Below are 144,179 nucleotides of genomic sequence, written 5' to 3' on the forward strand. Positions count from 1 at the left end.
TGATGTTTAATAAGGACCTAAACTTTCTATTACAAGTTAATGTTGTTGCATCTTCAGCTTTACTGTCGGCTTTATTCCGGTTTGCTAACACGTTTTGGCCACTGTAGGTAGTAATCACCGAACATATTACCATAAATACCCTAAATCTGAAAGCTAAAAAAGCTCTAAAAGCTAAAAAATTCTATTAATGATACTAATGTCTTTTCAAATAGCAAATGAACTGCTGATTACATTTTTACAGTGTAATTATGAATGTGTGCTATCTGATTTTATATTCCACCTGTCTTTTACATTAACTCCTTTCCCCAGTTTAGTAGTTTTTCATTTTCTATCACACATTGCAGCTTTAACGTGCGCTAATTTAAACAATGTCTTTGTCAAAGATGCTTGATGATTATAATCATGTATAGTGTTTTAGTACTGTTTTTTTTTACTGTGTATTTGTACAATAAATTATTATTTAGATCTTTATCTAAAGCATATATTTTGTATATTTAAAATATTTTCAAATAGTCTGATGTCTCTAAGTATGACACAGCTGCCGAATATATATAAAAGTATGTCTAATAAAGGTATTATCCAGAATGCTTTGTGTGTGAGTGTTTGTGAGTGAAAATAGCAACCCCGTGGCGTTAAAAAAAATCCTGAATTCCAACATTCCAGTTATTCATGAGCCAAAATAGAGTGGGGAAGAGATCAAGATAGCATTCCATCAATAAAAAGTTGCTTTCATTTCCACTATTAAGTGACAAAACACACTGATTTTCATACCCTGCTGATAAAGCACAATCATTTTAATCATGCAGTTTACATTTCGGTCCATCTATAAATTTTGTGCCATTTTTGTGCACTAAAAATAAATAAATAAATAAATAAATAAATAAATACATACATACATAAGCCCCAGAAATTCTGTAAGCCTAATTGTGGAAGAATTCTCATTTAGCTTACAAGCTCAGATTCACTTTCTTGTAACTTTATCATCACACCATCATAGCAAAAAAAAAAAAAAAATAAAAAAATAAATCAAGTAGGCACACCAGTGATAGAATCACTATATATAAGGAAGGAAGCACATATGTGGGTATAGACTTGCATGTAAAAATTAATGACATATTGGCAAAGAGTGTGCACTGGCATGCCTCTGAGCTCAGAGCTGCTGCTGTGTGTATGTGTCAGCACATGTTTGTGGTATTTCACGTTCGTGGAACTAAAGGCTGTTAGTTAAACGTGTCATTAAATGCATTAGTGTTTTTGCGTTGAAATTTTATACTTCAAAAGAAAGGGATTTATCAAAGAATGATAAAGGAATGACAAGAAACAAAAATGTCTGTTATAGCGTCTTTTACGGTGGCTGAGACAAATGCTTTAATTCTTGCTCAGAATGACACTGAAGAACCCTTTGGCCTGGTTCTCATCTAGGGGTGTGTCAGTATACCCGTATACCGTGCAAGGTTCATCTGGAAGAGAATAGAGTCTTTATTTGTCCAGTGTGGTGCTTTACACACAAAAGGAAACACCTTTCAGACATTGGGCCAGACAAAGGACATTGGGCCATTCTTTATGGAGCAGAAAAGACAGAGCAGGACCCAAAGGTTTAAATAACAGACATGTGGCATGTGGCAAAAAATGCCCCCTGCTCCTACATATTCCTCTTCCTTCCACTATACTTTTTTTTTGTATGATCTGAATTTACATCTTAAAATAAAATACTGACTGAGATTCCTTTCACAGATTTCAATCAAACCAGTTTTGCAGAGCAGTTTACTAGAGGGTGTGAATGGGTGTGTGTGTATGATTGTGGCCTGCAACAGACTAGCTCCTTGTCCAGGGTGTACCCGGCCTCGTGCCACGAGTCTCCATTGATGGGCTCCAGGTTTCCCGAGGCCCAGAAGGATAAATGTGGTGTAGAGAGCAGATGGATGGACTTTACTAGGAGTGTAGAAATACGATGATGTACATCATGTAAATGTGATTCTCATCAGGTAAACAGTAAGGTCCCAAAAAGCAACATTTAAAACTGTTAAGTTTCAGTGTACTGATATAAGAAGAGCTTTGAGTGATCCTTCAGTCTCACATAGTACTGCTGTTGCTGATGGTCTCACTGGATAAATTTCTAGAAATTGCTGGTATATTAAAAAACTAGTTTAGTTTAGGTTAGAATATGAATGTGACTCGATCTCTTCTCTTACCGTTAATGTGACAGACATCTGTTATATGAATTATAAATTTTTTTTCATTGCAGGGTTGGAATTAAAGCTGCATGAGGTCTAGAATTATACCTCCACATGTATAAATATATGTGTTTTTGTAAATACCCTCCTTTCTGGTTGTTCTGTAATTTAAAGTTTTAACTGTACTATCATGAAAGTCATGTGACTTTACAGTGAAATAACCTGAGGATAGAGAGAGCAGAGTTTAAAAAGACAAAGAGGAGTTGTACAGGTGATGATAGATAATAAGGATAATGCTGCTTACGTGACCACAGCTTGAGGGTACAAGTGTAGTGATGGGTTTGCACTCGGGTCTCAGTCATTGAACATTTTATGGTTTGTGTAGCAAGGAATTGTTTAACCATAATGAATTCAGAAATGATGCTGATTCTTTTGAATGTCACTTAAAGGTTGCACAAAAGCTCTTGGTTACACAACTGCACTTGGCTATACTGTATAAGGTTCTAGGAAGGAAATGATTTATAATTACACTCTCTGATGTCACCCAGATGAGGATGTGTTGCTGTTTGAGTCTGTTTCTCTCAAAATTTCTTCCTCATATCGCCTAAGGAAGTTTTTGGAAGACGTAAATCTTCCAATAGAGAGTCTGGTGTTTTATCAATAAACATAAAGAACCTGGGTAAATACTGTTGCCCAATATTCCCCTTTCTTTAGTGGATAATCTCACATACATACTGTAGATTTATACTAAAAAACTAATCATAAAGACTTTCTTGTGCTCATCTCAGGACTCTGATTAAATGCTAGAATGTTTTAAATAATTTTGGTCTTTTTCTAAATTTGGAATAGGAATTTTAATTTAGCATGCCAAAATAATAATAATAAAAGTCCCCTTTTAAAATGAAAAAAAAAAGAGAAAAAAAAATATTTCTAAAATCGTGCCCCAGAAATCCGATTTTTCCCAAACCTTTAATGTGATATGTAAACAGGCTTGCATCATTGACTCATTCAGAAATCACAAAAGAACCCTTCAGACAGGATTCTCATATTCTCTTTACCAGAAATTCCTACTGAGGAATGTCTGGTCACTAAACCATGATCTGAAGCTTAAGTGTAATTGGGTTATGCAGTAAGACAACAATCAGGCACACAAGAGCAAGTCCACATATGAATAGCTCAACAAAGCTATCCCTGAAATCTCATGAAGCTATTTGGTTATAACACATAACACCTCCACTGTAGCTGACGATTCTTCAAACAAGAAGCGATTCTGATCCACCTTTATTAGGAGCATTGAACTGAAGTTACTACTACTACTACTACAGCTGGTACAAACAGTTACGTTTAGGGGCAATTTCTTTTTCACATGGGTGATATAGTGGGTGCCTCATTTTGTCTTCAATGAATAAAGTAATAATTTGAAAACTAATTTGTTTCCTCATGAGGATTTGAAACTATTTCATGTAATAAATATGTAGAAGCCTTGATGCCCGATGACGCCTGAGATAGGCACAGGCTCCCCGTGGCCCGAGATAGTTCGGATAAGTGGTAGAAAATGAGTTCAAATGAATTAGAGAACTTCAAGAGGAGGAAAATATTTTTCATGACACTAGATGGCTTGTTATTCTAGTTCATGTATATATTTCATCTTATATACAGTATATATTGTATAAAAATCAACTTCACATCAGCATCATGCCAAGATCTCATAGCTCTAATTCAACAGTTCGGCAAACCTGAAAAATATTACAAACTGATTGAATCATCATAAAGCTTCATAAGATCAAGATAACATAAGAGTGAAACCACACAGGTTTCTTCACAGCCTTAGAACCAAGCACACAGCTTGCTTGCACAGTATGTTAATACACAGTATGTTAAAATGGAAATGCAATAGTATGTTCACAGCAAACATCAGTATGAATTAAATGTGTGACCTCTGTTGCATTAACTGTTGTATCCTGGTTGGTACCAGATATACTTCTTGAATATATCAGAAACTGATGACTTTTTGGAATTGTCACCGTCACCCTTATGTTTAATCTTATCAATATTTTAAAAAATGCAATCAGTTGAATGTTCCTGGAACTCTTGCATTTAATTACTCTTGCATTAAAAGTATTTGTGCCTGTATTTGTGCATTATTAAAAGGACATTTCCAGTTCATCTTGAGACTGTGTGACTGAATGACAAAACAGCTAAATTAGGTCACACCATGCAGACAGCCTTTAGACTGAAATTGATATGACCGACGTCTGTGTCTTCCCTTACAATAAACCAGACAGCATCTAGAGAGTTCTAACTCCTGAGAGTCGACTTTGCCAGATCTACAGATTTAATGCATTTTACATGCAGACATTTTACAGGTTGCTCATCATCACAAGCAACAAGCAATGGTTAATGTTCAACAACACTGCCATCTAGCGTTTAAACACAACATGACAACAATATCTTTGAGTTTACATTTAAGGCAAACGGCAGAAGCCCTTATCCAGATCATTGTCCCGACTTACATTGTTACCTCATTGTTACCTCATTACCACTGATTGTTACCTCATTTTATGTCGTTGCCTCCTGTTGTGAGGTAATAAAAAAATTATGTAAAAAAGTTTTATATATATGTGTGTGTATATAATATATATATATATATATATATATATATATATATATATATATATATATATATATATATATATATATATATATATAATGAATATCAGTTATATCAGTTATAACAACCCTCAATTTAATATTTAATATTAATACTTATTGTAATAACCCTTTATTTAATTACTTAATTTTAATTAAGAGATGTCTATATCTAAGTAAAACTACTCTGAATGTCTAACCTCTGGTCATAACAGCCTGTATTTAGATTTATGTACTTTTGCATTCAAAGAATGGAGTTCAGGCTTCCAGGTGTAACACAGATACAGTGGTGTGAAAAAGTGTTGGCCCCTTCCTGATTTTTTAGCATGTTTGTCACACTTTAATGTTTCAGATCATCAAACAAATTTAAATATTAGTCAAATATAACACAAGTAAACACAGCATGCAGTTTTTAAATGAAGGTTTTTATTATTAAGGAAAAACAAAATACAAACCTCCATGGCCCTGTGTGAAAAAGTGCTTGCCCCCTAAACCTAATAACTGTTTGGGCCACCCTCAGCAGCAAGAACTGCAATCAAGCGTTTGTGAAAACTTGCAATGAGTCTGTTACAGCACTGTGGAGGAATTTTAGTCCACTCATCTTTGCAGAATTGTTGTAATTCAGCCACATTTGAGGGTTTTCTAGCATGAACCACCTTTTTAAGGTCGTGCCACAGCATTTCAATACGATTCAGGTCAGGACTTGGCTAGGCCACTCAAGTCTCCATTTTGTTTTTCTTCAGCCATTCAGAGGTGGACTTGCTGGTGTGTTTTGGATCATTGTCCTGCAGCAGAACCCAAGTTCGCTTCAGCTTGAGGTCACAAACAGATGGCTGCACATTTTCCTTCAGGATTTTTTGGTAGACAGCAGAATTCATGGTTCAATTTATCACAGCAAATTTTCCAGGTCCTGAAGCAGCAAAACAGCCCCAAACCATCACAATAGCACCACCACATTTTACTGTTGAACCATAATAAAACATTTGTTTAATCTTAAACATTAAAGTTTGACAAACATGCCAAAAAATCAGACCACTGTATGACCAGGAGACCAAATGACTTCCCTGTCAGTTAGAGTGATTGTAGCCCATCATGTGCATCTGTGAGATCATGTATTGAGAAAAGTTCAGTAAGTGTTTTCTTCTGAGTGTTCAGCTACCCCGTGATGTAGCAGTCTGGAAAAAAAACACCAAGTTTCAGTTGAAAGTAGGAGAAAGTGAAGTTTGATGGTCTTCAGATATTGTTATATCCTGACCAGGACAAAACTGTTATGAATCAACAACAACAATAAATGAATGAATGAATGAATGAATGAATGAATGAATAAATAAATAAAAAAATAAGATAAATAAAACCACACTATATTTAACTAAAACAGTGCTCGTTCTGAGAAAGTTTAGCCTCAGGTCAAATATAATGACAAAACTTTTCACTAATTTTCAGTGTCATAAGCTTAGGTTTTAATTGTTTGTTTTTGAACACAGTGTTTATAAAATTATTTTATTTTATATGCTAGAAATATAAAGTGAAAAGAACGTTTCAGGTCAGTCCAGTTGTAGTTTATTGTACATCCGGTAGGGGACCTGCTACGACCTTCATCGTGTCGAATCCGCTGCAGAGAAAGTACAGTCCATTAAAATGCTTTACAACGACGATATAAATATGTGTAATAAAACCTCTCTGTGTGGGTTTAATTATCGCATTTATTGTTGATTATTTACCGCACGATTTTGCTTCCATATCGCGTGTAATTTTGTGTCGAATCAGGCAATATTTTTGCATGCCGAGATTTACCAGGCTGTTAAAAGCACACCTTCATCATGGCGGCGCCCGTGAGGAGCAGCGATACTTCAGTTTCGGCGCCGTCTACAGCAGCGTCCGGAGCCGAAAATGTCCAACTACAGTACAGTGTTGTCTTGGATCATCTTATCGGCGACAGGAGACAAGTTAAAGACCTGAATCCGAGCGTTATGGGCGCTTTACCGAACCCGCACAAAACGGATGAGCAGAAGATGATTGAACGTGGAATGGAGAGCTGCGCTTTTAAAGCAACACTGGCGTGTGTCGGAGGTAACGAGATACACACAACAACCAACAGTATTACTTCTATATTGTCTTTATGAGTTGGACTTGAATGAAGCTGAATAATGACGGTCTGTCAACCACAATAGAATGATGAACTGCAGACATATTGAGAGTTTATGTGCCAAAGAGAGACAAAATGCTTTTATTACATTTCTATCTAGATCCCAAAACAAATATCGTGGTAGTGAGTTAGGGAACAGACATGAAGGGAATGGTTAAAGAAGCAATAACTGGCATTTATTTCTAGTAAACATCTAGAAGATGAATTTAATATGAAGTAGTTCACGTTGGAAACAATTGTGACCAGTGATTGGTCAATGGGAATGACCAGGATCAATGATTGGTCAATGGGAATGATCGGGATCAATGATTGGTCAACGGGAATGACCGGGATCAATGATTGGTCAACGGGAATGACCGGGATCGGTGATTGGTCAACGGGAATGACCGGGATCGGTGATTGGTCAACGGGAATGACGGGGATCGGGGACTGGGCATCGGGAATGACGGGGATCGGGGACTGGGCATCGGGAATGACGGGGATCGGGGACTGGGCATCGGGAATGACGGGGATCGGGGACTGGGCATCGGGAATGTAGGCACATAGAAGCTCAGGTCACACTGAATCTAACTCTCTCAACTCATATAACCATCTGATGTGATGTGAGCTGGGGAACTGTGTAACGTTCAGGACAGTCCCTAATGTCTACATAAAGAGTCACTTTTATGTTTTTGTTTGTTTGTTTGTAATAATTTCTAAAAGGATATAAATTCACCAAATCTAGCAGCAAAGTTATTGATTTGTGCTGGACTGAACTGCGCTACTGAGTAGATTCACTTGTGTTGATGCTGGGATGTTTAGCTAGCCTAGACAGTGACTACAGTATAAAGACTGATCAAATAAATCTCTAAAGCTAAAAAGACATTTTCTAAATGCTTTAACTAGGTCATTTCTTTTGTTTTGCCAGGTTTTGTGTTGGGTGGTGCTTTTGGAGTCTTCACAGCTGGCATCGACACCAATGTTGGGTTCGATCCTAAAGATCCGCTGAAGACCCCCACAGCGAGAGAAGTGCTAAGAGACATGGGACAGAGAGGAATGTCCTATGCCAAAAACTTTGCAATTGTTGGTGCCATGTTCTCATGTACAGAGTGCATTATAGAATCAGTAAGTTTTGCGATTGATTTCCCCAACTCATGGTATTTGAGAGGAAAAAAATCTAGAATCTAGCCTCTAACATGTAAATGCAACAAAATAGAGATAAAATAACTATTCTGTCGCAGCATCGCGGTAAATCTGACTGGAAGAATGCAGTGTACAGCGGCTGCATTACTGGAGGTGCGATTGGATTCAGAGGTAGGATTCACTTTAACATGTAAACACCTCTAACAAACATCACTGTTATGCCTGGTTTGTGCTGTACAATTTGTGGCCTGGTTTGTACACAGACCAAAATCACAATAATTCCTTGGTTAAATCCTTCCTGTTGCTACAGCACTCAGCTAAAAGCCACGAATAAGGGGATGGCACAGGATTATGCAAAACACCTGGGGCAAAATATCCTCCATTAAGCTCAGTTGAAGATTTTTTGTTATGTGACCTCATTTGTGTGTAAGCTTAGATCACAGTAATTGATTTTATGTAAAACGTAGTCATTTCCTTCTCGGATAATCATTGTGTAGTCCAACATGTAGAACGTTTTTTCTCCAACACTGTTCTAGACAGCCATGTTTTTATTGGGATCTTGTCATACTGTACAGTTGGATTGTAATGTTTTTAATGAAATTGCATAGTGTGAAGTTGCTTGTAAATCAGGGTTATTTATTCATATTTATCTGTGGTAATTGTAACTGTTTATTATCCACTAGCTGGGCTGAAGGCTGGGATTCTGGGCTGTGGAGGTTTCGCTGCTTTCTCTGCTGCGATTGAATATTACCTCAGATGAACGGCTGCTCCAGAGCTTCCCGAGTCGGACGAGCTCCTAACACGAACCTGTAAAAGAGCAGACTCCGAACGTCAGCAGGCTTTTCCTTACTTGTCAAATTATTTTGAAATTGTTCTCACGGAGAACCGACTTACCAATTCAGTGACCCGGAGAAGTGTGTAATATGATTTCCGAGTGTCCTGTTGGGGACACTGTAGACATGCTGCTTCAGGTTGCCTTTTTAACTCTGACAAGTGATCTAAACCTTTCCAAACGTTTTCCACACAATCAGAGGACGGCAAAAGCGGAAAGGGATCATGGTGAGAATTCCTGTCATCGAATGTTTATTGATGTGTACTGTGAGTGTCTTTTTTTTTTTTTTTTTTTGACCCAATAGCTGTTTATGTATATAAACATACAACTATTAAATAAAATATGAAACTTTATAGTGGGTTTTGGAATAGCTGGATGACTTCTGTGGTTAAAAAAATGACGAAACATTTTTGTGGTTTAAAGTTAAATGTCAAATTAAATATATGAGAGAACTCTGAGATCTTATTTATTCTGGTCACATAAACTATACTTGAGGGTTTTATTAGTATTTAGTGGTTATCCAGGACTTCCTGTTTCACTGTGGTAGAAATGTTAACTGACAAAAACGATCATTTTATTAACGTGAGGAAAATGACAGAATATACAAAAGAAATGAGACAAATTGTGTTGATAAAAGCTACATACAGTGAAAATACGCATATTCATTGTGAGGGTAAAAATGAAAGACAACCAATGCTTTAAAGTACTTGGAGGAAAATGCTTAAAAGAGAGGATTTGTTCTTGTTTGCCTTTGAAATATGAGTTTGTATTTATTTGTAGATTTGGAGACTTTTTCCTCATGCAAAGTGATGAGTTTTTGCCTCTCTAAAGATCCTCCTCATTTTGTGTAAAAATTCTCCAAATCTACAATAAAATACAAGCTCGATATTTTGAAAGCCTGCAAGTACCAATCTTTCAGCTAACCACAAATGTAAGCACGTGAGCATCGCCGGACTCTTTTGGATTACTTTCATTACAGTTACGTTTCAGTTGATTTTTAAAATAGATATATATTTATATAAAACTACAGAAATCAGGATATAGATTTGTCTCTTAATAACGGCGGCAAGGAAACCTTACTGAGATGACGTAAGGGAAGAAACCTTGAGAGGAATTTAAATCGTTATCCTTGTACAACTGTATGTATTGAAATCAACAACGATGCTGATGTATACACTGTAGAGATACGTGTATGATGAAAAGATTCTCAGTTTAAGCATTGGGATCATTGTTGAGTTTTTTAATATAGATTAATATTCAGGTGAAATGATCCGCAGTATGAGAAAGGATCATAGATTTTAACGTCGTTCGGATGAAGAACATCCACAATCCCCTTTAGCAACAATCCACAACAAGCTTGTGTCAGTCCTCAGGCTTTACGTGCAGGGCAATCCTCAACCGCAGCTGTTTTTGGTGTAAAGACAAAGATGGTTATGCAGAAAAGACTCAAATCACCATTGTTCGGAATTGTGGAACATCTGTAGATGATGTGAGACTGTAGAAGCTGCGGCGAAACTTGTTCGGACATGTGGCGTGAGGTACCGGTGGATTTTAAATCAAATACGATGCTGAAATCCAACTGAATTATGGCTGGATTTTCCAGTGGGACAGTGATTCCAAATTCCACACAAAATGGTTCAATATAATGAAGTCAAGCTGTGTTTGTTGCCACACTGACAGTCCAGGAGTCTTCCATTGCAAAATTAAGCATGTGAATTTAAGTGACCCTCACTGACCCCTCACGCACAATGAAATCATCTACCTTCACTCAGAACTCCTGTTGCAGGATCGAGCACTTATATTAGCAGTTATATTCCTCTAAAACGGATCCAATACTTGTGTAAGAGATAACTTAAAGGTAAAGTGGGATTTGATCTGGTGCCGTATGACCCCCAGCACCTGTGTTTGGACTAATGGTAGCTCAAGAGTTTAAGGCTCTGGGTTGTTGATTGGAAGATCAGTGGTTCAAGCCCCAGCACTGCCAAGCTGCCACTGTTGGGGCCCTTGAGCAAGGCCCTTAACCCTCACTGCTCCAGGGGCGCAGTATCATGTCTGACCCTGTGCTCTGAACCTAACCTTCACAGATGGGATATGTGAAGAAAGAATTTCACTGTGCTGCAATGGATATGTGACAAAAATCGAGGCTTCCGTTCTGTTTTCAGTTTCCTCTCTGCAGCACCATAAGGTTCATGAGCTGTAACAGCAAATGCCCTAGTGATCATACGTAGTGACAACGATCTGGCTTCATGTTCACACACACACACCAGGATGTAGATCATATCATAGTAAAGAAGTAGGAGTAGATTAAAAGGGACCGTCTCAATCATTTATATATAAAGACTGTTTTAAATGCTTTGGGGTCAGTTTGTCTTCACTAAATCCAAGGTGCTGTTTCATGGTTTTAAAATAAACATGTTTTTTTTTTTATTGAGATGTAAACATCTCATTTTAAATGTGTCTGGACCCAACAAAGTTTCTAAGACTGTTAAGCAACTTGCTGATATGTAAGACATATTTAGGCATCATGACAAACATCTGAATAAATTTTTGTAAGCAGGAGTTTTCGGACACACTCAGACTACAGATTTCCAAACTGGAGGAAATTTTAAATGGGACTCCAGTGATTTACAAATATAGGGTTTTTGTAACATGATTGTATTTCTGATAGAATTCGAGGCTTTAAAAACAATACAGTTTACTCAAGCTTCCATTGTGGTTCTTGTGATTTAGTGAACCGTGTGTGGAAGAGAGATATAAAGACAAAAGAGATCATCTACACACCAAAAAACACACTCGCACAGAACTTCGGCAAACGTGTGATTTACTTGTAAACGCAGTTTCACGTTTCAAAAATAAATTCCTCTCATTTGAAGGTTAGTCATATGCAGCAGGTCATTTACTTCCAAAACCAGACATTGTTCAAAAGGTTACACGACAATCAATTCCAAATCTCATTCTATATCAAATCTGATACATAAATATATTTGTAAAGTTGATATGAAAATAAGAAGCGACAGAGAGAGAGATTTTATGAATTATAAGAAGTATATGAATTTACATTAGGAAACAAAATGCAAACAAAGCATAAGGAGGTCATTCCTTCGATTGTTTAGGACCACACGTGGACAACCATGAACAGAAAGATGTGTTTAGTGTTTAAAGAAGCTCCAATAAATGTTGGATAGACGTGTTAGTGTAGTTCAAGTACAGTAGGATGCCTTCAGTTTATTGCTTATGAGTTCACTTATAAATCCACTGACAGCAGAGCAGATCAAGCATGAACATTACATACAGCCAAAAAGAATAAATGCTTATTAGCGTAAAGGGGATATTAAATTATATTAACTTTCTTAATTGAAGAAAAAAAATCTAATAAAATCCTCTTTCCATTTCATTTCCTCTTTACCTCCAGCAGAACATCACAGTATATTTGTCTTGCGAGCGAAAAAGAAAAAAACAACAGAAGACACAGCTACAATGACTGAGTATCACCTGTCCTGTGCTGTGCTGTGTATGAACCTCACATGAATTAAACAAAAAGGCACAGGATCTTGTCTCATACCTTTATCCCGGTCATATGTCATCTATTCGAAATATAACTGCATTAAACTAAGCATCTTAATACTGACTCCTGCACCAGCTTAAACTATGGAAGGTCATACTAGCATAGACGTGTTAACTTAGACCGAAGCAGAAAATGACCTAGATATACAATTCAAGCAGTTCTTTTTTCCCCCCACCAACCCTGCACCAAGAGATCAACACAGACAAAGCACTATAAACTGATCTACTGAAAGACATCTAGTGTAGCCGGTCGTATTTGTTAGTTATTGTTGAGTAAAGTGCCTGACGTTCTTTGGTCTCCAACTGCAAAGATTACAACAAAAGCCACGTTGGAAGACAAACCACCAAAAAAAAAAAGAAAAAAAAAAAAAGGATTTTTCCATTTCAACTTATGTTCACAGTTTCAGCTTTCATATGTTTAGTAAACCTCTACAGAGATCAGGTAACATCATCTTTACCAAATCCTGAGAGAAACAAAGCCTCGTAGGAGACTAAGCTTAAGACTTGCTACTAATGGTGTAAAATAAATCAACAGGATTAATAATTAATAAAGGCTGTGTGTGTGTGTGTGTGTGTGGTGATGTTTAAAGTTGCAATGAGGAACTAAACACATTTGAGGCTTTAAATCATTATTTCCCACACTATGTGTATATACATTTGGAATATAATGACTCCAATTAGAAATTGTAATTAAAGAAATGTCAGTCCCTTAAAACTGTGTTTCATTTATTTTAATAAACGCTACAGTTTTTGGTTAATATTCCAAAGTAAATCTCTAATCTGAGTAAATCTCTCAAAATTGTACACAACCCAATGGACAATTAGCCGATGAACCGAGTCATGTTTCGTGTCTGATGTGAACATCTATGAGCTGCGCTGTAACGTAGCTAACCAGTGATGTGTTACAGCTCCAGTGCACAACTAAAGAAGTAAAGCCTGATCAAACAAACAGGTCTCAACCGATCCGTTCCATTTAGAGTAAGAGTTTGGAAAATTGCGTGGATTTTTGTGTAACTCTTTGTATATACTCTTGAGAAATTAAGCCAGAGAAATGAAAACGTATAGATGACGGAAGCCTGAACTCTACACAGACAGAGTTGATGAGAAGGGACCAGGGAATCGACGGACGCAAAGATATTTCTCATCTAACAGGCAGAAAATGCAGGATTAAAACAAACCTTATGTCACGTTTGAGTCGTCTGTATTAGGAATATATGATGTGTACCTTTGTATGTTTAAAAAAAAAGCATGCGATTTAAGGTAGATAAGCAATATTGAAATTACAGTAATAAAATCTTTTTTGAAATGCAGAATGCTCTTGGAAGCTTTCTTGCTACTACTAAAACAAATTTGTATATTTAAAAAAAAAAACAAAAAAAAACATTGAATGTATGAGGAGCTGGTCACTACCCTGTTTAAATGTCTTTCTGTTGTGTAATGGCTGGTTTCTGCACAAACACTGTCCTGAGGTTAAATACTCTGCCCTGTGGAAGGTGAAACCCGGGTTTAGCTTATAATGTGTTTCTTGACTGCTGAGAAGTATTTTAAATAGGATTTGTTAAAATAATGGGACCCATTTCGAGAAAATAGCATACAATCACGTACCGAGGCTTTCCTCTTTATAACACTTACTGGCAAGTGTGAGAGCAGAAACACTGCTGCCTCCTTCTAGACTAGAGGAAATGTTTCCTCCAGACTTCCAATTCCACATAAAAGGGAGTCATATAGTGAAACACAGAAATATAGTCAGTCAACAAAAAAAAAAAAACAATCCTGGAACAGTTAAGGCCAAGCAACAGGAAATGCATATTATGCCTAAAGATGTCATGTTTAAAAGGTTATTGGAACTGGTACAAAATGATAAATGTTAAAGTAGAGGTTATTCCTAGTTTATACATCATTCATACAGTAGAATCTGAAAACATCTATGAGAAGTGGGAAAAAAAAGTAGTAACTTCAATCCAAATAGTGAACAGTCTTCTCAGTCTGCAGAATGGAAGGAGTACGGCACACAATACAGCCTGAGATCTTTTCACTCGTGTCTCCCTCCCTGCCATACATCTTAAAGTAATACCGTGAGGCAGAGCACCAGTATGACCAGTATGACCAGTATTACCAAGCGCATCCTCCTGCAGCAGAGAGGACCAGTTCACTTTAAGTGTGTACTCCAATTAATTGCAGCACCCTGAGATTGTAACAGCCGTGTGTGTGTGTGTGTGTGTGTGTGTGTGTGTGTGTGTGTGCAGAGAAATACTAGTAGACCCTTCACAGAATAACTAACAGCAGAAGTAGTTGTAGTTGATGCTAATCTGTACTGGAGTATCTGAGCGCTTGCTTCTCGCTGTGCCAATATCAGTTCTCCTTATTCTATTCAGCCTTGGTATGGAGTGATGAAGTCTGGTCCTGGTGATTGGTGCTGTGTCGGCGCTTGTAAAGACGGTAGCCTTTTCGGCAGAGCAAGATGAACCAGTAGAGTTGGGGCCCAAGGATGCACATGTTACCCAAGTTGGCATAGAGCGGGAGGTGCAGGGGCACGGCATAGAACGGGAGGCTGTAGTGCGCGCCGTAAACCCAGTACATGTAGGGGAAGAGCGCGATGCGGCACACGAAGAAGCTCAGCAGCACCATGCAGCCGTTCATTTTGTGCAGCCAGCAGTCTTGCAGACCCACCTACAGAGGAGAAGGAGGGTGGGGGACGTAGGGGTAGATAGTGGTGAAATATTCAAACAGCGAGACTTGGAATAAAAAGTTATTAAAAGTAAGAATAAGGGGTAATTATTTGGCACATTTTCTATAATTATCTCAGACATTCTGAAAATAAATAAATAAATAAAAACCTCAGTATAATAAAACACTAGAAATAGTTCTTAAAGGGATTTTGTGAAACAAAGCTAGCGGTCCATTTTTTTTCTTATAGGCTGGTAAGAAACACAATAAAATTGTCTTCAGTAAGCGGACAGTCTTTAATTTCTGAAAGGTTTCATTATCAAGCTGTTTAAATACATTTGTCGTTAATCTACTCCCTAAAGAGGCAAACCACTGTAACTGTAACTACTGCTCTTAGTGTAAACTATTACAAAAGAGGCATATCATGTAGCTCCTATGGCAAAAAGCTGAAGATACAGCAAACAAATGTAAATAAGTTGGAGCATATGGTAGAGAGCAAAAAATACTGTTTTAAATTCCATTAAAAAACAAACAAACAAACAAACAAACCACAGCATGTGAAGTACAGGGACATAACCAAAGACATGGCTTAAAGGAAAAAAAAATCAAGTCAGTCTGACAACCAATATGAGTGAAACTAGGAAAAGAATTGAAATAGAGTGAAATGAAACTGACGGCAGCAGACCGTGGAACACGGAGAAAGAGAAAGAGCATAATTCTTTGTCTTATTTCTGCTTTGGCTTACAAGTTTTCACCCAGGTTTCAGAAAAAGACCTGACAGACAGCAGCTTTTCTAGGCCGAGCTGCAGAAACAGCATTCTAAAGCTGCTGAGCAGAAAACACTCGGAGAGTGAATGTGCATCATAGCAACCTCGGTGTGAACAATACCGATAATGACTGACAAGTTCCCAGAGATCGGCAAATCTGTAAGCCTGTCATCAAAAACTTGCATTTAGCAGGAGTGTGTGTGTGCGTGAGAGTGTGCGAGCGTGATAGCATGTGTGTGAGTGTGTGTGTGTGTGTGCGTGAGTGTGCGTGTGAGTGTATGCGAGCGTGAGAGCATGTGTGTGAGAGAGTGTGTGTGAGTGTGTTTGTGTGTGTGTGAGCATGAGTGTGTGTGCGAGAGAAAGCATGTGTACAGTATGAGAGAGTGTGCAAGTCCAAGTCTGTGTGTGTGTGTGTATGAGAGTGTGTGTGTGTGAGAGAGTGTGTGCGTGCGAGAGATAGAGAGAGCGGGTGTGTGAGAGAGAGAGAGAGCATGTGTATGAGAGAATACGCACGTCTGTGTGCGAGTGTGTGTGTGTGTGTGTATGAGAGTGTGCGTGTGTGAGTGTGCGCGCGTGCGAGAGATAGAGAGAGCGGGTGTGTGAGAGAGAGAGAGCATGTGTATGAGAGAGTACGCACGTCTGTGTGCGAGTGTGTGTGCGTGTGTGTATGAGAGTGTGCGTGTGTGAGTGTGCGCGCGTGCGAGAGATAGAGAGAGCGGGTGTGTGAGAGAGAGAGCATGTGTATGAGAGAGTACGCACGTCTGTGTGCGAGTGTGTGTATGAGAGTGTGCGTGTGTGAGAGAGTGTGCGCGTGCGAGAGATAGAGAGAGCGGGTGTGTGAGAGAGAGAGAGCATGTGTATGAGAGAGTACGCACGTCTGTGTGCGAGTGTGTGAGTGCGTGTGTGTATGAGAGTGTGCGTGTGTGTGAGAGTGTGCGCGTGCGAGAGATAGAGAGAGCGGGTGTGTGTGTGAGAGAGAGCATGTGTATGAGAGAGTATGCACATTTGTGTGTGTGTGTGTGTGTGTGTGTGTGTGTGTGTGTGTGTGTGTGTGTGTGTGTGTGTGCGTGTTACCTGAATCAGGATTTTGCCCAGTGAAACAAAAGGTGTGCTGATTTCTGTAAGGAAGAGGCAGCCAATGAAGAAATCACCTTGGTCCTTCCTGAAGAACTGAGACAGAGGAAATAAGAGTCAGTGACACACACACAGTAAATATCCTGCCAGTTGTCTGCATGGGGTTTTGGGGCGCTGCTAGTATTGCAAATGAAACCTAAAATGAGCTGAAAAGCCTTCGTCTACCATTACAAATACACAAAGTGTACATTTCAGTTACTACAGACTTCCTGTCAGCTCAGAGCGGTCTGATTCTCCACTGATCTCTCATCACCAAGCTGTTTCAGTCTGCAGACCCGACACTCGCAGGATGTTTGTTCTTCGCAACACTCTGTGTAAACTCTAGAGACGGTGTGTGTGAAAGTTCCAGGACAATTTGGCACCAATAACCACAGCGGTTCATAACGCACAAATAAATTCATCTCTGTTCTAGTGTCTCAGTCTGTTTCTTCCCTTCTCTCGCTCAGCGAAATGCCTCATCAGTACAGATGAAAGAGAGATGATGGATAAATGAGGAGGCGAAACGGTTACTGAAACATGGAGGCCTCCTCAGTGCAGCACTATATACCAGAATCCCAGCAGTGTGCACGTGTGAGTGAGGAAACCAGGTGTCTGAATATGTTAAGAGAGGTTCTGTATTCTTCTATAAGCAAGTGTATATATATATATATATATATATAACAATATTACATCTTAGTGGGAAGCATTTAATTATGACACCTTCTCAGTCATGCGGTCATCTAATTCGACAATAAAGTGGTGGCATTAAATCGATTCAACTCAGCAGGGTTGATGGTATCATATGGGCTGGTCTGCGATTTTCCTAAACTGATCAACAAAAGAATAAAAAAATAAAATGATATTTTTTGCTTTTGTTGATCAGTTTAGGAAAATCGCAGACCAGCCCATCTGATACCCTCAACCCTGCTGAGTTGAAACGATTTAATGCCACCACTTTGTCAAATTAATTGTGTGTTAATTATAGTTTTATATATGATAATTTCGAAATGTAAACGTACGTGTCTGTATATTTGTGTTTAATGTGTGTGTGTGTGTGTGTGTGTGTATCTGTGAGATATAGGCAGCAGCTGTGTGTGAATAATACAAGGCAGGTGTAACTTGATCTCATATGACTACTGACATCACAGCATCCAGACACAAAAGGCCAGGTTTCCTCCACACTGCAACATTACACTGCTATATGCGTGTGTGTGTGTGTGTGTGTGTCCTTGTCCATCAGTACTAGCAGTGCAACAGCAGTCATTGTGATAACACCCTCCTCCACCAGGTCCTTCTGTGACAAAAGAACTGCATTACATTTCTTCTCTTTTCATTCTCTCTATTACACTGAACTGTTCCACTTGTGTGGACTTCGTCTCTCTTTTCTGCGTCTCATCTTTCACATTTCACCAATCCCTCTATCAGTGTCCTTTACTGTCTACTCATCCTTTAACCCTTCAGCTGCACACTCTCTCTCTCATCTCTCCCTATCATCATCTCTCTCTATCGTCTCTCGCCCCTCTCTCTACCGCCTCTCTCTCATCTCTCCGTATCATCTCTCTCATCGTCTCTTTCTCTCTCTATCGTCTCTTGCTCTCTCTCTCTATCGTCTCTTGCTCTCTCTCTCTATCGTCTCTTGCTCTCTCTCTCTATCGTCTCTTGCTCTCTCTCTCTATCGTCTCTTGCTCCCTCTCTCTATCGTCTCTTGCTCCCTCTTTCTCTCTCTCCCTCCCTCTATCGTCTCTTGCTCCCTCCCTCCCTCTATCGTCTCTTGCTCTCTCTCTCTCTCGTCTCTTGCTCTCTCTCTCTATCGTCTCTTGCTCTCTCTCTCTATCGTCTCTTGCTCTCTCTCTCTATCGTCTCTTGCTCTCTCTCTCTATCGTCTCTTGCTCTCTCTCTCTATCGTCTCTTGCTCTCTCTCTCTTTCTCCCTATCGTCTTTTGCTCTCTCTCTCTTTCTATCGTCTCTCCCCCCTCTCTCTTTCTATCGTCTCTCCCCCTTTCTCTTTCTATCGTCTCTCCCCCCTCTCTCTTTCTATCGTCTCCCCCCCATCGTCTCTTGCTCTCTCTCCCTCTCTATCGTCTCTTGCTCTCTCACCAGTGTAATAGGCAGGAGAATGGTGAGGAGTGCAATGTGATGAAGGACCAGCAGGGACTCTTTCGTCACAAACAAGCTGATCGTCCTCAGTGAGTGTCTTCGGTAATCCTCATGACCACTGACCCGGAAACGGTAGTAATGGCTCAGATACATGGCAAAGACGTCATATGCCATGTAGGGTACTCCATAACCAAGGACAAATGAGGTGGCCAGCCAGTGCCTGAAAAACAAGTACATTTAATGCTTGTGATGTCATTTTATTTCATTACTCCTAACAGTATTTTTATTAGCAGAAATAGAAAAATTAGTCATCTTTTCTATAACTGTAGTTGTTTTGGCACACGCTGCAGGAGCACATTCACTCGAGCTCGACTCGTCCACACAAACGGCTGGATTAATGGACACTGACATGACAGAGCAGATCAGTTCATGGGGCAGAGACAGTGTGGTATTAGATGACTCACCTGTTTGTTATCACGTTTTCTCGGCATGACGACACCACAATGATTCCAGCCACGGTGGCCATGATGGCGTGAACAGAGGAGACCAGCCTGCGAGAGACAGACGAACAGACAGCAGTGTGAATTCTAAACCAGCAGAAACACACCTACTCCTTTGGCCTCTTTTAGCAAATCCTTATTCAATCAATCGTTCATCTTTAGCAAGCGCTTGTTCCTGCTCAGGACAATGATGGATCAGTAGCCATAAATATGTGTTTTTTTAGCCATTTAATAACACAAAGTAATACACACAACTACGTGGGTTACTATATAGAGTTTCCGTTTGACTTATGTTGCTGTATATTCTGACACACAGCACAGCATGAGGGACCGTAGACGTTCAATAATTCAATATCAGTCGCACCTACTAACAGCTATCGGTCTGTTATCTGTAAGAGGGTAAAAATGTTTGTGTCCGGGATCAGTGGACTCAGTAGGTTGCTGACGCAGCAATTATCAGGGTGGTTTCATCCAGTCTGCCAAAAAAAAACCCTTCCAAATGGTTCACATAGTGCATTTATAACTGTCCATGTACTCTTTTTTTTCTAAATCCCACCACTTACTATGCTATAAACACAATCTGGCTACTATGAAAAACAATCTACAAAAAAAAAAAAAAAAGAAAAAAAAAAAAAGAAACCAGAACAAAAGATCTTTTAACACACACAGAGTTAAAGACGATGCATTTATAAATGTACAATTTCAATTTTAGTTTTTCAGTAAAGCTGCTTTACGATCAGGTCAATTATTGATAGAAATGGTGCATTAAAAATAATAATAATAATTATTTTACAAATTTGCCCAGTATCACTTTTTTCACACTAAAATAACACAAAAGAATGAATAAACAGTTGTGGTTTGAGCACAGCATGGAATTTCTCCTGGTAGGTCTGATAAGATTGAAGTGTTCCAACATGTGTAATTATGAAGTCACAAAGGAAAGTCAGCTGAGCTGCAAAGACATTTCACTACCTCAGACTCCAAAGACACAAACTCGCACTGTGTGTGTGCGCGCGTACACGTGTGGTCATGGGTACTGCACACATTAAAAAAGCTGATTGTGCATATTAATTATGTAAACCGGTTGCTCTCCTTCTCAAATTGTGTGTGTGTGGCTCTGGACCAGCAGCAGATCTCAAACACAAACACAGTAATTATTTATCATCACCTTTTTAGTATGCCTGAAATGCACAGCAGGAAAGAGAAGCCTGTGAGCGCCTGTATTCAAATCAACAAGGATTAAAAAAAAAAAAAAAAGACAAAATGAGAATCAATTCATTAATAAATAAAGATTTTTTTTAATATATGGCATGGACTCAATTTGTATTGCGGTAAGAGAAAAATAAACGTCGAGCTCTTTTGCGGTCAGGCTAAAAGCTAAATGGTTCCTTTATCCGTATGGGGTGATACACGTTCGTCATGACGACACTGGTCACATGACCTGAGGCTGCAAGCATACACTGGAGTTGGCCCCAGTATAAGAAGCCCCTTTCTGAAAGCCACACACACAGAGCTGTCCCCCCCCAATAGCCCTTAGCTCACGATGCCTCGCAATCTGAACACTGTCACAAGGCCCAGATTTCCACAATCTACCCTTTGTGTCTTTGCCTTACTTAGAGGGCTTGACAAGGAGGGGTGAATCAGGCAGGAGGAGAAGGTGCTCTGTAAGGTTTTTTTTTGTTGTTGTTGTTGTGACTGTCTTTTCTTTCGTTCTCCTTTTAAGTGCGGCCCAGTCTCGTTGCGTGTGAGGGTGTAATGCTGACACCGGAGCTTCTTTAACGCATCCATTTCCTTTCTTTTTTTACTGTCTGGTTCTATCGCTTCCTGAATCTAAAAACATTTCATTCACACTTCTTTTGAAAGTCCCTGAAAACTGATGTTTCAGAGCCTTTGTGCATTTTTCTCAGGCACCAAATCCAAGGAGATAGCGAGAAAACAGCTGGTTTGAAAACATCTGCAGTCACTTGTTAGAATTGTAATTCTAAACTTCTATAATATAACTCCAGCATACAGTAAGTGCAGTTAATGTTCTGTCCCTGGGGACGGGTCCTACTCTAGAGTAGCAGCTTGTGAGGAATAAAACTCTATTCCAAGCATCACTTGGTTGTGAAAAAAACGTTTGCAGTTTCGAAGAGAGGGGAGGAATTCGATACTGTCACGCCGGCCATGCTTTGACAATCAAATGCTTTTGCAATTGTAAAACGCTCTCATTGTTAATCTCTACCCTATTCATATTTAGCTAGATGTCCGAGCTATTCTCGAGTTTTGAACGCTATTATCTGTTGTAGAAACCGATCACTTCAACACAGTCATTTAGAAGACATGCTCCAAAAGGATAAACATCAGCATACAGAAATCAAATCACGGCTAAATCAATCGTGATTCCATTGTAGCACTTATTCGTTGTTCTTCAGGAGCTAAGCATAACATTGTTGGTGTTTGTGTTGCTTGCTTCGATTTACACAATCATTTCTGTTCTCCTGATCCGACTGAACACCCAGTTTTCTCTCTTCACAGCGGTGACTACAGTTGACGGTCAGCTTGGTGTGTCAGAGCCCCATGTCTTCCTGTCTGCTTATTGGAACGGACGTCTGATTTATACATGTGAGGCAACATGAGCCACGGTGTTCACATTCTTGCTTGCATACCATGTGCACATTTGAGGGACTGAGAGTGACATCCACGGTTCAGAAGGTTTCATGACGACCTCATTAGCGATACTAGCCCTTCCCTTGCTCGAGGGCCCAGCAGTAGCAGTTGCGTGAGATTCAAACTCTCAACCTTCTGATCGGTAGTCCAACACCTTAGACAGTACGTTACCACATCACCCATATGCATGGGGATGTTAAACCAGAGATTGTATATGGACTTTTGTTAAATACATGCACAAATTCTTAGCTGCTCTTCAAACATTTCAGCCATGGGGATCATTGCCATGAGCTGTCTCTCAAATTGAAGAATTCTCCCTTTCACTAGTTCCATAGGACTGGGATGCAAAACAGACTTCCATTAGATCGGAGTGAGTTTTAAATTCTAACCAGAAAATTCGTCAGCGTTCACCCTCAAATAATGTCTGGAATCTTAAATATCTGTGTGATTCGAGTCGGCACAAGAAAGAATATCGCCATCTCTAATATCACTATACAAAATACCGGTGAAATGAATTTACTTCCCATACCGAGTGTCTCGATATTTCCATTTAATATTCATTACGAGCTCTAGCTCTTCTTACACACAAGGTGCACAAGGCAGAGGTAGTAGGTTACAGAGCACCGACGGTGACCGCGAGAAGCTAATCAGAAAAACATGTCTCAAACTGTCATGTTTCATTTGGCCTGCAATATACTAATGCGCAACATTTTCACACTATCCAGAATTCATAGCAGATCCATAGCATTGAAATCTGAAGAGCAGTTACCATAAACTACCTCAACTAGTTCAGTTCAAAGCGAGCATAAACTTAGCTTTATCCAGCTAGCAGGATTTGGTGTAAGCTCTTAAAATACCACACGTTCATTCAGCTATAGGAACACCTCGTTGTGAATGTCCAGAGTGCTCTTATCCTCACCATCAATTCTGTAATAATCCTCTTCCTGCATTCTGGGGAAAGCACATCCTTCCTCTGAGCCTCACTAATGGCCAGATATATTCAGAGGAAATACAGTGTATATATAGATACAGTGCAGAGCTAATATAAATGATGCAATCAGTAAAAGATCTCCTAAATAGCTTGAAACGGAAGCCTGTAGCCACAACAACACTTTGCAGCTAATATTGAAGATTTCCACTGTAAACCATTTAACATACTACATAAAATCAACATATTTTATCTAGAAAATAGAGTTTGATTTTAATGTCTAACTTTTCCCAGAAACATCTAAAAAGCTTTAAAAAACATTATTTATATATAAATAAATAAAAATATTATATCCAAGACATTTGAGACCAAAATACTGCTTAAAAGCTTAATAAATACAACCACTCGAATGATCTGACTCAAATCAGTTGACTCAGTTTCTATTGTATTCTCACCAGTTTCTTTACCAATAACTACAGCTGCCAGAATATATTATAAAACCAAAGATTTTGGTAATCCCAATCAAGCTGCCTAGTAGCTAGTTTATTAAGACATTATGTTATTATATAGACATATCAGTGTCCTCCACAGCAGGCATCTCTCCTGTTGACTCCATCGTTCTTTCTCAATGCATCAAGGCAGGACCAAAGAGTCCACCTAGTTAACCAAAACACTGTAGGTAATTTACAACAGGAGATAAAGTACTTGCTTTATTTCTAGTAATACCACATCAAGCTCTAACTGATTTGCAAAGTTGCATAGGCCCTTTAAGGTCATATGGCTAGGTGGGAAAAATTATATCGGTTCTGGTGAATGGATAGAGGCAAATATACTGCAAATATACCACACCTTCTTAAAACATGGAGAGAGGGGTTCCTGAGGCTCTGACAGTGGTTCCAGATAGAGGAGCCAGGACCTGAGATACCATTAAAAATTTGAGATAATCCCACCCTAGTCTTTTGTGGAGACCATCTCTCATCATCAGACAGAACAGCTTGCCATGTGCCAGCTTGGTGGTTTTGGTGCCTAAGGCTAATGGGCTGGACTGGTTCTGTGTGGACTTTAGAAAAGTCAACATATACCCCTTTTCCACCAAAAAGAACCGAGTGCTGGTTCAGAGCTAGCACTGGTGCTGGTACAAAGTTGGTTCCACTGACGAACCTACTAAGAACCGGCTTTTAGAAGGCCTTAGCCTTTCCATCGGCTAGAGGGCCATCACAGAGCCGAGTCTGACGTCACTGTATATGTGTCACGTTTCCCAGCAACTTTAGCGAAGCAGCAGCAAACACAACATCAACAGTGGCGGATGTTGCTTTACTGTTAATTCTCATGGCTTTTTTGAACCTACATTGGCATCCAAATGCGGCGAATCCAATGTGTACGTGCAGCTCCTTGTAATTTGTATAAACGGAGGTTGTAATCGAGAAAGTACATAACATTATTTTATCATTAACACAGAAAAAAGTTATCATGTGTGCTGATAATTGATCATATTGCGGTAAAGTAAGTGTATTAAACATTGGTATACTTAAATTACATTATCAAAAGGTGCTAACAGTAGCCCCGCCCCCAGGCGCTAACAGTAGCCCCGCCCCCAGCCCCTTACACAAGCGATTCTTAAGTCTACACCTGCAACGTTTTGGGGCTACATAAGAACCACTTTTCCTGGTTCAGAGTCGGTGCTTTGGCTGTCGAAAAAGAAAGAACTGGTTCTAAATTAGGCTCTGGCACCAAACCAGCACTCAAACTGCCTCGGTGGAAAAGGGGCAATGGTGTCTAAATTTGATGCATTTCCAAAGACGCGCATCGATGAACTGTAAGTGTGTGTATATGTATATACACATACACAAATAATTCACACTATTGTGCATGTTTAAAGTCAGCAATGTTGCAGAGAAGCTTGACACTTTTTTACTCTGACTAAAGCCAGGAATTAACACTCTACCTCAGGTCAAAAGATCATCCTTTTCATTCTTAGCACATTTCATAAGAATTGCATGCTGGTCTATTGTTGGTGTAATCCACTCAAAGCAGTATTCCACTAAATTATTCATTTCTGTTAAATTACATGCTGAGTCATTTTGACTTCACAGTCTGCCAGATGCTCTTAGTTCCACCACGTAGTACAAAGCTACAATTCTCAATGAGAAGTTAAAAGAACGAAATAAATCAAAAATGGTTTCTACACCACACTAGGATTTCAAAATCCTGTAGCTCCTGGGAGCTGACAGTGCATTTTTTCAGTATTTGGAGCGTATTGGTCAATCCCACTGAAGGGATTATCTGATCCTTGTCATCATGTAATATTAGGCAATGAGCTAATCAGTCAGGAGCTTAGATCTCAGCCTGCGTTCTCTTCTAAGTATGTTAATTATATCAAGTTGCCAGTATATTACACTGTTACACTACATTCTTGTATAAATTAACCCTACAATACAAGTGCCATTTGGTAAGGGAACAGCTACTGAATCTTGTCCAATTGTTACTACACTTGACAGCTCCGCTATGGTGAGCCACTGGTTGATTGAACATGAACCGGGAACAGGGGATTTTAACACTAATAATACTGGTGACCATTATATCATCAGATTATTAGTCTCCACTGGCAATAACAGCTTAAAAACTGATACATGCTGTATACTGCTTGTCTTGAGCACTGAGCTAGTTATTTGTCCTTCCCTGACAACCAAAAAATGTTAATCATTCTCTTGGCTTTATAATCACTGTGATCGCTACCATATCAATATCAATGCTATGTTCGATGTGTTTCAATACCCAAATCAGCAGTGACCTTATAGCAGTCCCCATTAATTTGGAAAATAACCAACCTCCAGAAGATACAAGACAGGCTGAACACTGAGATTAGCATAGAATGTATTTCTTTTTGTTTTCTCAATCACAGCCCAAATATTATATATTACATGGGAGCACAGTGTGGTTATATAGTTACTGGTTGTAGCCCATTTGTTGCTATGCACTGTTTATCAACCTCCCACCAGAACCACAATGACAAGACCATGTTAACAAATACAGTAGATAACTATGTTGTAGACCACACAACACAGTTCTAACCTACTGAGCCAAACTATAGGAACGTCATTTATATCACTGTATAACAACTGCATGGAAACATTTGTACACCCTTTATTAAAGTTTGTTTTTACTTTATTTCATTCTGCAGTTTCAGTCTAGTGTTCTTAGCATTTAGCTGAACTAATCACCTGAAACCTCATTTCCAGCATTGGCTAAAACGTGTACAGAAAGACAATATAGGTGCCACATTAGCAGTGCAGAGTGAAATAGCAAGGGATCACTTTCCAAAGCAAAGCATGATGCTGCAATGGAAAACTTGTGTTCTGGGGCTTGTATTGGAACTGCTGACTAGGAAACGCCATTAAAGCAGCCAGTACACTTTCACAAGGGCAGAGGTGATTGGTTTAACAATAGCCAGTGCGCGCTCCTGCCAAGAAAACAAAGTCAAGCCTGTTACATGCTGGAAAAACAAACTAATCCAAAAGAAATTACCAAATTTTTGTTCAGACCGATTAATTTCTTCTTCAATGAAACAGTCAAAGACTTAAGCCAAGAATATGAATGTCTGCATCAGCTTATCACCCTCTTGCAGTACATAGCCATTCCAACGTAAGCCAAATATATGAACAACACTGATAAAGGCAGTATCTTCCACCCATACCATAACTAATACACAGAGGCTTATAAATAGGCACTGCATGTACCCAAACGCTGTGTAAAAAAAAAACCAAACAAACAAAAAAAGTCCTTTATGTTTCTAATGAGACAAAACATTTGGTTCCCATTGTCTGACCTCCAAAATGAGGTACTGCTCATGAATAATACGGTCATATATATCATGATATTTCAGTTCTCCTGTCACTGGCATTTTTTTTTAAATAATGCATATGTAATTATTCATTATACCAGAGAGCTGCAGAAAGGTCAATTCCAATTGGTCAGAAGGTGATGATTTGTTTTCTAGAACAATGTGGTTCAGGTAGAGGCTCCAGCTTATGTTTCTATTAAATGTACTTGCTCTAATATGTTGTTTCTATAACATCAACATAAACCGGGATATTCTACGTAAAAATAATAATAAAAAAAATTATTAAGGATGGTTAATCCTTTTTATATTGGACACCTTTATGTTGTGGAGGAACACCATTAGTGTGTAGAGGAACACCTTTGGGTTGTCGAGGAACACCTTTAGGTTGCTGAAGAACACCTTTAGGTCGTGGAGGAACACCATTTTGGTGTTGATAAAACAGCAGGAGCAAGTAAATATCTTAAGGCATTGGGAGAACATTTCACGGTGGATAAACACCTAACGTGGAGAAGGAGGACCGTTAGCAGTGGCGGAAACCCTTAAGGTGGTGTACAGACAGCTTTTATGGGTGGCTGAATCTATGGTCTTTATGTAATCCCATACCACTTAAGGTTCTCCATGTAGCAGTGGATAAAGGTTAGGCTTTAGTTGTTGTGGGATCCCCAGATCTGCTGTAGGAATACTGTAAGTTGTAATGCATCACCTTTGGTACTAGGCCAACATTATAGCTTTTATGAGTGGCTGAAACTATGGTGTTGATGAAAGACCTTAAGTGGTATAGGATCATATGTAGCAGTGGATAAAGGCTGGGCTTTAGTTGCGGTGGTATCCATAGATCTGCTGTAGGAATACTGTTAGTTATAGTGCATCAACATCAGTGGAAAACACTTAAGAGGCGCTTGAACGCTGCATTACTGCACAGTATTGAACGCCTGAAGTGCTGAACGAAAGCCCAGTATAACGGACGAGAAATATAATCTGTTAAAAGAGATTATCGGCCAGAATGAGACAGACACCAACGCAAAAAAGGCTTAATCTGATTAAAAGTGTCACTGTGTCCTAGGAAGGCTATACGGCAGCAGATAAGCGGCCTAACGTTTTAGCTGCTAGTGTTGTTTATTCTAAACTTAGCCAAGCCATTGAACGCTACATCTCAGTACAGCATGTCAGAGAAACGGTTAAACTTTCCGTTATTACAGAGAAGAAAAAACCTATTGTGAAGGTAAAATAATACAACTTCCTTACCTCTCGCTGACCAACACCACGTCGGCATCGCTCCAGCGTCTGAAAATGACCGGCAGCGTTTTCCTAAAGACTATAAACAAGCCGGGAAAGAGCACAACTCCGCTCACTAACACTCGCCACATCCTCGGGTTGTTTACTAAGAAAAGACTCGTGAGGGTTTAAGGGTGAAATTCAGCCACAGGTGGCAACGCGCGCGCTCGCGCTCTCTCTTTCTCTCTCTTTTCTCTCTCTCTCTTACACACACTAGATCTGGCTGGTGGCTGGCAAGCAGCTGGGTTTAATAGTTCCTTACATATCACAGCTTTCTGCAAGGAGCTGACGACGTCTCGGTAAACTGCGACTGGCTTAAGCACGTGGTTTAGTATCGTCTGCAACATGAAACTCGATTCAGCAAAAGAGCATCAAGACCCGGCGTTATCAGAATGAATGGGAACTCTGTTTTCGCGCTCTTACTGCTCGACAGCGCCATTTAGGGGACCAACAGGATGCTGCTACATCAGCTTAGTGATGGGAATACATACATCTCTCTTTAGTGATTCCGTTCTTTTGGCTCGAAATTGACTCATTTGATTCACCGACTCACTTGAATCATTTTAGATTAACCATGTAATCTAAGATTAGTAATCTTAGAACAATCCATTATTTAATGTTTAAACCTTGTGTTGTCCTCATATACAAATTAGGAGCGCTGAGTCTACTTGACCTTGTCTATTTTGACTGCTTATAAAAAAATGAACTATATATGATAGCCTTTTTTTTTTTTTTTTTTTTTTTTAACCTTTTAGTCTAACTTGTTTCCAATATATTAACATATATTTTGCAAATATATATATATATATATATATATATATATATATATATATATATATATATATATATATATTTGGTATAATAAACCTTATTTATATACAAAAATGCCTCATTTTTTAGTAAAAAAAAAAACAGAAATTTTGAATTATTTTCACTATAGAGGCACAAAAGTTGATGCACGATTACAGGCTGGTATATTTCAAGGGCAGGAGATTGTTTTGAAACCATTTTGACCATTTTTAATGTCAGCAAATAATAAAACCTATTTTTTTACAGGCCAAATTGACTTGAATGCTTATAAATCAAAAATTCTACAATTAGCACCATTCTGTGTATAATATCTATTTTACACTTGTAATATGTATTTTGCCCACCTGATGTCATCTGATCAACCAACAACAGGCTACACACACACACACACACTCAAAAACATGCCATAATTTCATGTGAATAAAACTTTGTTTACCTCCTTATGTTTTGTTTTATTATACTTAATTTATGAATGATAACCCTTATGAAATTTTGCCATGTTTTGAGTAAAATAAGCATAAATTATTAAATATTATTTTGGATAACCACTGACTGATAAATGTCAAACATTACTCAGCATATCTCCAGGCCAAAGCTGACTGATGCAACTAAATTCATAAAGAGAGAGGAAACAAACATGATTTGAATATGAAAACACAACGTGTGTGTGTGTGTGTGTGTGTGTGTGTGTGTGTGTGTGTGTGTGTGTGTGTGTGTGTGTGTGTGTAAAGATTGTTGGTAGAAGAAGACGAGAAGAGAAGATATTGTCCCCAGCTGGACAAATGCATATAACAAGTGTGAAATATTTACAAATGATTGTTTTTGTTTTTTTGGAGGCCCAATGAATTGCAATGCCCAATGCTTGTGTGTGTGTGTGTGTGTGTGTGTGTGTGTGTGTGTGTGTGTGTGTGTGTGTGTGTGTGTAAAGCTTGTTGGTAGATCAGATTTTGCCCCCAGCTGGACAAATGCATCTAACAAGTGTGAAATATTTACAGTATTAGTAGCTTTTGTTTTTTCTTGAGGCCTAATGAATTGCTATGCCCAGTGCTTGTGTGTGTGTGTGTGTGTGTGTGTGTGTGTGTGTGTGTGGCATCATTTCGGTAGATCATATTTTGCCCTCTGCTAGGCAAAGGTATATCAAAAGTGAGAAATATTTACAAATGTGTAGCTTTTTTTCTGGAGGCCTAATGAAATGCAATGCCCAATATGTGTGTGTTTGTGTGTGTGTGCATGTGTGTGCATGTGTGTGTATGAGTGTGTGTGTATGTGTGTGTGTGTGTGTGAAATGTTTACAAATGTGTAGCTTTTTTTTTGTCTGGAGGCCAACTGAATTGTAATGCCCAATGCTTTGAATAGTGTTTGACTGTGTGTGTGTGTGTGTGTGTGTGTGTGTGTGTGTGTGTGTAGCATCATTTCGGTAGATCATATTTTGCCCTCTGCTAGGCGAAGGCATATCAAAAATGTGAAATATTTACAAATGTTTGGCTTTTTTTTCTTTTCTGGAGGCCTAATGAAATGCAATGCCCAATTTGTGTGTGTGTTTGTGTGTGTGTGCATGTGTGTGTGTGTGGGGTGTGAGTGTGTGTTTTGGGTGCGTGTGTTAGTGGACATTTTACGTGTGCATTTTTGTGTCTGTATGTATGTTCATTGCACTGAAAAGGGCAAAAGTGTGACCTATTGCCCCACTAAATGGCCGAGTCAAAATGACCCAAGAGGATAACGAACGCGTAGTATATACTGTTCTGAACACATAGTTCAACGAAAATAGACAAAATTAATTTTGCTTGCAAAGTTCATAATTTGAAACAATCCTGGTAAATTTCAGGCAAATATGTGGAAGAAAACCCAAGTTATGACACATTAAATTCTTCCAGTGGGGTCAAAAAGACCCAGGGACAACATGAAGGTTAAATGCCTTAAACCTACAACTAGTAAAGATGATCCAAGAGCAAGTGCACAGAGAATCCAGATGTGATTTGGATTTGGGACACATCTGCAGCAGATATAGTGGAATAGATATAACTATATATATATAATATATATGTATATATATTATATATTATATATTATGATATATAATATATATAATATAAAATATTAGATAGCATGCCAAAGCTTTCATAGGAAGTTAGTGACCACTAACAAACACATATTCTGAATGCATAAATGGAATATATGCATAACCTTTCACTTAGTGTCTATCTGTACTGTATCACTTACAACACAGATACCCAGACTACACTGCAGTTCTATACCAAATAATGCTTTTATGATAAACATATTCAATTCACTTCAATTCAAATTTATTTGTATTGAGCTTTAAACAATTGACGTTGTCTCAAAGCAGCTTTACAGAACATAAACATAGAACAAAAGGTTATTATAAAGAATAATATAAAGATTAATATAATACAGAAATTCAAGATTCATGTTAGATATTTAAATATGTTTGCATTTATCCCCAATGAGCAAGTCTGAGGCGACTGTGGCGAGGAAAAACTCCATTGAACGGTAAAGGAAGAACCTTGAGAGGAACCAGACTCAAAGGGGAACCTCATCCTCATATGGGTGACACTGGAGGGTGTGATTATAAATATACAGTCTGACAATTGCGTATTGGAGGAGGTTGTTATCCTCAAAGACCACATGGAGTTGGCATCTCATCTTAGTATAGCAGAGTTCAACTGGAGCTGGTAAATCTCTAGATGCAAAAGCTTGCAAGGAGGACTGCACATCCAAAAACCCCCAAAAATGTTAGGGTACAGGTACTGGGCACCAAATAATCAACAAAAAAATAACAAAAGAAGCCCGCACACTGATAAACTGCTCCAATAATTTTAATGGTGCAACGTTTCGACCATCAGGTCTTCATCAGGCAAATCTCTAGATGCCTCAGGATCCTCACAGAGTCGGCCTCATCTCAGTGAAGGTCCAAACTGTTCATGGCAATGGAAGGCAATCGGAGCTGGTACAATTTCTGTTCATAATATTAGCAAGCACTAGATGATAATGTGAATTTGGTCAAATGTATTAGAGCACAATATTATGGGATGTATTATGTGTACGCCTTACTAAAGTGATGTTTTTTAATCTACATTTAAACTTGGAAAGTGTGTCAGATATTGATATTCAGGGAACTACCAGAAGTCCTGAGTTTTGTGATCTCAGAGAGCGTGAAGGATTGTAAGGTGTTAGAAGACTAGTTAGATACATGGGAGGTAAACCATTAAGAGCCTTGTATGTAAGTAGCAGTAATTTGTAATCAATTCTAAACTTAACAGGTAGCCAGTGTATACAGTAGATGATAAAATGGGGGTTATATGATCATATTTTCTTGTCCTGGTAAGAACTCTGGCAGCTGCATTTTGGACTAACTGTAACCTATTTATTAAAGATGCAGGACAACCACCTAGTAATGCATTACAATAGACCAGTCTAGAGGTCATGAATGCATGATCTAGCTTCTCAGCATCAGATACAGACAGGTTAATTAAGACAATTTAGCTATTTCATCTGGTTTTGATTTGATATATAACTGGGTATTGTCAGCATAAAAGTGGAAACTAATCCCATGGCTCCTAATGATGTTCCTAATGTAAGCATGTATATTGAGAAAAGCAGAGGTCCTAGAACTGATCCTTGAGGGACCCCATAATTAACTGCCAATAAACTGGAGGATTCACCATTTAATTCTACACAATGGTATCGATCAGACAGGTAGGATCTAAATCAACTTAAAGCCTGTCCAACTAATAGGGACATACAGTCTTGGTCCGAAGCTAAGAACAAGTCATTAGTAACTTTAACAAGTGCAGTTTCTGTGCTATGATGCAGCCTGAAACCTGACTGAAACTCTTCCAAGATATTGTTCTCTTGTAAGAAGGAGCTCAGTTTAGCAGACACAACCTTTTCTAGTATTTTAGACATAAACGGAAGATGTGAAATAGGTCTGTAATTTGATAGTTCATTAGGATCTAAATGAGGTTTCTTAATGAGGGGCCTAATAACTGCCAACTTAAAGGATTTAGGGACATAACCCAAAGATAGCAAGGAGTTAATAATATTAAGAAGACTTCTTTCAGTAATTTAGTTGGAATGGGATCTAGTGAACAAGTTGTTGATTTAGCTGTAGTAGTAAGTTTATCTAGCTCTTCCTGTCCTGTACTTGTAAAGCACTGTAGTTGTGAGTGTAGAGCTTTAGGTGAGACTGGGTCACAAGATGCTGTCAGGGGTTGAACATCAACAATTTTGTTCCTGATACTTTCAATTTTATCAGTGAAGAATCTCATAAAGTCCTCACTACTGAACTGTGATGCAATAGTGTTTTCAGATTTCTGTTTTTTTGTTAATCTAGCCACTGTCTTAAATAAAAACCTGGGATTGTTCTGGTTATTTTCTATGCGTTTTCTCAGGTGCTCAGCCCTAGCAGCTTTCAGAGCCTGTCTATAGCTTGACATACTGTCCTTATACGCAATTCTAAAAACCTCTGATACAGTGGCTTGCTGCCATAAGTATGGTGGGGTGGCCAGTCGTTCACCATAATTATTTACAGTTAGTCATGATTGCACAAGTTTTTATCCACACAGCTTTGAACCTCCTCAGTGTTTTTGTAAAGAGACCTAAATACAGCATGTAATTTTCAGTTTGCCATTTTCAGTTTTACACACACACACACACACACACACACACACACACACACACACACACACACACACACACACACACACACACACACACATACACACACACACACACATACACACACACACACACAGCCATAACATTGGCATTAGCCATAACGTTTGCCATCATACTAACCTCTGTTGGGAGAAATGATAGCTTTCTTTTCATTTAAAAAACAAACAGGGAAAATAAGAGCTAGATTAAGTGTTTCAGGAAGAGGTAAGTCTTCACTTGTTGTTTGAAAATCCAGCTGTTTGGACATCTGGGGGAGGTTCATTTCACCACTTTGGTGCTAGAACAATAGAGTCTTGATGTTTTATTAGATAGGTTATGTATTATTAGATAAATTAGTTAATGATTCAAAGACACTCCAGAAAGTTATTGAAAAAACCCAAATGCATTTCTGTTCAGCTGGTGTAGGATGTGATGTGGCCTATGGAGCAGTTTAGTGAAAGTTTGATATACAATGAGGGTATAATATTATACAATGAAGGTATAATATATTTTGATATAATTGTTTCTGTATTTGATATAATTCTAGTGCACAAATAGACAAGTTACACAAATAATGTCTTTTGACTTTATGTATTCATTGTTTTCATAAGAAAGATATGTTTAAACAAGGTTGATAATGCAGTATTCAGACGTGAAAATTGAATAAAATGAGGTCTTATGTTGCAACACCATGAATAATTATGGTAATTATAGCTTTGAGATTATACAGTAGAAATAATTGCTTTTTGTAGCATTGTTGTTCAGTTATGGGCCATTGCCAGACCTTCATAAATAATTTCCGTTGTTTATTTGTGGTTGTTGTCTTGTTCCTCTCTTATGACTCAGATTATTGACTGATGAGATTGAGTACCATGTTACATTCATGTTTCCTTTAAACCCTAGTACCATTTGCAGAGAAGCAGTAGCTCATATCATGTTGCTCGCACCCGTCTTTCTCCAGACATGACAAATTGAATTATTGCCAAAGAGTTCTATTTTTAGTTTGAACAGAGCATGATGTTCCTCAACAGTTCTGATTGGTCTGAATGCATATGAACAGTGTTATAAGTTCTTCCCTTTTTAATGGAGTAGTTTTATGTGGGGTGAAGGAACCGAACTGATTGCAGTGCACTTCTCTGTGTAATTTTTGGTCCTAGTGCTTTCAGGTCATCCTGCATTTTTTGAATGGCTTCTCAGTGCATCTCATGTTTGGAGCAGGAATTTGATGTCTATTGTAAAATATTTGAGAAATGCCTATAAAGATCTGAACAAATGTTTAATTTTGATTGATAACAAAAGTGATCAATCATTTTCATTTGACGACTAAACCTGGGGATGCTTCTGCAACTATCTTTATCCTTTATGTTACTAATTTGTATATCAGAAATACCATGAAAATATACTTCAAACAGAGAGGAAGCTACTGAAGAAATCAAATTCAGTGTGACCTTGACCCTCTTTAGATCAATTCCTAAATGAAACCAGTTCATCTGCTGACATTACAACGATCATTTGTTGTACAAATACAACAGTCAAGCACTCGCTCTTAATATATATCATTCAAATGAGAATCTTTCACAGACAGATGAGCAACCCAAAAACAGAATTCCTCCATCCTTTGGAACAGTGTTTTCCTTTAGCAATTTTGGTTGGAAATTGTATCTTATCTTATATAAAAAAATTTGATTCAATGATATTTAAATAAGTAAAAAGCTATTATGTGTGTAATAGGTTTAAGTTGAGTTGATATTGAAAGTACAGTATATTAATTAAAAAAAAAAAAAAAAAATGTTTTTTTTTCTCTCACTGTAATATGATGTGTTTGTGAGAGATTTATCATACATAAGGTACTACGAACACTTTTTTTGCTGTAATACTGGGTTGCTTTCTCTCCTGTTTCAAAATCAAGAATCCCCTCCGGCTTTACCCCAGTTTTCCCCATGGTGACTTCCTCTTTTTTTTTTCAAATCAGCTTAATAAGTCAAATGCTTTGTACTGATAAGGAGGCTTCATGGAAACAAAAACCATTATGACCTTTGTATTGTGCCTCTGTCATAAACGCATTTGTGACATGCCTACTTTATAGATGGCTATGAAGGAAGTTGCCATGGTGATGTTAGGGTATAAAAAAGGACAGAAGGGGTCAAACTTCACACATAACAGAAGCAGGCGGAACAGAGAAGTTCTGCACATCTACCTGAATAAAAGGTAAATTGACTATTTCATTATTACTTTTTCATTTGTCTGATTTTCACGATACATTAGAGTTAGTTGTTGTTAAGTTAGAGTTTTCTGAATTGTGCTTCAGTTATGCACTTTAAAAAAAATGTGTGGATTATTTTTTAACTTTTTATAATGAAAGTTTAAAAGAAATATACTTCCTTTAATGGAGAAGACACATTGATATTTAGCTGAAAATATTTGCGTTTTTAACGTTTAACCATTATTTCTATGTAGATATAATGCAATATTAATGAGTGTTCTTGATTTTTTTTTTAACTACTTTATTCTTTTTTATGCCCATTTTAGAGCATCACATCTAACTGAGCTATGTCCAGAAGCCTGTACATCATTTTAGTTCTGCTAGAAGCAGGTACGAGAGTAATTATAATGTGATATACAAGAGAAAAATGAAGAGAGTGATATTTGCTGTCTACCTTTCAGTCAATTATTAAAATTGCCACGTCAAACATCAATTAATTATTACAAAAGCTGGCAGGCTTAAAATAACTCCAGACAAAGAAAGTTCAATACTAATGTGAAAATATTTAACACACAAGAATGTACCACTATACATGGTATTGTATGCTGCAGGATAATTAGTCATATTGTGTCTCAATTTTTCCAAGAACTTAATCGGGTTTGACCATAAGTAGATGGTAGAGTAGTGTGAGAGATTAAATGTGATGAACTTAGCTTGTTAAATTTCTGTCTGTAAAAGTGGTGCAAACTTTGTCTAAATCATTGTAAAATTATTAATTTCAAAAGCAAATTTATCAGAAATGATCAAATACCAAGAAATTGTCAAGTTTTAGTGAAATGCAGATCCAATAAAAAAAAAGCCCAAACTCACGACAAATAAGTTGGTAACAGACACACTGTTAGCCTTTAGCAGCATCTTTGTGAGTTATTTGGTTAAATTCTTTTTGGATTTTAAATGTTTAAATTGCACAAATACTCAACAAATGTATTTCTGTTAATATCATGTTCTAAAGTCACATAACAAAAATCTGACTTTTATCATCTTGTTTCTGTCACTTTCAACAGTTCTACATGGAACAGATTCCGCTGTTAATCCTATTATAGAACTTTCTCCGAGCACCGAAAGTACTACATTAGAAAGCACATCGTCCACTGTTACAACCACTGTACCTGAAACTACTGTACCTGAAACTACTGTACCTGAAACTACTGTACCTGAAACTACCCCTGAGTCTACAACACACACAGATTCTACTTTAGAATCAACCTCTGTAGACCAAAGTACAGAGACGCCCCAGACCAGCCCCCCTGATGAAGGCTCCAGTGGCAAAACACAAGACGGTTTAACTCCAGGAGAAGCAGCAGGAGTAGCCGTAGGCACCATTGCTGGGGTGGCTGTGCTGGGTAAGCAACTGGAACACACAAACACATACACACACACACACGCACACACACACACACATACGCACACACACACACACACACACACACACACCGGGCAGTGGTGATTAAAGTGGTTAAGGTTCTGGTTTGTTGATATGAGGATTAGAGTTAAACCCCAGCACTGCCAAGCTGCCACTGTTGGGCCCTTGAGCAAGGCCCTTAACTCTCTTTGCTCCAGGGATGCTATATCATGGCTGTCCATAGCACAGGAATGTGTCCCCTGGGATAGACTCAAGGCTCCCTGCTATCCTATGTAGGATAAGTATATGGATGATAATAAAAGCATACAGTTTGATAGATAGATAGACTGTTGCTGCTTATCTGTGTTTCGCTTCTTCATAACTAACTTTATAACTGGTGAACCTTCCAACTTCCTTGTATCCATTCTGTTTAAATAATGATATGTACAGTATATAAAAAAATGACGATAGCAGAGACATAAAACAGACGCCATACTGGGCAAATGTTCAGTAATTAAGTCATTCATTTACATCAAGGCCATATCAAATTGTGGATTATGATTTGTGATCATCAAGAAACAACCATTTCTGTCTGTCTGTCTGTCTGTCTGTCTTTCTGTAGGTGGAGGTATTTATGCTGGTTTGAAGTTCAGTGGGAAACTGGGCTAAACTCATGTTTACTCATGGGTAAACGCATGTTCCGGTTTGACACCCGGAACATGCTCAGGCCAGTTGACTAGCTGTTCTCTCCCAGAACAGTGACAGATTTATGCAAGTTCTGTGTGATGATCTGCAGTTGCCATGCAGTGATAGACACCTCTTTAAATGAAATATTGAAATGTATAACAATAGACTTTAGAAATGAATTATATCTGTAACACAGTGTGACATAAGTGTATATACTGTACAATTTCTCAGTTTCAATGTTCATTATCCTTTTTTTCCCTTTGTTTACATTTCATTCTTGTTCTCCTGATCGATGTCAAGCTCAAACAACAGTTTACAACGTGCCACTTTACCCATCGCTCTGTAAACATGTACCAGCTGTAGGTGCATCATTACAGAAACCACATAGATAACACCAGGAAATAACAGGGTGTGTGTCTGTGTGCCAAGTGTCTATACGGTCATTTGTCATTCGTGTTTAACAACATAAAAATGGTGTGAGAGAAGAGTAGATGCAAAAGCATCTTTCTAAATAGAGTGTAAAATCATCAACTGCTGTTTGTGCTTTGTTGTTCTGCAGAGACTGTGTTTCTGCTTTGTTGTTAAACAGATCATTTGCAAATTCGTTTTGTATTCTATTCTGATGAATAAAGACTAGAATAAACTAGATTATATTAAGATATATTTTATTTCAAAACATTAAGGTGATCTATGAAATATCAAACCACTAGGCCTGAGTGACATTTTCTATCATATCACATTCCCTAAAGACAATTTCTGCCTTTCAGTTCAATCCTGAGCTTAAGTTACTGTCTGTGTGGAGTTTTGCACGTCCTTCTCGTGTTCCTGTGGGTAACCTCTTCGCACTGTCACTGTCCATTTGCGTCTATGCCGCAACGAGTGTGGAAATGTGTGTGCATGGTGCCCTGTGATGAACTGACATCAGGCATTCAAGCAAAAAGTGTGTGTGTGTGTGTGTGTGTGTGTGTGTGTGTGTGTGTGTGTGTGTGTGTGTGTGTGAGTGTGTGTTTTCAGTTTTACACATACAAACAAAAACTCTCAGCCCTGAATCTTGGTCTTTTATGTAAGGTTATACAATAATGCTTGAAGTCCGAAAGAACCTCAAGGCCTTGTTTTTATGTTTAAGAAAAGGTTGTCATTTATGAATAAACTTGTATGTATGCAATGTAGGATGTATCCAAGTAGCCTTGTCCTCTGACTGGGTCCTTAGTCCCCTCACACTTGGTAATTCAGGACATGCCCCACCCTTCTGACACACATTGCAGCACTTGGTCTCACAGTGAACTAAAAAAAGAGCTCCTTAACACTCAAGCAGGATGCACGGTTAATTGGTGTGAAGTTAGACTCACTGAAGATGCAAGCCATTCTATCGTCCAAATGTTTAAGTTTAAGTTTAAGCTCAGAACGCATCAACCAGCTAGAACTGTAGGCGGTTAATCTGCACTTTAATTCTTTTTACCAGATCTTATGTATCTCCACGTGGTGCTTCACTCAGACAGTGCTGCAATGGTCAGATACATAAAGCGTGAGAACAGTATGAGGCTGGGTTCATTTTACTGGGTTTATTTTGCATTGCATGTAATCTCCTCAGGTGGGTCTATCCATAAACATTTCCCAAGGAAAGTTGACTGTTAAGGGTGTAGCAGGCACAGTGGACACAGTGGACACAGTGGACTATATATATATATAGATATAGATGCCTAAATGAACTGACCACGTTGTAACAAAGCTAGGGTTAGTGAACAATAATGAACCTGCAAGCAGACATGTATTTTCATTCCCCCTTTTTCATTAAACACAGTAAAAAAAAAGATTACTTTCTTCCAAACAAATAAATGGAGGCTTATTTGTACATGTTTCATTTGTTTTGGCTAAAATATCTCTCTGTTGTTCATTTACACTCAAGTCTACATTATTCACCCAGGTAATATCCAAATCAAACTGCAAATTAAGGTGTAAGTAATAATGTTTAAATTAAACTATTGACACAAGAGAATAGAATTTAATACAGTTTTATCAATTCAATTCAAATTTTTTGTATGGCACTTTTTACAACTGACTTTGTCTCAAAGCAGCTTTACAGAACATAAACATAGAACAAAAGTTTATTATAAAGAATAATATAACAATTAATATCATACAAAATTTAAGATTAATGTTAGATATATTTAAATGTGTTTGTATTTATCCCTGAGGCGACTGAGGTGAGGAAAAACTCCCTTAGATGGAAGAGGAAGAAACCTTGAGAGGAACCAGACTCAAAGGGAAACCTCATCCTCATCTTCATCCTCATCCTCATATACTGTGGTTATACAGTCTCACAAATAGAAAATAGAATAGAAAATAATATAATTGACATCCAAAGAAGAAATTTGTGGTCAGGACATGTATATCATGTACAAACTCAACTTTTACAAGTTTAAAATGTATAAATATAAATATTTCAAGGTAAAAGGTTTTCTAACTTGGAGTTATTCCTCAATTGGTTTGGTTCTTTTAACCAGTGCTTTCCCTGACGGTTTTGTTTTTATTTTAATTTATTGTATTTGTTTAGTTTATTTACTTTTATTGTATCGTTTGTCTAATTATTCGTTTGAATTAAATTAAACATCTCCAAGAAGAGCGTTTAAAACCAAAATGTGTGAGCAGCGATTGGTCATTGGGAAAACAGTGTTGATCAGTAATTGGTCATTGGGAATAATGGTGATCGCTGATTGGTCACAAGTCAGACTTCAACACACTGATGCTGAGTCGAGTGAATCGACTCGTCTTTCAGTAGCTGTCTTTTGAGCTGCAAAGCTCTCTAAAAAACGGGTCTAAAAGCTTCCAAGTTGGCAACAAACACAGAAATAAATCTAATCAGCGCATTTGCTTGCCATCTATTGGTCAAAAGGTAAAATGCTACACCACCGTTCACAGTTCTGGTGCTTATCAGTCACATGCATAACTACTATTATACAATATCTGCTTTATAAAAGCTCCAGAGATTTGAAAAGTAGCTTAAATTTTTTTTTTTTTTTTTTACATTTAATGATTGTAGTGTACATTGTGGTTATTTATCCTTAGTAAAGTAGCTCTGAGATTGTAGATATTTATATATAAAAAAAGAAACTCCAAGAAAGATACAGAGGTATAAAGTTGATGAGCCATACAATGAAGCTATGGGAAAGAATAGTGGAAGCTAGGATAAGAAAGAAAGTGTATATTTGTGATTAGCAGTATGGCTTCATGTGCAGAAAGAGAACTAATAATGCAATTTTTGCTCTGAGAATGTTAATGGAGAAGTAAAGAGATGGTCAGAAGGAGCTGCACTGCATCTTTGTCGATTTAGAGAAAGCGTATGACAAGGTGCCGAGAGAGGAGCTATGGTACTGTATGAGAATGTCAGGAATGGCAGAGAAGTACTGTACGTCAAAGTAGTTCAAGATATGTATGTGAGGAGTATGACAGTAGTGAGATGTGCTGTAGGTCAGACAGAGGAGTTCAAGGTGGAGCTGGGGATACATCAAGGATCAGCTTTGAGTCCCTTTTAGTTTGCTATGGTAATGGACAGGTTGACAGATGAAGTAGACAGAAATCTCCATAGACAATGATGTTTGCGGAAGACATTGTGATCTGTAGTGAGAGTAGGGAGCAGGGGGAGGAACAGTGAGGTTACAGGAGGCTGAGGTGAAGAAGGTGCAGGAGTTTAAGGATTTGGGGACGGGGAGTGTGGAAAATTGGGTGAAGAGGTGAGTACAGCAGGTTGGAGTGGGTGGGAAAAAGTGTCAGGAGTGTCGTGTGAGAGTAGAGTGTCAGCAAGAATCAAAGGAAAGGTGTAAAAGACAATAGTGAGACCAGCTATGCTGTATGGGGTAGAGACTGTTGCAGTAAGGAAAAGACATAATGTAGAGAAGTTGGTAGCAGAGATGAGGATATTGACGAGGATGGGCAGGATTAGGAACGAGCACATCAGAGGGACAGATCAGGTTGGCTGTTTTGGGGACAAGGTCAGAGAGGCTAGATTGAGATGGTTTGGACATGTACAGAGGAGGGAGATTAAATTTTTTTAAAGGAGGTTAAATTGGTATAAAGATGATAGAGCAGCCAGGTAAGAGGTCAAGAGGAAGGCCAAAGAGGAGATATATGGATGTGTTGAAAGAGGACATGAAGGTAATTGGTGTGAGAGTAGAGGATGCTGAGGATAGAGTTAGGTGGAAACAGATGGCGACCCATAACGGGAAAAGCCAAAAGTAGAAACAGAAACTCCAAAAAGGATCCAATGTAAATGACAATAATAATAATAATAATAAGAATAATAATAATAAAAATAGACAAATATGCTTGTTGTGGTCAAACTGATCAATTTATTCATCTATGTACATCTATCTGGCTTTTAAAAAGCCAAAAGTAGTTGACAGGTGGAGCCCAATGGACAGGAAGGACTCATTCTGTTTTAGTCAAATGATGACTCTCACACATACACATTCATATGTACTTCATAAATAAAATATCACACTATCTGTATCACACACACATAGACAGACACACAAAATGCGCAGATACACCAGGTGGCTCCTTGTGCTGTAAAAGTTGTTTTCCATGAAGGTGAATCCAGTGGTCAATAAATAAAATAAAGCCTGCGTTGAAAAGATGAGATCCACCAGGGGGCGACTAATCTCATCTGTTAAATAGAAAAATAGCTCAAATACAATTATAAAACATTTCATGTACCCCAAATGTTTGATGACAGGATGTCAATCTCACAAACAATCTTTTCCATAAATCTTCGCCCAAAACTATGTCCAATACACAGTATGAGATATAGTATAAAAGCCAATAATTATGAACAGGCCAGATGCTGATGATAATGTAATCCCCCTTTAGGCTTAGACCAGTGCAAGACTATAGATACCAAGCATGTCAAGTTATTTATGTGGAAAAAGTGAAGACTAGAATATGATCCTTCCATGAACCACTAATTGCTTTGACCCATATTTAGATCCAGAGTCTCAAAATGAAAAACATTAAAATACCGAAATAAATTAAACTTCATGCAGTTGCGATGACTGACGGTAGAGGAACAAAGAGCTCCAGGTACACAGTGCATAGTTCTTTGACATTCAGCTTCTCACTCACACACACACACACACACACACACACACGGTCCTGCTCATTGAGAGGTAGTGATCCAGATTCTTTTTCTTTCTTCCTTTTGACAAGGAGTGTTTCATCCCCATCCGTTTAGCAGCAGCACTCTAAATCCAGTGGAATACAGGATGAGGAAGCCCTTATATGGAGCTTGTTTATTTCTGAACTCATGTACCAGGCTTCCAAGAACTTCCAAGATCTTAAAAACAACCTCAGGCCATGGCTGAAAGCACGGCAGATTCTGAGGTTTTGTCTGAAGTCCAGGCCAGGTTAGCCTCCAGAATCCTTTATAGGGTGGAGATGAGGCAGGATTACAAGCGTGAGGAGTTTGCAAGCTCGTAGAACAACACATAAGCATCACTGCTCCGCACTTGGCTGGAGGACATGGGGCTCACCCTAAAAACAAGAAAGAAATACAGCATATTTAAAACTGTGTATAGATTTATATAATATCTTAAAGATGAACAGGGCTTTGGAACAATGTGGTCCTCCTGACTAAGGATACTAGCATGTGCAACATCCAACATTTCTGTGAGTTACCTGGAGTCATTGTACGAGTACCACTCTCCTGTGGAAGGGTTGCGGCAGTATGCTGTGTAATGGCCACCGAGTGTGGTGCCTGTGTGATTAGACACTGCATACAGGTTATAGACGGCGTGCACTAGACAAATGAAAGGAAACAGAAAGAAAAGTGAAAGATAAGAGATTAAATACACTGTACTGGGCTTCCTGAGGTATATCAGATTCTCTCTTTATACTGTTGTTGATTACTGTAAAAATGGTGCTGCTCAATACTGTGTTGAAATGTATAAAAGGATGACTGGATGCTATACGTACTGCTGTTGTCTGACGCAAACTCACACAGGTCCAGCTCTTTGATGGGAAAGTTGACGAAAGTAGAGAGTTTGGCGGTTTTCAGGCGAGCCTCAGAGAATCGCTTGAGATCTGAACAAAAGGAGAGTTAAGGACATACCGACGCATATTGGCGCGTGCATATAATGTTATATGTACACTGTTATGTTAAATTATTTGCAGAATTGGTGATAGGTTGCTCGGCAACGTGACTTTTAGAAAGGATACGAAGCACCAAGATTTTGGGGAACTTCTGAATGGTGAATTTTTTTGTGCATTTCCTCCTGGCTTTACACCTTTGGCACGTCTGAGAGAGAGTGAGAGAGAGAGTGAGAGAGAGAGAGAGAGAGAGAGAGAGAGAGAGAGAGAGTTTTTTTTATATTTTTTTTAATATATTTTTATATTTAACAACAAAATGGACCTTTGAACAAATATATAAAGTTAAGACTAAGAGTGATTAGAATAACACACACACACAGTATGTACAAACACTTACCGGCTTCTCATTCCCATCCAGTACGTCTTCCTTAGTGAAAAGCCGAAGGCAGTCAATCAGCATCACCTCTCCAGAGCTCTTCAGAAGTAAGACAGTACAGTTAAGACACACTTAGAAACAGGGAATTCTGACCTGTTTGTGTTTTGTGTTCGTGTTTGCACGTGTGTGTGTGCGTGTGTTTGTGTGTGTGTGTGTATACCTTGGCAATAGGTAAAGACAGATCCCAGAATGGATCGAATACAGTGGAGCAGAAGCCACACTCACTGCAGGTCAATGAACTCTTCAGCTGGCCAACAAACAGGTCTTGTGGGAAAAGAACAAAGCACACATTAACAATCTAACACACAGGCAGACAGACAGGCGGACAGACAGACAGAGACACACACACACAGTGTTATTCACACTTACCAACTACTTTGCTGTCTTCTTTCTCCAGGTACTTGTTCCACATTCTCTTGGCTTTCTCGTCATCCCTGATATATTAACATACACACACACATACACACACATACACACAATTAGTGTAACCTCAAGGCTACAGTCAGTACCTATAGTCCATTTAACACCAGGATTCTTAGACTGTTTGTAGCCAGTGACACCTATACTGCAGAATTTCCCTCCCTTATGATCAGACATGTATTTATTGTGAATAATATTTGCAATTTGCTAAAAAAAAAAAAAAAATCAAATAAAGATTAATTAAAAGGCATGTTGAAATGACTTGCAATTTGCTAACAACCGTTCACTAAACACAACCAGTACAGAGCTATTGCTAGGCAAGTCTGCTAGCAAGCTAGTGAGTTAGCAACCAATATTGTTTCTCAGTAAACAATTTCACTGAAGGTATGTCCTGTCATTGTGTTTATCTAACCTCAAATAAGTCTTTTGCTTTGTGTGTGTGTGTTAGCAAACAGTTACCTAGCTTCAAATCACTTCAAGGAGAATTTTGCTTCAGCTAAAGCAGAGATTTCATCCACTTAGACTGGGCATTTATATTGCTGGCCTATGGGGCTCCAGCTACATATTACTAACTTTTCATACTATGTACTAAATCTGATACTACATTTTGACAGTAATTTCCACTTATATAATGCTGTGAGAAATAATAAAGTTTTAATAATAAAATCACTGTTCCCACATAGATCTGGCCTTATGAACCACGCTTTAGATCACACTTTTGAAGACAGAAACCTCTTTAACGGACAAATTGTTAAATCGATAAACATTCATCTTATGAAAACAACCCAAATATTCTAGCATAATGGCAAGGAGACCCTATTACTGGTTCATGACCCCTGGGGACCTCACTTTGAGAACCACACAGTGTTGGAAATCTTAAACGTGTGCTTACGAGAGGTGGTCAAAGTCGTCCATGGTGGCTCTGGGCCTCAGTGAGCCTCGGTTCACTTCGTTATGCAGCCCATCCAGGAGGAAGCGCAGGAACTCCTGAGCATCTTGCTGACTGTGACCGCCACAGAGAGAGCAAAATATGAGAAAGGAGAAGCAAGGAAATCGAACACTTTGTACTATCAGATGGATTGGTGGAGTCTAATATTTCAGTTGGTTCATAAATCATTCAACTGAGGACATAGGGACTATAGCAAGGCTAATTAGCATGCTCTGACGTGTCCTATCTGAAGAGTAGATACTTACTTGTAGCCCATGAAGCGTGGAGCGTACTTCTGAATCTGAGTCTTGAAGTCAGACGGGCTGATTGCTTCGTTGCTCGCTGATGTCCACAGTGTCTGAGTGAGCTTGGCAAACTCTGAAAATACACATATGAATATTATGCAAATTCAATTCAATTCAAATTTATTTGTGTAGCACATTTAACAATAGACATTGTCTCAAAGCAGCCTTACAGAACATAAGAAAGATAATACAAAACTTATAATAAGTTATAGTAATATTATACAAAGATTAATATAATAAAAAAAATTAAAGATAAATATTAGACTTATATTTAAATTTGCTTGTATTTATACCCAATGTTTAAGCCTGATTTGACAGGTGTGACTGTGGCAAGGAAAAACTCCCTTAGATGGAAGAGGAAGAAACCTTGAGAGGAACCAGACTCAAAAGGGATCCTCATCATCATTTGGGTGACACTGAAGGGTGCGATTATAAATATACAGTGACAATTGTGTATTGATTCTTAGTTCTTATAGACCACATGGAGTTGGCATCTCCTCTTAGAATGTAAATTCAGTTAGTATTTGAATACTATCGCAATCCAATTCTGCATCTGGAGCATTATATAAATCAGACTGCATGCTGACATTTCAAATAGATATATGAAGTAGATAAAATAGAACAGAAATAGAAATGAGTGTTTTTAATAATCTCCTTGTGTTCACATACGTCCCTTCTGAGGTTCTCCGGCTTCCTCCTACCTCCCTAAAACATGCTACTGACTCAAAATAAGTGTCCATAACTCTGTGTGTATGTCTGTGTGTGTGTATGTGTGTGTGAACATATCTCTAAAATCTCAACATAGGCAAAAACAATGAAGGATCATGTAGAATCTATATGGTCGTAGGTATATAGAATTTGATTCATTTTGGTACAAATAAAGACACGACATGAATTTAAATCTAATCCTGCGAACCTGAAAAATTCCCTTCCCCTAACTGATGCTGCTATCTGAGTATCACGCAGCTGGATGTGAACATACCCTCCATTAGAGCCGCCTTGGCCCTGCAGTTGATGTTGAGGTCGGTCCGGTGTGTGTTGCGCAGACAGTAGTCACGCAGGTCGTGTGTGTTACTCAGACACTGCAGAATGGAGTTCATGAAGCACTGTGGAAACAGTGAGTCCATGTCATAAATAATCAATGCGTTAATAAATATTTTCTACGCTAACCTTTGAGTGGTAATTTATACAGCGATGTATGCAGTAATGTATATGTTTGTGTCGAGTACTTACCGTGTTCCCCAGGTTCCTTAAGCCTACGAGTCCCTGAGCATTCTTAGAGTTCTATGGGAGTAAAGACACAAAGAAATGGCGAGTTAAGGCAACCGCAAAAAACATGTTCCAGCCAGAATATATTGTTCTAACAATAAAGCTACGGTATATTTGTACCACTGAGTGCTCAGAAGAGGCCAAAAGTGGTATCTCAGTGGTTAAAGATTCTGCACTACTGTATAAAAAGGTGAAGCTCATATTACAAGAGGTTCCTGACGGCTGCACGATTCTTTTGCTATTTTGCCTTTAAAAGAAAAAAAAAAACATCCAGGAGTTATCAGTAAAACTGCTGGATACATTTCATAAGGAAAACAGCTTTTCATATGAATTCACTGGCAGCAGAGCATGCTGTAATGGTGATGGACACTGATGCTGGAGACAGCCTGTGTGTGAGCTGTGAGCTTTGATTCCTCCAAACAGCATGTGGGCAGATATGAAGAGAGACCCCCGCTGGTCATCACTTCTCCTAAACAAACAGGCTCCATCTGCCGCATTACAACATGCGTGGCAACAAAAACAACAAACTGTTTATTAAATGTAGGATTAGAGCACGGTAAAGGGATGGCTGTGCTGATATCACAGTAGATATGGAGGCGAAGCTTGCAGCGTTTTCTCTGGAGATTCTGACAGCTCGCAGAAAACACACACATGCACAAAGTCTTTCATGGGTTACAGTATGGAGATGCTACAGTGTCAGTTCTTGCTTCTAAGATGGAGTTGGCATCAACTGTCTAGCATCATTATTTTCTCTCCATTGTTTTCACATGCCTGTCTATTCGTGGTTTTAAAACACTGTCAATTATGCCTGCTATTTGATCCTTCTAGATCAGCCAGATTGCTCAAACTATAGTACCATCAAGGTGTGTCACATCACTTTGAATCGCTTAAAATCTAAACCCAGCACGCAAATGAAAAGATTTGCTTTCTCAAAGGTCAATAGGACGTAGAGTGTTTTTTCTGATCTTTTTCTGCTTGTTGTACCTACTTATCCAATGAAAGACTACAAAGACATTTCTAATAGGATCGCTGCACTGTGTATTTGTTTAGAGGTCAATATTCACTTGGATTAAAAATGTTACAGTACAGTTTAATGGACCATCACAGTGTAACTCTGTACAGATCACACAAAACCATCCGTTTCATGCTTATCTGAGATCACGTCTGGAATTACAGCAGTTTTCCAGGTATAGTTCCAGTCCAGTGATAAACAACAGGTTAGGGCACTACTCATGGCCAGTTCTAGGTATACACAGCACCTTCCTGATACCTGCATTTTCCACTGTTGAACATCTAATGCTAAACCATATTCATGACCTATTACAAAGGACTAGGCAAAGGTGGAAAAGTTTCTCACACTTACACATGAACAAATTAAACCAAAAACAATGAACACTGTCGTAAATAGTATAATAGTGTATCATTAACCTGTTAAATGGACCTTCAACTAGTTTGAACTGAATACAAAAAAAACTGAGCGTAATGTGTAGGATTCTGTTTGACCCTGATGGATTTAGTCATGCAACTGAGTCACTCCAAGCAATCAACAGCAACAGCTCGAGCCTCTCACACCTCCACAATAATCAGATGCCTCGTATGAGCGCCTCTGGCTACTGCGCCCAAACTCCCTCCCACACCCAAACACCCTCCTACACCCAAACTGGACGACGAGGTTTTTCTCTTCATCACACCAAGGTGGAGGTGTGTACCAGCATGTATTTAGACCAAATGTCCTGATGATCACAGGAATGTGACAATTTTCATCCTGCAGAGTGAATAATGTACCCTTCATTTATAATAACCAAAAAATAAATAAACAAAAGTTGCAAAAGGGTTTTGTTTGAAACACTGAAGTTAAAGTTAGTGGTAAGGCTAACAATAGAAACACCCCACAAAGACACTAATACAGTATATGGGTGAATAGGAGTGTCTCAATTTTTTATTCTATACTGTATATGTATGAATGCACAAGACCATGGACTCTCATGCTGCCAGTGTTATGACAGAGGGTTAAACCCAGGAGCAGCATGTTGACACCGCCACTGGGAGGGTGCATTGCTGTAGTCGCTCATTGGGAGGCAACAGAGTAGCGTGGAAACTGATTGGTCTTAATCCTCAAAGCTGAGGGCTCTATGCAAATTGGTTGGCAAGTGTTGAAAGACGGTACAGAAGAACATCGTGTCCTTAACCTGAGATTATACAACATGTCGTCACATGCAGTCTAAAGAGGGCTTACGGTGCCAAGCGGCATCACTTTCTATCCAAGACACACTGAGCCAAGTGAGCATGAGGCCAAACGCTTAAACAAGTCTATGGCTGCTACAGTACGCCAGTCCAACTGGTGCTTCAAATGCGAGGTCCACAGTCATATAGTAATAAAAAGAGGACACTTTTCTTGTACAGTGTGCCTGGGTAAGCAGAAAGAGCAAATGACTACTATAGCTAAAGAAAAGGCCTGACTAATAATGCACAATCCTCCAGAAGTGGGCCTCTCAGCTGCCCACCGAATCATCCGGATTATGTAACAGCATGCTCTTATCACTGCAAGAATACTGGAACACAGCTCAGGTTTTTATGTGAAATGAAATGTTTTTTTATAACAACAGCCACGGCAAGTCAGGTTATTGTAAGCTGGAATGCTGATAAGACTCCCGAAATCGAGGATCAAACACTTGCAAGCATGTCCTGCTCATTTCTGCCGTATCCGTGTGCACAGACAAAGTCAAACTCACAAAGTGACGGCAAGTGAACTGACCTTCAAATATAATACGTGTTCGGGAAGGATGTTATCTGATATGGAACACAGCACATGGGCTGCTGTTCCCAATTAAATAGTTCTGTGCACATTACTTCATTCCACATTCTCCAAGTACAAACTGCGATTTGCTATAGAGTCCAGGTCCTTTAAAATCCCTACTCTAGCACATATAAATCTTCTAAAAGGACTGTTAACGAACTGATGAAGTGAGTCAGGTGTGTTAAAGCAGAGAAAATATGAACTGTACCATTTAGGAGGACTCCAGAAAAAAAAGAATAAGTCTGCACTCCTGTCATCTTTGTTCATTATCTATTAACAAGTCCAAAAGGTACATTTTGTCCGCTGGTACAGACAATATTCATGCACTCTCAAAAGTACAACAATAATTATGTTCCACTAAAAGTGCAAATGATGCACTATTCAGAATTCCAGCCTAGCAACAAGTGTTTGCACCTCCAAATCCCAACTTAGCACTTTTTCTGACTGCCAGCAAATGTGCAGTGTTAGTACAGAACTAGAAGTAAAATGATGACGCTGTATATAAGGATGGCAATGTGAACCCGTGGATTTTACGCGGACGCGTAATGCATTAGTTCATTTCACCTAATAACTGAGAAACATCAGGTTTGGGCTGAGAAACATCAGGTTTGTGTTGAGAAACATCAGGTTTGTGTTGAGAAACATCAGGTTTGTGTTGAGAAACATCACACAAGTTTTACGCACTTACGCACTAAGCTGAAACAAACAAAAAACCCAGCAAATATAAACCCGACTACATAAAACCTACTATAAAGGACAGAGTCCAGAACCTTGTTGTGTCTCACCTTGGCCTGGTTAATGAGGAGACCGACGAAAGTGGAGACCAGCATGGAGCGCGAGACGGACGCGCTTTTCCTGCGTGTCTCCGCTTTGCTGAAGGGGAAACCGGAGGTCGGAGGCTCCTCCAGCACCGTCACCGTGTATGACTGGCGCAGGCTGGGCATAATGACCACGAAACAGACCTTATACACACACGAACTGAATCTCTTTGACGTTGTACGCGATCAGATCTGCGAGTTAGTGACGCTGTTGCTGTAGAGTAGCCGATCTTCTCATCGCCACAGTGGTTGAAGTCGCTGTTTTATGCTCCGACGCTTAAATGCACAGTGTCCTTGGGGGCGGATTGTAACGAATGTGCAATGCATTCAGGGATAAATAACGAAAAAATGTAGAGGTAGAAAAGCTGTAAATAAGAACTCGCTCTGGTGAAGTCCGCTGCTATGCTTGTTTCAGAGCATTAGAGGACTAATGGACAAGTCTGTGCGCTGCGTTTGTGTTTTTTACTCGGCGCGCACGGACACGCCTCCTTCAGACGTCATAGTGCTTTTTTGACGTCAGCACACGGAGGACGTACCAAGACCTTCTTGGGTTCACTCCAAAACGGAGGACGCATTTGTCTTCCATTGACGATGCTTGGTTTTCACATTCACCCTTTGGTTTGATCATCTACCTCTCCAGGATATGCTATGACCCCTGGGTTGTTTATTCAAGCAGATCAGTGTAGTGTCCTGACTGTGACTGTGTAGTGAGTTTTCTCATTGCTTTAATGAACCGGATTTAATTCATCATTAACAGCAGGAAAATCACCAAACTGCAGTCTCTAGCTTCACGTTTCAGCTGCATTGGCTTATAGCTCTCTCAGTCATCCACAGATGTGGACTCACTGGGACGACGTGGGGGAGTCAAAGCCATGAGAGGCAGAAAAGTTGAATGTACGAAAGATATTATTACCTCAATAGGTAATAATAAATAAATAAAACATTTTTAAAGGAAATAAAGCCCCAACAGACCATCTCCGTCACATCTCTCTTCTTGTGGAATTCCTTCAAATGACGAGCTCTTATACATAAAAGATAAAAGATGTAAGGAATATAGGCACTTCATGTACTTCACAGGTCAGTTTTTTTCAGTTTCCTGAAAAAGTCACAGACCCATAGAAGTTTGTGTCTAAATCCACTTCAGCACAAGAAAACCAGTGGAAATTAGTATGAAAAGTTCTACTTGTTACAATGGCCACATGTCCATAGGGCCAAAACAGTGTCACATGAGGCCCTCAGGCATCACTGATGTGCACCATCAGTGATGCCTGAGGGCCTCATGGGCTGTCCTTCTGTAAGCTGTGTACATCAAAATGTGACAGAACAGATGCAGACAGCACAAAAGAAAAACAAAAAGACCGGTGACAGAAATACCAGGCAAGAGTTTACCACACATGCTGCAAAAGACATCGATTGTTCAGTCTGTGTGCCCATTTCATCGTCTTATAACCTTCAATTCCACAAATTTTAGTGAACAGATCTAATTCACAGTTCGATATAAATCCCAAACAAGCATATATAAAAAGAAAAGCCCATTAAAAGACAACATGGAATCGAATAACACAATCCCTTGCCTTTTTCTGCTTTCTGCATTAATGCAGCCTTGAAGACATGAAGTCATGTTTTATAATATTACCCACGCAGCTGACAGTAATTCTTTTTTATAGTAATCATGAATCTTGGCCAAGAAACCTGTCTTAGAGCATCACAATCTTTGTCATCACTGTAAGCGAGGCTCTTAAATGAATGTTAGGAAAGAGTGTGAGTCAGTTCACACAGCCATCAAACCACTAACCTCTGTGTGCATTTCTAGCTCCACAGCTTCTTTAGATCCTGTTACTGTCATGCATGTGTGTTCACTGCTCCTTCAGGGCAGCAATTCAGAATTAATGACTCAGCTTCATGTGCCCAGAGCAGGAGGTTCATTACGTTTAGCTCTTTCAACACATGGAAGAGCTGAGCTGCCTTCGTCAGGGACAGCTGAAAAGGTAATTATGCACCCATCAAGAACAGTCTTACGCCTTCTGTTCCTCCAGCTGTGGGGGCAGACATCAGTCTCAGGTATTTTAGATACCCTGAAGTGCATCTGTTGCTTGTGTACTTGACAAAAAAGAAAGGGCTATGTTCTTTACTTTCGAAAGTGTCTTATGCTAAGTGGTGACTAAGAACATGCAAAAGACCCAAATCTGCCCTCAGATGACACTAATACATCATTTTAAAGGAACGCGCCACCATTTATTATCCATCTGTAGGTGCAGGCTAATTCTTAATAATGTTCTAAAAGCGGTTTATTGTGGAACATCTACACACCTATTCGTTCATGTAGTGCTATCTAAACAGCTAATTCAATGTTTTAGCTAGTCTCGAGAGTTTACACAGAATGGTGTGAAAAACAATACACATCAAGGTACCAATGGTTCTAGAAATGGTAGAAATGCCTTGTTGAGGGAGATGGAAAGGAAATGGCCAGATAGCAAATATACAGTAAGTCAAATAATTACTCTTTACAAATGTGGCGAACAGAAAAACATCTCGATACACACAAAACATTGAGCCTTGAGTTAGATGGCCTAAAAGAGCAGACGTCCATATTTGGTTCTGTATCCTTCTTGTTGGCTTAAACTAATCTGTCCATTAACCGCTGCCCTCTCTCATCAACAGGTTTCCACTAACAGAATTGTCACTCACTTGATGTAATTTGTTTTTCACACCATTCTATGTAAGCTCTAGAGTCTGTTGTGTGTGGAAATTCCAGGACATCAGCAGTTTCTGTTGCTAAATTCTCGAGCCAGCCCGTCTTCCACCAACAAGCATGGCACAGTCAAAATCACTGAGATCACATTTTTCTCCATTCTCATGGTTGATGTGAACATGACCTGAAGATGCTCTTCTGTGTGATTTTATGCATTACACTTCTGCCACACAATTGGCTGATAAATTAATTGCTGTTCCCAATAAAGCACTTGTTAAGTCCATTATGAACACGTGACATGATTAAATCGTGACAAAGCTGTGTTAGTGCCTGAACATTACAGAAACTGACAGTTTGATCCGAGAATCTTTCCTCCATTTCTGTCTCTTTAGTGAGCTGGCCAGCTTTGTGTGAATTAATGCATTCATTTATCACAAATCACTCCAGATTAAGCTTATATAAGGCCAGTTTGAAGCGAATGATTGTGACCATTCTCTTCCTAATCAACGAAGGATGTTATAAAATACAGCTTTTCCATGACTAAGTGTGTCGTGTAAGAGAAAAAGACACAAAGTGATTGAGACTTGAGAACAAAGACCTGGACAAAGAGCTGAGTACACTAAATACAGACAAAATCAGGTAGGTACATGTTCACATGTCTTTGTAAAAAGGTTTGTGCAAAGAAACAACCAGGTAGCAGCAGGTACTTCACTCCTTCTTCTATTTTCTTCATTTCTCACAACGGTAATGATCTTTTTAAGCACAACAAGCACAAGATGCAAAAACACAACTCTGCAGAGATCTAAGCCTGAGTTTATTAAACAAGCAACATGCTAATGACAAGTGCGTTTGGTCTTGATACAAGTTTCGAGGCACAGAAAAAAAACACTGGGCACAAAGCATGTATACACCCTTTGATTTGATTAGAAATGGAAAATTAACCTTTAAATATTTAAAGAGATTTGATACTGCTACATAATGCACTGTGTGACCGGGAACACAAACGAACAGACTTTAAGAAAAAGACAGACTGAACCATCTGGAAATTAGAAATTAGTGCTAATTTTGGAATTTCAGTAGGTACAGTTTTGTTGTGTCAGCTTCATTGTAAAAATGGCACAGATGATCAAGTTAGGTTGAAACCCATCATACCATTATGTTAAAACATACTGCTTAGCAGTAAGCACTGTACTGCTTAGCAGGTTTGGAATTTCAACAATCGTAAAGAGGATCAACGTCACCCACGGAGAAACGGTGAACTTTAGAGGAATGAGTTTAGCATTACTGACTTGCACAAGCTTTGCCTTCACCCTTCAGAGAAAAGGGCCAATAATTAATGTTTCAGATTTAGAATTTCATGTAATAACTGACAAAGTTGTGTTGAATCTCGATGCGCTTCTGTTAAACTTAACGGTTAAACCACTACGTATGGTGTAATTTAATGCCCTTCTATCACCTCCCTAATGTATTGCACACACAGTAGAAAAAACTTTATGTGCATAGCTTCTAAACACAGACAGATAATGTTTCAACTCCTTATTTAAAAAAATGTTAAAAAAAAAGAAAAAAAAAAGAAAAAAAGAGCAAGTTAAACATTTTCTTCATTTAACAAATTATTTGTTTTAGTTTTAGTACATTTTTAAAGGGCTTAGTTAACATTTACATGTAGGGCAGACACCCTTATCCAGAGAGACTTATAACATTTATACAACTGAGAAATTGGGGGACAGGGGCCTTGTTTGGGGGCCCACTGGAAGCAGCTTGGTGGTTCTTGGACTTTAACTCATGACCTTCTAATCAGTAGGTCAATCCTTTAACTGTCTAATGTTAACAGAGAAGTGGTAGCTCATTGGTTAAGCTTTAAAAATATCACTGCATTCTGTTTCTTTTCACACAATTTTTTGGTCTGAAAGCTGGCTGATGAATTTGCAACAAATATTAAAGTACATACACTTGGGAGAAATCACGAAACTGTTACCAATGAGGGCTGTAAAAAGATGATGAATCACTGGAAAGGGCTATGAGGTGGCACCACAGTTATTATTCTCAGATTGGCAGCAGAGAGGACGCAAATAACATCTGGCTTCTGGTGGTACATTTTCACTGATGGATAGACAGAGCAACAGGCGTAGCAACAGATGGGCTAAAGTCTTTTATATAACAGTTTTTGTTTGATCTACAAAGTGACCTATACTGTACGGTAGGTTTAATTAATAAAAAGTCAGCTTCAGTAACTGGCAACGGAACAAACTACTTGTACATGTAGGAGTAGAGAAATGCTGCAGATGAACCATGCAGGTGGGAATAATGTGTGGGCTGCTCCATTCATTCACATGTGAGGGAATGTGAGAATGCAGCGGATGCTGTATTTAGGCATAAATTAAAACAGTGTGCCTTCACCTCGATGCTGCTAGCACACACACAAACACACACACACACAGAAAAAGAAGGGAGATGTATCGTGTGTGCGTGTGTGCAAAAAGCTTAATCTATTATAAGCTGCAACACAGACGGAGTGATGTCACCAAGACCACTGCAGTGACTCAGTCTGGACCCGCCAGTCAAAAATAGAAACCTAACATTGCACTGACCTCTAAACGATTCCACAATAGCTCACGGCGCACGCGCTGCAACAGCTCTCACACAAACATCACAGTGACGCAAATTACTCGTCAGGGACGCACAGCAGCCTACAGATGTGCGACAAACAGCACAAAGTATTGCATTGAATTTAAAGCCACATTCCTAATAGCATTGATACACACATCTGAAAACTACACTCACATACTCACACAAGTCATGTGACTACCAGAGACACTTCTGATGAAGAGCATTTCACAATAAGCCCTTGTCCTGCTCAGAACAGTGTGCGCTGCCATCTGAGACTCCTTATGTCCGTAATTAACAGCCAGCATTTGTAATTTTGTAATTAAGAAGGTTGGTGGTAATGCTGTTTTATTATGACTTGTAGATCATTTATCCCAAACTGTAGTTAGTTCATGAAATTTCCAGGGATCTGGGACCAAACATGAGACCAAACATGAAGACTACATTAAACATCCAGCGTGAATAAAAAAAAAGCAATGCTGAAATTAAACACCAGTGAAATACATGGAGATATATGGGACTGCTATGGGTAAAACCACCTATAGCACCGGCTTTGAAATGGTGTTGCAGCGCTCAGGTCTTAATCATTGAATATTTGATGGCTTCACCAGGAAGGAAATTAGTGTTAACTCTACAATGAATTCAGAAATCATGCTGATTTTTCCCGGTTACACAATTCCACAGAAAGGATATTATAATCCCACTGTCTAGCATTTTTACTGGCTAAATGTTGGTGTCTGCATCATTTGATTTTTTTTCTTTCATTTCAGAACCAAGGGTTGTATCTTCATTTATCTGCCTGAAGGTCAGGAGAACGTTGAGAGTTCTGATTCACCTTTATATAGATCAGAAGTTGAGGTTCCTATGATTCACAGTTCGGTGCGATAATGTTACTCGGATAACATAGCCACTCAAACAATGTAAAAATGATGTCAAAATGATTTACTGTAATATCTGCATTATTGGATTTAGACATTTGACTGGAATTAACATGTATATGTCACTGTAATTAAAATGTCTTACTGTAGAATTACCATTTAATTTCAAATGACTCTCTACAGTGTAATATGGTCATCCAAGTCGGTTCAGGTCATAATTCTAATCAAAATAAAATCAATAGCATCTGAGCTAAACAATACACCAAACATACAGCTTCCTGCAAAAACTATAATAATGCATGACATTATGAGTGTCACAGAACAGCTGACTGTCACAGGACTTGATGAGGGCTGTGGGTTTGACGCAATATCAGATCAGAACAAAGTTACTGAATGCACGTGCTCACACACACACACACACACACACACACACACACACACACACACACACACACACACACACACTATAGGACAGGATGAAAGGTCTGATGAGACCAAAGACTAGTCTGACAGACTTACCAGCTGGCTAACACTATCCCTATGGTGAAGCACGGTGTTGGCTGCATCTTACTGTGGGTTGCTTGTTAGAGGCAGGGATGGAGAAACTAGTCAGAATTGAGGGAAGGATGAATGTAAACCTGATCCGGAGTGGCCAGACATTTCACTTTCTTTGGCACAATATCGAGCCAAAGCTTACAGCCAAGATAATGTTTCAGGAGTCTCTAAATGCCACTGAGTGACCCAGCCAAAGGCCAGATTTGAACCTCACAGAAATTTTTTTGAAAGGGCTGAAGATGGCAGTTTTCAGACTCTCTCCATCTAATATGATTGAGCTTGAGAGAATCTGTCAGGAAGCAGATCCAGGAAATAGGAAGCAGGGAGATGGGAGAAACCGCCCAAATCTTGATTGTAGATATTAAATTCAAATCTGTAATAGTTGTCAAAATCCGCAAAACATTTTCTAAAAACTTGTTTTTGCTTTATATTATGGATTATTGGGAGTAGTTTAATTTTTAAGGTTCCGGGTTACTGATCAGAAGGTTTGAAGGTTCAAACCAAACATTGCCAATATGCCACTGTGGGGCCTTGAGCAAAGCATTTTACCCTTTCTGCTCCAACAGTGCTATGAGCTAGGAGACAAGCTAGTAGAGGTGAAGTACAGAATTGCACTGTGCTGTTACCTATACTGTATGTGACAAATAAAGGCTTCTTCATTTAAATTTATTTGAGATTAAGTCTGAACTGTATCAAATATGAAGGGGCTCTATTACTTTCCAGCCCCACTGTAATGATCAATGCAGCTAATGGACGCTTCAACACACAGAAACACCACACACACACACACACACACACACACACACACACACACACACACACACACACACACACACACACACACAGACACACACACACACACAGACACACACACACACACAGACACACACAGACACACACAGACACACAGAGGAGAATATACGTTAATTGGTTATAAGCTCTCAAATACAAAGAAAATTTCTTCAGCAGACTCTAAGCCTCCTTTGAGTGTTTGCCCAGCAGCACTCTTATTTTCACTATATACTCCAGTATTTTGTATTTGCAATGATGCAATAACCATCTGGCTCATATTACTGTCAGTCTTTGCATTTGGAATATGAGTAGCTCCTGTAGCATAGTAAGTAGAGCTTAAAATGGTTGATTTATCATTATCAAACATAACATTAGCCTCAAACAATGTTTGCTTTTTCAGTGTCACAAACAGACTTGCTTAAGAGGTTTATGACACTCACTGTATGCCATCTGTTGACTAAAAAAATAGACAAAAAGACGTCTCGGAACTAAAAGTAATAGTAGAAGAATGTTCCTATTCTACCGAGTTCAAAAAAGATGGACCATGGTGCAGAGAAATGATCAAACTCATTTCCTCTTGTGTAATAAGTTACTTCAACTGAGTTACTGCTGTTCTGTTAACGTGTGTTTCGGCATATTTTCAAGGATCTATTTCACTTTAACCCATCAATTTCCATACCGGCTCTTATGAGATCCAGAAACAACGTAAAGCCCAGAAGCTGCAGTCTAACTGAATCAAGTCTATTCTACAAAACTGGTTGAATCCATAACGCGGTGAAGACAAAGACATGTCATAAATGAGAAATGACTGCCAGGTAGTATATTGGTTAGGATTCAGTGCTCCTCTGTGCTCACTGCAGACCAAGGGCCTTATTTATCACAGCATAAATACAACAGAGTACTAACTGGAACTTAATGAGCTTGTGTATGGCCACACTCATTTCCACGTATGTGCATGGACACACACAAATCATCATGTATGGTAAACAACGTTTGCCTGCTTGCGGTGCTGCTCATTTCAAATGACAGCTAGAACATGCTATAGCATGCTAAAAAGTCCAAGAAGATGAACTTCAATGAATTAAAGATATCGTTGCAAGAAGTAGAGCAAAACTAAATTGGTTTACTGCGGGTTTTGGAAATGCACTTTAATGCAGTGTTAAGGATATAAATAAAGATGATGTGTGTCCTTATCCAACCTCTTGGTTGGGTAGCTAAAAACCATACGAAAGAGATCAAATTAAAGTTGTTAAAGTTGTGATATATATAGTTGTGTATAAAAGGCATGTACATTTCCAAAGTAGCTCTTTTAATCCATCTTTTTCAGGTAGAAAGTAAAGGAAACTGTTGGCTATAGTATAATAGTCTTGAACAAAAAAATTGACAAAAAAAAACAGCCTAGGTTTAAAATGGACATGCACATTTACTGACATGTCAATGCAATTTTAGAGAAATCCATCTATATCTATATTAAAAAAAGAGATATTGATGCATTTTGAACTGAGTAGTAGGGCGGTATTCTTCTGTTGGGTTTGTGGTAAACTCAGAGTTTGCAATGACCCATTAGTTCCTCAAGAGCTCTTGGTTGCATTATTATAAACTGTTGTTTAAAGGACATTATTTACATTTACATCATTTCCTGTCCAGTGTCACACAAATGAGGATGGGATCCCTTCTGAGCCTGTTTCCTCTCAAGTTTCTTCCTCATATCATCTCAGGGAGTTTTTCTTTACTTGCTCATTACAGATAAGGATAGATATATAGTTTTTTAAATTTGACAACTTTAATTTTATGTATTAATTTATTTATTTTTATTCTTATTTTTTCTTCTTCTTATATATTTCTTTCTTCTGTTTCTATACTTCTGTAAAGCTGCTTTGAGACAATGGGTATTGTTAAAGGTGCTATACAAATAAATTGAATTTGAATTTATTCTACATTGTATGATAATTATTAGCATAAAAGGACCCCATTGCTGTCTTTAAGACTGAATCTATGATGCTCAAATTTTCTAGGCATTATCAAACACATATACAATGTTATATAGTTCAAATATACTTCATTAGTTGTTTTTTGTCTTCAAACCAGGGCTTGGACCATGATTCAACCAGGTCACGTGTCTGTGTGTCCTTTGCTTTACTAGGAGGTCAGATGAGGAAGTCAGACCTTTCTCGAGGTGTGCTGTGTTTAAGGCATTTCTATGAAAGCAAACCTAGCAGCATTTGTAATCAGACCTGCTCTATGGCTTTATCACAGCGCAGATCTGTCAGCTGAGCCTTATACAGATACTGCATGGTTATTGCGTGCCTGAGTGTCTGAAATTCTTAAACTTTAGATTTCATTTTTTACACTTTTCTCTCGAGGCATAAAGATTTACTATCCACTGTTCAAATTTGATTACAATGATTCATACCATAGCAGTTATTCTTTATATTAATGTGCTCAATCTAAATCGAAAATCTAAATCTAAATCTAAATGAAATCTAAAATGAAAATAAAATTCAACTCCTTTGCAAGACTCAGCAATTTTTCTATTTTTCTTTTTTTTACTCCTCAGCTGTCTGGTATCAGTAAGCCTGTGTCTGCTTTAGTCTCGGTTTCCTCTTTTTTTTTACTGATGGTGGTCTTCTGTTGTTGTAAGTCAAACATGTATGATATATTTTGATATGCTTTTCAGCTCAGCAGGGTTGTATGGAGTGACTATTTCAAGTACTTAAAAGTTTTTATTTGAACCAGTCTGGTTATTCTAATCGAATGAGGTATTTTTGCCCACAAAGCTGACTCTTGGATGTTTTGGAACCATTTTGTGTAATCATTAGAGATTGTGGTGTGCAAAAATAGCAAAAAATCAGCGGTTTCTCAAAGCAGACAGTCTGCCACCAGCAACCATGCTGTGGTCAAAGTGGTCCAGCCATGCTGTGGTCATAGAAATCAGTATTTTTTTCCCTTTTTGATATTTGATATAAACATTAAATGTTTTTTTTTTTTTTTTTTTTTTTTTTTATGAATTTGCATAAAACAGCATAAATTGTGTGATACAGTAGTTTGTTAAACCTTGTTAAACCAGACGATATGTATATTCGATGTATGTGTGTATAATAGCATTTATGTTGAATATCAGAGGAATAATTTAATTACTTCAGTCCTAAAATGTCTTGGATATTTTTACATTCTACAAACATATAAAAAAAAAAATGTCGATTTAGAGTCACGGAAATGACAGATATATATACTTAATCTTTTCAAACCAACTGCTTCCACAAACTTCATGAGTTATTATTTGAATTTGGGCAATGGGGTTGGATTTCTTGCAAATATTTGATTTAAAAATGTTGCCTTCAATAGGTTCCTCTGGAGCAACAGCTCCTGATATGATAAGACTTCCAGGTCAAGCCGAATGTCATACTCTGTTACGTTCTAAGAAAATCCTTTGCTGAAAAAGAAAAACAAATTAGTAACTTTCCATACGATTTAAACATTCCAGAGCACACACACGGAACCTCAGACTTCATTAGCGTTTACATAAGCTAGAGGCATTATTAATGCACTTTGTACATTCCCATATTCTCACACTATGAAGAATTAAACAGTAACATTTCACAGTAATGTTGCCAAAGGAAATCCTCAGGTACAGTACTTTGGCCTCAGTTAAGCTGGTAAAAGTCCAACCGCAAGCTGTGCACTGTTACATAATAGCACAGAATCGTTCTAGAGGCCATGATACGCTGTGGCACATAGCATAGCATGCGCGCTTGAGGATTTGGTGGAAGAATACTGTTGTAAAAGAAGAAGAAAGCTAGTGACCAAATCCAAGCCTGCAATTTTCCACTGTAACCTTATCGGTTTATCGAGGACTGTAACCATAAAGGGGCCTATCTGTTCCTTTAGAGATGTGATAAAACTGCTTTTTATATAAATATACACACGCACACACACACATCTATAGACTCTGCCTCTTAAAACCTTGCCCAGCAAATCCCACAAAGCAATTTACTTCTCTCAAGAAACAAGTCAATACTCAAGTACAAATGTATGCTTGAATTATTCATACATTTTGGGATGCTGTCGTAAGGACGAGCTGTATTTGCTGCCATTGTTCCCTATAAACACAGACGTGTGAAGGTCCATTAGGCCAGAAAGAACAAATAGAAAGAAAAAGTTACAGGGTGTGGGTTATGATTTAATATTTTTTTGTGTGCATTTAGGTACAAGCAGAACGGTTCCTATGTCTTACCGTATTCCGAGAAATTTGAGGTATGAAAGATGACCAAATATGACACTGAAGACTTATTGTTTGTTTTAAGGCTTTAAGATGGAGTTGTGGTTATTACAGGGAACAATGTGTTAGAAAATTCGTGGGAGGTAGAGAAGGACAGAGAGCCAAACAGTACTGTATGTACTTTTGAGGTCAGTTGTATAAAAACAAACACATGCTGAATCAGAGTGCCGGACACAGTAGTGTGTATGAGGTTTAAGTTTTGTACTAGGAAATGAACTCTTCTCACTTTAAAACCACAGTGTTGGGATTTCAAGTGAGATCCATCATAGGCAAAAAGGACTAAACAATGTAAATGAAATAGTCAAGCCTGCCATTTGTTTTGAACCGTAGTGACGTGTCATCAATGACGTCAACTCCGTATTTGCCATAATTTCCACCCTTTCTGCCCTTATTCATGTACATGAACACTGTGTACAGGACAACGACCGGAATGAGTAGAGTCACCAAAAATAGGGGTTACATCCTCAGTTTGGTGTATACTGTTCCACACCGTTCATTCATTATAACAACTTGATTTACCAAGTGTGGTAAGAACCCAAATCTAACGTACATTGCTGCATTGATGAAAAATTTCGTTCCATTTCTGTTCTGCCATTACTTTGGAAAGCACAAAACTGTAACATCATCTATGCTTCTGAAGAAGTGATTGAAGGCAGTTACACCAAAAATATCAAGTCATTTATCTGTTTTAAAGAAAACTAGCCTGTCAAACACCAGCCATAAAAAGGTTTAACAGTAAAAATGAACCCATACCATGGAAAAGGCATTTGGCTTGAGACAAGAATAGCATTAAGCTTCTATTCCTTGCTATGACACGTCACAATCAAGATGTCACATTTATTAGGCACATAATGGCCTAATCACAACATATTTGAGATGAGACAGCTTTCACAGTGGTATTGTAACTGAAATCTATGTTAATATTTAGTGTTATATTAAACTTGAATAGCAGGAATACACTGAATCGTTACCTAAAGGCACATGCGTTGCTTAATAAGCGAATGCAGTATTTCAAAATCTTATGCGTCTTCAATGGAATACTGTCTTATTGCAGGATATACAGTATTAAGTCTGAAAATATAGCCACTCTTTGCATGATGCAGTGTTGCATAAGAATGACTACGAGACTACTTTGCTGACTACACATGTCTGTCCATTGGCATCTGCAGCACGTACTTTGTGTTGCAGGTGATCATTTCAACAGTAAAAAGAATGTCAAAACGCTTCCTCATGGTGTGACTTTGACTTTAATAAACCAGACGTGTGTTTAAAAATTATATATTCTTATAGGGGTATTTTCATTTCAAAAATGTCCATTTTCTCAGAATTATATATGAAACACCATATTTTAAAAATCCACCTATTTTATCAAGTTGCTCTAAGTCTACTAAAGTCCAAAGGCAATATTCAATGACCTTGAGTTAGTCTTGTACATGTTCTTAAAGACCTGCCAAGTTGATGATAAGACTGACACAAGAACAATGATAAGATTAGTATCCGCCCAGCATCACGCAACCAAAACGTGCTCTGTGCCTGTACATGAGCTCCTGCTGCAGCGTTCAGTCTAATGTCTGCAAAACTGCCATTTCAGCTTTGATTGATGAACGAATGGTATGATAGGAATGTAAAGCATTGTGAATACCACAAACTTCTCACAAGGTCTGTCAGCTGCCTGAACACCATATCATCTTATACAATCTTAACCAATCTCAGCATTCAGAAGTGGCTCATATCTGAAAAAAAAGAAAAAAAAACCCCAAAAAACTTCTTTCAGAACAGCAGCAGAGGCTATCTTGTACAAATATCTGAGCAAATCTCTGGCGAAGACATAACAGAGACCCACTGACTTCAAGCATTTTGCTCTAACAGCTTGCTTAATGGGCCAGAGTTAGGATGGAGTGATACAGAATGAAGCCTGTAGCGTGAAATGTTCCAGCAAAGGCCTCTAGCTGAGATGTGTTGATCTACTACTGGAGTCATGGATGCTATTATAAATAGTGGTTAAATGTCAAGATCAAGAAAGGCTGAAAATTTATATTTTGGGGCAGCCAAAGGGGGAACTCATTCCATTAATATTACGAGCAATAGGCTGCTTGAAGAATACACTGCAGTTGCACTTTGCAGGAAAAAATGACCTTAATATACTTGAATATTTCTTACCAAATTTAGATTAGACTTGTATTTTTTGTCTGAATTGTAAACTGCAAATACTGTTATACAAAACACTAGCGAGGTGAAGTCACATTGTCTCGAAGCAGCTTTACAGATGTATAGAAACAGAAGAGAAAAAAGAAATAAATTTAATAATAATATGAAGACACGGTGGCTTAGTGGTTAGCACGTTCGCCTCACACCTCCAGGGTTGGGGGTTCGATTCCCACCTCCGCCTTGTGTGTGTGGAGTTTGCATGTTCTCCCCGTGCCTCGGGGGTTTCCTCCGGGTACTCCGGTTTCCTCCCCCGGTCCAAAGACATGCATGGTAGGTTGATTGGCATCTCTGGAAAATTGTCCGTAGTGTGTGATTGCGTGAGTGAATAAGAGTGTGTGTGTGTGCCCTGCGATGGGTTGGCACTCCGTCCAGGGTGTATCCTGCCTTGATGACCGATGACGCCTGAGATAGGCACAGGCTCCCCGTGACCCGAGGTAGTTCGGATAAGCGGTAGAAGATGAATGAATGAATGAATAATATGAAGAATACATCTAAATAAATTAATACATAATTTAAAGTGAAATTTCAAAATATTAATTAAAATTTCAAAATATTAATAAAAAAATACTAAATCCACCTGAAATGCGTGGTGCACTTGTACAGACCATGAAAACATGTTCTCATCTCACTAAACTTTATTTCTGGACCTGCCACTGCCACCATGATGTGTTTCTGAATCATCATGATTTACATCAAGCGCAGCATCTTAGCCCACTAATCTTCTAACCAACATTTCAAGCTAGCTATGGTATAAACAGCTAATTTCCTCTGACTATGCGATGTACTGTATGTGCTTTGAATTCTGGATATTGTGAAAAGTTAAGCAGTGGCATACTGTTTCAGTATTATTTTTTCAATAAATTCAGGAGATACATAACTCTTCTTTCTGACTAGCTGAACTTTCTGGACTATTAAGTAAGCATGTTTTAAGGCAGTTAGATTCCCATTTCCAGTTCATTATCTGGAAATAAATCTCAGCAAGACTAAACTTTAAATCTGCTGTAAATCCCCAGAAATGATTTCCCTTTATCTTGTGATCTCCGGAAGGAGCTACCATTCTGCTGAAACACCACAAACCACACCAATGGACAACCTATGCAGCCACTGTATTCAGCCATTTCTCTCAATGGAGGCTGTTCAGATGCTTGTTCAGTCCTTTCTCAACCTGAAACTGGACTACTGCAACTTACACCTGCCATGTCTTTCCTTGAATACCATCTTAATCCTGTAAGCTGCATTGGCTTTCGAGATCTTTGCATTTAAAACACAAATGCTTGGCAGCAAAGGCAAAAATAAACATTTTCCAAATGCTCTAATATAAAATGAATGTCATTTCATTCTAATTAATCCTCGATTCTGCTGAAACCGACTGGCAGACCCTGCCTAATATGTTATCTTAGATCTGATATACACACCCCCTTAAACTACACGAATTTAGTGTCACTCTAACAAGATTTTTTTTTACAGCCCTGCCTTCCTCTAATCAGCTGCAGACCTGTAAGTTTATGGCTGATATAAACCTGTGATAAAGTCTGCTACATGATTAGGCTGAACTAGAGAAGTGTTGAGAGAGGACATTTCCATCATAAGGTATTAGATTGTACTATACTTTCAGACCTTTAAATAAAGATTCCACTGAATCAGAATAATAATTACCTTAACCTTGCCTCAACCAATCTATAACTAGCTTCAACTAGCCTCATCTATCTATAAGAGCTTCAATGGCCTAAAGTCACTATTATATCATGACTAACTGAGTGGTTTGGTGAAGACAGGGCAAGGTACATCAAAACTAACCCTTCACCTATATAAATACACAGTGACATCTTCAGTTGTCATGGTCATAAACACTTAATACACATACCACAATTAGCATTGAGGAATTCGCCAAGGAATCATGTCTGGAGTGACAAACTGTCTTTGGAATGAAGATGAGAAGGTGTTTTTTAAGAATATTGGCAAGTCAAGGGAAGGGTCAGCTGACAGGTTTAGCTCATTTCCTTTGCTTCATCTGCCATTAAAGACTTTTGTAAATACTAAACACTGTCATCAGGAACAAACTGCGAGAACTTCTGTTCCGCAGATGCTCTGACCCAGTTATCTATTCAGTCCTTGAAGTCCTTGTCAAAGATTCTTATGCTTGCCCATATTTCCAAGCATCTAACATGTTTGATATGTGCCATAGTAACAAACTAATCAAAGTTTTTCACTTCACCTATCAGTGATTTTGGCCGATTGGTGTACATAGCTAACACACACACAACTGTTAGCATCTACAAATTTTACAGGGAATCACCTGAATTCCCTGTATTCTGGACTGACTCACTGCTTTTGGAATGCAGATGAGAGATGTGTTTAAGTATTGGGACTTGACGCAAGTCAAGGGAAGGGTCAGAGCACTGACACACATATACGCAGAACAACCCCATATTACTCTAAAATATCGGTCTTGACTCATAAGTTGGCTCATTTATGATGAATGGGGCACACCATTAGCAGTCCTCCAACATTCTCCTAAGATTTTTCATGTCTCTTGCATAACTGCAGACAATAATAGTAAGAATCAAGGATTAACTGCTACTAATAGCAACAAAAAATAAAACCATAACCCTTCAGGTGTGTCAGGTCATGAAAGTTGTCTTAACATGATCTCCACCCTTATGAGGCCTAGTTAAAGCTTGTGTTATAAACATTGCTGTGGAAACGTTAGAAATGTCTAAAGCTCTATTCGTTTGGAATTTTAGGATTCCTTCTCCATGATTCCAGTGACCTGTCCAAGCACTGCATGCTATCATATGTACTATTTGTACACTAGCCAATGAAGCATTAATAACCAAACATACAGGCTATATGTTCCCTCGTACTTTACTGTACTTCTCGAATGGCACAAGTCACTTGCCTAGACTGCACCAAGAAACAATATGTGTACACATAACATAGGGAACTGCAAGAAGGAACTGAATATTAAATCTAACAACCAATTGGAAATGAAAGAGCAACCACACTATAGAAGACATTCAAATTATTTTTTAGTATGGCAGTAAGTCATACTAAAAAATAATTTGAATGTCTTCTATAGTGACTTTCATAATGACTTCACGTGTCTGTGTATAAAACTATGGATCTTTTTGTTTTTCCTGCTCAATTGGTGAAATTTTGCCTAGAAACTTGTACATCACTGCCTCATTCCTTAGAAACTGTATGCGTGAACTGGATCCTGTCACACTTTTCATAATACATACAATAATTAGTATTTTGCCCTAACTACATGTTAGTATATATAACTGTATATTTCCATAAAAATGGCTTTGTGACAATTGGACAATCTCCATTTGTTAAGCACACTACACAAAATGTAATTTTGAATTGACTTACAATTAAAAAACTTAACTGAAGAATCTCTGTAAAACATCTGTTTATTATAGACAAGCAAATAGTTCGGTTACTATAGTAAACACTAAAATTATATGAAGCCAAAAAAGAGCCCTTTATAGTCTACAGGCCTGTCACAAATCCTTATTTCCCAGTCACTAACAAGACCACAATAAGCATGTAAAAAAATAGTAAGCAAGGAAAGTAAGAAGAATTCTAAAAATACACAGCAATGTGATGTTATATGTGTTTGATAACAGGAATGATGATGAAAATAGAATAAATGCAGCGCTGCGGACATCATCACTTGTCATATTCACGTATACAACTCACAATATTCATATTTCACACATGATTACTACTTTATTTTTTTGGTTTGGCTGCCTGTGTTGTAAATCTTCTCTTTCTTCCACTTTCGGCTTTTCCCGTTAGGGGTCGCCACAGCGAATCATCTGTTTTCACCTAACTCTCTCCTTGGCATCCATTACTCTCACACCAATTACCTTCATGTCCTTTAACACATCTATATATCTCCTCTTTGTCCTTCCTCTTGACCTCTTACCTGACAACTCCATCTCCAACATCCTTCTACCAATATAACCATCTCCCTCCTCTGTACATGTCTAAACCATCTCAATCTAGCCTCTCTGACCTTGTCCCCAAAACAGCCAACCTGAGCTGTCCCTCTGATGTGCTCGTTCCTAATCCTGTCCATCCTCGTCACTCCTAAAGAGAACCTCAACATCCTCATCTCTGCTACCTCCATCTCTGCCTCATGTATTTTCCTCACTGCTACAGTCTCTAGCCCATACAGCATAGCCGGTCTCTCTACTGACTTGTATGAGACCTTAAGGAAAATGTGTGTGTGTTGTGTGTGTGTGTACAGTAGGCATTTTGGTCCCTAACCCCAGTGTGTTTTTTTATATCTTACTATATGTGGGAATCCAGCCTGCCATTCAACTAAACTCATCAGAATGTGTTCCTGAAAGTTTAATACATATAAAAATAAAAATTTCACGACACTTTAAAAAAACAAAAACAAAACAAAATTAACACAACTTAGACACTACATACTCCTCTATACACAGTGCATGCCAAGCTAGTTAGAATAAGCAGTGTGTCCACTGACGATATTCATTAGTGTGAGAGGCTCCAAGCTAACTGTAACCAGCTTGCCATTATGCACCAATGTGATGATTAAACTAGAATCAGGCTCCAAAGATTCAAAATGTTTAACAGACAAGTAATCATTCAGTATAGATGTTTCGGCATAAAGAAAATGACTGACTATCTATAGTTATAGTGATTATAGTTATACTGCATAACAGATATTTTAGACATGTATACATAGACATAAGAAACTCAGGCTGTCTTTTACCTGTCTGTCTTGTTTTTTTCCGGAGTCAGAGAAGCCGCATCATTCTTTAATGATATTAATGAAGACTTATTTTAAAATAAAATTCAGTGTTTAAAGTCCAATCACTTATCTCTAATGGTTTCCCACATTATCCACAGTGCTGTCTGAATTCCTCTTTATATGGAGTCAGCAGGATTGAGGTCTTGCTTCATCTCTACCTAAAAAAACTGATGCAGCAGGGCTTTAGTGCTCAATCATACAGTTGCAGAACCTTTCTTTGTATTAACAGTCTTAGTCTTAACATCACTAATTCTACATTGGATTTTTCATTAATATGTCAATAAATATTACTGAAAATGGTGAGCGAGAAAGGATGCCCGCTTGCTCTTTATTTATTTATTTCATTATTATGTTTGTAACAGCATACTCTTTTATAATAATGTTTTTTTTTTAATTAAATGGTAAACGATCACTTTTCACAAGACTAATGTAAATACAATTGCTAAACAATTAAAATATTTAAAATGAACACATATAAATGCTCTTTGGAAATTTATAAAGTAAAGCAAAGAGTGCCTTGACATAAAATCTTGCATAATCCATGGGTCATATTGCAGACCCTGTTGCTTGATTGCTGGCCAGAATAAACACCCAGGTCAGACCAGTGGCCTGATTCCAGATTTATTTCCACGTGACTGCAGAACACATAATCTCCACAATCCCAGATTCTGGGAACAAGCCACTTTTACTGCCAGCCAAAGCCACAGCGGTTTTGCCTGTAAGTTTCAAGAGCTTGTTAAAGCCCATACTCGTTCTTTGCCTCAGTGTGATAAAATATCAGCCTATTATATAACAAAACCTCAATATATATATTCAATCATTCTCTTATACAGTCTTTGACAATAAAATGTAGAATTGTAGAATGTAAAAGTTCCTAATACTTGGACAGGCTTCTGCAAGATAGCTGAAACATTGCTCAACATCATCAGTAAGCACATACGTAGTGATAGTGTTGATTACAATGAGTTTAGCCTGTGTTATCATTAACTAATGTGGCTAATGTGTAAATCATACTGATAAGTCTACAAGAATGTTTAGTGTTTGATAAAACAAAACTGTTAAATCTAGGATCTGGTTTAATCAGCGCTTGTGACATTTACATAGTCTAGTTTAAGGTGGATGTTGCAGGAAATCTCTGTAAAATACACAGTATCTCTGTCTACCTCAAGACAATCTGTACACACATTATAAATGTACACTCTATAAAGTCTTCACAGTGTACATGATAACTTTACACCAATAGACATATCAGTCATTTATTTCCCATCCCATGGATTTTTCTATTTTCCCCATATTATGTTTGTTATTTTCCACTCCATAGCCTCCCACTTTATTGCACAGCAGATTGAATTTATTTCCTTAATATTCTACTTTTGTATTTTGTCATATTTTATTGTTAAATTCCGGTTTAATCCCTTTTTTATCTTGACTTTGCCTCAATTTATTTTATATAAGAGCAGTCATCGACAACATACCCTGCAGTGTATGATTGTGTAGGTCCTGAATACAATTAGAATTTATATAAATGTATATTTCTACAATACTGTATTTTCCGCTTATCTGTTAATAAATATTACGTTACAGCAACTTGTCATAACTTCCAGCAGAGGTTTTACATCTTGTGGCATCAATAAACAAACACTGCCCTCTAGTGAAGCCTGAGCTGTGCTGTGCACCAACACATACATAAATAAATAATTAAATAAACAAACAAATAGATAGATAGATAGATAGATAGATAGATAGATAGATAGATAGATAGATAGATAGATAGATAGATAGATAGATAGATAGATAGATAGATAGATAGATAGATAGATAGATAGATAGATAGATAGATAAATAAAGTGCTGAGATCTGGGAGTAAGGGATTTCTACTGCTATTCTGATCCAGACTAATCTTTTCTGAAATGCACTGAACATACTGGAACAGTACATTACTGAACATCACTAATGCTTGCCATTTTTCATATATATTTCCTGGAAGCAGTAAAAAAAACAAACACGTAGTGTTCTGCCAAGTTCGGGTAACTAGAGGAGCGGAACACTACTTTAGACTAATTGGACTGGATTTATAGCTATTTGATTCATTTAAAAGTGCTGCATAGATTGCTGTGATTCAATTACTTTCGTTCAATTTTTCTTAGTTAAAAAAACAAAACAGTAATAAATGCAGCATCCTGTTTCAATTTAGTGTGCAAAATAAGATTATACTACAGAATCCTGCCATCCAAATCACTCATAGTTGATATCAAGGCTATGTCAAGCACACAGGTAATAGTACGGTTTCACATACTGGTATTCCATAGTTTTAGAGTTGTATAAAGTACTAGAAAGCAATACTTGAGTAAAAGTACAAGTATCGTACTAGAAAAAGACTTTGGTAGAAGTGAAAGTTACCTTTTAGAATATTACTCAAGTAAAAGTCTTAAAGTATCTGATATTTAATGTACTTACGTATCAAAAGTAATTTTCTGATATTTAATGTACTTGAATTTGAAATACAGTACTAGTATTTGAAGTAAAAGTAAAATTTCAGTGATTTTCGGTAGGCATAAGAGCAGGGGCGGTTCTAGGATTTCATCTTTAGGTGGTTTAGCCACTTAAATGTTATTTTTATTTAATATTGAATGAATGTTTGTATTAATATTTTGTTAGTGCTTTCAACTCTGGTAATAAGAATAGTGACATTTCACTGCTTTTGGTTGCCGTCTTTGCGGCTTTCCGCCGATTAACGTTATAGATAAATGCCTCCAGCTCTGACTGCGTGTGCACGCTGCGAGTGCCAGTGCTTCTCCGTAGAGCAGCAATGTAGGAGCAGTGATTCCCCAAACCTCCCTTATTGCAGTCGCACACATTTCTTATTTTATTTTGTAGTAACGAGTAACGAAGATGCTTAGTGGAAATATAGCGGAGTAAAAGTATACATTTTATCTAGGAAATGTAGTGGAGTAAAAGTGAAAGTTGACATAAATTTAAATAGTGAAGTAAAGTACAGATACGTGAAATTCCTACTTAAGTATAGTAACGAAGTATTTGTACTCCGTTACATTACAACACTGCATAGTTTCCAGTCAACCTACTGGCATATTTTAGGACATTGGGAAGGAACTAAAAAAACAGAAGATGTGAGAACATGCTAAGAAACCCTACACAGAGTAACCCAAGCTTATCGTCAAACTGGAGACTGTCTTGTGGATGAACAAGAGCCAAGAGATCAACGAAAAATAACCAGATATGTTTGAGCTGCTAGAAAGTATACAGTAACTCATACAATCATCTGTGTTCATTGGTGAACAGAGCAGCATCTCAGCATGCACAAAACACTGGACCTTAAGGTGGATGGACTACAACAGCAGAGGAACACATTAGGTTCCTCTAATGGCAGAAACTCATCAAAACTTGACGGATGAAGATAAGAAAATAATAACCTGTCTTTAACTCTCTAGTTTGGAGAGTCTTTGCCAATGATAGCAGCAGATTCTTGTTCTTGGCTGACAGGAACGGAACCTGATGTCAAGGTTCAATGTATTGTGAGTGCTTAGAGTGTTTATTTAAGTTACTATAGATTATATAGTTCAGAAAATCTAGAAAAAAAAAGAAAATAAATTGGCAAAATCCACAAAGATGAGTACTCTATGACTGAATGACTACCGCCCTGTAGCACTTGTACCCATAATCATGAAGTGCTTTGAGCGATTAGCCCTAGCACATCTCTAAACCAGCCTTACACCCACACTAAACCCTCATCAATTTGTCTACCATAGAAACAGGAGCACTGAGGATGCTGTCTCCATAGCATTACACACCATACTAACTCACCTGGATAACAAAAACACATATACATGAATGCGCTTTGTGGATTTCAGTTCACGTTCAATCTGATCACTAAACTTGGTGACCTTGCTATCAACACCTTCCTTTGCAATAGAATGTTGGACTTCCTGAGCAAAAGACTGCAGCATGTTAAGTTACATAACATTATCTCCTCAACCATCACACTGAGCACTGACGTACCACAAAGCTGTGTGCTGAGTCCCATCCTGTACTCTATCTTCACCCATGACTGCAGGACTGTGCATGGTTATATACTTATATATGGACTATAATCAAGTCTGCAGAGGACACCAAGTTGATTGTCCTCATCAGCGACAACAATAAGTCAGACTACAGGGAGGAGGTGAAGCACCTGGCTGCTTGGTGCCCTGACAATAACCTAGGAAGAATCCATTTAGCACATATCCCTATTATCATGATGATGGTTGAACGTGTTTTCAGCTTCAGGTTCCTGGGATCCACATCTCTGAGGACTTGGTTGACTAACACTTCTAGACTGATCAAGAAGGCTCTCCAGCACCTCTTCTTCCTGAGATTATTGAGGAAGTGCCACCTTCTACCAACTTCTACCGATTTGCATCTGAGAGCATCCTAACCAGCTGTATCACAGTCTGGCATGGAAATAGCTCTGTCACGAACTATAAAGCACTATAGAAGGTGGTGAAAACCGCCCAGTGCATTATTGGGACCACACTTCCGGACGCCCAGAGGAAGCAATGTCTGTGTAAAGCCTGTAGCATCGTCAACGACACCTCTCACCGAGCCCATAAACTGTTTACCCTCCTATCCGCTGCGAAGAGGTTCAGGTGCCTGCAGTCTAAGACCAGCAGGCTAAGAAACAGCCTTTACCCCACAGCGGTCTCTTTACTGAGCTCTTCAATTCACTATCCCACCACTGATGACAATGATGAATATGTGTGTGTGTCACTCTAATCTAATCAAATCTAGCATACACGATTCATAAAAATGAGCACCCCCTAGTGTTCAGATAATAGCATTACAAGTATTACTGATAGAACAGCAAACTCATACTGTGCACAAAACGATCTCAGCACAAAATGTCCCTATCAACACCAAGGTGCAGCATTATAATTGCACATTTATTTCAAACGTTTGTTCATGCACGTACAGTATGAGTGTTCTTATTACAGGCAAAAAAGATAGGGCACTGGGTGTTAATTAGGGTTTTAACCACAAGTGTGCTTACACGAACGTGTGACCTGCGAGTGTGAAACTTTGAAGAGCAAGTCTGAACTTGCTTGTAATTTCATTTTAGCCTTCTGAAGCCAAATAGTCTTAAAGCTCTTATAATACAAAGCCAAAGACAAGCCTTTCAAATAAAAAGGGATAAAAGCTCTGTGCACAGACTGGATCTGAGGTGGCACATTCAGGATACAAATTAAGTTATAAAGCAATTTCTTTGTGTTATGCCCTCTGCAAAGTCAGTGCACTCTTCTCACAGTGTATCCTGTTCTTTAAAGGTCATTACAGAATAATATACTTCAGCAGGTATAGTGATACTAGCGCTTTCACAGCAGTTAGAAACTTGCCCCTGAAATATGGAAGTACAATTTTACACAAATCTTATATGTCACATCCAACATATGTCACATCCATGACGTCACACTATAGTGTCACACTATAATCCACAAAATGCATTGCTGCGTACGAAGACAGCACCACGAACCACAAGGTTCAACCACACAGTGGGATATATAAAAACCTTTGCACATTTTAAAATAATTTCAGCTTGTTTTGGAATCAAATGTATTTCAGAAAGATATTTAAAAAACAAAAAAAACAAAAAAAACAAAAAAAAACAATTTTTCCCTGATTGTATGTGCTTGACATTTTCCAAGTATTAATCAGCACAATATTATATTATAAAGGGGACATTAAAATAGAAATAAAATTTGGCTTCAGCCCTTGTTATATTTTCCTCCATCTTTTATTTACACTCCCACCTGCGTATTCAAGCCCTCCAGTAGGCGGCTTGCAGAGCATGAGAAAAGGTGTTGTGTGTGTTTTTCCATAAATATTAATCATATCACTAATGGTGATGAGTTAATTGCTATATAAATACAGCTGGTATCTATTAATCAAAATAAATGATGACTCAAAAGGATCTGTAAAAGGAGAATTACAGATTTAGCATTAATTATGTGGAAATGTCTTGTGTTTGTAAAACCGTACAACAGTGTCTGGGGTGTGTTTGTTTGGGCATATAATAAATACGTCAGATGAGGTGTGTGTGGGTGTATATGACAGAAAGAGAGAGAGAGAGAGAGAGAGAGAGAGAGAGAGAGAGAGAGAGAGAGAGACAGAGAGACAGAGAGAGAGAGAGAGAGAGAGAGAGAGAGAGAGAGAGAGAGAGAGAGAGAGAGAGAGAGAGCATATTAAAACAATTTAGGCAAATGTGTAATTTATATTTTTTAATTCTCACCTCTGAGCTCCAGTAGAACGGCCCTGAGTAGCTACCACATGACCGACTGGTGCTCTCCCCAAAAGAAACCGCCCTAAATGGTCCTTTCCCGCAATCGCCATGCCCACACAGCTCCACCATTGCCAGCTCCTGTGCCAGGTCCAAGTGGTTCACTGAGCGGTGCCAGCCTTGCGATGGTGACCGACGTCGTACCTCGTTTGCCCGTGGGATTTGACCTTTAGCCTGCATGCGGCCTGAGCTCTCACTGCGGAAGGATTCATGGGGGTTGACACGGGGAACAGCTCGCCCTCGCTCGTTGGGGAGGGAGAGGGTTACCTGGGCTGGACAGGAACTTGGGAAAAAGTAGCGTGATGTGGATGGTGAGTATCTTGAGGGCTGAGGATGACCTTGAGAAATAAATGTCTGGCTGTGGTCATAAGGGTTACAGGGACCATAAGGATCATAGGGGTCATATGGGTGGAAAGGGCTGAGCAGAGTGGAGCCGGTCGTGTATTTGGGAGATGAGAAAACTGGAGACATGATAAAAAGGTGGGTGGAGGGATTTAGCTTTGCAGAAGACAAATCCAAACTGTAAGAATACAGCAAACACAGGTAAGTGGATGTATTTATCTCTGCAGCTTTCAGAAAACATGTGATATTTATTATGGTTATAACAATTGACTACACTGACTACATTGATAAGGACCCACTATATGTTCCTCTGTAAAATGTATTTACCTATATTTTGAAATGAACCATTTTTGGCATCTTTTCTAAGTAAGAGTCTATTGTTGTGTATAAATGTAGTTAAGAACTGATTCATTATTTACTTATATATCACATCAAAGACGATCATTACTACCTATACATGCTAGATCATGAATGAAGTAAGTGACAATTTCCAAACCTTTCATTATGATTTTTATTATCTTAATATTGTTCTGAAAAAGTACCACATGTTTTATGTACTTGTTTTCAATGGGCAGTATTTTAACTGAACAATTGTGTTATTTCTGCCTGTCATGTTTCTTCAATGGCATTCAGCTGTAAGTGAGCAGAATTACCAGCGAAACTTGGTGCCAAGGGCTCATGCAACTCTGTAATGCTTTTCCAAAATAAGAAGCACTAGAAGTCATCTGTGCTTATGCTGCTTTGCAAATGGGATAGCTATTACATCAGTGTGTCAGGATGACCACTAAGGCAGCCTCGTTCTGAACAAGCTAAATTTTCAGAAGACTGAAGCCAGTACAAATAGTTTAAAGAAATATTGTGTTATCCATAAGAACAAGTTTATATATATATATATATATATATATATATACTGTATGCTGTTTTGCACAATCCTTTACAATATCTCATGTAACTGCTGCTATAATACTGTGTTCATCCCAGTATTTCTGAACATGCAATATTGTGTGAACATACAGTATTTACACTGGTCGTTGCTGTTTCTGTTTATTGTCTTGAATTTTCTGTTTTTTGTTTTCTTTTGTCCTGCACTGTCTTGTTTGTCTTGTCCTACACTGTTTGCACCAGGTTGCACAGTTGTACTTTATGTGGCTAGGACTAACTTTCTAAGTCCTTAGCTCTGTCTTTGTTTTATGTAGTACCATGGTCCTGGAGAAACATTCTCATTTCACTGTGTACTGCAACAGCTATATATGGTTGAAATGACAATAAAAGCTTCTTGACTTGACTTAACATGATTTATATATATATGTAATTTGTTAACCACTGTGGGTCTTTGCCATTCTAATGTTTAGGATTACTGAATAAATATGACAAGGTGTTGGGATACTAATATAACATAGCATCATGACACTACGTCTTTAGAGCTGTACTGTATAATAAATAAACAATTCTCTTCCAAAAGGTTTTCCTTCGGTTGGTGTTTTGATGATGGTGGTTGATGATAATTTCCAAAGCATCTTTTTTATTACACAAACCTGGGAGTGGAAAAATCAGAAAACCATATCAACAACATGCCCAACATGGCATAACATCTACTGTTCATACCTTTAATTTTCCACATGTCATGTTGTACATGTCAGTGTGGAAATGCAACACTTCAGAACAGTTAATTGGATTCCCCCCACCCCCACCCCCACCCCCAAAGTAGTTTCAAAGCTATTAAGATATGTCTTTCTCTCGTTCATTGTGATGACACAATATTCCTTTAAATCCATGTGTTCTTTTATAAGGTGGAATGGTCGTCTGTTAATTTTAGACATAAAATGTGAATCTGTCTGTATTGCTTATAACAGTCTCCTCAATACGTATTACAGACGAATAAATATATAAAGAAGAATGCAACTTGTTCTAAGTACAGGCAATGTGTGCTTCTGAAATGAATCATTTAAATGAATCACTTTGAAATGTGGTTCTTCATTCATTCATTCATTCATTCATTCATTCATTCATTCATTCATCTTCTACCGCTTATCCGAACTACCTCGTACAGGCAATGTGTGGTTCTTAAATAAATAATTTAAATGAATCAGTGTGAAATGTGGTTCTTAAATGAATCATTTAAATGAATCAGTGTGAAATGTAGTTCTTAAATGAATCATTTCAATGAATCACTGTGAAATGTGGTTCTTAAATAAATCATTAGAGTCTCTGTGATCGAGGTATATTAATCCAAAAATAAAAAATATAAAATTGAAAGAAAAGGGTAAAAAAAAACCCGCACAAGATGTGAGTATTTTCTGTATATTCTGTAAATAGCACACGGTTGTAGTAGCTTAGTGAGCACTTACACAGGCTGCCGTTGCTATCAACACACAGAGGCTAAGAAGTTAGCTGACGCTCTCCGTTTTGGGAGCAAAAATGTCATTTTAAATGGTTCAGAATATTCAGGATATTAAGTCTAGCCTATAAAAAACGTTATCTGACCCGAACTATTGAAGAATAAAGCAGGTTATGTCACACTTTGTGGCCTAAGAACTAATCCTACTCTCTGCGTAGACCCAAGATTCCTCCTTACCAGCGGAGGTCGGTTTCATGCTCTCTGTTCTCCGCCAAAATGGATCCTTTCCAGATGAATTCCGGCTGAAACGTTAGTGATGATGATAGGTCGATGTGACCAAACGCCGTTACAGAAGCGTGTGTTAATGATAGAGCAGAAAAAGCTGCTGGGTTTAGCTGTAGTCGAGGCCCCGCCCCCAAGCTGTCGCCATGGTGACTTGGATGACAAACGCGGAAACGCACCCTGATCAGTTTATTGAGGCACTGAGTGACTGGTTTATTACAAACTACAAACTACACCTACTTTGTACTTTTACTTATTGGACCTTTTATTTTGTACGCTTATTTTTTTTTGTTTCATTTCCAGGGATACAATAGGGACTGTATTTTTTTTACTTCACATGATAGGATGATCAAATATCATAGAGAGAGAGAGAGAAAGGGAGAAGAAGAGAGGGAGAGACAGAGAAAGAGGGAGAGACAGAGAGAGAGAGAAGAGAGGGAGAGACAGAGAAAGAGGGAGAGACAGAGAGAGAGAGAAGAGAGGGAGAGACAGAGAAAGAGGGAGAGACAGAGAGAGAGAGAAGAGAGGGAGAGAGAGAGAAAGGGAGACAGACAGAGAGAGAGAAAGGGAGACAGAGATAGAGAGAGAGAGAGAGAGAGAGAGAGAGAGAGAGAGAGAGAGAGAGAGAAAGAAAGAAAGGGGAGACAGAGAAAGGGAGAGAGAGAGAGAGAGAGAGAGAGAGAGAGAGAGACAGAAAGAGAACGTGAGAGACAGAGAAAGAGAGAGAGAGAAAGGGTGGGGGAGAGAGAGAGAGAGAGAGAGAGCATATTAAAACTATTTAGGCAAATTTGTGTGATTTATATTTTCTAATTCTCACCTCTGAGCTCCAGTAGAACAAGAGAGAGTTCATTGCAGGAGGAAGGTAGGAGGATGGTGGCCAAGCAACTAGCTTGCCTAGCCATCTATTGCTGTACATGCACTGATGCAAGTATGTCAGATGGAGAGATTCATCCCTTTAGTGTCACAGTGGAACAAAAAAAATCAAACAAACAGCAGTGTTTTGGTCACCAGCAGACACCAGCGAATGGATATAAGACCATTAACCAGGGTGTACAAAAAAAGCCTGAAGTCTTTGGTTCTACAAGTTGTGTGTCTGTTTTCAGTACGAACAGTGTTTAAAAACCCCAGCAACACTGCTGTGTGAATACAAAGAAAATAAACACCGTAAAGCATTCATAAGAGGAAATGCACACATTGATAGAAATAGAGTTGCACTTTTGGCATGAAATCCCTCTGACTAACTAAACAGCCTGAAATAGAATCAAAGTGGGTTGAGTGATGTAAAGCACTTGCTTTATTCTCAAAAGAAACGTGTGATCATTAAAAGGTCCTACAGTAACAGTGACATCCTCATTAAAGGAGGGTGCAGACATTTTCATTGATCATTAATCTGGAAATCTGGATCCCAAACCTTTTTCTGCATTTCCATCTGCTCAGGTGTTTTTATAAGTCAAGGCTACTCTGCATGTGCATACAACTTATTCACCCACTCCTGTATCCTAATAGATGGTGATTTTCTCAAACTATAGCATTACAGTACAGAATAAAGGTACAAAACATGTCTAATCGATGACAAATAAAATACTTGTCTTGGTTTTGTAAAATATTTCTTCTCCTCCATGCGGTGCGATTTTATTTCTCAACAGTGTCATGGGTATACCAAATAATATGAACAGCACTTGATCATCTAGTACTCATCAGTGAAATTTCCAATGCTTCATACATAACAAATACTTTTCCAGCAATGATTAATCTGAAAAATACTTCAATATGGCAAAAATGGAAATTAAATAATTGACAAAGTTGAGAACTTGAATAGGGAGAAATTCTTAAAAATAAAAACAAAACAAACAAAAAACCCCCAAAAACAAATATAAATATGTGGCACTGAGAATTTTAACCACTCATTGCAACATAACCTCACACAAGATGGTGTTTATCAGATATTATAATCTACTAAACTGCATTTTACTAATCTCTCTTAGCTAATCTGTGTATTTAGTAGCTGAACGTCTATGTCTAATAAAATCAAACGGATGGTTTTGGGCTCCGTGTGTTTGCTAATGGCAAGGTAGTTTTGAACAAGGGTTTCGAAGGTGGATCTATTTTACACACGCTGGTTTGCTTTTAAAGTGTCCATGCAGCAGAATGAGGAGTGTTTAATCACAGTTCTTTGCCGTGTGTGTGGTTTAAAACATGCACTCCTCCTCTCCTTGTTTTCTCTCTATTTTGCTTTCTCAGCCCCCCCTTGTTTTTGCCTTCTCTCCTCGGCAAGGCCATGGTTTAGTTGGCGTTAAGCTCTGCTGGAGAAAAGCACAGAGGCGTGTGTGTGTATCAGAAGCATGACGCAGATGCCAATAGCAACCAGGGGAGCGAGGGGCTGGAGATCTGTGCTGGAACTGGTAGCTATGGAAAAAGACAGAGAGGAAAAGATGTGTGGGATCAGTCAGTGCAAAGTCAGAGAAAGAAAGAGAAAGTCACAGGAGGAACAGAATGAGATAGATAGATAGATAGATAGATAGATAGATAGATAGATAGATAGATAGATAGATAGATAGATAGATAGAGTGGAGCTGTGATACCTCTTGATTCTCAGATATATAAGATGTAATAGTCAAAAAAATAGACAGACCTCTGCTGAATATGGAAGGATATAATGTGTGTGTGTGTGTGTGTGTGTGTGTGTGTGTGTGTGTGTTTGAATTGGTGAGGTTGAAAGGTGGATGGATGAATGGACGGACGGATGGATGGATGGATGGATGGATTGTGTGTGTGTGTGTTTGTGTTTGAATGGGTGAGGTATGGATGTATAGATGGATTGTGTGTGTTTGGTTGGGTGAGGTAAAGAGGTATGTAATGCAATTTCAGGCATTTTACACTCAGAGGATAAGGCAGGTGAACAGTGTGTCAGTGACCCTGGAATAGCATGGTGTCTGACATCTATGTTCTCTGGTTATGTCATACATGCATTATTTTGTAGAGTTGCAAGAAATTGTCAGAACCTGTTAAATGTTAGGATAGTGCAAGAACAATGCACTGACAGAATATGCTGAGAAGGAGTTTGTGTGAGTGGGTGGAACGGTTTTGTGTAGTGCCTTATGCTTAAAGTATTGGTAATCACTTTTTTTAAATAACAACTCATTTGTTGAAAACAAGTTTTGTGGGTGTTTGTGCTTGTAGTGCTCACCACGGCAACTCTTCCCGTCTCTCTGCAGCATTCCAGTCACACAGCTACACACCGGGCCAGATACCTGACTAGTACAGATCTGCTCACATCCTCCATTAACCTCTTCACACCAGTCTGATTCTGCAACACACACACACACACACACACACAGATATACAGGATGGCCATAATTCCCTTGCTCAATTATTTCCTCACACACACAGTATATTTTAGGCCTCATTATCATTGCCCCTTCAGGGATAGACCCTTGCTCTAACCATGACCAGAACCCCCCCAACACACACACAAACACACACACAAACACACACACACACACACACACACACACACACACACACACACACACACACACACACACACACACACACACACTACCTCTTTTTCGAATTGGTCCCACTGACAGAATGTGTTCTTTTTGCTGACTGTAGTCACTGTAACTCCTTCTGTTGTGTGGACAGTTCTAGGAAACAACAAAAATAAACAATAATCTGTCTAATTTCTTTCAAAGCAAATTTACAGATATAAATGAATGGCAACACACTTTGGTTGAAATAGGCTGAACCTTGACTAAACATACTTACTAACTTACTGAATTATTAGAGCTAGCAAATGTGAAACAGTGAGCTGAATATTAATCAATTTATAGTATTTATTCAATTTATTGCCATCAGATTTAGCGGACACAAACAGTATCAGGTGTAGAGGTTCAGCCATGTTAGTGAAGTCCACAAAGTGCACACAAGAAATATTGATTAGATGTCTCTCAGCTTTAAAGGAAATGAGAGGAGGTGATTTGGTTCCCACAGCAGAACTCAGCCCAGCTCTCTTTTTTATAACTGGCTATTTTATTGCTAGTCTAGATTACTGTCTGTAATCAATAATGTCACAAAACTGAAGAGAACAGTGTTTTATTCCTCTTATACCACAGCAATTTGTCAATGATTAAATAGTTGAAAATATTATTTAACAACATAGGGTTCTCGTATGGTCCAGGAGCTAAGGATCCCGAGTCCTGGGCAAAGAACCAAACCAAGTGCTGGTCCCAAGTCTGAATAAAATGGGGGCTGGGGGTTATGTGAGGAAGAGAATCTGGTCTAAAACCTGTGCCAAATCAAAAATGTAGATTGGATGGTCTGCTGTGTTGATGGTGACCCTGAACATGGAGTAGCTGTAGGACAACAACACATCATACATTCTCCTGCTATGACTTACATTATAGCAGCTATAAACAGTCCTTCCCTCACTAGCCTCTCTGTTTTCCTCTCTCACGTACTTAACAATGTTGTTACTAAGCAACATCATCTTCTTCCTCTTGAAGACCTTCCTATGTTAGAAAACCTCTGACTTTTAAAAAAAATGCTGACACTGGAGACTCAACCATAGTTGTTACTATGGAAACAATGACATGGTTTATCAATGATCTGTGCTTTGTCTTATAGTCTGATCCTCTGTCAGAGCTGCTATTATAGAGAATTCATTCTATAATTCACTTTAATTCTCTTATCAGAATCACACCTTCCATGTTGCTGTGAAATAATTGTTAGCAATGTTTCCTTCAATAATTGCTATCATACAAGTCTATACATGTAAGTGAGGATTAAAAACAGGTCTTTAATGTGTGTGTGCCTAGTCTCACCACTTTGCACGCATTGGTCTCAGAGTCACACAAAGTGACATCGCAATGAAGGTGCACCTCATCATAATCACCGATGAACTTAAACACAGTGACATGAAAGCGGCAGGTCAGAGACACGCCGTTTTCCGCCATGCCGATGGTGTTGTCTTTAATGTTGGGACACCTAAAAACCAACATACACCCATGGATTAGCTCATAACAGAAGGGAACATGACCTTTTAAAAATTTGCTCCTCTAATAGTAAAAGTAGACATGACAATACATTGCTGTGTCCAAAACATATTGCAACAAGATTTATGGTTTTTCATAACAAGTAGATTTAATAATTTGCTGTTGTTTCTGAGGATTCTGTAGATAACAATCACACTATCAAAGTTAATCTGTGAAGTTACAAGCAGATAGCAGTGGATTAACCCAATATACCATATTATCTTGATGTTTTCTCCAGGTGTAATGTGGACATTTTCACATAAATTATAAGCAAAAAATTCCAGTAGTTTTGGTACTTTTTAGAAAATAATGAATATATAAACAGTGAAGGCTTGAATAAACCTATGGGTTAAACTCAACATTTGACCACTTCCTGTGATGTTACTTCCTGTGAAGGTTAAACACCTTTGTAGCAGAACATTTCATGTTTTTTATATTTTTGTGCATGTGAGCTTTCCTCTTCAGTCCAGGCCACAGAAATTCAAATTACGGAAGTGCACACGTCTTCACCCTTTTAACTGTTTACCAACATTTTAATATTAAAACCATTATTCAGCTGTTTTTATGCTGAATATCTCCATGACATCTGTGAGAAAATAGGACAAATTGACTATTTTTTTAGTTTTTAACTAAATATATGTTCATTAACCTACTGATACTAGCACATGCAGAAGGCACAGCCCTATTTTTAACAGCCACAAATCATGTGTGTTTTCCATATACAGTATGCAGCCACGTATTTATAACCCAGGGAAACTAAGTAGTTCTAACTCTCTCTCTACTCTAACTAAACTAACCTCAGGTTTCTGTTCATCTCATTTCACAGTTTTCAGCATGTCATTGCAAAGTCTTCATCTCATGGATGTATTAGCTCTGAGGCTAATTTATCCCTGATTACCTGGAATGTGTTTAGATTCATTGCCTTTGAGGATAAAACACCAAAATCAGAGGATAAGCCAATCATTTTCCTAAGTTTGTCTGCTGAACCATGTTGGATGTAAGACAGTGTTTTGGGTTTGTTAATAAAGTTAGTGGAGAGGTTCTAAATCTCAAGAATAGTACATTACACATGGTATTAGCAACCCATGCTAGTGGTGTGTGCTGAGCTTCTCTTTTTGACTCTTTTTTAAATAACAATCCATAATAGGAAGAAAGGAACAGTTTCAAATACTGTTAGAATGAATTACTTAAGTTTTCCTTTTATTCTATTAAAAATGAATACACTATTAATTTTCTTTTTATATCATGTTACTTTATATTTGTAAAACTTAAATAGAGAATGCCTGTACCATAATTTTTTTTTAGCAAATATCCAAAAATATCAAACATCTTGTGTCATAAAAGCTATAATAGTGTTTGTGTGTATTTGGGAGTGTGCGTTCACCCTTTCTCTATGATGATGTAGCGGAGGCGGTCACTGCTATAGCGTGATGGTGTGGCCCAGCACATGTTCACTATTAGGATGAGCTGGCTGTCATCGGCACCTTCCACAAAAACCCCCACGAAGAGCACGTCTCGTGTACTGAGCACCACCTCGCCCTCACGGTACGGCTGATGATACGAGGAGTTTTTATAAAGAGCCATCTTGGTGATGAAGTTCCCCTCCTGGGTGGGGAGGGTGAGGTTAATTACACTGTGGAATGAGAGAGAGAGAGAGAGAGAGAGCATGTTTAAACATGTTTAATGATGTACAGTAGACTGGAACATATTGTTTTAATCTTCTTCAAAGCTATCAGGGAGACAACAATTCTTTGTGCTATATAATTTATTTTGGTGCCACTGAGATATTGGAATACACAAAATATAACAAAGCTATTAAAAATATGAAATGACTTTCTTTCGACAAAGCTACGACCAATAGAGATTTAATGTCATCTTTACTGGATTACATCTACCAACTATAACAAAATCAAGGTTTGGACTCATGAATAAGGGCTTTGTGTGATTGTAAAGCCGTTGTGAGATGTAGGTTAATAACCTCAGTTGACCTCTGACCTCAGCATGGGCTTGAGCACAGTCTCCAGGGAGATCTTAATGTCCAGCTCGTAAGCGCAAGAAAACTCCACATTGATGGTCTTGTCACGGGTCACCACGCTCCCTGTGTTATTCACGCTCTCGATCCACACCGTGTTCTTGTACATGATGTGCGTGCCATTCGACTGGACACAAAGACCCACACACAAAGCACTAACATTGTCAGGGTCTGGAATTGAATTACTTTCTCAGAGTAGATTATATGCTCTGAATGAGTGCATAATAAAGAGTGCATTATGAGAAACAGTCTTAAAGTCAATACAAAGGCGGAAAAAAGCAATTACTGCTATATCTATTATAATTACTGGGCGCCTTAGGATTTAATACATTACTTTATTTTCACAGCTTAAATGGAAAATCCTTGTCATTACAACTGTTACTCTTGTTATAAAGTTCAAATGGATTTTGTATTTAAAAGTAAAATCCATATTTTATTAATCCATTTGCTTAACTAGACTCAAACATCGGTCATTTATTGAAAGTGCTGAGGATGACAAAAGATTCTGAATAAAACTGATCATTTAGCCACTATCAATAACAACTAACATTGTATTAAAGGCTTAAATAAAACATATTTTAATCATTAGGATTGTATTAGTAAAATGTTTATTTAGTGTTTATTATTGTGTTAAGGATGAAATGAAAGTTCTGCGTAGTGACAGAGTCTCCAGACTCTTGGAGACGACTGGAAACCTGAAATTGCCTAGGAATTAAAAAATACAGAGATAATTGTAATAAAACACTTAAATTGCTTTGTGCACGTTGTGCTAAATCCTATTTAATGGCGCTTTTTCTTAATGGTATTCTTGGATCTTGACTTAATGTCATTAGCATGATTATATTACTTGATCACAAGACAGATCTGTAAGTCACTCTATAAAAGGACATTTCATGTTATTTCATGCCACACTATATTCCTGAAGAGTAAAAGCACTATTATACTAGCATTGTGTCTTATTTAATACATCACTTTCAACTTATCTGCTGACTATCAAAGCCTTTGTGGACTGAATTCACATGTACAGTGACTTTCAGTGAAACCTGGCGACTTCCGGTGACATGAGCGACAGTGATAGGTAGATGTGGGCGTGTCTAGAAAAGCAAATTTTCTCTTTCAAGAGTGTTGAATTTTAGTAGCAAGAAAACTAATTTGGAATGCTAGTTGCTCCTCCCACTGATAAAATGTATTATTATGGTAATGTGAGTGGAAACATAGCATTTAGTAAAAGGAGAGCACTAATTGGCTATCCAAAACATAGAATACAGGATATATTTATATATAACTACATATAAGTTTATAATTATAAACTTCCCAGTGTTGTATGTTTTTGCATATCAATCTGTTCTGCTAGTTGTTCTGCTAATGTGCTTTGGTGAAGGGAGGATGTACCTGTACTATTGAGCCACAATAGCCTTTGGTATTGTTGATGCGGAAGGAGATAAAGTCTTCACCCTCGATACCAGAGCAACGCTGATCATTGATGCGCACATCCTCCCTCTCAAAGCCAAGCTGGAAGAGGCGACACTTTGAGATAGACACCTCCATCTGGGCATGTTTGCATGTCACCTCAGCTTGAATAATGTCATCCTCACCTGTTTAATAGAAATGACAATTAAATAAAGAGAATCGTGATTATCTAATACTGAAAGTATATATTGCTTCTGAAAAGAAAAATAACTGTTGCTCCTGGCAACACACAGAATATAATACATTTATTCATCCGTATGAGTCATTGGTTTAGTAAGTGGAAGTTATAATTATTCTATTAGTAATCTAACATGATGGTATGTTTAATCCTGGTACTAAAAACACATAGTGCCAGACAAGTCATTAGAGGTAAATTTGTCCACTCACAGTCATTTATTTCCAGTCTTACAAAGCCATGTTATTTTCTATATGAATGAGTAGAGGCTTTTTAGCAGGTCAGGAGGTTTTAACCATAGACGATATCACAGAAACCACCTCCTACGCTGTATAAGCATGCACTGCACAGGGTACAACAAAATTGTAATCCTCTCTACACCCTAGGTTTATAACCGGTTGGAAACCATTTAGGATTTTTGCTTTTATTGTACAGTATATTTCTATGATGTTATCTAACGGCAATTTCGGTCACACTTATATAACTGAAAGATTATGCAGTAAACATCTTCTAACAACAGACCTATTAATATCCTTCAAAAAATATCCTTATTTTTTCACTCTTACCGTTTTCTATATGAGCTCAGATCACAATTATTGATGACGCAAGCAAAATATTGTCATATCTTTAATCGCAAAGTCATCCTATAATCTGTCACTGTCACCGATAGATTATAAATTTATATGTGTTAAAGCATTCAAGAAGTTATTGGGATCATTTCATACAGCGTGACAAGTGTTAATGACCTGATATACATAGCAGGAGCCTCGCCTGCGTTAGCTCGCCATTTATATTCACATGACTATGGCTGTGCATGCGGTTTGCTTCACAAATTAAACAAATAATCGCAAAACAGCTACATAATAAAAGGAGCATTGATTTTACAGCAGCTAGAGTGTCCTCTGTGTTTTTGCAGCTCCTTTGCTTTTGACATTTCATTGTGTAAAAGCTGCCTGTTGTCAAGACTAATGTATCTAGTGACGTCACTGGCATTTAGCTGTAATTTTAGCTACAGCTGAAAGCACCTGCACCCTAAGGTAACGGTTTAAGATTAAGTATTATCTAATGTATTAACCAGCAGGTTTCCTCTTCTTTAATGAGATTATTATAGAATATCTGTCTTATGTGGATTGACGTCTTTGGTGTAGACACTGTAGGGACTATATCCTGTGTATTCATTGTATATACTGTAGTTGATTGGTTATGATATGAAGCTTATTAGACTGTGTTATTAGAACACAAAATCAGTTATGTTGCTTACTAATTTCCATGCTGGGAAGTTCTGGGCAGCCACACAGGTCTCCTCCATTCTCCTGCTCACATGTGTTGTTTGTGCAGATCTCCCCTGCACAGGGGTCATAGATCCATTCTGCTAAAGACATGTCCAGGCACAAAGTTAGTACACACACACACCGTTCATTCCCAAAATAGATTAAGAGGCATGTGTGAGAGAAAACTTTATAGAAATAATAAAAACTGCCTAAATAGCCAGGGTTTGACTTTTTTCACTATTCATGCATTTTCTACATTAGGTGATGTGACTGCAGTTTACAGTTTTTCTACTAGGTGTAAACAGACTAAACACGAGGTAAGGCTATGTTCAACATTCAAAGTTTTATTACAGTAGCCGCTAACATTAGGCTAGGTTTTTCTGTTCTTGGACAGCCATATTAGTGTTAATCTGCAAAACAGAACATCCAAAACCTGTCATTAAATGGACAGTGTTTTAGATTTTTATGTGAAATGTGTGCAATAACTTATAAGGTTAATATGGCTAATGTTACAAAGTTTGTGCACTACATAGTTAATGCTACAGGGTACTTGGTGAACATGTGAGTGAAAGGGGAAATGTCTGAAAATGTTGGAAATGGCATTCTATAATTTATTTGTGTTTATATATACTGAGATTATGATGCTATTCAATTGTAAATGGTTTATATCAGAGATGAGACCGTTTGGCCTCTTTTTATTCAGTTAGTTAGCTTGTCTGCCCCAATCATTATCGCTTTAATGCACAATTTCTTGATAAAAAGTTTGTACAGTTTGTATCTTTGTACATTTAATGGGAAATTGATGTTATACACAAACATTTTTATCCTAATTTCAATAAGCTCCCACCACGCATATAGATATTATTGCTATTTTCACATCAGCAATGTTTTTTTTTGTTAGTTGGAAGTAAAATGATCCTTTCAAGCTTTTGTCCCACCACCCGCTAACCCCACAAACTAGCTTCCCTGTCCTGTCCAATAGGTGGCAGTGTGCCCTTACAGCAGTTCTCCTGGGCAATCCACTTGGTGGTGAGCGTGCCAAACGAGCGGCAGGCCTCAGCATATGCAGCCATAGATCCGCAAACCTGTGCCCTACGGTGGTTGTAGCAGCCATCCAGGTAACAGGATTGGTAGAAGGGTTGTGGGTCCAAAAGGCCATGACATGGCTGGAAAAAGCCCTTTGGCTGGGTAAGTTTCAAACAACTGTCCTCGCCCTGAAGCTCCAAAATGTCTGTGTTATCACAGGACTGGGCCAGAGCTACATACTGAGTTTCATCACAGCTGCAAATACACACAAGTAGAGAGGAAAAGAGAGAGAAAGTTTGAGAGAATGAAATTGATTTTTTTAGAGAAATATAAGCCAAAACGTAAGACATTGTGAGAAAAAAACCCCGAAAAAGATAGAGTAAGTGAGTGAAATGAGACAGATATACAAAAGAAAATAATGATCATGATGGGGAGAGAAAGTTTGAGAAGTGGAAAGAAGGGGAGAAAGTTTGAGAAGTAAGAGAAAGCATGAGAGAGAGAAAATATCATAAAAAACAATTATATTAAAAAGACACACACCTGTTCTGCATACCATTGGTCTTCCAGCTCTGTGCAAGCTCCAGCGCACTAAGTGCTGGTTTGCCACGGGAAGTGATGTAATCATCAGTGGGGTCACCATTAAAGTTTCCACACAAACCACACACCTTGTTCTGTAGCCTTGGTCCCATGGTAATACTAAGTGTGTTGAAACGGTTATAGCGGACCTGGATGTCCTGTGGCGTGTCGATCACCAGAAAACCTTCAGACGTGGAGACGCGAGTCATAAGGCCTGTTATGAAAGGCACAGACACTGGTGTCCCATTTACCTAAAAAGAGGGACATGTAAAATTCAGTATCATAATGGACAGTTGCTCATAACATCAATTTTTATCTAAATTTACCAGTGCTTCTTCTTTTTACACTCGTTTTTCAAAGCGTTTTTAACTATGTTGAAAGAAGCTCATCGTGGTGGTTCTAACCTTCATTCTATTCCTTCTACCTATTTACACTGCCCCTGTCCATACATACCTGCCATGAGGCAGATGAATATATGATTTATGTCTTGTTTGCCTATTTCTTTAAATTGTTTGGGTTGCTAATAATTAAAATGAAATATTGAGCCGAACACCACATTTCTCCCATACCTATGAGAAGGCCAATGAGAAATGACTATGACAACCATTTTAATTTGTAGGAGCAAATGAGACTCAACAGTATTACCATTTTTTAAACTTTACAAACCTTAACAGTGTTTCCAGAGATGAGAATATTCTCCTCATTGATGTAGAGGTATGCATGTGAGATGGTAGTAAGATTGGGTGTGCTCCACTTGTCAAAATTGGCAATGAGCTGGAAGGAGAGTTCGGGCAGCTTATGGCAGATAGTAGACAGGACAAAGGAACAGGAGGCAGGCAGGCGGAGGGAGGCACCATCGAACGTGCGGAAAACACCACCACCTGATGCCACACAGTGCTGGTTGCGACGGGCAAAGCAGCCACGGACACCATGGCGTAGTACACACTCCTCCTCAGCCTTACAACGACGAGGGTCACACTGTATCAAGTTGCGGCCGATGCACTGGCAACGCTTGGTGCAATCGTTGTTCCAAAACAACTGCTTAGGCTAGGGTGTGCAAGAGACAGAGGGAGAATTGTAGTGGCTTGTAGCTTTGATTTTTTTAAATTGAGCAAGGCATGGCAAAATCCTGAACTTGATATAATCAGCCTTCACCTAAAACTGTAATGGTGTTATATTCATTGCCATTCATTGCCATCACAATTCTACATTTCTACCATTATACAAGAACCTGTGGTTCTTGTATCACTTAAAGCAAGTATCTAAAATAAGCCACAATGTTGTTTATTGTTTTGCCTGTTTGAATAATTTCTTTATGCTCTCGAAATCCTCCATGCCCACCTCAAAAACCTCTCTCACCTCATAGTACTTGCTGTCGGTATAGCAGCCACAGTTCTGGTTGAGGATGCAGCTTTTGCCGTTGAGCACAAAACCTTGATCACACTGGCAACCCTCCACACAGTGCTGGTTGCAGTCTCTCTGTCCACGTGCTGGGGCACACTGGGGCTGGCACACCATCATACAGCTTGAATAGTGACTATTAAGTGGGCATGAAAGCACTAGAAACATACATACAAACACACATGGTCAGGATGGATGGCAGACAAGGTTCACTGCATTATTCTGTAGTGAGGTAGCTTAAAAAAGTCAAATATGTGTTTCAAACAGGACTACACAAGGTAAAGTGTACATTATATTGTGTGATGTATACTGTATGTTTTTATGACTGCAAGGGCAAGTTGTACATCTCACCACATGGGGTAGAGCTTCTCCAGCCAACCATAGACAGCCCCTGTATTTGACAAGTAGTAGCATAGATCTGCAACCAATTACAAATGGTCTCTCGTGCTCCCTGGTCCACACATGTATCCTGTAGACAGCTCTGGTAAAAGTATGCTGGTGCCACCTTGCTGTGACACCGTGCAAATACACCTCCGCGGTCAATAATAAGTCCACATAGCCTGACTGCCTCTGGTTCCACATAAACGTACAAGCCCTCTGACAGATGGAAACGGTTCCCTGGGATAGAGTTTTCAATGTCATTGTTGTTTATGGCATCCATTGTCTGCGCAGGGGCATGGACATCTGCTGCCAGGCCTCTTTCAACTAATCCACAGCGTGGACAGGCGTCACCACATCCTACTTGACAGAAGGTGTCACGCTCTGCCCACATCATGCCCCATTCGCTGACACTAAGGGCAGGACCAGAGATAGGCATTCCCTGGCACAGACCACAAGTGGAATTAAAGATGCTCCGGGGCAGAGAAAGCAGAAGTAGTGTATTCCAGTCAAATGCCACCTAAAAATATAAGATAGTTAGAAACAGTCCTATGCTTATGTATAACTGGTGAATCTTAAAGTGACTCAAAGTTGAATATCCACTGATTGACTAAATGTTTGTTCATTATGTGCACAATGATAGTGAGTAAAGATCTATTTCACCTTCAATCCGAAGTCAGTTTCCACTAGTAATTGTAATCCCAGAGTGTATATGTTGACTTTCCCTGGGCCCAATTTCAGAGGCAGGTATAAACGCTCTTTATTCACCTTGTAGAGATAAACGAAAGGTATTCACATTATAAAATGTAATAACTGTTTAAATGTATTTACTGTCGGCAGAAGTGTGATGGCAGTTTATCTTTTTTTTTCTTTCCATCTATTTCTCATTTCTCTGATCTTGTATTACATAGAGAGGCCCAAAGAACAACTTTCAGCATCTTTCCTCTATCTTTATTTGATCTAAAGTCCCTCAGATCTTTAGATGCTGTTGTGAACTTCATCCAACTATCACTCATTTATGTTTTTTTTGTGACTGTACTCCAGCTTGTTAACAGACATAGATTGTAATCAGATATTCCTCATGTTCCCTCACCTGTTCCTTTGTCTTCAACTATGTCTGTTTGATTAAAAATAGTTTTGTGACATAAACAAATGCCTGACCTCCAGAAAATGTGACTATTTATATATTAGAATTACAGATAAATTATTGTGATGATGAAATATTTCACCTAACATAATTCATTGTACAAACGGTTTTAATGCAGATTCTTGTGCAGCTATAGGGCCTGGTAAATCTAAAGGAAATTACACTGATGAGTGTATCAAACTGTAAATGTAAATCTATTCCTCACCATCACTGTATGTTTGAAGCTTCTTGACACCTCAATTTCATATCCATAAACCTCCAACACAAAACCTTGCACCCAGATGGCCTGCCCTGTATCTCTTTCTTCATTCCGGGCTGAAAGCTGGAATCGAGGCAGGTCCCCTGGTCCTAACTCGCCACTAAAACTTCCTCTGTCCTCATCTGAATCCATCCCACCACACTCTGTGGTAACCAAATGAAGTGTACAGCTGCTCTGAAGGTCAAATGGGACACCTCCAAATGGCAAAAAATGCCCATATCCGGCCACCGCACACAAAGCCTCAGTCCGAGGCTGACAGAAAAATAGCCCATCTGTCTCTTGGCAGTATTCCTCAGGGTGGCATGGAGAAAAGTTGCAGTAGACACTGTTGTCGGTCCCATTGCAGTAACAGCGTTCTTGACATTCCCAGTCAGTCCAGAATGTGTCATTGGTGGCTAGCTGACGGCCAAGGTAGAAGCAGCCACAGTCACTGCGGTGAACACAGAGCCCATCACGGAGCACAAAGCCTTCTTCACACTGGCAGCCTTCAGAGCATGGGTATGGGCAGGGCTCCTCTGGGTCATCCAGATTTTCACAAGTCAGTGGGCATGCTGTGGTACACTCATCAAAGTGGCTATTTTCTGGGCATGGCAATGCTGGACAGGGGAGAGAGAAGATAACATAAAACCTCTGTAAAGCTTAAACAGTAAATACAACACTGCATTTAGGGGTCAAATATTACTTACGGCAGTTAGTGGCACTCCTCCAGGGCCCCAGGTTAATCTGAGCATCCTGACAGGCTGAAGCATAGGCCTGCAAGGAAGAACACAAAGCTGAACGATTACCCTCCTTTACGCACATGTTATACAGGCAGTTCCTGAAGAATGGAGAGGGGTTGACTGCTAAGTGGCATGCCAGGAATGAGCTGTTTCCTGGGTCATTGATATTGCCACAGAGCCAGGGGCTCTGGTATAGCCGAAGGTCTGTGCACATGCGGTACAGATCATCACAGTCACCATTGCATGTTAGGTCATCAGCAATGGCCCTCCAGCCCTCAGCAAACTGGTCAGCCGTGTCAGCTTGGCGACCACTTGGCAAGCGTAAATCATCAGAGGGATCTCCATTGAAGAAGCCACATAGGCCACAAGTTAAATTGTAGAACAGGGTGGAGAGGGTGATGTTGAGAAAGCCTTGGCGAGAGTAGCGAGCCTGAATCAGACCAGTCCATTCCACTACAGTAGCATTGCCAGGAGCACGGTACACCGTAAGAGGTTCCATTGGGTGGACATATGGAAGAGCAACTTGCTCACTGTTTACCTAAGAAGAGACAGAAGTGGTATCATTGATAAATGACCTTGATCACACCTTTTATCCTATGAAAAGATGCATAGAAAAGGTAATTATAATTATTATTTCACAAACCTTAACAATGTCAAAATCAGAGCCACCTATCTGTGCCTCCAGGTATGCAACCCTGATAACCACAGGCCTCTTCCATGTAGGCCCCTTATTCACCAGCTTCCTTCCAATCTTCACCTCCACTACTGAAACATTGGCTGGCATACGCCCTATAGTCTTCACCAGGTAGAAGGAGCTCTCATCTGGGAATGGCATGGATGACCCATCAAAGGTAGCTAAGATGTATGTCTGAGATAACGAACACATGGCTTCTCTACGAGGATAACAACCCAGAACCCCCACTTCTGCTGTGCACACCTCGCCTTCATGGCAGGAGTCATTGAAGCAAATGACCTCACCCACTGGGCCACACACACAGCGCTGGAAACAGTCACTGCCCACCTCACCCACCTCATCTACCCAAAAGGTCTCATTGAGAGCATAGTACAGGCCATCACGCTCACAACCACATTCAGAGCGGCGGACGCAGTGGCTGCCACTCAGCACAAAGCCTTGGTCACACTGGCAACCCTCTGTGCATGGATGTGTGCAGTATAGGTGGGAGGTCAGGTCAGAGCAGGAAGGGGGGCAAGCAGTTGTGCAGACTTGGTAGTGGCTGTTCTCTGGGCACGTTAAAGCTAAAATCAGTGGAAGTTGAGGAATAAATATGAAAGGTTTAGTGAATTTATATTGAAAACCATAATGAATGGTATTTAATTTTAAGAAATATGCAATATACATAAACCATGGAGAGACTTACCACAGAATGTACGTGACCTCCAGGGTCTGATGGTTACTCCCAAAGCTTGGCATGCTAAAGCATATGCCTGTATAGCTTGGCAGAGTGTTGTGATGTTGTCACGGTTGCTGCACATGTCATACACACAACTGTAGACAAATGCAGTAGGGTCCACCACAGCCCGACAGTCTCGGAATGGGCCATCAGTCTTATTTATGAGCCCACAGTAATCAGGACGAAAGTAAAATGCTTCAGCTGCTGGTTCACAAATGCTGCAGTTCTGAGCACAACCATCTGTGCAACGAAAATCCGTGTCTTCTGCTCGCCAACTACCACCCAACTCGACGACACTATCAGCTAAAGAACCATCTGGCAACACAGGGTCATCAGCTGGGTCATCATTATAATTACCACACAAGCCACACGTATTGTTGAAGTAGGAACTGGGAAGGGAGATGGAAGCATAGTGCTGCCCATCATATGTTACCAAGAGCCCAAAGTCAGTTTCTAAGGCAACTGCAAGACCAGACTGGTATACTTTAACAGCCCCTAACTGGAGTTGGACAGGTAGAGTCTTGAAGAGGCTGTCCACCTGTAACCATGAATGAAGACTTAGTTAATTTAACTTTGTAATTTTGTACCTCCTTCTATATAAATTATGGCAGAAATATAAGGGACAAAACTCACCCGTACAGTGCCCAGAGTTCCTTTTGGTAGTGTAACTCGATGGCCATACACATCCACAGTGACATCTTTCAACCAAGACACAGAGGTCATTCCACGATTTTCATTCTTAGCCTCAACACTGAAAAATGGGAGACCAGGAACCTCCCAGCATGGCCGAGCCAGAAGATAAGAGCAAGTACCCTGTAGGAATGGAAAGGATAAAAATGGAGATCACACCACAACATTTTGAGAATAACCTGCTTATTTAAAGTGGTTTACATGTGCAAATCAAGAATATGTCCAGACTAGTACATGTGCAACAACCCAGACAATACCTTTTCCAAAATCAGGTACATTCAATCTTACTTGGAAGTGGTAGAGAAAGCCATCAAACGTGTGATAATGGGGGTCTCCAAAAACCACACAGGTGCTGGTTCGGGTGGGCTGGCAGTAGTACGCTCCCTCTTGCTGTTCACATGTCTCCAACTGGCCACATGGAGCCTCCTGGCAAATTACTTCATTGTCCAAATCTAGACATCTGCAACGCTGAGAACATTGGTCTGACAGCCAGAACACCTCACCGCGTCGATAAAACCGCCCTAAATATGAAAGATGACTTAGGGATCGTTTATGTTTTTGCAAAAAAGGCAAAACCCTGTGCATGAACACACACAGGGTGAAGTTTTATGTCACCTTAACATGAGCATATCCTCAAGGGGGCAAGTATCACATTTACTGAAATATACCCTGAAAAGAAGCCAAAACAAAGGCGATTTCCATATTTCACTGCAGGACAAATAAATAGAAAATAACAATGGTAATTTTGTTTTGAAAAATGCTGTGGAAAAATAAATCTTGCATTATTAATTATAATTAATTAAATTAATTATATTTCTTTCACTAATTTCAATTCTGCAGCATGAGCAGATTTTTTTCCAAACCATATCAGCTTATCCAGTATTTAAATCACAGTTTCATCAATGATTGATACTGTAGTTATAATTTTTGTTGCTACGGTTTACTTCACCTTCATTCTGAAATTATTTAGAGTCTGTTCCAATCAGTGTTCAGCTGACATACTGTATATCAACACAGAGACATGCTGCATTTGTGAACTTATTATTTCTATACAACGAGTAAAAATGTCCCTGTTTACTTGCAATATAAACTAGTCAACTTGTGGTAGGTTAGTAACATCATTACTGTGAAAAGTGTAAAGTGCCCTTCTCTACTTTTAAATTAGTATATAGCAGTATTGGTTTTAGATCAGTTAATACACAGACTGTACTTTTTAAATACGTACAGTAACAGTGCTTAACTGCTGTGCTGTGCATTGTGTGAACGATGGCTGGCCCTGAGCACTAACATGTCTTTGCATCTCCCGCAAAAAAAAATACAAAAATGATTTAACATGGAAGTATAAACAAAGAGGACTGTTGACATTATTTAGACATTTATGAGGACTGATTTTATTTAGACCTTTTACCATTATAGCTGCAGCCATTGGCTGGGTCAATCTGTTCGGTGTCAACACGGAAGAACCAACGACCAGGCACGTTGACATTTGTAGTTCGCTCAATGTTAATCACCTCATTTGTGCGGGAACCAGGCAGGTTAAAGAAGTGACTGACATCTCCACCATTGAAACCTGACTAGAAAGGTCAATAATGTCCGAAACATCAGACACAAGGCACCATGTTGTGCTTTTGAGCAGATATCTAAATTGATATCTAGATATCTAAATAGTTTGAGCAGATATCTAAACAAGGTTACCTGTGCAGTGGTTCCCCCCAAGCCAGTAAGTGGATCTCCCCCACTAGCTGTCCCTGTGCTCCATGTAATTTCTCCAAAGTTAAACATGGCAAAATGGACTGTGCCATCTGAGATTAACACTGCCTGGAATGTGTTTACCTGTGAAAATATTTGAAATGCATATTCAAATATATAAAGGTAGTTATTCATTTATATGGCAGTAGATATGTGTCCTTTCATAATAAAAGGTTAGGTATGTGAAAAAATAGGAGTGTTTCTCCTTTCTTTACCGGTGTTGTCTGACTGCCACCGTAGAACGTGACCTGGTTCCAGGTGGAGATAAAAGCCCAGGTAGCAGTAAAGGATTGCATACTCTTGATATACTTCCTGACATCCTGAGTAGCTCTTGCAAGGATCTCTGGCTCTGTAGTCTCACGATAGTACACATCTCCACGGATACCATTGTGTACATCAGCCCATAAGGGAGCAATAAATGACCGACTGTCACTGAGGGGGAAAGGCTCAGGAGTAAACTGGCTCACCTGAACGTTGAAGGAGATTACGCCATTGTTGTTTACCTGTGTGGTAAGAAGACTGGTAAATTAAAAGTTTATTATTTAAATTAAAAATTAAAATAAGAAGTATGGCTGGTGGTCATATTTTTACAGTATGACTATAAAATATTTTAGAAACTAATAAGATTATGCCCTGGGATTGTAACAATATTATCTACATTGCATTCATATAGTGTTAACATGTATAATGCTAATTATAAGCAAAATATATGGTGTTTAAAAAAAGTTTCCTGTTGCACGCACATATAGAGAGCGATAGGGGATGTTGAAGAAGATAAATGGAACTAATAAAGAAACTTCTGCTGAACTGCCATCATCCATCTTAGGTGTTTCTGTGTCCCTATGAGCTGTTCCAAAGGGATAGAGGATATCCTGAGAGACAACTAAAAAAGAAAAGAAAGAAAAAGCAGTGTCAAAAACACAAATTTCAGCTTAAACAGACTTTGAATGTATTTCCTCTAATCTGAGAGAGTAGTTATAAAACTCTTTTTCTGTTCAAAGCTAAATATTTTCTCTCACAAATCGAATGAATGTCAAGAATCATGCATTCAAATACTGGCTTAGGTTTGTGTTATTGTTAAACATTCAAACTGTTAATAAAACAGCGTATCACAAAATTTGTTTAAGACAGACTGTTTTGCTAACAATTATTAAAGTTCATTCCAGTTCACTAATTTGATTGGACAGACAACATTCCAACAGCATTGATTTAATTTTAATTTGTATTGCCACACTTTGCTAGATAGGTTGTCAATAGATATATTGCTATATTAAAACTGCTACTACACTTAAAACAGTGCTTTATCCCAGCTATGACTCCTTTGGGTGTTTTTTTTTTGTTGATGGATAGAAAGTAAACCAAATATGTGTCCATATTCTGTCTGAAATGTCCGTTACTCAACATTAATTTCTTGTTTAAAGATCTGTTGAATAAAAGCAATATCACACCTGCAATCATATTCTGTCATCTACAAAATAGAAGCACTGCTGTGATTACCTGCGAAACGTGTGCCTATGGCCGATTTATCATTCTAACTTATATCCTGTACAACAGTACTCTTGCTTGTACGATATTGCTTATCAGTATGAATAATGAATATTATTTAGATGAAACAGCAAGATAGATAATACATTAATTAGGATGAACTAGAATAAGCAGGATGACTCACCTCCAGTGGGAGCAAGAGTGCTGAAAAGCTGGAGAAGAGACACTAAAGTGCTTGTTTTGACCATCCTAAAGACCTAAAGCACACACATCAAATTTTGAACTGTTTGAACTAAAGGTTGACAGAAAAAATGATGAAAATCACAAATCTCTCTGTTATGGTTTTAGAAGTATAGCAACTGCTATTACTATTTATAATGTCTTATGCCAGTGATTGTAGCTGAGCATATATTACAGATGTGAATTGAACTATTAACTGCAAAGCACATTTAGAGGACAAATAAGATAAGTTCAACGTGCTCTAATCTTCCTTGGTTTTAAGAGCGGTATCCCAGGCATCCCATGGGTCTTCACTGCCTTCTCTGTTCCCTGCCATGGTGGGCCTGTTGGCCCTTTGCTGAAAAGGTCCCATTATGTGATAGTGAACAATGTGCAGGGATCACATTCGCCAGTACTACTGTGTTAGTGGGCAACAGAGGACCAGTTCTAGGCTTCCCAACTGCAGGCAAGCCTGTGGCGGGGAGTCAAACTTACGGCTCACCATCATTTGGAGGGTCTATTACCGTGTGTTTGTGTGGTATGTCTCATTGGCTTTAGAGAGAGGACGTGAGCGGTCAGCTAATGGGTCTAATTGAGAAGGCTTAAATTGGCAAGGTCTTTTCGACAACCCGAGGCACTTGGAGTTTGAATTTCAGTCCCCTTCAATTTAAAGTCATTTTCTCTCAATCCATTTGAGGGTCTTCAAATCATGGAACTTTATTTTTACAATGTTCCTATTTCTACTGACAGTCAAAATACCTGTTCCATAATGCAATCAATATGGAAGACCAATATTCTACTTAATCATTAATGGATAGTTGGAAACAGCAAAACTAGAGGAATTCTGTTAACTCAGCTGACCAAGCCCTTTGGTGGATATTATGTTACTTAGCTTCTTATTTTACCACCTAGACAATAAGGAGTTAAGGGTGGTCTCACATGGAAAACATGTTCACTTCACCTTTAACCCCAGGATGACCAAACATGTAGATTATCTCGTAAGTGCAAGTGTGAATTGTTCTGTGATTTTTATCAACTGATTATATCTTGATGTATATAGATGTATTCATTACACATACATATGCACATATTTTAGACATATAAAACTAAAATCAGAAATGTGTTGAAATATGAAAATATGTTTAAAATATATATTATATGTTTAAAATGAAACATATTTTATGTTTCATTTTAAACATATAATATATATTTTAAACATATTTTCAGGCTACAATGTTTATTGTTTCTTGAAACTATCTATCCCAAAATGGATATCTGGTCATATATGAGTAAAATATAAAGGCTGAAATCCATTTTTTTATTCTCACTCACTCTCTCACTCGTTTTCTACCGCTTATCCGACCATTTTTTTATTGTTGGAATTTATTTTATTGTTCTTTTTACATTTTATTTAATTATATTATATCCAGCTTGTTTCATAAATCTGTTCATAGATCCATTAAGATAAGGCAACAGGGTTAATTCAAGGGCTGTCAAATTATAAAATAAAGTTGCATTCATACTTATTAATTCAATTCATTCTTTTTTTGTATGTCCGCCCGTCTGTCTCTATAAATTTGTGTGTTTTTTCATTGTTTATACATTGGAAATGTGTATATATTAATGCACTGTTATTAAACATTCAGCATGTTTTTGTACTCCATTTTCAAGCTTTAAATAGGCTTTAGCCTTCAAGAAAATTGATTTTATTTTCACACACACCATCTTGATAAGTGCATTTAAGCTGAAAAATCTACAAACTCTTGGCTTGTCTTATAGAAATCACCAGACACTAGGCATCCCTTTTGGTAACCTTGTGCCAGGGTTGTAATGTGGCTTTGAAATGTTTGGCCCAGTACAGTATTATAGTGGTTGTAATGTTTTTAAAAAACAAACAAACAAACAAACAAACAAACAAACAAACAAACAAACAAACAAACAAAAACCCACTGTCTGGCACAAAAAGATTTTTTGCCTTGCTTCATAATACTTATTTATATGCTGCTGAATTAAGCCAGTCATTATACACTTTACCTTTACGATCATCATTAACGAATATAAAGTTAATCAAATTCTATGCTATGGATTAAAAAAAACTAAAACAACAAAAAGTGTATCACTGGCTGAACACATCTAGTCTATAAGGCAATCTCTTATTACTTTCAATTCAAAGCTGTTACAATTCCTCATATCCAACATGGACCACTAACCTTAAATTAAAACATGTCTATTAAAATGTAGCCATTGGACTGTTAGGATTTATTATATAAATCTCATGGAGTCATTTTATTGATGCCAGAGTTCCTTCAGCGGGCAGAGTAGCAACTTCCCTTCATTACAAATGACTACAAATCCCCACCTTCCTACATAACTGAAACCTAGTCTTCCAGAGAGCATGTGGTGCTTGGACCACATGGTCATGTGTGATGTACTCTGAGATGAAACCGACTACAGTCGAAACCAGTGTTTGGTGTAAATCCCAAGTGCACTGCAAGAGATTGTGAGAAATGCCAGAGGGGTAAATCCATCTCTCAAACAGGGTTTATTTGGCTAACCCCATGAGAAACTGATCTCTAACAAGTTGTCTTCTTTACAACAGATTAAGACCAAGATCAAAGCCAGAGTTAGATGTTATCAAAATCACCAGGCTACTTATTGCCAGATAAACCAGTGATATACTTATTCACACATTTAGTGTGATCCCAAACAGCAGCAAGGAAAGGGATAAAAAGGGGGAGAGAGTCTGAAGCTGAGAACCTGAGAGTCAAGGATAAAGAAAGGCAGATAATACTTCTTAGAGGCTTGTTATAAAAATGTACAGCATCACCAACCTTCTAACAAGTTAACCAGAGATATTATAGGAATAGGATGAAGGTTGATATCAACTCACCTGTCTTCAGAAGACAGAAGCTCAGCACCTCACCTGTGGCATCAGCCTTCCAGTCCCATCAAACTGGGTACCATCCACCCTGTTTTAGGAGTGGACAGGTTCTGTGCTGGAACCGGGGACAGGGGCGGGGGAAAGCACCCAGGAAAGGCTTCCTTAAACCCCCTCACGCAAGAGTACACTGCAAGTCCAAGTATGCAGGATTACAGAGGAAAACAAGACCAGCAAATCAAACCCAATCCGAGCCTGCGGCGTGTTTTGGCTTTTGGCTTGGAAAGCAAGAGATTTGCAAAAGTGATCTCAAGATGAGAGAAGAGAGAATGTTTGTGTGTGTCCCTTTAGTGGTGAGCTGGAGAAGAAGTGACAGAGGCAGGCTCTAGCTTTTAGACTGCAGATAGTGTTAAAGTTAATCTGAGAGTGTTTGTGTGGAAGGTGGGAGACAGGAGATGGAGGGGGGTGGAGATGAAGAAAGGGCTTAGACTTTTCAGATGAGGGAGGGAGAGCAAGAAAGGGAAAAAAGGAGTGGTGAATGGGGAGGGGGGACTGGCAAATTATGGTATATAGTGGGTAAGCAAAAAAAAAAGAATATTCAATTTCTCAGTACAAATATGGTTACTAACAAACAAGTTTTTGGTGCAGTGTCAACGTTAACCCAAGCCAAGTTGGGGTAAGGAGGTCAGATGATGACTAGGGGACCAGATGATGACTAGTGGAACCAAACCTATACAGTATATCTTACTGTTCATGTTCTGCAGGCCAATTATCCTTACTGCACAGTGCTTATAGAGTTATGATTAACATATGATTAATACCTACAGTCTACACACCTTATATTAGTCTTTGTACCGGTGCTTCTGATTTAATGCATTAAATGCTTTAGAGAAGGGAATTGGCTATGTTTTCTATTTAGCTAATTAGCTAGCCATTAATAGAGCAATTTAAACAAATTCCACTTCCATGATTCCAAAAATTGTTAGGTACTGTGTTAGGTACTAAAGTTTACAGTGAGATTTTATTTTTAGATTTGCACATTGTAGCTTTTGGGGTCTCTGTGTGCTACTTGTTTCTCCACAATATGTAGTTGGACAAAGATATTTCACTTTCCTTTCTGAGTCCCTTCCCTACCAAAAACCCCTACTGAAAATAGGAAATCTCTATTGTCCACCCTTGGGTCATTTATTTACAAAAGAAAACAAGATGAGAAAAAGTCTCTTTGTAAATATAAAGAAGAGGTGGCTAGAATTACAACATTAACATGAGTCAGTCAGAACATTCAGTGTGTGCGCATGAGTCAATGACTAAGTGTATGTAAGAGATGTGTATGAGTGCTCCCCCTCCTGTTTGCTTGGTTCTCTACACTAATTAAGGACAGTCTCATTTGCAATGGCACACATTAGGCTGGGTCAGTCACCAAGGGAGCTGATTTCCATAGATCTGGTGCTGAGATAGAACCGAAAGGCGGGGAAATTGCGGGTAAATCCATGGTGATAGGGTCTGGGAAGTAGATGGGAAAGAGATGGGAGTCAGATGCACCTTTGTTCACAGAAGGACAGTGGGGGTAACTGGAGACCGAAAGGGGCTGGACGTGTGAAAATCTTCTGGACAGAAGGCCAAACCTGGATTCCCTATGTCCAACGTAGGAATCCCAGTGGAGGATTCTGTTACACCTTGTTGCCTTGTTGTGTAAATGCACCCATATTCTTAACCAATCCATGCAAGAAGACAGAAAAGATGATAAAGAGTACAATGTGAGACGGTACGACTCAGCATTCATTCTATCCTAGCGTAACAGTATAAACAGTGGTAAGAGAAGAAGAAAGGGCACGAGAGAGAAAGACTGATTTCTATCTTTTCACTATCTTGTCTTCCTTATGATGTAATGAGTTTGCTAATAAGACATATCAGCCCATGTCTTTTCTCTCCATCTTCCTCCCATTCTCTTGATTTTCTTTTCAGAACATTTGCTTGGTGATTGTGCAATAGGTCAGCCCAACCGAGATGGCTCTGTGTCATCTGAACCAGTTTCTGTCTCACAAAGAAGAGACTGTGACATGCTTGGTGATAAGCACTAACGCCACTGTTTGGATATAAGAGTCAAATGTCTGATAAAACGCATCTACAAGACATCAGCCTTACCAGCCACCTGCCACCATAACCAAGAAGATTCAAATAATATTGTCTGAAATTTGCACACTATCAACAAGCCCAATGAAGAATTGCGGAAGTCCTGTGACCATTTCCAGGGGAAAGAGGTCAAATGTACTCAGGTGGTTCACCAGTGCTGTTCTGGTAGGTCTACTAGGCTTGAGCTTGGAAGAGGAAAAAGTCCTTCCCTATCCATCTGTTGCTTGTTGCTCCTTTTTCTTTCCATTCGTCCACAATGTCAAGCTCCTTTCAGGTAATCTAAACCTCCCCAAAATTTACTCCCTCTCCTGGCCACACAATGAGCCTCCTTCAGCCCTCCTTGTCGTTCCCCTTCTTTGTGGTGCAGAGGGTGGATCAGGCTACCAGCAGCTTAGCCAGAACACGTTTGCTCCTGGTACAGGGCAAGGCATGAAAAGCTTTCTTAAAGCCCCCACCATTCCAAAACACACCAACTCTCACAGCCACCTCCTCTGTGACCTTTCTTTTTATACCAGCCCCTGCTTTCATGGCCTGGTAACCGCTTGTCTGACTCTTACACTTGATATCCCGGCAGTTCACCATGTTATTTGGTGTTGCCAAGCTGATGGTGAACTCTGACTGCTGCTTTACTCAGGAAGGCTTTTGCTGCTTGATAGTGAACCCACTACGGATGTCAGAGTTTTTAATCTGGGAGAATGAATAGTGTGTGAGAGCCTTGCCAAATTTAGCACGTGTGACTCTCACCTGTAGGCGTGACAGGAGTAGTCCAGCCCTTCTTAGCATTAGGCTTTGACACCAATTAAACCTGATTATTTTTTTCAGCCAAGTTGTTGTAGTGATCCAGGCATGCTGGAGTACTGGACAGGATCCAGTTGGATAGAGTTTGCCTGGGCTCTGGGGTAAGCTCTTTCCTGTCGGTAGACTCTAAGATGCTAACACAGCTAAAACCACCTGCACTGTTGAGAAATAACCAAAAGCTCTGCTGCTGAGAGTTTAAAAAATACCTTTTACATGGTATGGGAATATTACCTCAGAGCGCCCAGCATGGATATAGGAATGACAGATGACATGTTGATGGTGCCAAATCGTTTAGATTAAATTAACTGAATTTATTTTAATTTAACAGATTTTTGAGGGATTGCTGAGAACAAGGCATCTTTTGTGTCAACACAGGAAAAAACTTTTGTGAGGGACATTTGCAGTGTTGTAATGTAACGGAGTACAAATACTTTGTTACTGTACTTAAGTAGAAATGTCACGTATCTGTACTTTACTTCACTATTTAAATTTATATCAACTTTCACTTTTACTCCACTACATTTCCTAGATAAAATATATTTCCACTAAGCATCTTCGTTACTCGTTACTACAAAATAAAATCAGAAGAAATGTGTGCAACTGCAATAAGGGAGGTTTGGCGAATCACTGCTCCTACATTGCTGCTCTACGGAGAAGCACAGGGACGCGCAGCGTGCACGCGCAGTCAGAGCTGGAGGCATTTATCTATAACGTTAATCGGCGGAAAGCCGCAAAGACGGCAACCAAAAGCAGTGAAATGTCACTATTCTTATTACCAGAGTTGAAAGCACTAACAAAATATTTGCAAACAATCCATTCAATACTAAATAAAAATAACATTTTATTATTTGGTCTTTGTCTTGTGAATTTTTTATATTAATGACTGCCTTAATTGGACACACTGTTTGTAGAGAATGCACACATTCATGAACTGATTTGATTCAAGACTGGCATCATTACATCATGCATAAAATTTTGGTGTCCACTTTTGCCATTTAATAATACCATAACTTTTGGCTTACTATGTGGTCATATAATATATAATATAAAACTGTTCTTGTTTTAAATTCTCACTGAGGGCTAAAACCCCTAAAGATGAAATCCTAGAACCGCCCCTGCTCTTATGCCTACTGAAAATCACTGAAATTTTACTTTTTACTTTTACTTCAAATACTTAAGTACATTAATTATCAGAAAATTACTTTTGATACTTAAGTACAGTAAATATCAGATACATTAAGACTTTTACTTGAGTAATATTTTAAAAGGTAACTTTCACTTCTACCAAAGACGATACTTGTACTTTTACTCAAGTATTGCTTTCTAGTACTTTATACAACTCTGGACATTTGCAGGAGTTAGGGCAGGCTGGGAAGGTAATTAATTAATGTTTTAACATTGTATTAACATTCAGTATACTTTATCTCCTCTTTAACATGGCTCACTAAAGTTAAAATTCTTAAAATTCTTAATATCTGATGTGTCATGTGAGAGCTATAGTTAAGCCATTGTTTAAATTGGTTTTGTAGTTGGAATTGTATTGGAGTGTTGCTTGATTAGGTTGGTTTTTATCATTTTGTAATTTGGCTTTTATATTAATCAACCTCTTTATTTTTCCCTTGTTCAAAAACTTTCAGGGGTCATACCATATAAACTTTCTTTTTTGATGGCGCCATACCTGACTAATTTGTAAAATATGCATCCAAAATGGCCGGAACCCTACCCCACTGAAAACCTTTGGGGTGAACTGGAACACTGACTACATGCCAAGCCTCCTCACTTGATATCAGTGTCTGTCCTGACTAATGCTGAATGAATAGACAAATCTTCATGGTCCTGCTTTAAAACCTATCTTGTAAAGTTTTGTATTTATTATATAATTTATGTCTAATTTGTGCCGCTAAAACAGCTCTGACCCGTTGAGGTACGGACACAAGACCCATCTTTTTTTACATGTGTAGTAGAAATAAATGTATCATTGCAGTAAAATATTTCCTTATGATTAACGATTGACAGGTCTTGATTCATGATCCTTTCTGTCTAAATGTACAAGAAACTTAGCTTAAAATAGGCTGCAGTTTCTAGCCATTAGACTCAGTTAAGTGGTAAACAGTACATTCTTTGCAATCTGTGTGTCTGTATCAGTACAAAACATAGTGAGTTGCATCTGATTTCGTCAGAGCACGTCTACAATTCCACAAAGCATTTGGCTCGCTTTGGCTCACAAGCGATTATTGCCCTGTTTGATGTTTCACGGGTATTGAAAAAATTAGCATTTTATTTTATTACAATAATTTTATTTGTGCTTTTATTTAAGGTGTCTTCCATAAGAGAAACTCATCACAGAACTATCACAGAAACTATAGGGCTTTTTAGTTTATCCTTGTAATGCTTACTTTTTCTTGGGTCAGATGACACACCTTTAGAGACTGTACAAAGTGTGGTGAAATATGACACTAAAAAGACAGTGATCCTTTTGTTGCTTTAATTTGCACTGGTTAATGTCAGCTTCTCTAGTGAATTAATTTGAGGTCTTACAACTAAGAGCTTTCTGCATTACATCTTTGTTTGCATCTGTAGAAAAAAATTCATAAAGTATTCATCAAGGTCTACGTCTATTACACATAACAGCTACAAAATAACAGAACCAAAATTCATGAACATTTCAGTTGCACACTGAGCAATGACACAAGAATAAACAGACCTGTCAGTAACACATTAGCACGTAATCCCTTTTCAACAGCTAATCAACACTTTAGGCTTGGAACACAGTGAAAACATCCAGAATAAAGAAAATCAACAATCAGAGACAGAATTAGAACTGATCTAATTAGCTACCAAACTTCATGAAAGGGGTAAATTGTATAATGAAAGGATTGGGTACAATAGTAAGATACTACACAAAGGAGCTGTTTACCTTGGGAAAAAATGCAACACACTGGATGTAATAGGGATGTGGTAGCTCAGTGGTTAAGGTGTTGGGCTACTGATCGGAAGGTCATGGGTTCGAACCCCAGGTCCACCAAGCTGCCACTGCTGGGCCCCTGAGCAAGGCCCTTAACCCTCAGTTGCTCAGTTGTAAGTCACTCTGGATAAGGGTGTCTGCTAAATGCCGTAAATGTAAATGTAATATAACAATAATGATTTATCCTGATGCTCCTAAGTCCAAAGCATGTAATAATGTAAACTAAATGTATGCATTATGGAATAGCATAAAATCTGCTCATTTAAACACCACTAGAAACCAGTTCAGGATTAGAGCCACATTGCTGGGAATTGGTAGAAGGTCAAGAAATGAAAAACCTAAGATTACCTAAAATTAGAAAAACCTCATTTTAAAACAGATGACACCATTGGGAGAATGATGTACTGTTTGTTCATTATTGTTCATCAGTTTTTATACAGCTGTGCATTACATGTCAAAAACAAGTAAAATTGGTAACAAAAATTTGGTAACAAAAATAATTATCATCACATGACTTGGCTCAAATGCATGTGTCTAGCCTCCTTCAACACATACAAGGCTATATAAAGCCTGAATTCTCTATATGCTTCACCTCAAAAATTACATATTAAGAAAACAAACATGAAAAAGTTCCATTTTTGTACATTAAAAAAAACAAAAAACATTCACTTCTTTGAAACCTGTGTTACACATAAAATTATACCAAACCCATAAAACATGCATTTTGAATAAACTCTTTTTTTCTTCACAAAAAAAATAAAAAATCCTAAATATACTGTGGATACTATAATTATGTCTTATTAATAACCTTAATAAATAATCTACACGAATAGCACATAAAATACAACTGCTGATGGTTTGCTAGCCAAATGACAGCAGTTTAATTCATGCTCGTCTATTTTTCAGAGTGAGTCAACATTGACAAACACTAACTTGGCATATCAAGTCTTACTTGTGCAACAACATGACACAGGAAACTGACCAAGAGGACCAGTAATCATCAAAAAGCCTCAAAGGCATCTCTGCATAAATGGGGAAAAAAGGAAGGTTGCACAAGCAAATGAATATCAAGTGACAAGTTTCCCATGTGATGTGAAGCTGAGTTCCACCCCATTGCAAACATTAAGTGGTCTTATTAAGGGAAGCTAGGCATGAGGATGTGAATTGCATGTGAAGAGACACATGAACCCAGAGAGCTTTCAGTGTGGTGGGTAACCCTATTGTAATCTAAGCAGGGAGAAAGCCATCCTGGCTGTGTGACTGAGACGGTGTTACCCCAGCCGGAGATCTGTGTGTTCTGCAGCAATCAAACACAAACACGCCGTTGACTAGGTCAGTCCTGGTCCATTCATCACACAGTGCTAACCTCTAGGAAAAGCTAAGGCATGATTTCCTTATTTAACCACCCACGCAGCAGGGAGCCCTCCATGAATGAAGTTTAAGGAAAAACTGTAGCTCATTGCATGAGACCTTATAAGACTCACTCTGTCAATATCCCTATGCAAGCATTTATTAGCTGGATCTTAATTTTAAAATGAGTGTTTAAAACGAGAGCTTTGTGAATTCTGTATACACTGATATACAGAATTCTATATATATATATATATATATATATATATATATATATATATATATATATATATATATATATATATATATATATTCTATATATATATATATATATACAGAATTCTATATATATACATATATATCTATGTGTGAGACTGTATTGTAGGATTGTGTTTTAAAAATAGTGCATATTGTACACCTTACAAATGCTAAAATACCTTTTGAAAATTAATTGGATTTGTTGTTCCTGAGAGTCTCAAGCAGATATGCATATTAAATGCGTAACACAAGAAACTATCAACAGGTTAAAACCTTTAAAATCTCAGTTATCAGTGGTGTATCTAAAAAAATACACCACTTTCCCATATCTTCAAAAGTAATAGTGTAACAAAAATAGAAGAGATTATATCCCAATTCATAGTTCTTTAGAAATAATTTCTGATGGACAGCATTAGATTTCCCAAGTTGAACATAGTAAATGTTCAGCTTTTAGGCCCTTTTCTCTCTGATGTCCCATAAGACTGATTTATATGCTGATTTGAACTAATTGTACTATATAAGATATACCTTTATTCGTCCCACAATGGGGAAATTTCTCATTATACACTAGCTTTAATATTAATTTTCTTTTTTAAATGTTCTCTTTTAAACCACTGTCTCTGTGATCATATCATTTTATATTTACTAACTCTTTGGCACTACCAGGATCTTATCTCCATCCCGTATGCTGTAGGAATGGAGGGCTCTGGCTCCATACTTGAGCTCCTGAGGTGCTAGCGCATAACCCAGCTGCCTGTCAATGTAGTAAACACGCATCATTTTGAGCGGCAGCTGCACCACAGGCTTCAGCTGCTTCTTGAGGTCAGCCACAGTCTGATCCAGCCGGAGTTCCATCTGCTCGGTGTTATCCCCAAAGTGCAGCTCAACCTGGGCACAGCTCAATGGACGCAAATCCACATCTGCCAGTGGTGCCAGGCGGCCATAATTGGCCACAAGGTTGTGGAACCTGTAAAAGAAACAAAGCGATTTGATCATAAAATTGACTAATAATGACATAAATGGTGGGCACGGTGGCTTAGTGGTTAGCACGTTCGCCTCACACCTCCAGGGTCGGGGTTCGATTCCCGCCTCCACCTTGTGTGTGGAGTTTGCATGTTCTCCCCGTGCCTCGGGGGTTTCCTCCGGGTACTCCGGTTTCCTCCCCCGGTCCAAAGACATGCATGGTAGGTTGATTGGCATCTCTGGAAAATTGTGTGAGTGAATGAGAGTGTGTGTGTGCCCTGTGATGGGTTGGCACTCCGTCCAGGGTGTATCCTGCCTTGATGCCCGATGACGCCTGAGATAGGCACAGGCTCCCCGTGACCCGAGGTAGCTCGGATAAGCGGTAGAAGATGAATGAATGAATGACATAAATTGGTCATGTTAAAGCTCAGACACAGTATCTTTTCATTAAGCATTTTACAATGCCAACTGCTTTAGCTATGTTTAGTGCTAAAGTGGCTGTCCTTCATACTGTACCAAAGATAGAACGGCTAGAAGTAATGATCATTTTGCCAGTGTGTATGCATCAAGCTTAATATACTGCACAATTCCCTCTAAAATTAGCAATAGGAGGAATTGGTAAATAGTTAGGAACTTTTAAGGAAACCTTTGGAGCTACTTACAATTGCTCTCACAATCACGTCTCACGTCTTCTTTTAAATAGTAGAATTATAAGACCAAGTGGCAAAAATATAAATAAATAGTAAAATAGACAAATGTTTGTGGACACCTGACCGTAACCCCTATATCTCCTTCTAGATCATCCCATTTTATACCATCCCATTCCTCATTCCTTTGCAGCTATGCTCTTCTGAGAAGGTTTTGGGACATGGTGGTGGAGATTTGCTCCTTCCGCCACAAGAGCATTAGTGACTTCACATATGACCAAGGAGGCCTGGCCTTCCAATTCATGATGTTCAGTGGGGTTGAGGACAAGACTCTGCAGGCCACTCAATTCCTCCTCTTCAACTTTGGGGCACTGTCATGTAGGATCAGGTTTGGACCCCTTAGTTAGAGTGAAGGAAAATCTTTTAAAAGCATCCAAAAGATTCACAGGACAGTGTCTAGATCCAACACGTCCCTGATGAGTATAAAGTGGTTATTGATGATTTGATGATGGATAAAGACACATGCAGGAAGTTTTTCATGAATAATCTGCTCATGCTTGGGTCATGCTCACAGCCATTTCACAGGGAGAAGATTTTTCTTGGTGTTACTATAATAGGTACCAAAAGTAAATTAAGTCCAGATACAAGGATATGAAAAGCAAAAAAGAAATGGTAAAAGTATTGAAGTTTCATGCCAAACACAAGAAGCCAGCAATTACAACATTTCAAAATAGGTAAATAGATAAAAGGAAAAATTGTTTCTTGTATTTTGAAACATACTAATGTCGGTGTGTATTACTGGTAGTCTATTTATTTAACTGCTTTGCAAAGGACAATGTGTTCTCTTGCCATGAGAAAGTTCTCCCTAGCCCCCCCGGCAAGTTACTGAGGGTTTGTGAGAAAGATAAGAGGACATCAGGCAGGAATGATTCAAAAAATCTAGGAAGGGGGGTTAGTGAGGGGGCTCTTTTTTGCTTTAAAGTGCTACAGTACCAACTATGCCAATCAAAGTAATTTCCCTCCCAGCCTGCCAAGAAAAGTGTCCCCACAAAGCGGAGGCTGAGCGTGGGTAGGTGCCTGCGGCTCCGAACCTTCACCATGGGAATACCGCTCCGTCCATACAAAGTGCCACTCTGTCTAGGGAAAAAAGCAAGACTCACTCAAAGGTCTCATTTAGCCTGAGCTAAGCTCTCTTAAATGCAAGCGAAATCACATTGGCGGTGATAACACGTCCGACCTGAATTCCATCAGCGCACTGTTCTCTGATCAGCCCCAGAGATGAGGCTGGACAATAGTTGGTAGAAGGTACAGCAGGTTCATAGTAGGAGACATACAGTGAGTCTACTGTACGTACTGTAACAGTATAAGTGGCTAAACTTTTTTTCATCAAAGTTGTCATAGACATACCTAGACTACCTGGGTTCCAATGAATCCTGAAGTTCAATACAAAATATATGATTTTGCTTAAGCTTTACATAAACAAAGTGTTTTGAATCCAGGAATTTTCAGTGCATTGTGTGATAAAATCAAGTTAATCATATTTATGTAGCTCTTTTAACAATAGACATAACTCAACAGTATGGGAAAATCTTGAGGATCCCTAAAGAGCAAGCCGAAGGTGCCAGTGGCAAGAAAAAAAAAAGGATAATAAGACAAAAGTAAAAACCTTTGCGAAGAACCAGAACTTTTTCACTTTTGGGTAACACCACAACGTTAACTATGAAAATCAGGGACTTATGATTATAACATACATTTTTTAGGTAAAAGTCTTTGTGTACCCAAGTGAAATTATTCACTAAAGGAGTATTGGGCATAAACTGTTCAAACTTTAGTAAAAGTACGCAATTTTAGGTTGTGCATGTGGAACCACTTGATGGTGACATTCTATAATATTTACTAGAGATAACTATCTCTAGGTATCCATCTAGGTATCCATCTGTGACTGTACAGACACTTCCATTCTTTTCTAGCCATCTTTTTCTTCCTTATCACTGATGCCAGCCACTGCAAAGCTATGGTTACTCAGTTGACATAAAGCCTTGAACCCTCTTTCATTTCCATCATTTTCTCCGCCCCTCATTGCTTTCTTGTTTTGCCACCTCTTCCATCTTTCATCTATCTCATCGCTCTTCTCGTTCTCTTCATGGATCAAGCTGTGATGTCTATTCCCACAGCTGGGGTTTTAGGTTCTCAAAGGCTGGTGGACATGTGGAATCCTTTATCTTCAATCTCATTAACTTCATTCAGTTACTATTTACCTTTATCCCACCTCTATCGTGCAATCAGCATTTACCATGCCACCACAGACAGGTCGTGTCTTGGACCATCTCCACCATTCTCTCTTGACAAAATCTCTCTTTTTGTTAGCACAGAGACAGGCTACAGTAATCTGGGCAATACGTCTGGCAGTGTATATATCAAATATCCTCTCCATTTCTACTTTCAGTTCTCACTTCTTGTTTTTCCACATGGGGTAACCAAATTATTCTGCATAAGAAATCTATAGGACAAGAGTCTGATCTGTGCTACCAGAGAAATTAACTGAACAGTACAGGTTTACAATGACTTGAGCCAGCACAACGCTCATTATATCCCATACACAGAGATAATGCTATTTGGGCCCAGGCTGAGGTTACAGATCCTTCATTTCCTGAACAGTTATTATTACAGTGTGAAATCAACTCCTACAGAGCTAAGTAAAGGAGTAAGTGGAGGAGTTTTAAAAAGTCACTGCTTTAGATTTGACTCTGCCTCGAGCTGCTGGTCTGTGTCAAATGCCATAGTCATGCACATAACGGGTATTATTGTATACGGGTTGTAGCTATATTAAAGCTACATAAGCTAAAGCTATAAAGCTATCTCTCTCTCTCTCTCTCTCAATTTCTCTCTTTTATCAAGCGGACTGATTTTTAAGGTGAGGGCAGGTTGTCTAAATCAGTAAGAGGCAACCTAAACTCACCCCTAGACTTTTCACCAGAGCTACCCACTTAGCATTTTTACCAAGTTCAACCTGCACTCCCCTGGGAACCTTTTCATGCTGTGGGATGGAAAAGAGAGAATGTCAGAGAAAGAGAGATGAAGGCCAATCAAACTATTTCTGTGTTGAATGTCAAAGAAAATTTAACTCACCAGAAATCTGAGACAGCTCTTGCCTTGCTAGTTGTACTAATGACGTAAAAGTACAATTAATCTGATAAGTTTAACTGAAACCAGTTCAACTGAAAAGTTTAACTGAATTAGATGATAGATTAGATGATAAGTTGTCAGTCATTCATAGAACTGACTCACAAGACATTTGCTTTGTTAAATAAAAGTACTCAATGTCTAAGTGGTTTGACACATCATTACTACTTCATTTAGATCTTTACTTATGTAGAGCCATTCACAATTCCATGTCCCTCCTCCTGCTGCCTACAGGAATCCCTGTGTCAGAATGCTTACACATCTTCGTCAATTCATTACAGGAGTGAACCATTCAAAGACATGAGAGTGAGAGAGTGTGTGTGATTCACTAATTCACCTTTCTTTTAAAAAAAAAAAAAACGCCTGCCATTTCGGTCCACCTAAAACCTTAGAAGAGACTGTGGAGAATAAGGAAAGGTGGACAGGAGGATATAGAGAAGGAAAAAAAGAATCAAGCTGCCACCTCGTATATCAGTTTCCTGGCAAGAGTATTCTGGCACAAAGGCGTCTTTGAGGAGGCAGAGACTGGCCACATTGTCTCTCAAAGGTTAGCCTCCTCTACAGGAGAGCGAGCCCGAGAAACGTCCTCTCCCAGGTTAAGCACAACACGGTGGCCTAAAGAACGTGGGGGATCCCTCTTCTTCTGACATGAGCTGAGCATCAGAAAATACCCCCAACAACAACGACATGGGGAAGGACACATGAGGGATGAGTACAAGACATCACCAAGCCGACTAAGCTAGTGCTTGTAAAGGAGATGATAAGGAATCAAAATAAGTGCAACGTACTGAATTGCAGTGATGGCAAGCATTTTTTTTAGACACAGCCAAGGAGGCAAACACACAGTCAAAGTGGTAAACGATATTGTATTTGTGTGTCTACATTACGCTTGTGTTACTGATCTCAGGCCTGCTTTGAATGGATCAGTGCACACACAGAGAGCTGTGCTGAACAATAGCTCTTAAAGCTTTCCATTTTGTGGAGATGTGGATAAGTGATAGCAACTGATCCACCTGCACTTCAGCTCTTCTGAAGTGGAGCTGTCACATTTATGGCCAATCAATCATGTACTGTGTATCTGTACATGAGCATAGATAAAACAAAGGACCAGTTTAGAGTAAATGATAACTGTCTCTTAAAGGAGATGTCCATTTATCGTGTATGAAAGGTCTCCAGTATCAGCACAACGTACAGTAACAGTCAGAGGTAAAGCTGTTATGTTAAGTTGTCTACCACAATAATCATGACCAGTTGCATTTTTTTTTGTATTATTAACTGGTGGCGAAGGCTGTTACGGAAATGACTGTTAAAACCTGCTGTAACATCAATGAGAACAGGAAGTTGCTTCACAAAAAGACCACAAAATTCATTCATTAATCGTAGTCATTGACAAGTAATTGCTATAAGAGAAATATAACATTTCAGGATGTGCAGTTATTGGACAGTAAGCAATTTTGAGGTGGAATGACATCACACAGCAAACCTGAACAGTTCATTCATTCATTTTCTACCGCTTATCCGAACTACCTCGGGTCACGGGGAGCCTGTGCCTCAGGCGTCATTGGGCATCAAGGCAGGATACACCCTGGACGGAGTGCCAACCCATCGCAGGGCACACACACACTCTCATTCACTCACACAATCACACACTAGGGACAATTTTTCCAGAGATGCCAATCAACCTACCATGCATGTCTTTGGACCGGGGGAGGAAACCGGAGTACCCGGAGGAAACCCCCGAGGCACGGGGAGAACATGCAAACTCCACACACACAAGGCGGAGGCGGGAATCGAACCCCGACCCTGGAGGTGTGAGGCGAACGTGCTAACCACTAAGCCACCGTGCCCCCCTACCTGAACAGTTCATCAACTGAAATCTAGGAGTTGAGAAATGTACCTGCATGATAACTCATCCTCAGGAGAGTTGAGGTGATAGCGGATGTAGAAGCGTTCAGCATCCTCTCTTTCTCCAGGTGTCACCACACTTCCATTCAGAACAGTCACAGAAGGCAAGCTAGAGGCAACAGGAGACATTTGGCTCATTTCATCATATACATACCACTAACCCAAATAACATTTTAGTCCGTGGCAGAACTCACATTATGTAAGCGTACCATTTTACAAAGGGAGAATTTTATGTGAGTGAATCTGGTAATGTACAGTATATGAGAGTGCAGGTGTATATGTCTGTACACTCACTGCGCTATAGTAAGGTATCGTCTCTCTTGGTCAGTGTAAGGCTGCAGTAAAGGGATGCCCATTAGACGAACCTCCGAAAGCTTTGGGAAGAAATTGAGCTTCTCAATGTCCTCCCAACTATTTAGACCTAAAAGACAAGAAGGGAAAACCTCCATCTATTATCCAGTTGTAATCCCATGGATATAAAAATATGTTATTGAACAATATTCTATTCAGATTGTAAACGTCACAAGGATTTTATTCAGATTGGCTAAGAATGTGACTTTATTTTCCCAAACTCCTAATAAATCTTTAATTAATCGACTGGTTCACAGCAGTTAATGTTTGCAAAGCTGACACAAAAATGTGCTTTTGGTCCCTGTGAGAAATCTATTATTTAGAATTACAGATAAGATCTCCAAGAATGACAAGGGTGAGTTTTGAGTCAAGAAATAGTCCTTATATTATTAATAATTAGGTATTTTTGTATTGTACATATGTATTGGATGTGTAAGGAATAAAACATGCTGATTACAATGAAAAGTTTCCCATTTATTAACAAATGAGATATTTACCAGTTTCATCATGTTATCAGTTTAATCAGTTGTGTCATCACTTAAGCTACATAAGCTATTAGCTATTTTCTTGGTTAACTTAAAAAAAAAAAAAAAAAAAAGGACAATGGTGGGAAACATACTTGTAACTTGACTGTAATAAAGTGCTTCCATAATTGTTATAATGTGTAAATGTTCTATAAGTGTCACTGTACAGAAAACATATAGCCGTATAAGTGTTATTCTACATACAGTATTACTTAATAACACTACATTTATAAATATTCTTTGATTATGTGCAGTGTGAGCCATACAAATTTATCTCTATAGAAATAATAACATAGTAAAAATGAGCAATATATAAACCCGATGACCCTAAAGGAATCAAAGCCGAAAATAATCAGTGCCTGCTGTTCAAATTGATTTGCGAATTTAACCGTGATTTGGAATAATATTGCAATATTCTGTGTTACTGAACAACGAAAAAACCTTTTCAATCCATCGCTATGTTAGGAAGCTGCTTAACTAACCTGAGTTGTGTAGGTTTATACTGTGCAGGTTCGGGAACAGGCACTGCAGGGAGTCCTGTGACTCACGGATGGAGGAGAGAGAGTTATTAGCGAGGATGAGCGATGTAAGATGAGGGTACAGGAGGCCCAGCTTGCGCACCTCGCCCCAGTCCTGCAGCAGATTATCAGTGATGTGCAGCAGGCGCAGCGATGGGCAGGGAACCCGTGACAAGTTCACACACTCATAGTCATTCAGGCACAGGAAGAGCTCCTCCAGTCTGCAGCAGAGATAACGTGATTAAGATGCAAACAGGAAACACATTCAAAAGGTTTCTCAAACTCATCTACACGCACGAGATATATAAACAGCTCATTCATACACTATTTACACGCACGGACACAAAACACCAGCCACATGCATGTTTAGACATGATAAATTACCGAATGTATTTCAAACAAACAAACAAACAAACAAACAAATAAATAAATAAGAATACAGTATTTTCTCATCCACTCCCACACACACATTCACACACTCCAGATCAAGGGCATCAATTAGTCCTAGAGAGCTCAAGTCAACACACACACACACACACACACAGACACACATGATCAGGGATGTAGGTAGGATAAAGCATAAAAATCTCTACAGGTTTTTCACCACAAACTTGTACACTTACTCTGGGATCTCTTTTGTGAGCATGTGCACCATGTCCCAGGAGATGTGTGTGTTGTTGAGGACGAGGCGGCGGAGGCTTGAGAAGGCTTCAGCACCTCCGGGCTCTATCCTGGAGCCCTTCAGAGGATTCATGCTCAGATTGAGAAAGTCCAGATGAGGGATGTTAGACAGAATCTTAGTGATCTATAAAGGAAACGTCAATAACAATAAAATCACATTTAGGATTTCTAAACTAAAATAGCCTTTCAGTTATTGTGCACATTGTCAGTTTTGTCATCTTTATGCTCTGCTCCTCCTTTGTCTTGGAGATATTCGCACTTTTAAATCACTTTCCTGTTTCAGTATCACATGAAATCAGCTCTTCTCCTAACCCTAACCCTAACGTAGCTGTTGTTCATAATATTTGCAATTCTGATGTAATATTATGGGATGTATAATGTGTACGCCTGACTAAAGAGATGAATTTTAATCTACATTTAAACTTGGAAAGTGTGTCAGAGCCCCGAATACTATCAGGAAGACTATTCCAGAGTTTGGGAGCTAAATAAGAAAACGCTCTACCGCCTTTAGTAGATATTGATATTCTGGGAACTACCAGAAGTCCTGAGTTTTGTGATCTCGGAGAGTGCAAAGGATTGTAACGTGCTAGAAGATTAGTTAGATACATGGAGCTAAACCATTAAGACTTGTACGTAAGTAGCAGCAGTTTGTAATCAATTCTAAACTTAACAGGTAGCCAGTGTAGAGATGATAAAATTGGGGTTATACAGTATGGTCATACTTTCTTGTCCTAGTGAGAACTCTGGCAGCTGCATTTTGGACTAACTGTACCCTATTTATTAAAGATGCAGGACAACCACCTAGTAATGCATTACAATAGTCCAGTCTAGAGGTCATGAAAGCGTGAACTAGCTTTTGTTGTTGTCTAATATAACAAAGTTGTTGTCTAATATAACACCCAGGTCTTTCACTGTTGAGCTACAAGTAACAGTACATCTCTCTAATTGGAAGTTAAATTGTGAGAGTTTCTGTGTATTGGTTTTTGGACCTATAAGTAGTATTTCTGTCTTATCAGAGTTTAACAACAGAAAATTGCAGCTCATCCAATTTTTTATCTTTCTAACGCACTCAGTTAATTTGGACAATTCAGCTATTTCATCTGTTTGTCATATGTCTTTGAACACAAGTAAGTTAAACCTAAAAAAATATTGAATATAGAAAACATGGACCTAAGGAGATCTTATTTATTTATTATTTATTTATTTATTTTTATTATGAAAATAAAATAATCCAATGTAAGAGACGATTGCAGTCATTAAAATATTATTAAATGTATTATTCATATTATTAACAATATTAAAACTTCGACCCTCATTGTATAAATGTTTATAAAACAGCACATCTCTGATTGATTGATTTTTAATATAATTCTCAATAACTTAATTGCGAGCATAACTTAATGAAGGCATGTTATGAAACTGTAAACGGTGCGTAAATGTTATTAGCTATTTTTTGTCTAATAATAGATTTTTATGGATGTTCAGATAATAATCTCTTATGGGGATCTCTTATCGTATATGTGGGCTAAAAATTAGAGCTGTTGCTTCCCGGCTAGCAAATGGCATAAAGCTGGTCAGACTGGCAGATGGAAATCAGAGATAAGCAGTATTTAAGGAAATAACACATATTGAGGTAATTAACAGCAATGTAATGAAATTTGCAGATGATAATAAACGTTAACAACAGCTGGGGTAATATTATTAAGTTGTATTGCTTTTGATGAAATATGCCATCATATTTATTGTCACTCACTCCTTTTAGGGCAGATTTTAGAACACCAACAGGCCACAGACTGAGCTCCCCCTAGTGGTCACACCTTTATCATCATCTACTCTTGCAGCAACCAGAGCATTCCCAGAGGGTTGTCTTAGTCTTTGGTCTTAGAGCTACTCAGAACATGAGATAAAAGCACATTAACTGTATAGTGCTTTATAATCATGAGCAGTACATTCACTGACTACCCTCACCTCTCCCCAGTCTCTGAACTGGTTATGAGACAGGTCCAACTCCATCACATGAGCGCAGAATGTCGCCACTTCCTCCTCATCTCCAGCGTGACTTATTCCACAGCTATTCAGAACCAGCACGCTGGGCAGATTTACCCGATCTGACATGGACAGTTAAACAATGAACAGAGTTGAACTTCTCATTTAATAAGCTCTAATAACGTTTGATACAAAATAGCATCAGTTTCTTTCATCCAGAATGCAAATTTAAATGGTGAGATTCGTTCAAATTCATTAAAGATCAATAGCTTGTCATTAGAGATATGACAGTTAAATGGTTATTAATTTGCATGCAAGTGCATTTTTGATTTCAGCTATGATCCAGGTCTGTAATGCTCCTTTGTATTCTTGCAATGTTTGTTCAAGGTACCAAACCCAACAAACAGAAAAAATGTAACCCTTTTGTTCAAACAAAAAATAAATGCTAACATTCTGGTTTTTTCATCCATCCTTTTGTGTCATTTGTTCTCTGCTTAATCTATCTATTTTTAGTTTCTCCACCCTTGAGAAATGAGATTGCATGAGAAGGTAAATATTTGGTTGGTAATGAATTTAAATTATTTTAATCCTTCACATCAGACAGCTGAATTTTTTTAAAATAAAGTTGAAGTGAAATATCTAACCTTTGATTGGAGAACCCTGAGGACTGGTGCGAATCACAACACCAGCACCAGGCCCACGGCAGTACGGGAAGTCGTCAGGGTTGTACTTCTCACTGATGACCTGAACCAAAGTGCGACTTTTTTCATCCTCATTGTCCAGCTCCATCTTTCCTTTTGTCTTTTCAGCTATGCATGTTAAAATAATAATAATAATAATAATAATAATAATAATAATAATAATAATAATAATAATAATAATAATAATAATAATGACCACAAACCAAAAAAGTAATGGCTACAAACAGGGGACTGTGATTTCCTTCCTGGTTACTAGTTTGACATTTGGAGAGAGTGTATTTTAGGACCTTGTCATTTACTGGAGCAAAGGTCAAGAGTCTTGAACCAAGAATAGTGAAGCAAAGGTAAGGACGGGCATGGATTTAGGACACCGGGTAACTGAGAATAATAATTTAAATTAGGAACTGTGAGAAACTACCAAATAAGCTTCACTAAACGCTTAAAGCTGCAATTCATTACCAGACAGTTGAAAGTCCTATTGCTAGTGCTCTGGACACACACCTTTACAAGTGCAATATGTTTCAGTCTCCGGTTGCCGGTTCACATGGACACAGTCACAGAACGCCCATTCTTCTTTCCTGATTTAACAAGAACCACAATGAGATATAACATTAGCATTAGAATAAAAGGACCGTCTCTAACATGAGTGCCTACAACATCTGTTCTACATACTCATATGCCATTCTCTTCATCGAAGCAATCAACTAACTGCACAGAGGCTTAAAACAACATTTTCATATTCATTAAAGAAACAAGTGAAACAAGTGGAACATCTACAAAACAAGTTAGTTCCTGTTCCAACTCAAGTCTTTTTTTTCTTTTCATGAAACTAATAAACAATTTTACAGAGAAAACAGAAAGCTCAAGGACCTCTGTCCTGTGGACGTTGCTGGAAAAATACTTACTGACATTTACATTTGGTGTGTGTGCGTGTGTCTTTGTGTGTGTGTGATCTCAATGTATTATAAATAATCAATTACTTATTATTAATTTATTTTTAGACTTTTTAGTCTATTTTTTATCTTAGTTTATTATTATTGTTATTTAGATTAGATTAGGTAGAGCAAGGCCAAATCTGTGTTGCATGTCAGAACAACTGCATTTGCAAAAACCTTTGATTGAGTTGCAGCTGGCATTACTGTCTGCTGCTGTTTTAGAAAAGTACACAATTATTTTATATCTGCGATATGCTCCAAAAGACTCCGAATTTATCGTTCACTAAAGCACTAATTTGAATTTAATTCTGAACTCAATATCTTTCCTTGCCTTCAATTTACCTTTATTTGTGATAATAAAAATATAGAAATAAAGATTATCTGACAGATTTCAGTAATGTGCATTAATGTGCATTTTAATTCATAATTAAGATTTGTTTAAGCAGCCACTAAACATTCAGGCCAAATACACTTAATGTTTCAATAACAATAAACTGGAATCTTACTGTAATATCAATAAAACAAGACGAATGTTGTGTCTATGATAGAAAAGTATTATTATAAAACTATGATCTAGAGTTGAACTAGAAGACAAAAATCTCTAGCAATAAAAAGTTTCAGAATTGTTGAACTAATATAGTATCTAGTGTCGCAAAGGCTCATGTCACTAATACAGGACAGGGGAATGTACTACAGCGTCAAAAGTTATTGAACATCAAAGGATCTGGGCAGCTTAGAAAATTTCAGCATAATTGTAATGAAGACGTGTTGAGCAGGAGAAAATGCTGTGTGTGTGTGTGTGTGTGTGTGTGGAGGAGGGTTGTTACAAAAACAAACTGTAAAATGTCAAAAACCAGGTGAAATTATTTGATGTGATAATATGTATGAATTTGCTATCAAAGGGGATCAAATCTTAGTTGATTTTTTATATTATTTTTTTAAAAATATTTTTAGATTAATTAGTTTTTTAAAGATATTTATTCTCACAGTACGCCATTTGCCACACAACCAATCCAAAACAAACGTTGTCATGGTACCGGACGTCTGAAATTCACATAACATTGCACGGCATTCTGCAGCTATTCACACAGTGTTGTGTGCGCACGCGCAGTCGACACTCTTTTAGTTTAGTCTATTTAAAGGGACACAAGATTCCCTGGGGGAAAGTGTATGTAAATCTGAAGCTGTAATTACTGAAGCATTAATGGTCCAACAAAAACATATATATGTATATATACTATGCTCACGCTTTACATACACTTTCCCCCAGGGAACCTTGTGTCCCTTTAAATAGACTAAACTTGTAGAGTGTCGACTGCGCATGCGCACACAACGCTGTGCAAACAGCTGCGGAATGCCGTGCAATGTCCCGGCACCATGGCGACGTTTGTTTTGGACTGGTTATGTAGCTAACGGCGTACTAACTGTGTGAATAAATATCTTTTGAAAATATAAATATGTATTTATATACATGTATGTAATGTCAGATAACGTGATGTTATTGTATGTAACACTGTTTTAAATCACCGGAAGAGTCAAACTTTTTTTGTTTTCTGCTTATTTTCCCCCCAAGTACACAAAGGTGGTTCATGCTATAAAAACAACTCACGGAATCTATTTAATATAGTGAGAAAAAAGCACTTTAACCCCACCCAAAAATACAAAATGCTTACTTAATATAAGGTTTAAAAAAACAAAACCATAGCACGCGCTGCTGATATGAGCCAATCAGAGCCTTAGCTCAGTTGTTTACATTCTGCTTCTGCAGGAAGAGAGAAACCAGACTCTGTAAATCCCAATGAAACACTTTTATATCTGTCTACACGAATAAATCTATTAAAGCTTTTCAATCAGAATACGATTCCTGTGTAATAACTTACCAATAATCTTTTGTAGACAGTAAATATGTATTTATATATATATATGTGTATATTTTTTTTTTGCAAATTAAACGTATAATTGTCAACAAACCCTTGATATTTTGTTGTGCACGATCAATTTATTACAACGAATTAATATCGGGAGCTGACAGGCATGCAAAGTGTGATTATAATGAGGACAGTTTGTTCTTACCGACCCGAGCGATCTCTAAGTCTCTCTGCTTGTTTTTGTTGCTGAACAAACTACAGTAGTGAATCAGAAACCGGAAGTGACATGAGTGCTCGTGGCGTCATTATAGAGAGAGGGATTTTTAAATCAGGTTAAATTTAGATGTTTTTGATGTTTTTTTTAGTGTGATGATTAAATAATTAAATGCTAAACATGAACTGAACTCCTGTACAATTCTACATACAACGTACATGTTACATGTATTTTTATACTCCTATCTGCATCCTACCTTTCTGCCTAATATTTCATATATATATAGGACTTGTTTATTCAGCTTGCACATGTTTGTTTATTCAGCTTGCACACTTGTTTATTGTACTTGTTGTTCCTTTACAACAGTATCTGCACGTTATTTCCAGTGCCATAGATTTTTACTTGTATTTTTCAACAATGTCCACACATCTCTGCACCGCTCTAGCCTTTATATTTATTCACCGTACATATGTTTACATATACACCTATATATTACATGCTGTACATATGTTTACATATACATCATATAATATATATAGGTGTATATTTAGCTGCATTGTCTATTTGCACAATTGCTACTCTTTGCACTTCTGGTTGATGCCAAACTGCATTTCGTTGCTGTGTACCTGCACTATGCAATGACAATAAAGTTGTATCTTTCTATATGAGGATGGCTTGGCTGTATGTTGCTTTACTGGTCCAAGGTCCCTGGTTGAATGCTGAGCTCAAGTTATTGTCCCTAAGTGTGTGATTGTGTGATGGTGATTTTTAATAGACTGGAATTCCAACCTATGTGAATTCATTCATTCGTGAATTCATTACATTACATTCACAGCGTTTAGCAGACACCCATATCCAGAGTGACTTAGATTTTTTTTTATTTCAATTTAAGCAACAGCGCAATTGAGGGTTAAGGGCCTTGCTCAGGGGCCCAGCAGTGGCAGCTTGGCTTTTACACATCCCGGTGCTGGATAAGGGCGTCTGCCAAATGCTTTACTCAGCTCAAGAAGTGATAGGCAGAGAACATTAAGCAATGAACTGCACTGTAGTATCTCCAATCATAAACCCCACAAAAAACTAATTTAATAAAAAAAAAAAAAAAACACAGAGAGGAAGATCTAAAAGTATATATGCAAATCTGGACTCAGTTGGAACATGAAAAAAACAGGACTATATTAGAAGAGATATATTAAAGGAGGATTATACCAACCAAGCTGAATGTGTGTAAACATATAAAATACTTATTTCCTCTTCAAATAGTATTTGTATTATAACTATATTACTGAATTGGAATGTATAATACTATTGATATAATTTTTATAATATCTTGTACAGTTTCTTTGTTTTACATTGATGCATTAGTTAAATAATCCGGGATCAACATGCATTGTAATGGCTCTATGAACAAAATCTTTCATCTAAACAATCTACAAAGGTCATGTTTTACATTTTCCTCTTAAATCTCTCATTTATGCTACTGAAATTAGTAAGCATGTCTCATAAAGTGTTACAAGCTATTATGTTAGAGGCTGTCTGCAAGTCAGTTTAATAAAAATTCTCCACATGGAGTTTTTGTTCAAATTTAAACTGATTTTAAATGACAGCATCTGCTATGTATTATATATTGTTAATATTTGATATAATGAAATTATACAACTGTCTTCTGGAAATAAAAGTTTACTGTTGAGTTTCAGTTTGGAGACTCAAAAAAGACACTGTTTAAATTTTAATAAGATGTTCAGCCACAATGTCAGTAAGACATTAATATGTCTTAATATTTAATCTTATATTTTCATTAAAATCAAAGTAGGTGTTCATTTAACACTGTACATGTCTACATGCAATACTCTTCTTTCATAACAATCAATTTATTTTATTTAAATAATCATAAAAAATGTGATTAATTGCACATCAAATTTGATTTTGTGTTTATATTTTATGTTATTATGTTTATACATTTGCTGCTGCATGACTGGTGCGCAGCGCCCTCTGCTGGCCACATTGTATAATTGCATATAACTGTGTAGCACACAGCAGTATTAGTGCAGAACTCATTTATCTTTAAGGCAGTAAGATAAAGCAGTCGTTTGTCCAGGCAGGGTCAAAGTGATAGAAAGATAGTGAGCATATTTTAAAGTTTTGTTTAGATACAGGGATTCAATAATATCATGGAATGTTATACTGATGCTAGCATTATTATAAAATGTTGTGTAGTATAAGTCTCATTGTGTATAAGTATAAGATGACCCCACATGGACAGCCTAAGAATACCCTTAGAAACCATATAGATGGCTATAGATAGATTTGGACTGCATTTGATTCGAACAATTTTGCCACAGTGGGTTAGGACTGCTATGATAGCTTTAGAAGTGGAAATGCCACAACCAGTTTTGCACTCGACACACAGACATGTGGTCTTTGTGGACAACAACTGCCTCATCAATACACAATTGTCAGACTGTATATTTATAATCACACCCTCCAGTGTCACCCATATGAGGATGAGGTTCCCCTTTGAGTCTGGTTCCTCTCCAGGTTTCTTCTTTTACCATCCAAGGGAGTTTTTTCTCACCACAGTCGCCTCAGTCACCTCAGACTTGCTCATTGGGCATAAATACAAGCACATTTAAATATATCTAATGTTAATCTTGAACTTTTGAATTTTGAGACAATGTACATTGTTAAAGGTGCTATTCAAATACATTTGACTTTGAGTTCAAGTCTCCATCAGAGAAGAGTTGATAACTTCAACAAAATAAATTTCATGTTAAAAATAGATTGAATTCCACACTATCAGGTGTCACCCAGATAAGGAGAAGTTCCATTTTGAGTCTGGTTCTTCTCAAGATTGCTTCCTTATGTCATCTCATCGAGCTTTCCTCACCTCTGCTGCCTCTGGCTTGATTATTATGGAGAAATGTAAACATTTGAAATTCATATACAGAATTGATATAGTTCTGTAAAGCTACTGTGTGACAATATCTCTTGTAAAAGGTGCTATAGAAATAAACTGAATGTAACTGAATATGTGATATACAACAACTAAATACCCTAACAAGGGTTTCCTGGCAAATCTTATGATCTTGATGTGACCTTGATCCAACACATCTGTTGACCTCTCTATAGTAGACATTGTTCTATAAGGAGGTGATCGGTGCACTAGAAAAATATTTTGCTTGAAAATAAAACACTGTTTTTGTAATTTATTATACAGCATAAATTAACACGATAGTTTAGTGAATTAAAAATACAGTAGCTAGTAATGTTTTCAGTTAGATACTCTTGTATTAACAACAACCTTTTTGTTATCTAGGTTTAAGAGTAGTGGTCCAACAATGTACCACAATCCATAATGTACCATTTAAATTTTACCTGGGACTCCAGGTAAATTATGCATTATGCATTATCCTTGATATAACCAACACGGCAACATTACTGAGAGTGCAGCAGACTACAGGAGCTTTATAGACTACAGTGAGGATTCAGCAGCAGCAGCACCAGCAGCATTTAAGGTGACCGCATCACCACGATCTGCAGATCTTTACACTGCTTACAGTGCTCGGTTTCAGTTTTCAGGTAATATATAAGCTATATAATGAGAAAATTACATTTATAAGGATTTACCTCACCTTAATGTGGTACTCTGTTGTGCGGCATTGTTACTCTGGTGTTGCGACATGGTCATGAATCAGGGCATCAGATACATACTGGATCCTGTATGTTACACGGGGATTAGTTTTACATGGAATGACGATATTAATAGCTTAGATTGACATTTTGTCCTGTTATTTTGGTCAGTGTGTGTGTGTGTGTGTGTGTGTGTGTGTGTGTGTGCGCGTGTGTGCGCGTGCGCGTTCGCGCGCTTGTGTGTGTATGTATGTGTGTGTTTGACAGAGATACGCAGTGTTTTAATCATCGCGCGCATCCTGCAGTTATCCCTCGCATTTAAACCATTTTCTAATCATTCACACAAATTGAGATTTTCTAACTGTACTGATTGTTTTCAATGCAATCCAGTCTGATCGTCCGACCATGATTCTGCATTCTCCTGCACTAACCGTATGCGCCCTGGTGGGTAAGTAAACATGTCTCCTCTTTTTTCCACTTTATTTCCAGCGCATCTTCATTTACTGTACACTGAATAATCCATTCATTCAGTGATTCATCTATTTACTATAACTGTCTATTTACTAAGCCTTCTGTAAAGTGTTTGTCGACATATTTAGCATCTACTTAGCAAAAATCAGCACTTGAACAACTCCATCGGCCTTTCTTTGCGAATGCATTAAATGAAATTACTTGTTTGGTCATCAAAACTGCACTAGGTATTAATCCATAATGAAAAAGCAATATGTTTTTAGAAATGTTTGAAAATGTACTATAAAACTAAACACCATCTTTTCTCTAGATAAGTATTCAGACCTTTAGATAGATGTCACGTCACATACTTCAAGATCTAAATCCCATTGAAAACCTGTAGAGAGATCTTAAAATTGCTGTTGGGAAAAAGGCTCCCTTTCAATATGAGAGACCTGGAGCAGTTTGCAAAGACAGAGCAGTCCAAAATTCTGGTTGAGAGGTGTAAGAATCTTATTGATAGTTATAGGAAGTGATTTCAGTTATTTTTTCCAAAGGGTGTGCAACCAAATATTAGGTTAAGGTCGAATTCAACGGCCAATTTTTTAGAGGAGTTTTTTCCTTTTTTTTTTTTTTTTTGTTGTTTCAGTACACACAAAGGATATAAACATGCGTATAGCAAAATGTGGAATTGCAATATTTTTCTGTGAGAAATACTTAATTTTTGGGAAAAAGGTCAGCGGTGCTAACAATTTTGGCCATGACTGTATAATAGCCTCCACTCTTTAAAGAATGCTTTGGGATCCGCGCTGTGGGGTTTTGCCTATTAGTTCTGAGAGCATTCGTGAGTTCAGGCATGATTTCAGGTGAGGAAGCCTTGGGTGCAGTCAGTATTCAGATTCATGCTAAAGGTGTTCAGTAATGTTGAGGCCAGGGCTTTATGCAGAACACCAACCTTGGCAATACCTCATTTATGCACAGGAACCTTATCATCCTGGAGCAGGTGTGGGACTCATAGTTTCAGTAAGGAAGGCTCAAATGGGTGCTGTGGTCAGATGTCAGTGTTTATATGTGAGAGTTTCAGGTAAATGATTCTCTGGATTGATGGGACAAAAATGTACGGATGTTGACTGAACTCTGAAATCTGGTGAAAACTGCTCAACAACTGGCTAATACTATCTCTATGGTGAAACATGGTGTTGGTAGCATAATGCAATAGGAGTGCTTCACAGGGATGGGGAGACTGGTCAGAATGGATGGTTGGGTGAATGGAGCCAAAAATAGATGTGTGTAATAGAGAAATGTACAGAATAATTCTGTCAAATTATAGTACCAGGTTGTTGTTGTTATTATTATTATTATTATTATTATTATTATTATTATTATTATTATTATTCATAACCATACCTTTACATGCTGATGTCATGGCTATGCTAATATACATATGATATTATATGCAATAATGTAATGTATGTGTCTAGAAACAAATTTTTCTGCCGGTTTACTTTCAGCTGAAGACACTATGTTAGCAACAGCACAAGCTACATTGCAATCAGCTATATCTGTATTTTCTTACCATCATAGAAGTGTATTTATGAGTTTATGAAACGCTAGAAGGGGCTTTGCTTTGTGTTCTGATATATCCGAACAGCACTGATATTTCTCTCTTTTTTTATTTATTTTTTTTGTCAGCAGTGTTTTCATGTCACAATACGACCATTTTATTCATTTTGAATAACTTTTTGTTTGATTATTTATTATGTATACAATAATACATGACTGCAGGTTTTATTATTGTAATGCTATGCTATGAGTACCAAGTCTGCTTAATGTTTCAGTGTTTTTGTCATGTATGATCGGACTGACTGCTGCATCAACGGGCTACCAGAAACCAAGCTTCCTAGATTTTGATTCCTGGTGGTATCACACACCCCGCGGCCCTCAGATATTCTCCTGCATCACCTACTTGGAGAGGAATGTACGTGTGGATTGTGAGTTTCCAAACAGCAACAAGATTCCTGGGCCGTTCTGCGAGTTCAAACAGGATGGACGCCTGATGGGAACCACGAATCCCAACAACCCAGTGCACCTCATCCCGCCCATAGAGACCAGACGTCGTTCCAACGTTTCACTGGTGCCTAACAACATATGCCGCCTCACCTGGATGCCGATGTCAGATGACCGAGCATACACGTATACCTGCAGGGTATATCAGGGAAGCACCTGGAAAGAGACTAGCATGGCCTTTTCTCAAAGTGAGTGTCATGTATATGAGTTTTGAAATGATTGTTCATGATCATGAGTATAAATCTGGAAGAATAGATTTTATTCTAACTGACTATACTTCCTCTCGCTCTATTTCTCAGGAAATCTTCTAATCTGCTCTGCTATGAATACAGAAGCTCATGCTGCATTCTGGATTATTTCCATTGCCATCTCAATTCCTGTCTCTCTGGGGCTTCTGCCAGCATGATCCGCAGTGATCAACATACAAATACTCGAGCAATGGCGTCCATATGGTTCTTATGATTATCAGATTCAAATGATTCAAACTTTTTTTTTAACTCCACATTATATGTATTGGGCTTCATTTATCAAAAGTTTATCACAATTGTTTATAAATCATTTTGAAGGCCTAACTGAAGTAAAACTTGGTAAAAGTACACGGCTGAACACAGCTGTTTTACATTTAGTAAACCACTGATAAAGGGTTTAAAAACACACTGAAATTCTGTAAAGCAGCTCAGCCAATGCAGCGAGTGGGTGACCACAGACACACTAACCTTTCCTCCTGTTATAGAGTCCCTTTCTTTTATCATAATTGAATAGTTATAAAAGAGTTATACTATCCTCAATTATACAATTTCAGTTTTCATTCAGGATCATGATGGATGGATCCCTGTCCTGGGAACACTGAGTATGAGGTGGGAACAAACGCACTTCTCAGATAGCTAGCCTTATTAGTCAAAATGTAGAAACTTATTTTGAATAAGCTTTTTTCTGGTCATTGTAAAATAACATGTTTCACAAAATGTTTATTTATTCAACCTGACAATGTAATCTGGATATAAGATCGCAGTAACTCATCACCAATTACACAAATTGAAGTTGACTAGTCAAGGCTCATATTAGTGAGTATACTTTAAATTTTAGTAACATTTGGGAGCTTTTAGCTTTTTTGGATGAATTTTGATTGATAAATGATGCCCAGTATATGGACATTAATTATGTTTTGCTTTTCCTTTATAGTTAAATCTACAGCAAGAATTTATTTCAATTTATATCTTACATTGTAAATCCAAAGAACTACCATATGGTACTTTTTCTGCACTTACAATACAATACAGTCCTCTCATGATTTTATTTTTCAGATATCTACATGGAGCTATACTTTTACTTTTTGATATATAATATTAAATAAGAAACAGCAGAGTGAGGTCATATTAAAGGCTAATCTTAGCTAATGTTGGTACTGATGCTTGGCTTTCATTTACGGCAAAATGTATTGTAATGCGTCTTGATGCTATTCATGTTAAAGCAAGCTAAATTGTCTTCCAGTTTTTGCCACAGTCCTTAATGTAGAGGATATAACACTCAATAGAACAGCACTCTCACCACTTAGCAAAAATACTATTATTTATCTTAACTGTCATTTATATATATATATATATATATATATATATATATATATATATATATATATATATATATATATATATATATAGAAAATACAACGTGCAATGAATTAATAACATATAATTACAGTAATGTCTTCCACTATTCCACCATTGACCTGCTTTTGTATTCAAATGCATTTTTGCACATGCTTTTTTTGGCACTTTAAGGTCACTACAGATGTTGTTTAATTTTCTTTGCAGGTACGTAGTATTATGAGGATCTTGCTCTTTGAGTGAGCTTTACATAGAAATAGAAGTAAATGCAAGACAAGATGTGCTAGAACTCAAGTTCACAGAATCTATTTATCTAAATAATGGTAGTAGTATGATGTTGTGACTTAAAATTGCCTGGGATTTTCTGCATGCCCTCAGTGTCTCAGGTTACTTCTGAGGTTAAACAGAACTAGGGATGCTTTGAAAAAAAATGTTTTATGTGCAATGATTATACCATATAATGTTCTGTTGCTTTTAGATCTTTTGCACTAAGTCTCGTGTCTGCCTACAAACAAACTCCAGTCGGCCTGTTTGTGTAGATATTTTCTGTTGCACTTTTCCTTCCCCTTATCACCTGCCCAGTGTCTATGTATTGGAATGTAGTGAGAAATAAAGGAACGTAAACTCTGTCTTATTATCGTCTGCTTAAATAAATCTGTATGAAAGAAAAGAAAGAAAGATCTATATGAAAACTCCACCCTATATACAGCATGTTGAAAGTGAATTATTTACGATGTGCTTGCCGATTCTGGTGCTAAATTGTTGATTGCGGCTGCATTCACATAGTTTCTGTGAGACGATAGCAGTGGAGATAAGCTTTAAGTCAAATATTGAGTCAGATATTGATATGATAACAATAAGGTGTCACTGTTAGCTCCTACACATACAGTGGCATTTTAATAATCAGTACAGCTATGTATAATGTGCAGTCGGGTTGGTTTAGTAAGCAAACAATAACTTAACATACACAATGGTGCCCTTTGCGGATGTCTAAGATCTGGCCATATTAAAAGACATGCACTGTAATGTTCTCATTAGATAAAGCAAGATAAAGCAAATCCCACTGCCAGAACAGATAGTAAAATTGCATTGTGGGTAATGTAAGGAACCAATAACAAAACTAATTCACAGTTTAATGATAGATCTTTGGCACAATTAAAGAACACACAGCAATTATAAATATTTATATGCAAGTATCATACGTAGATCAGCGGTGTAAAATCTTTTCCATTTCTTTGATTGGAAGGAAAACCCGCACCAACACATCTGCAAATAAGATCAAACCACGCTGATATGAATCAAATCAAGTGGCAGATAGAAATAAAGGTATCCCTAATTTTAGTAGAGCAGCAAAAATACACTTCCCTGATGCAGCCTACAGATAAAAACCTGCAGAAGTTTAGAGGCATGTGTTAACAAGTCAAGTGGTACAAGAAGGAGCAGATCACTGGAATGTCTTACACACGCATGCCCCTTAGTCGAATCATAAAAGAGATAGCTATGCGATTAAAAAAGGAATGTCTTACATGTAAAAGGCTGCCACAGCCAGAAGAAAATGATACTGAGATGATATTTAGTTAAATCTTTTTAGAAAAGAAATCATTGTATTTGCAAAAACAACCAATTATGGGCATATAAGTACAATTCAGAGTTATAAAGAATTAAAACAAAAGGGTACAACACAGATGCTAACTACGTGTGTTCTTTGAGGGCAACAACCTCCTAATCAATACAGAATTGTCAGACTGTATATGAATGTACAAAGGACATTATTCATAAAATTATTCACTGAAATTATAATCACACTGTCCAGTGTTACTCAAACGAGGATGGTGTCCCTTTTGAGTCTGGTTCCTTCCAAGGTTTCTTCCTTTTCCATATAAGGGAGTTTTTCCTCACCACAGTTGCCTCAGTCACCTCAGGGTTGTTCATTGAGGATAAATACAAACACATTTAAATATAAGTCTAACATTAATCTTAATCTTCTTGCACTATATTTCTCATGTTCTGCAAAGCTGCTTTGAAATCATGTCCATTGTTAAAAGTGGTATACAAATTCAGTTGAATTCAATCTAATTCAAAAATACTGAAGACAATTTTGTGTTTCATTTCATGTTATTTAGAAGTGAGGTTAGCACCACATTTTTCCCAGGGTTATGAAACTCTGTTCTGGAGTATTGTTAGGTTTGCTTTTGCATTGCAGGAAACAATGTGTTGTTAGAATGTTACAGCTAGATTCTTAGCAACAGACAGCCAAGAATTTGAACAACACATAGCTCATTTCGTGTGCTTTGTACAGTTACAGAAGTGTGACTGAGCGTTGTGTAAACAGTTGTTGTGTTTGAGGGAAAATTTTAAATAATCGCAAATGTGATGGAAAACAAATCAATTGGAACAAAGAAGACAGTTTTATTTTCACTGTTATGCTCAGAAAACTGGATGGCATATAAATAACCAAATAAGGAAAGGTGTACAAGACAGTAGTGAGACTAGCTATGCCATATGGGTTAAAGACTGTAGCAGTATGTCACGAGTGTAGAATGATGAGACAGTGGATCCAAGTGCAGGTGAAGATTTTATTGAAAAAAAAAACAAAGTAATCCTGGGCGAGGCAATCACAAAATGAGACGAGGAACAAGATCACAAGCAACAGCCATAAAGGAACAACAACCGACAAAGAACTTGGGAAACACACAGGGTTAAATTCATACACAGAACCAATGACAAACAGGAACACATGACTACATAACCTATAAGAACATGACACTTACAAAAGGCAGGAGGACATGAAGGCAAGGGAAGCAAGACACAAGAAACAGATATCAAAATAAAAGACCGAACACAAGACAAAACACAAAACCTATGTTACACAGTAAGGAAAAGACATGAGGCAGAGATGGAGGTAGCAGAGATGAGGATGTTGAGGTTCTCTTTAGGAGTGACGAGGACACTCATCCTGTTTTGGGGACAAGGTCAGAAAGGATAGATTGAGATGGTTTGGACATGTACAGAGGAGGGAGCGTGGTTATATTGGTAAAAGGATGTTGGAGATGGAGCTGCCAGGTAATAGGTCAAGAGGAAGGACAAAGAGGAGATACAGTACATGGATGTGTTAAATGAGGACATGAAATTAATTGGTGTGCAAGTAGAGGATGCCAAGGATAGAGTTAGGTGGAAACAGATCATTCACTGTGGGGACCCCTAACGGGAAAACCCGAAAGAGGAGGAAGAAGAAGAAACAAGTGTTTTTAGAATTGACTAAAATATTAGAGGAACATCAGAACTGTCATTTGTTTGTAATTTTAGACCCAATTCTTAAAGAACTGCCAAGATTCAAGTCTCTTTTTCTCACAGGCACAAAGGCATTGGACAGCTGTTTTTAAATGGTCACACTGTATTAATCCAAACATGGCTGTTGACACCAGCAATAAGAAAGTTAAGGCAGGGTTTAGGAATGTACAGAATGAGTGAAATGACAGATTATGAATAGCCAGGATAATTGTTAATCCTGTTATGACCCTGAGGTGGGCCTAGGGGGGGCTTAAAGTCAGCATTCGGTTCCTTAGCAAGCTGATAGGAGGAGAGAAACCAACCTACTTGTGGATCACCAACTACAACAAAACAGTAACAATAAAATAGCCCATTATGATACTTGTTGTATATGACATTTACTGTGATTTTCAACATGGAACATAAATATTTACAAAATTTACAGTTGAGTTAAAAGGACACGGACACACATGGGGTTAGACAATGGTGGTGCTAAAGGAAAGAACCCAAGTAGAACCAAAACAAACTTCCCTAATGTTAGTTTATTTTATACATGCTTATCTACAAAGAAAACATGAAGAAAACTAACTACACTATTCTTCCCTCAAAAACTTAATTACAGGAGATGGCACAGCACCCACCACTTACCTAAGGTGTTGCCAAATATAGAAGCGCACTCGTTAAAGTATGAGCAGTGTGAAATGTGAAACAAAATAACCTAAGATTCTGTTTCTACTTCAAATGTGAAAAACACAAAACTTCATAAAAAACTGAATATTTGCTTTGTTAGTGTCAGGACAAAGGCGAGTGAGGAGATGAATGAGTACAATTAATGTCCATGGAAACCAAAGAGTGGGCGGAGCAAACAATTAGCCACAGGGAAAGACAGCAGACAGAAACAGGACAGAAACACAGACAGACTCATTACAGTTAGAGAGGTCAAAGCTATATATTGTCTCTGTGTTTTGTACATGATAGGCAATTTAAATTAGATGAACACTTCAGTGCAGAACAAAAAGTTGCTCAGGTGTAGCCGTTGTATTTTGGAAGTTTCTTGAGTCAAATTTAGCAACAGGCTAGCAAGACTTTATACTCAGAAATATGGCATAAGAATTGTATACTGTTTCCTGGGCAATGCCACATGAACTGACTACCATAAACCAAGAGCAGTTCAAGCCCTTGAATAACTTATATATCAGTTCTTATATTCAGAATTGCCTCTTCTGAAACAACTGCAGCATTGTGGGTGGCCACAAAAAAAAGTATAATACATCATTTCTGGTCTCAAATTGTGCTGCAGAGTTTGTAACATTTAGCAAATGCTTCATATTTCTAAGGAAGCTTTTCTTGTAGTCAGAAAGCCATTCAAAGCTCATTACCCCATCCCAGAGAGTGAATGTATTGGCCTGGTGTCAGAAATGATGTACTGCATTCATATGTCCTCTATCAGGAGCTGCTGGCAAGCAACCATGAGCAGCCACTCATACAATCCCTGAGGAACCATGGCTGAAAGCAGGCAGTGATTATGACAAATAGACATTATTTTTGCCTCACACCTCCAGGGTTGGGGGTTCAATTCCCGCCTCAGCCTTGTATGTGTGGAGTTTGAATGTTCCCCCAATGCCTCGGGGCTTTCCTCCGGGTACTCCGGTTTCTTCGGAATATTTCTCCGGTCCAAAGACATGCATGGTAGGTTGATTGGCATCTCTGGAATATTGTCCGTAGTGCGTGAGCGAATGAGAGTGTGTGTGTGCCCTGCGATGGGTTGTCACTCCGTCCAGGGTGTATCCTGCCCAATGACGTCTGAGATAGGCACAGGCTCCCCGTGACCCGAGGTAGTTCTGATAAGCGGTAGAAGATGAATAAATGAATGAATGAATGAATGTATGAATGAATGATAAATCCATATTGGTTCATTTTAATCCATTAAAATCCAATGATAAAAAGTGTTTACATTGTCTTACCTTGAGACATTTACTAACAAGAAATAACCTGTTAGTGACAGTTTACCATGGTTATGGATTGTTCAAGGAAGTGAGAAACTATATCTTGATTGTGCACCAGAAATTGCATAATCAATTCTGTTCTCAATGTTGAAACTTTATTGGACTTCTCAGGACTTCAGTAATAAGATAATAATTCATTTTTATTTGAGACTCAATTGGTCAGGGGCTCAAATAATTTAGGTGATTTAGGGTATTTTAAGTCATTTACAGCAGCAGGAAAGTGGGTTTTATTTTTATTTTTAACACTGAAGAAATGAATTTTTTTTAAAGGGTAAATTTGCTGTCCCCTCAAAATAACTCAACACACAGCCGTTAATGACTAAACTGCTGGCCACAAAAGTGAGACCACCCCTAAGTGAAATTGTCCAAACTGGGCCACATAGCCATTTTCTCTCCTCTGTGTCATGTGACTCGTTAGTGTTAAAAGGTCTCAGGTGTGAACAGGTGTGTTAAATTTGGTGTTATCGCTCTCACTTTCTCATACTGGTCACTGGAAGTTCAACATGGCACCTCATGGAAAAGAATACTCTGAGGATCTGGAAAAAATAATTGTTGCTCTACATAAAGATGGTGTAGGCTATAAGAAGATTGCCAAGACCCTGAAACTGAGCTACAGCACGGTGGCCAAGACCATACAGTAGTTTGGTCTACTGGACAGGACAGGTTCGACTCAGAACAGGCTTCGTCATGGACGACCTAAGAAGTTGCGTTGCACTTGGTCAGCGTCATTTCCAAAGGTTGTGTTTGGAAATAGACGTATGAATGCTGCCAGAATTGCTGCAGAGGTTGAAGGGGTGGGGGGTAAGCCTGTCAGTGTTCAGATCATAAGCCACACACTGCATCAAATTGGCCTGCATAGCTGTCATCCCAGAAGGAAGCCTCTTCGAAAAATGATGCACAAGAAATCCCGCAAACAGTTTGCTGAAGACAAGCAGACTAAGGAAATGGATTACAGGAACCATGTCCTGTGGTCTGATGAGTCCAAGATAAACTTATTTGGTTCAGATGGTGTCAAGCGTGTGTGGCGGCAACCAGGTGACAAGTACAAAGACAAGTTTGTCTTGCCTACAGTCAAGCATGGTGGTGGGAGTGTCATGGTCTGGGGCTGCATGAGTGCTGCCGGCATTTTGGAGCTACAGTTCACTGAGGGAACCATGAATGCCAACATGTACTGTGACATACTAAAGCAGAGCATGATCCCGTCCCTTTGGAGACTAGCCTGCAGGGCAGTATTTCAACATGATAACGACCCCAAACACACCTCCAAGATGGCCACTGCCAATTTTCACCTTTATACAAACTGTACACTGTTCACTACTTTACACTGTAGCAAAGTGTCATTTCTTCAGGATTGTCACATGAAAAGATAGAATAAAATATTTACAAAAATGTGAGGGGTGTACTTACTTCTTTGAGATACTGTATGTATGTATGTACAGTATGTATGTATGTATGTATGCTAAATTAAATGCAAATGAATTCATAGATAGTAGCTGTATTTAGACAAAGCCTTTGTGTGTCTCAGTAGAATCCGAATGAAATTATTATTCAGCATTATTTATCATCACTTTTCCACGTTTGGGTGTGTTAGAATCTGACCTATGATATATACAAAAGTGAGGTAAATTTGTGTCCAGGAAGACCTGTCCTATGATCATAATAAACAACAACATCAAAAAAAAAATGTTGATGGTTTAGGTAGACTTCAGTATATGAATGGTTTGCACATTTTACACAATGACGTTGTGTAAATTGTGATTCTTACAAAAGTAACCTTAAAACAGGAAGTAAGCATCATGTGCTGTGTTGAAGTTGATGTCCTTTGAAATCATAAGATGACTGAAAAAACAAAATATCCTCGTAAATTAACTGTTGTGTCTCGTATAAGGAGGATATGAGTAGAGGATAATTAAACCAATTTATATGTAGGATTATGAGTAGAATAAGGATAACATTTAATGCATGGATGCTTTGCTTTATGGTTTTTGACATATCTCGCCTGAATGTGCGTGCTGATGGAGATTTGGGGATGTAATTTGCGGGAAGGAGGATGATGGTTGGAGGTGCGGCTCACTATATCTGTGCAATGACACAGCGCGTTACGCACTTCCAGCACCAAGAAGTCAGTCACAGGACAGACTAGAGCTTTACCTCCAGCAACCAGCCACATCTCATACACAGGAAATAAACGGTAAGAAGTCGTGAATGCTTTATTTACAAAGAAAATCTGAAAAAGTAAGGCAAAAGATGTGTAAATAGATGATTAGTTAACGTGCGTAACGTTTAACAGGATACCCAAAAATGACGCGCCTTTAACTCCGACTTTATGCTTATCACTGTTAGTTTAGTGAATTATACATAAAATATTACACGTTTAACAGATTCCATTATCATTTTCAGCATTGTTTGCTGTTTTCTTTTGTTCGTTTGTTTTTTAAATTCCTGAATTCCAGGTGCTTAATTTCACTTTGGTTTTAAGGAGTGCAAACGAGTTGAGTCATGTCTCATGGATTTATTTTATTATTATTCTTATTATTAAAAATTCCAGAGTTTCTTGAAAGCTGTAAATCCGTAAACATCCCAATGAATCGTTCTTTTGTTTTACCCATTGGGTATATCGAGTAAATAAAGAAGATTGCATAATATTTATGGTAATGAAATAAAATGTATGTAGTTTACTCATGCACTTAAAGACGTTTGAGCCTTGGGCGACCCCACCCATTCGTGATTTTAGCTTCTTTGCAACACACCAGATATTTCCTGCAACAGGCAAGTGGTTATTGCATTGTTTCCTTGCAGCACCTTTCAACATTTTGCTTAAATCTTTCGGAATATTTCAAACCACAAACCAGATCACTAAACTTCTACCAACGTTCAGTTTTCCGTTTTGTGCACAAGTTCTCTCCTGATATTCAAAATGCTGATGCTGTATTAATCTGACAGTCTTGTTGTGATTTCTCTCCAGGATTCAGGAGACAAAATGATGTACTACAGCATCCTTGCAACTTTCTGTCTGCTGGGTAATGAAACATATGTGTCTATACTTCAACCCATCAGCATGTTAAAAACTACATAGCATGATAATACTACAGAACAGGGCTGTACAGTATACAGTAGTTTATTAATCAGTTATTGCAGACTTCTACAAAAAAGATTTCCTAATGCAGATCTGTTCCGAATTACAAGATTGTAGGCCAGTCTTTAAGCATGGCACATCACTGCTTCAGGGGTTAATTTTACTATAGAATGTTGCGTAATGCATATTGCAGTCACAATGTAATATAAATCAAATATAAGTTAGAGCGTTATTATAGGAAAATATTCAATGTACATTACTTGTGAAACATCCGTGAGACAAGTTAGTTCCTGCTATCATTTATGTTATACAGTAGCAGCTATATCGTATATTTTTCTATTGAGCAGACCATTTTTCTCCATCTTAAATTTAAGTTTTTTAAGTTTAAGTGCTACTGGAATTTCTCTGACCATCCACAAACATAATGCTGTGTCTTACTGTCCTGTAGGCATGGCCAGCTCTCAAAAAATAGACGGGATCACTGCTTGTTTGACTAAGGAACAAAGCTTACATTTGAACTGCACGTACACCACAACACAGCCTGTATCATGTGTCTTTACAATTGATAAGAAAGTAGTGGCTGCTACTAATAGCACCATAGTTGTGGATTCAACCTACAAGAACCGGGCCACAGCCACCATCATTAGCAATAATGTATGCCAAATGATTCTGAAAGGATATGCAGATGACCAGCCCCAGACGTACAACTGTAATCTCTACCAGGGGAATACAAATGCTACATTGTCAAAAACTGTGGAAAAGAGTAAGAATTACATTTATTTTTATGTTCTTTTCCCATCAGCTCAATGCTGTTTACTTTTGTTGAAAAGCAAGATTTCAATATTGCCTATCCATGTATTTCCTTCTTCTCTGCATTATCTGTCTCTTTTTTTGTCTCTCATGTCCTGTCTGATCTGTTAGTCTGTCTCTGCATAATTGCATTGCGCATTAATGTCATGAAACGTTGCCAATTACAACTCAAGAGTCATTCTGCATCCAGTAGGAAGTGTGCTGTAAAACAAATAGACATTATTCATTGGAGTGATTTCTTCTTGTGAACTGAGCATGCTAAGTGCAATGATGCCCTGATGTTATCATTATACCAACATATTTTATTTGTTTTGTTCTAGAAAACACGAATCCCTGCTCTGATGGCAATGTTCTGAAGCATGGTGGTGTGATTCTGCTGTTGGCTGTTGTTTTTCCTCTGCTGTCTGGCATGCTGTGAGCCATCACGATAAATAATGGAAAGAAATATAGCCTTAAACAATCACCACTGAAGCCAAAGTTTCCTTCCTGCTCTGAAGAAACGATCTGCTCCTGCTAAAAGTTTAAGTGCTTTCAAATGATGAGGATTATGCCTGTAGTTTTTGATTAATATCCATAGCTGTATCTGTGTTGGTGACAAATCGGTGTTGGAATTTTCTGTGTTCTTTCTGTGTATTAGTTGTGAGTACTTGCTCTGCTGGCATGTCATATTATATTACATAATGTATTAGATCCTAAGAAACATGTGATGCATGTAGGTACTGTTTTAAGTGTGTTTAGATTGTTATGTTTTATTACTCTGATATTCTTGGTTTATTTGGAGTGTTGCATTCCTGCATTAAATGTGATTGACTATATAGCTTGTCTGAACTTGATACCTTGTTTAATGAAATAAATGCATTGTCTGCTACATTCTCACTATCTGTGTCAATAATAATGAAAGTTTACTTAAGTTTAAAAAGATTACTTTGGTTAAACACTCTGTCAGATCCAACAGAAAAAGACCACTGTTTAGCTACAAGGTGGATAAGCATGCTACATGTGTAGTGAAGTGACCCATTTCATGTAAATCACAAAATCATGTCAATAGAAAGAAAAATTAATGAATGCTTGTATGTTAAATGATCTTCGTTTGCATCTGAGATTTAATTTTTAATCAAAATGAAAAACATGAAATTCTTTGTGCTTTTAGTTTAAACTTTTACTTGATTGTAGTTTCATTTTGGTTAGTTTCCAACATTACCCATAATGCTCTATGACTGCCTACTGACAGTATTCACTACCTCAAATGGCTGCACTTTATTTTTATCTTTCACTATCTCTTATGTACTCATCTGTACACTGTGCTCATCATTCTCGTCCCTTTTGTAGATGGTTAATTAGCTGAGCCAATTCTGTGCTTGAACCGAGTCTGGTGTTTGTCGTCTCTATTATCTCTACATTGGATTTCACACAAATGTGATATAATGAGACTCAGAAAAACATTGAAAAGAAGCTTGGGCTAACGGTGAAACCAGATCCTTATCACATTTGATTGAGAACATTTAATTGCTTCCTCCTTTTATCAACCTTGTCAGATGCCATTTTCTATCTGTCGAAAACAGACCAGATCATGTTGCTTGACAGAGACCAAGAATGACATCAGCCTGAAAAGCCTGTAGTGGAGGATAGTACAGTATGATGATGTTTTATTAATTTTTCTTTAAATAGCTTAAGTGCATGTTTAAGTGCTTGGTGAAGAGGTACATCGCTAATCTTCTTTTGAAGACAGCAAGTGACTCAGCTGTTCAGACAGCGAGGGGAATATCATTCCACCACCTGGGTACTAGGATAAGTACTCTAAGATATGACAGGCTGAGTCAAGCCGTGCCGTAGCCTAGAGGTTAAGGTGTTGGGCTACCAATCAGAAGCTTGTGAGTTTGATCCCAGGTCCACTGTTGGGCCCCTGTGCAAGACCCTTAACTCTCAATTGTATAAAAATAAAAAGATAATGTAAGTCACTCTGGATAAGGGTGTCTGCCAAATGATGTAAATGTAATGTAGATGCTCAGAGGGAGTGTGGTGCAAAGTGGGGTTTGATCGGGAAGGGGTGTTTCTTTTAAATGGGTTGGTTGCTTTTGGCTTTGAATCTAAGCATCTTTTTTTTTTTAACTACAAAAAGTTC

General features: G+C 38.3%; 8 protein-coding genes across 12 annotated transcripts; 4 read left to right on the plus strand and 4 right to left on the minus strand.

Moving 5' to 3' along the window:
- Positions 1-6,447: 6,447 nt before the first annotated feature.
- On the plus strand, positions 6,448-9,375 carry timm22 (translocase of inner mitochondrial membrane 22 homolog (yeast)). The gene is made up of 4 exons (XM_060862820.1): positions 6,448-6,893; positions 7,877-8,073; positions 8,190-8,262; positions 8,775-9,375. Exons 1-4 carry the CDS (start codon positions 6,644-6,646, stop codon positions 8,849-8,851), a joined length of 597 nt encoding a protein of 198 aa, XP_060718803.1. The 5' UTR covers positions 6,448-6,643; the 3' UTR covers positions 8,852-9,375.
- A 2,742-nt stretch (positions 9,376-12,117) lies between these two features.
- On the minus strand, positions 12,118-28,772 carry tlcd3a (TLC domain containing 3A). Its single transcript, XM_060863591.1, has 5 exons — positions 28,295-28,772; positions 19,596-19,682; positions 19,132-19,351; positions 16,996-17,091; positions 12,118-15,157 (listed from the first exon to the last, which is right to left on the minus strand). Exons 1-5 carry the CDS (start codon positions 28,414-28,416, stop codon positions 14,855-14,857), a joined length of 828 nt encoding a protein of 275 aa, XP_060719574.1. The 5' UTR covers positions 28,417-28,772; the 3' UTR covers positions 12,118-14,854.
- Positions 28,773-35,928: 7,156 nt separating this feature from the next.
- On the plus strand, positions 35,929-38,806 carry LOC132841271 (uncharacterized). The gene is made up of 4 exons (XM_060863555.1): positions 35,929-36,019; positions 36,341-36,404; positions 37,079-37,417; positions 38,039-38,806. Exons 2-4 carry the CDS (start codon positions 36,362-36,364, stop codon positions 38,083-38,085), a joined length of 429 nt encoding a protein of 142 aa, XP_060719538.1. The 5' UTR covers positions 35,929-36,019; positions 36,341-36,361; the 3' UTR covers positions 38,086-38,806.
- Positions 38,807-42,426: 3,620 nt separating this feature from the next.
- usp2b (ubiquitin specific peptidase 2b) lies at positions 42,427-79,395 on the minus strand. 3 transcript variants are annotated; one of them, XM_060862893.1, is made up of 13 exons: positions 79,203-79,395; positions 76,238-76,805; positions 47,507-47,557; positions 47,256-47,379; positions 46,235-46,346; positions 45,933-46,043; positions 44,990-45,054; positions 44,781-44,884; positions 44,582-44,659; positions 44,314-44,392; positions 44,071-44,178; positions 43,774-43,894; positions 42,427-43,629 (listed from the first exon to the last, which is right to left on the minus strand). In XM_060862893.1, the coding sequence occupies exons 2-13, from the start codon at positions 76,754-76,756 to the stop codon at positions 43,545-43,547; spliced, it is 1,557 nt and encodes a 518-aa protein (XP_060718876.1). In that variant the 5' UTR covers positions 76,757-76,805; positions 79,203-79,395; the 3' UTR covers positions 42,427-43,544. The 3 variants fall into 3 exon arrangements, with proteins under 3 accessions (XP_060718876.1, XP_060718875.1, XP_060718877.1); XM_060862892.1 differs by having other exon boundaries at positions 76,238-76,746; positions 79,203-79,236; XM_060862894.1 differs by lacking the exons at positions 76,238-76,805; positions 79,203-79,395 and adding an exon at positions 51,125-51,601.
- Positions 79,396-80,629: 1,234 nt separating this feature from the next.
- tecta (tectorin alpha) lies at positions 80,630-100,393 on the minus strand. Its single transcript, XM_060862573.1, has 25 exons — positions 100,255-100,393; positions 99,329-99,468; positions 98,801-99,088; positions 98,532-98,669; positions 98,245-98,410; positions 97,125-97,357; positions 96,780-96,959; positions 96,114-96,684; positions 95,378-95,991; positions 94,702-95,272; positions 93,962-94,611; positions 93,273-93,377; positions 92,583-93,129; positions 92,190-92,389; positions 91,497-91,877; positions 90,795-91,081; positions 90,229-90,509; positions 89,219-89,329; positions 87,705-87,907; positions 86,276-86,439; positions 85,665-85,913; positions 84,071-84,233; positions 82,810-82,894; positions 82,435-82,554; positions 80,630-81,653 (listed from the first exon to the last, which is right to left on the minus strand). The coding sequence occupies exons 1-25, from the start codon at positions 100,316-100,318 to the stop codon at positions 81,541-81,543; spliced, it is 6,624 nt and encodes a 2,207-aa protein (XP_060718556.1). The 5' UTR covers positions 100,319-100,393; the 3' UTR covers positions 80,630-81,540.
- Positions 100,394-110,756: 10,363 nt separating this feature from the next.
- On the minus strand, positions 110,757-125,206 carry tbcelb (tubulin folding cofactor E-like b). 3 transcript variants are annotated; one of them, XM_060862570.1, is made up of 9 exons: positions 125,139-125,206; positions 122,632-122,708; positions 122,074-122,238; positions 121,412-121,551; positions 119,386-119,567; positions 118,727-118,983; positions 117,664-117,790; positions 117,362-117,478; positions 110,757-111,638 (listed from the first exon to the last, which is right to left on the minus strand). In XM_060862570.1, exons 3-9 carry the CDS (start codon positions 122,216-122,218, stop codon positions 111,317-111,319), a joined length of 1,290 nt encoding a protein of 429 aa, XP_060718553.1. In that variant the 5' UTR covers positions 122,219-122,238; positions 122,632-122,708; positions 125,139-125,206; the 3' UTR covers positions 110,757-111,316. The 3 variants fall into 3 exon arrangements, with proteins under 3 accessions (XP_060718553.1, XP_060718555.1, XP_060718554.1); XM_060862572.1 differs by having other exon boundaries at positions 125,143-125,161; XM_060862571.1 differs by lacking the exon at positions 125,139-125,206 and adding an exon at positions 124,739-124,826.
- Positions 125,207-128,587: 3,381 nt separating this feature from the next.
- On the plus strand, positions 128,588-133,524 carry si:ch211-215c18.3 (uncharacterized). The gene is made up of 4 exons (XM_060862904.1): positions 128,588-128,659; positions 129,165-129,222; positions 131,063-131,479; positions 131,591-133,524. Exons 2-4 carry the CDS (start codon positions 129,180-129,182, stop codon positions 131,695-131,697), a joined length of 567 nt encoding a protein of 188 aa, XP_060718887.1. The 5' UTR covers positions 128,588-128,659; positions 129,165-129,179; the 3' UTR covers positions 131,698-133,524.
- A 6,689-nt stretch (positions 133,525-140,213) lies between these two features.
- On the plus strand, positions 140,214-142,925 carry thy1 (Thy-1 cell surface antigen). The gene is made up of 4 exons (XM_060863671.1): positions 140,214-140,362; positions 141,137-141,191; positions 141,696-142,010; positions 142,378-142,925. Exons 2-4 carry the CDS (start codon positions 141,152-141,154, stop codon positions 142,473-142,475), a joined length of 453 nt encoding a protein of 150 aa, XP_060719654.1. The 5' UTR covers positions 140,214-140,362; positions 141,137-141,151; the 3' UTR covers positions 142,476-142,925.
- The last annotated feature ends 1,254 nt before the right edge of the window (positions 142,926-144,179 follow it).

This window comes from Tachysurus vachellii, chromosome 26 (assembly GCF_030014155.1).
Source record: "Tachysurus vachellii isolate PV-2020 chromosome 26, HZAU_Pvac_v1, whole genome shotgun sequence".
Classification (NCBI taxonomy): Eukaryota; Metazoa; Chordata; class Actinopteri; order Siluriformes; family Bagridae; genus Tachysurus; species Tachysurus vachellii.

Excerpts from the sequence above, each read along its gene's own strand:
- timm22 (XM_060862820.1), top strand. The coding sequence starts at position 6,644 with ATGGCGGCGCCCGTGAGGAGCAGCGATACTTCAGTTTCGGCGCCGTCT. Across the intron at positions 8,074-8,189 it reads CAGAGTGCATTATAGAATCA|CATCGCGGTAAATCTGACTG; the intron begins GTAAGTTTTGCG and ends ATTCTGTCGCAG. Across the intron at positions 8,263-8,774 it reads AGGTGCGATTGGATTCAGAG|CTGGGCTGAAGGCTGGGATT; the intron begins GTAGGATTCACT and ends ATTATCCACTAG.
- LOC132841271 (XM_060863555.1), top strand. The coding sequence starts at position 36,362 with ATGTCCAGAAGCCTGTACATCATTTTAGTTCTGCTAGAAGCAG. Across the intron at positions 36,405-37,078 it reads TTTAGTTCTGCTAGAAGCAG|TTCTACATGGAACAGATTCC; the intron begins GTACGAGAGTAA and ends CACTTTCAACAG. Across the intron at positions 37,418-38,038 it reads TGCTGGGGTGGCTGTGCTGG|GTGGAGGTATTTATGCTGGT; the intron begins GTAAGCAACTGG and ends GTCTTTCTGTAG.
- tlcd3a (XM_060863591.1), bottom strand. The coding sequence starts at position 28,416 with ATGTGGCGAGTGTTAGTGAGCGGAGTTGTGCTCTTTCCCGGCTTGTTT. Across the intron at positions 19,352-19,595 it reads GAAAACGTGATAACAAACAG|GCACTGGCTGGCCACCTCAT; the intron begins GTGAGTCATCTA and ends CTTGTTTTTCAG. Across the intron at positions 15,158-16,995 it reads TGGGCAAAATCCTGATTCAG|GTGGGTCTGCAAGACTGCTG; the intron begins GTAACACGCACA and ends TCTCCTCTGTAG.
- tbcelb (XM_060862570.1), bottom strand. The coding sequence starts at position 122,218 with ATGGAGCTGGACAATGAGGATGAAAAAAGTCGCACTTTGGTTCAGGTC. Across the intron at positions 121,552-122,073 it reads TCAGGGTTCTCCAATCAAAG|ATCGGGTAAATCTGCCCAGC; the intron begins GTTAGATATTTC and ends TGTCCATGTCAG. Across the intron at positions 117,791-118,726 it reads TATAAACCTACACAACTCAG|GTCTAAATAGTTGGGAGGAC; the intron begins GTTAGTTAAGCA and ends CTTGTCTTTTAG.
- thy1 (XM_060863671.1), top strand. The coding sequence starts at position 141,152 with ATGATGTACTACAGCATCCTTGCAACTTTCTGTCTGCTGG. Across the intron at positions 141,192-141,695 it reads TGCAACTTTCTGTCTGCTGG|GCATGGCCAGCTCTCAAAAA; the intron begins GTAATGAAACAT and ends ACTGTCCTGTAG. Across the intron at positions 142,011-142,377 it reads GTCAAAAACTGTGGAAAAGA|AAAACACGAATCCCTGCTCT; the intron begins GTAAGAATTACA and ends GTTTTGTTCTAG.
- tecta (XM_060862573.1), bottom strand. The coding sequence starts at position 100,318 with ATGGTCAAAACAAGCACTTTAGTGTCTCTTCTCCAGCTTTTCAGCACT. Across the intron at positions 92,390-92,582 it reads GAGAAGCTCTACCCCATGTG|TGCTTTCATGCCCACTTAAT; the intron begins GTGAGATGTACA and ends GTATGTTTCTAG. Across the intron at positions 87,908-89,218 it reads ACTTCCCAGCATGGAAATTA|GTGAGGATGACATTATTCAA; the intron begins GTAAGCAACATA and ends TCTATTAAACAG.
- usp2b (XM_060862892.1), bottom strand. Across the intron at positions 44,393-44,581 it reads TGGATGGGAATGAGAAGCCG|ACGTGCCAAAGGTGTAAAGC; the intron begins GTAAGTGTTTGT and ends ACTCTCTCTCAG. Across the intron at positions 44,179-44,313 it reads CCCCAAAATCTTGGTGCTTC|ATCTCAAGCGATTCTCTGAG; the intron begins GTATCCTTTCTA and ends CCTTTTGTTCAG.
- si:ch211-215c18.3 (XM_060862904.1), top strand. The coding sequence starts at position 129,180 with ATGATTCTGCATTCTCCTGCACTAACCGTATGCGCCCTGGTGG. Across the intron at positions 129,223-131,062 it reads AACCGTATGCGCCCTGGTGG|TGTTTTTGTCATGTATGATC; the intron begins GTAAGTAAACAT and ends TTAATGTTTCAG. Across the intron at positions 131,480-131,590 it reads TAGCATGGCCTTTTCTCAAA|GAAATCTTCTAATCTGCTCT; the intron begins GTGAGTGTCATG and ends TCTATTTCTCAG.